This window comes from Danio rerio, chromosome 14 (assembly GCF_049306965.1).
Source record: "Danio rerio strain Tuebingen ecotype United States chromosome 14, GRCz12tu, whole genome shotgun sequence".
Taxonomy (NCBI): Eukaryota; Metazoa; Chordata; class Actinopteri; order Cypriniformes; family Danionidae; genus Danio; species Danio rerio.
The window spans coordinates 49,920,363-50,042,258 of NC_133189.1; the positions used below are offsets into that span (position 1 = coordinate 49,920,363).

A 121,896-nucleotide genomic window follows, 5' to 3' on the forward strand; every position below is an offset into this window, starting at 1 on the left:
CTGTACTTGAATTAAATACATTGTGGTGATTATATTGTTGCCACAGTAAATATAGTAATAAAACTGCTTTTCTATATACAATACACCACAGCTTTATAGTAGTAAAATCTAATACTGCAGTCGGCCTATGCTATAGCATTCATTAACAATGAAATGTAAATAGTATTGTATACATTATAGGCTAGCTTACAGCTGGCTACGTTAATGATCACAGCCCTTCTCTGTAATGTTTCATGTGTGCTTGTTTTTCGTTGCTTGAGGAGTGATCTAAATATTCGTGGGTTAAAACAAATGGAAACTTGTTTGAGTGTGTGTGGTTCAATAATAAGTGTTTTTGCCCTCCGGTCTGTCATCCGCATAAACAGTCACAGTTGTGCTATATTGAATAGCCACTGGGTGGCAGTGCTGGGCTTTTAAGATTATTTATTGCACTTTTAATACACTGTAAACATTAAACTACTTTATTCTCCGCAATATTAACGTGTTTTGTATATAGCCTACTGGTTAAAAATACATACTTATGAATCTAAGTTTAGCACATTCATGACAGCTAAAGGATTCTCACAGAAATGGCCGTGCAGATGGGTTTCATGAAATATTAATGTTGTGGGAATGCAAGCTCAATCTGACAGACAGTGTCTCTGCTTGCTCTGTTTGGGCCTAGTGTCAGATAGCAATGACATTTTGCCTGCTTTTTAAAATGCAAGTTTGATCTTAATAAGTCCTATGGGGTGTTTCATACTTGGTTAATTATTTTTGGGGAGGAACAAACATGAAAATAACCTAACTAGACCCAAAAGTAGTATTAATAATAGTTATGATACTAAAATGAATAATAATAATATTAATATAGACTTTATTCAATACTTTATGTGCTTGAAAAATACAGATTTAAATGTTTCTTCTCACAAAGACTGCATTATTGATCAGAAATCTAAATGTTAAATTCCTTTTAAAGTGTTTTATTTTAAATACTTGTATGCATTAATCAATCAAAATTAACATTATAGTATATAAATTACACTGTTTATTTTGTAATTGTTTTTTATTGTCAGCTCAAATTTTAATAAAATATATATTATGTAAAAGGTATTATTCATAAGATCACATGCTAATCTAAATGTCGTTCGGAATACTTGATATCCCACACAACATCTCTGGTGCTTATGGCTCTAATATATGCACATGACATTTGAAAGATCATCAGATCTACTCTGAATGATTAATTATTCTTGAATTGCATGCGTTATGATTACAAACAGACTCTTATCTTAAATGTTGTCAACACAGGCAAAAGTTATCCAAGCGGTATTATTTTTATATTGAATGGCTCAGTGGTTAGCACTGTCGCCTCACAGCAAGTTCACTGGTTCGAGTCCAGGCTGGGTCAGTTGGCGTTTCTGTGTTGTTAGCATGTTCTCCTCGTGTTGCTGTGGGTTTCCTCTGGGTAATCTGGTTTCATTCACATGCGCTATAGGTGAATTAAACAAATCAAATTGGCCATAGTGTATGAGTGTGAATGAGTGTGTGTGGAAAAGGTTTATTAGTTGTATTTTTCAAAAACACTCTAGTATTTACTATAAAAGTGCCATAAATTACTATAGAATTGTTTTTTTTTATTTGGGAACATTTCAGAATCATTTATTAGTGTAATGGAGGCCAGCTAGTGCGTGTTGTGCAGGTAAACCTCACTCCTCTGACCTCTAAAGTTGCTCTAGCGACAGATGCTAGAGGCCATGGTCTTTAGCCTCCTTGTTAGAGCATCCGACTCCCATGCGGAAGGTCTCCGGTTCAATTCCAGCTCGGAGCGGGTTGGGCGGTGTAGGACCGGTGAGGTTACATTGGTGCCGTGACCCGGATGGGAGTAAGGTTTAGGGGGGTGAGATTAACGGAGGCCAGCTAGTGTGAGCTGTGCAGGTAAACCTCACTCCTCTGACCTCTAAAGGTGCTCTAGCGACAGATGCTAAAGGCCATGGTCTTTAGCCTCCCTGGTAGAGCACCCGACTCCCATGCAGAAGGTCGCCAGTTCGATACCAGCTCGGAGCGGGTTGGGTGGCGTAGGACTGGCGGGGTTACATTTGCACATAACCCTGGACTACAAAACAAGTCATAAGGGACTTTCACCTCACAGCTAGAAGGTCACTGGTTCGAGTCCTGGCTGGGTCAGTTGGCATTTCTGTGTGAGTTTGCATGTTCTCCCTGTGTTGGGGTGGGTTTCCTCTGGGTACTCCGGTTTCCCCCACAGTTTAAAGACATACGCTATAGGTGAATGGAATAAACTAAAACAGCCGTAGTGTGTGTGAATGAGTGTGTATGGATGTTTCCCAATGCTGGGTTGCAGCTAGAAGGGCATCCGCTGTGTAAAACATATGCTGGGTAAGTTTGCAACTCATTCTGCTGTGGCGTCCCCTGATGAATAAAGGGACTAAGCTGAAGGAAAATGAATGAATGAATGAGATTTAACTGAGATTTAACTGAGACTGATATCAAGAGCTGAATAAATTAGCTTTCCATTAGGACAGTATTTGGCTGACACTTACAACTATATTAATATCTGAAATCTGAGGGTTAGAAAATATCTAAATATTGCGAAAATCGCCTTTAAAGCTGTTTAGATGAAGTGCTTAGCAATTCATAATGCTAATCAAAGATTAAGTTTTGATATATTTACAGTATTACATTTAGAAATGTCTTCATGATATTTACTTAATATTTGTATTAGGCCTACAATTAGCATAAAAGAAAAGACGTGATAATTTTGACCACTTCAATTTACTTCAAATTAGGGTGCTAATTATACATTGACAATGAGGGGGTTAAGTTTTCTGCTTCGGTAATATGCCTCAGTGAACCAAAGTTACATATTTAATTAAATTACAACTTTCATTCATTTTCTTGTCGGCTTAGTCCCTTTATTAATCCGGGGTCACCACAGCGGAATGAACCGCCAACTTATCCAGCAAGTTTTTACACAGCGGATGCCCTTCCAGCCGCAACTACGGACAATTTAGCCTACCCAATTCACACATGTCTTTGGACTGTGGAGGAAACCGGAGCACCCGGAGGAAACCCACGCGAAGGGTGCCGCAGGGAGAACATGCAAACTCCACACAGAAACGCCAACTGAGCCAAGGTTCGAACCAGCGACTTTCTTGCTGTGAGGCGACAGCACTACCTACTGCGCCACTGCCTCACCTTAAATTACACCTAATTTATTAATTAAACTTTTGTTTTTGTTTTGAAGGATATTGAGTGGTTCTCAATGACATTTGTGGTATTAACTAAACAGTGACATTCCTGCACCTAATTTTCTATTTTACAGTTTAACTCATATGTGCGAGTAAGTGTAAAATAAAATACAAACTATGCATCTAGTTTTAGGACACCTACAGTACAAATGCCCATTTTAAAAGAAACATGTTTTGTGAACACTTACGCTGTCTGTTGGTGCTCTAGACTTGCTGGTTTCAAACCTGGTAAATAATATTTTGGGGTCAAACATCTATTCAGAATGGTATGAACCAATATAGGGGTTGTCAAATGTATATTTACGCTATCTATTATTTTAATTAGTAATATTATTTAAGATACAGCTAACAATTTCTTAACTACTAAAGGGCAGACCTCCCATACATTGTATTTTGATGTTCTTTAGGGGGATCAAGCGTTAATTAGGGGGTGGGAGTGCAAATTACCCCCCTGTATTTGCACCATGCTTAACAATTAAATTATTTTTAATAAAATGTATTATTTTATATTAATAAGTTGACAAATATATTTGTCAAATATACCCATGACTGATTTTGTGCTCCAGTGTCACATATAGGCTATCATTCAGAAATATTTAAATGCTATAATAGCATTACGTAAGTTTTACAAACATAACAACTAGTGTCTGCTTTTTTAAGCAAATGATTTCGACTTACAACCTTAAAGTTGTCTAGTTGTGCTCCAAATGTACATCCTTCAGACTTTTGTAATTAAGAGAGTGTGGATGGAAGGACCTGCTTTGTGTCAAGTCCAACAGAGAACTACACTTCCCATGAACCCCTGCGAGCTATTGCTTCACTAGTTTCGTACCCGAGTTGACTATTCTTACAAATTCCGTCTCATGGACCTTTTTATTATTTAACATCACTCCTGCGCTGCTGAGATGGCGGAATCTGCGTCCTGTCCGCGGTTTCTGCTGGGAAAACCGCGTTTCGAGCAGGTAAAGAGTTTGCCGCGATGTTAAAGTGCATCTTTGTCTGGGCATCTTTGATGGGCGTTGATAAACAACATATGTGTGCAGATGCCTTTGCTTTTTTTATCCTGCTCTGTGTTGCGAAAGTCACGCGTTTATAATGCTTTTTTTCTCTTGTTGGGTTGTCTTCGTTGCATTGTTATGATTGGCGGATGCAGTTAAGGTTTCACCGTTATGTTAGAAACCTCTCAAACATCATCAGATGCATCCCCAATAGCTTTTCCTTTTATATGCAAATATAGCAGGAGACCAGCGGGACAGGTTTGTGTGGGGTTTTAAGCTGTTGCATACAGATGCATTGGGCACTTTTAATTTGGCATTACCGCGGGACTGATTTCACGGGACGTTATTAAAGTTCATAATTTTTCTGGAAAGCTTCGGGGAAATTTGACTGTTGTTTTGTGTTTTTCTTCTTCCAAAGTCAGTCGTGGCTGTGCACCTGATTAACTCAGATATTGGAAGTTTTTTTTCCTCCTGAGCGGATGCGATAATGATCTCCTCAATCGTGTTATCTGCGAATCTCGTGTCGGTCAAATGAATGACCATCTATTTAAGTCCTGTTGCCTCCATGGAAACACCGCGGTCATCCCAATTAACCCCTTCACACCCGAATTATGCTCCGTGGAGTCAACATATGACAGATTTATTTCATTTTAATAGCTATCAGCAATGAGTCAAGAATGATGATAATGTATTAATAGTTGTTTCTGATGTACATATTGACTCTGAACAACTTTTGGGTAATAAAGCACGTGCATTTCAAGTAATGTCAAGAATATTTAATATAAAATATGGTAATGCTGGTAATAAGGGCATTTATTTTATTATATGTAAGTAATTTTTTTGATATATTAATGCACAAAAATAGCCTACAAAAAAATGCTGTTTGCTCAAACTAATTACTTAAATGAGCTGAATCAACACAATTCTTGATTTTTTATTTTTATTTTTATTTTGGGACAAATTGCTTTATGTTCAACCCAATTAAATTTGTAAAAACTTATAAATAAACTTAATTCCTCCATGTTGAACACAAATCTATTGTGTGGAACCATGCATTTTTTACAGTGTATATTCAGTTTAATTATATTAAAATTATATTAATATACACAATTTCCCCAAGATGGGTTGCGACTGGAAGGGCATCCGCTGCGTAAAAACTTGCTGGATGGCAGTTCATTCCGCTGTGGCGACCCCCGCATTAATAAAGAGACTAAGCAGACAAGAAAATGAATGAATGAAAAATATACATAATTATTAGCTCTTCTGTGAAATTTAAAGTAATTGCTATAATTTTACATTTTCCTATTATTTAATTTTTATTTATGTGAATATATTTTTATTTTAAACTAATTACCCTAATTACCCTAAATTGCTTAGTTGATCTAATTAACCTTCTTGAGCATTTAAAATGAACTATAAGAGCTATAGTATTTTGCAGAACAACTAAAGTGTTATTTACTGTCATCCATTCAATTAGTTATGAAAAATGAGTTATAGGGGCGTCACGGTGGTGCAGTGGGTATCACAATCGCCTCACAGCAAGAAGGTCGCTGGGTCAGTTGGCCTTTCTGTGTGGAGTGCCTGTTCTCCCTGTGTTCGCGTGGGTTTCCTCCGGGTGCTCTGGTTTCCCCACAAGTCCAAAAACATGTGGTGTAGGTGAATTGGGTAAGCTAAAATTGTCCGTAGTGCATGTGTGAATGATTGTGTATAGATGTTTTCCAGTGATGGGTTGCAGCTGGAAGGGCATCCACTGCGTAAAACATATGCTGGATAAGTTGGCGGTTCCTTCCGCTGTGGCTTAGTCCCTAGGTTATTAAAGGGACTAAGCCGAAAATAAAATTAAATGAATGAAAGAAAATGAGTTATGTAACTTATGTTTAAAAATCTATTCAAAATATTTCAGATTTCTAAATATTACAAATTTTATAGAAATACAATAAATATTATAAACAGTTTAAAATATTGAAACAATAACAAAAGCAATCTTATGTTCCTCATTTGCAAAACAAAAAATAGTGATTCTATTAATGGTACAAAATCAATTTCACTTAATATAATTTGTACATTTAAAAAAATTGGCATGCAAGTAATGTTACAAAAAATTATAATTAATTTAGATCATTTGTTTGCAAAAAATAGTGGTGAAAATAACATTTTAAAAATAACTTAATAGCAAAAGTTAAAATAATGTTTAATGGTTAAATTTAAGAAATGCGCAACATTAGCAGTCAGTCATCACTGAAATCCCTTGTGTCATTTTTGCAGTAATATACATTACACTTCTTTTGCATGATGTTATAAATATATGATATAATATTTCATTCACAGACTTTTTTTATTCTATTTTTGTTTTTTACTGGGAAAAAAAGCCTGAATGATTAAACATTCACTCTGAAATCAGCACATGCATGTCGATTCTCTGTGTTTTTCTCTGGTTTGCTTCAGAGCCATGTTCACAACTATATAAATATGCATTTTGTTTGCAATGCACTACTATGCTGCTTAGAAGCCCATATAGAGGGCAGTATAATGGAGTATCAATTTTGATTCTTTATAAATGTTGTCTCTGAATGCATCCAAATAAAACACTTTCACTGCGATCAGGAGTTTTGTTTGATTATCATGCCAGATGCTCCCTAAATGAGAATATATTCAAATCTGCTGCCCTATTGATGAACTAGTCCCAGATACCAAAAATAAATCTGGTCTTTTGCCAGTTTTATAAGAAGGTGCATTCATTAGATGTGCAATTATTACGCTTGCTGTTATCATTTAGACATATGAACCAAATCCAGGACCATTTTCCTTGTTATCGCTGCAGTTTTTATCTGAAATCAATGCAGCTGCCTGATTTGGCTGTATGTTTTCTATGCAAACTGTGTATATGTGTCTGATATGTTATAGTAATAATATGTATACAATTGAAGACCAAATTATTATCCCTCCTGTGACATTTCACAGTGTTTCCTCTTATTCTTTCTTCTGGAGAAAGTCATATTTCTTTTTAGTTTAATGTTTAGTCTCCTTAATGTTTATTATTTTTTGATGGGCTACTGAACAAAGCAACGTTTGACTTGAGTTATTATGGTCACTGTTATTATATATTTGGATGGGCAATATCCAGCGCTGGTGCCTTTGACTTTTGTGCACCATTTTCCTCGTTATCGCTGCTGTTTTTGGGTGAAATCGATGCAGCTGAAGGATACGAGTGTATGTTTTCATCTCTCTCCATCTCTGCGAACTGTGTTGCGTATTCTCCGGGGAGCAGAAACACATGCATAATTAACAAGTCTTCTCCTGCAGACGTGCACTCACAGCTTTGAAGCAAGTGTCTGTAGCCCAGAAATAACATTATTAGTCGAGCGAACTCAGATCAGCAGATTTCTTTTGTGCTTTCCTCACCATATATTGTAGCTATTTATGGATGATATGACAAAACACGCATCTCACAATATAAGTCTTCCTTAATCCCGTAAACAATATATACTGTTTATATTTATAGTACATTTAAACAAAACTGTTTTATTTAACAGTTATTTATATTTATATATATATATATATATATATATATATATATATTATTTCCCAAATAATGTTTACATCACAGTATGTCCGATATTTTGTAATTATATATATATATATATATATATATATATATATATATATATATATATATATATATATATATATATATATATATATATATATATATATACACATCGCACTGCTACTTGTGTGACATTGCTCTATATGATCTTACGAGAAAACGTAAGTATTTTATGTTTTGGCAGTTTAGTGGCTAATTCGTACGAATTCGTACGAGTTCAGTCGTAAGAAAATGTACGATTTTAAAAAGGAGGCGTGGCACCTAACCCCACCCCTAAACCCAACCGTCATTGGGGGATACGCAAATCGTACTAAAATGTACGAATTAGATCGTACGAATTTGTACGAATTAGCCACTAAATGAAAAAGTTACGAATTGCCGTGAGATTGTGTTGATGTGGTTGTATATCGGCACTGGTGGGAGGCGCGAGTTGGCTCGAGGTTCGCAGGTCGAGTTCCTTAGTGTCCCCCCAGTGACGATATACAGCCATATAGCAATACTATGAGTGTGATATTGCGTTCATACAACAGTATGACGACATAATTGTGTATATAAAAAGAGAATCAAACACGGATAGTCTCAAAAACCCTTTTATACTTTTTTCAGCCTTTCATACACTTTAGCAGGTGGTCAGAACAGCAGAAGCCATTGCACATTCACCAACGTCACTTTAGAGCTAGTGTTTGAATGATTCTCTAGCGTAATGTTTAAAGTGATGACAAAACAGGTGATTTTGCTCACGTTTTAAGATTATAAGGCTAAACGGCATGGAATGCCATCAGTCTACAGAGATTTCCCAGTATTTCTCTGTTGCAATCGGGATATCACAATAATTAACACCGAAAAAGCCAAAGCAACGCAATTACTACTAGATTACTATTGTATAAACAGCACTACAACATACAAAAGAGAGAGATTAACTTAGAATGTCTCTTACCTGCTTTATAATGAGTTGTGGTTTGAAATTTTTTCCCCCAAGGACTTATTATGCAGTTTCTGTCGCCATCTTGTGGCGGAACATCAACCGTCTTTGCTTTGCTCAGTATGACAGGCTGATGCCAGTGAACGCGGTGAATCTTCGAAATTTAGAATAATTAAAATAGGCATTATCCTTATAAATAAACTGCATAAAATAGTAAAATAGTGCTTTTCTTAAAGCTATTTATATTGTAAGAAATATCGCAACACTCATCTTACTATATGGTTAGGGTTAGAATGCAGGCTTACTTGCATGTAATTATGCATAACTAATTGTAGTTAATATAGTAAGTACATAGAACATGTATTTTATTTAATTCTATAACTGCTATGAACAAATGTTTGATTAAGAATGTAGAAATGTAAAATGAGTACCTTTGAAATGCAACTCGGTTCACCTAACAGCACCTACTGGAAAGGTGAGTATGATCTGATTGGTCAGACTTGATAAAACAACGTTATCTCGCGACCATTTGTAACTTCTTGATTTAGGGGCGAAAGTGGCTAAGTCGTATAAATTTGCATCTCATTAGTATTATTCGTTTATCCCCCAATGATTGTTGGGTTTAGGGGTGGGGTTTGTTGCCACACCTAATAAACAACCTATGAATACAGCACACAAAAGCTTAATACATTTAATTTATTGCACCTTTCTGCGATTTGGACATTGCATAAACTATTATCTTGATAGCGATAGTTGGATATTGTGCAGCCCTAAAATGAGCAATCTAGAGCAGAATATGAAATATATTATTTATTTCACACATACAATTTATACTGTCAGATTGCACAGATCTAATTGTAGTAGTCTAGTGAGATGAGACATTTTTTGTTGACTTTTCCCTGGATAAATCATTTAGATGTGATTGAAGCTCTTTTTTACTCTGTGTGTTCTTTGCCAAATAAACCCTTGGCACGCTCCACCATCGGGCCTCTGAAACAGTTGGTGTTCTGAAAACCGCTCGCATTTCTGAATGTTGATGCAGCTCCATCCTTTGTCGTCTTTAGAGTCCTTCAATATTTTAGTCTGACTCTGAAATTAGGGCGTCTCCTATTAATATAAGGTGCAAGGCAGCAGGTTTTAATCGTGTTGTGGTTTGTGCTGTCACGAGTTTGTCCCGTTTTTATCTTTTGCTTTATCTGAGTTTGTGAAACTAAAGGAATGTTTTTCTTCCTCAGAGCACATTTCTCGGCAGGTTGAGACATTTCATTGACATCATCGACCCTTCCACTTTGTTTGTGACCGAGGTACCGAAGTCTTGTTTATGTTGTTGTGATTGATGTGAATAAATCAGCGATTCTCGATCAGAGGACTTAAAGGATTTTAAATAGATTGTGTTTAGTTTTATAATGCTCTCTGAGTTTAATTTACATAGTTAACCATATTTTTATATCAACATCATCATTTAAAAGTAATAGGTTGCTTAGATAAGCAGAAGAATACTTTATTTATTCATATCTGACACAGATTGGACTTTGTTTTATGTGTATAAACAAAATCCCTTTTTTAATGTTGTATTTAAGTGAGGATTAGTGTAAACACAGATATCAGATATTAGTTATGTCTAAGTCAATATGAATAGGCAAAGAATTTAATATGTATATAAAATGCATTGCTTTGATAGGTCTGGCGCATTCAAGATATGGAAATTTTGCATATTAATATAATTTTTAAAACATTGAGGGAAGCTATTGATGTATGCTGAAATCAGTTAGTTTTGTTTATAGTACTTTCGTAGATATGAAGCAGACAAATCAATACTGACACACAGAAAAACACATGGTTACTTACACTTGTGTGTTGCAATCTGTCTCTCTCAAAAGGCTGCGTCAGTCCTTTTAAAAACAAATCTGCAGTTCAATTAGGAAATAAGCAATTGTGTCATACTGACATATGTCAAGAAAAGAAAATTAGGTTTCTCTAAACATCGTCCTGAGGCTTAATAGTTTATTAATTCTTTAGTTAAATGCAAAGCTGACATAACTGAAAAGGGCTGAAAGGAGCATACACTAACTTATGTATTATTCAGCCTAAAGATGGCACAAAACAGTCAAAAACAGCAGAAATATAAATATGAAAGTGAATGTATATTCACTGAGGGTCAAGATGATTCAAGGCACCCTAATGAGACTTTGTTGTTAGTTTCAGAGGTTGTTGTCTGCAAATAACATACTTTGGACTGTGTGACTGACCATTCAGAAAGAGCCATGTAATAATAATAATAAATAAATTAAACTATAACTATTTAATTCCCAGTAATGGGTTAGGGCTTGAAGGGCATCCGCTGCTAAAAACATATGCTGGAATAGTTGGCGGTTTATTTGTTCAAGCCAAACGAAGAATAAATGAATGACTATTTAAAATAATATTATTTAAAATAATCACATTTTATTAATGTTATTTCTGGTTATTAAATAATTTGACTGTTTTATTACACTGTAAAACCCAAAAAGTTAAGGTAACTCAAACCATTTGAGGAAACTGATTGCAACAAACCATTTAGGATCGAAAACTAATCTCAATGAGTACTGCGAACTTACTCCATTTGAGTAAATGAAGCAATTTGAGCACAGTAAAACCCGGTAAATGAAGAGAACTCAAACCAACTGAGTACTGTAAAACCCAATAAGTTAAGGCAACTCAAATCGTTTAAGGAAACCGATTGCTACAAACCATTTGAGTTCAAAAACTAAACTATGAGTACTGTGAACTTACTCCATTTAAGTTGAAGGAATGAGGTATTTAATGAACTCATTACCTTCAACACTGAGTTCGAAACTCTTTTCAAATGAGTAGAATTAACTTTCAGTACATTTTGAGTTAACTACACTCATCTCATCTGATAAAGTTGACTGTTGGGTTTTACAGTGTAGTAATAGTAATGAAAAAATATAATAATAACAATAATAATCAAAAATCATAACAAAACTGCTTAGCCTTTATTATATAAGAAAACTGTTACTGTTTACTGTTGTTGTTTTAATGTTGTTTTAATTTAAAAAAACAACATCAGTGATATTATGTGAGCAAACTGTAATTTAAAGGGTTAAAATGCCTAAAATGTATGATTTTTTTTAACAATTGAAAGTGTAAAAATAATAAAAATGCAACATGTTTTTTTATTAAGCATTTTATCCTCTTTGTCTATTTTGTAACTTTTAAGTCGCACAAACCAACATTTTTATGCCCAGCTGTAAAATATTTTATTGTCTATAAATTGAATTTGTAATATTTACTAAAATTGGCATTTAGTAAAAAAAAAAAAAAACTAGTCACGAAGCCTTCAGATATTATTGTGGATAGTTGAGGAACTTAGAACAAATTTTTTACCATGCACTGCAAACAGAAATATCTGTAAATTAGCTATGCTTTTGAATTTCATTATGGGACTCTGATCTTTCTTTACAACAACTTTCAACCTTTAAAAGTTTGAAAAAAGTGACTTTTATGAATATTTTTAATAGTTTGAATTTATTTATGGTTTTATTTGATGTTGTATATTATGCAAAAAAAAAACTTGTAATAAACTGGCTGTAATAAATTTTCTGTTATTTTACAGACTTATTTCTCTATATATTAATTCTTACACATTATATTATTTAAAACTACTAGAATGTCAATAAAAGTCAGTTTGTTAAACCGTAGTTAAATTTTCAACATCAAAAGTTGACAGAGCAAAGATCGACTTCCCATAATGCAATTCACAATGGTAAAACTGAAAACACTTGTGAATCACAAAATAGGGAAACTGTTAACTGATATTTTTGCACTGTGCACTGATCATAAAAACTGATTGATTTTGCCTTTCTCCTTCATAGAGTCGTTTAAAAGAATGTATGAAACTCCTGGATGATTTCAAACGAGGGAATCTTCCTGCAGGTGTCACAGATCAGCAGGTGATGTTTAGAAGGATCACGCATGTGCTAAATGTGCTGCAGTGTTTTATAACGGCCTGTGTTCTGTGTTCAGCTCTGGGAGGCTCAGAAGGTCAAGCAGGTGAGAGTTTGGAGCTCTTTGTTCACAGTCACTTTATAAACGATGGATGGTGTTACAGTCACTGACTCGTCTACTTTCAGGCCATCATTCACCCCGACACCGGGGAAAAAATATTCATGCCTTTTCGCATGTCAGGTAAGAGCATAATGAAGATATACACCCTACTTTATTTTTTATTATTAAAGAAAAAAATCTACAAATAATATTGAAGACAGATTATTAGTAGTTCATGAAATAAAACAAGTCAGATTTCAGTCTTTTATTAGTTTATTAAAGAAAATGATTATAAAAATTACATTAAAGACAATGTATAAGAAGTTTATGAAATAAAAACATTTTAAATATTTTAAGAAAAGTTTTAAATTTAAAAAAATAATACTAAAAATGCCTTATCAGTAGTTTGTGAAATAAAAAAAAACAAGTCATATTAAAATCCTTTATTAATTTTTTTTAAAGAAAAACTGAATAAAAAATAATAATATTTTAAGACAGATTAGGGGCTTATGAAATAAAAACAAGTCAATTTTAAATCTTTAATTTTTTAGTAAAGGAAAATGCACAAAACAATATTAAAGCCACATTGTTAGGAGTTTATGAAATAAAAACAATCCAAATTTAAATCTATCCTTTTTTATTGAAGAAACAAATTATAATACTAATATGGAAGACACATTATTAGTAAATCATGAAATAAAAACAAAACAAATGCAAAATCTTCTATTTTTATTAAATAAAAAGTGAATAAAATCATATTGAAGACACATTATCAGTAGTTCATAAGATAAAAAAACAAAAATTATATGAATCACTATAAATAAAAATATTACTTCAAGATTAAGAGGATGGTAATAACTAATATAACTAAACAAATTACTCTATAAAAATGCTGAATTGTTTTAGTCCAACGAGACAAACTCAACGCTGAGTACATTTTTTCAATTAAATTGTAAATACTTAATTTAACCTAACAATTGGGTTTGTTTGGATGTCCATGTTTTTTCCTAGTATTTTTTAGGGTGTAGCTTATGCATTATTATATATACACACACAACCCAGGCTCGTTCTGAAAACATACCGCTATATAAATTTCTGGAGACAGCCAAATATGTCCCAGGAGCTACGTATTTTTGCCATTTTTTTATTTAAAGGCATTCACCCAGAAATTGAGCACAGTGTGCTTAATTATATTAATAATTTTCATAATAGAAAAAAATTGCTTACATGGGCAGGCTTGTGAAAATAATACCCCACAAATTAAAGATAATGGGGCAAAGAAGTGAAAAGTAAAAATAAGTTAATGAGTCAAATAAGACAATAAAGTAAATTTGCGGCATCAAATCTGAAAGGGTTTTTTCAACCTAGGCTCATTCTGAAAACAGCTCTATATGCATTTCTGGAGAGCACAAAGTACGTCTCAGGAGGTCTGTTTTTTGCCGTTTTTGTTTTCGCAAACATGGCTGCTGTGTACACTTTTTGAGATCCCAAATTTCTCGCGCGAGTGCCATTCACGCCTGCTGTTCTCATGCAGGTAAGCGGTCAGCTGGTAATTGGGAAAAGGACCGGTGTCATACCACCCCGTAGTGTTCGCTTTAAAAAAAGAAATGCTGCCATCCGTTCGTTTGGCTACATAATTTGCGATCTCCAGAGACGTATATAGGGCTACGTTTTCAGAATGAGTCTATGTTGCAACATACACATTGATTAATTAATTAATTAATTAATTAATTATACATCACTTCAAAGTTCTCTTTATTAAAAACTCAAAATCAGAAAGAATTCAATTAAGAGTTGTCTAAAGTGTAAGTAAATGGAAAACAATAATTAAAGTGATAAAAAAATATATTCAAATATTTCCCAAATGATGTTTGACAGAGCAAGAGATTTTTCACAGTATTTCCTATAATATTTTTTCTTCTGGAGAAAGTCTGATTTGTTTTATTTTGGCTAGAATAAAAGCAGTTTTTAGCCACCTTAAGCAATATATGTTTTTAGATAGTCTACAGACCAAACCAATGTTATACAATGACTGGCCTAATTAACCTAACCTGCCTAGTTAACCTACTTATGCCTTTAAGGCTGCATTTACACTGCAGATCTTGATGGTCAATTCCCATTTTGTGACTATCCGATTTTTTTAAAGACCTGCTTACATCATCTTTTAAAATTGACTCGTATCTGATCGTCTGCATTTACTGCATTGTGGATCCGTCGGCGCCGATTCAGTGGCGTTGCTCGCTGCAGAAGTTGGGTCTTGTTGTATGCAAACACACCAGCTCAGACAGTAGCCGATTGCTGACTAATTTCATTGGCTGATGCTGCTATGACGATCGCGTCAGTCCCAACTTCTGACACACCCTCTTTCAAGCGTTGGCGCTGAAGCCCCGTGTGAATGGGGCATTGCACTGTATACAGCAAAGGTGAATGACCAGGAAAAAAAGAGAGCGGGCGCTGACTAACAGCTGATAATTAAAGAGTGCTCTTTTCTCTATTTGTGTATGTAATCTGTTCGCAGCTTTGACAAGCTGTTTTACTATAGTTTATGACAGAAAGGTTCTCATTTGTTCATCTTCTTATGATATGATATATAGGCTTTTTTAAACCTTTAATGCAATGTTCATGGCTGGATTTATGCACTTGATGTAGCTGCACTAGTTTTATATTAGTTTATATTGGTTACTTGGTGGACATTGCGCTCTCTCGCTCTCGTTAACATACTCAAATACCTGTTCAATATGACATTATGAAAGCTGTTTAAGTCCTTGTGTATGAGATTTAAGGTTTGGGACTCTGCTGAAGTCTGTTCTGAAATGAAAGCCATTTTAAGTCATTTGCTATGGTTTTTAATGACGCATGACTCGCATTCACAGGTAAAAATCCGATCTACCTGCTAACACTACAGACACGAGAACACCTATCCGATTCATATCGGATACATTTCCACATATGAACAAGGCCTGAATCTGATTTGAGTAAATCGGAATCCATAGCTGCGTCCCAAATCACATACTTATGCACTATTCTACGCCATTTTGTAGTATAAATAGTGTAAGTAGTGCGTTCACACTGAAAACTCTAAAAATAATAAGTGCACTTTAATTACCCAGATGATGCACTCATTCAGCCGGTAAAGTGAAATGTGGAATGATGGACACTTCACGCACTCAACGACTGCAGGTTTGCTTACTTAGCGGAAGGGGCCGAGCTATTGGGCGCACATGTTGAATAACTTCATTTATTTTGGATGGTGAAAGCAAAATTCTCATACGAGAGTTATTATAGCGCCTCCCAATGGTGAATGCGGTTATACTCACGGCAGGTATTATTTGATAATTCGGTCGTTTATTTCTTTGATTTGGCGACCATCAAACGTCATTAGGAAAACAGTTTGAATTTCCGCTTAGTAAATAAACATTAGTGTGTCATTTGGGACGACACTACATACATATACTAGCCTATTGAGTGTGTAAGTGCATATAAGTACATAGTGCATGAGTGTATAGTGTGCCATTTGGGACGCAGCTTATATGATTTGTTCCTACTTACACGTACATGGGCCATATCCGATCTGTGCCACATGGGGGAAAAAAAATCGGAATTGAGTCACTTGAACAGTGCGGCCTTGTGTCACTTTAAGCTCAATACTAGTATCTTGAAAATATCTAGTCAAATATTATTTACTGTCATCATGGAAAAGATAAAAGAAATCAGTTTTAGAAATTAGTTACTAAAACTATTATATTAAGACTATACATAAAGTATATATTTACATATGTAATCTATCTAGGTGTTCACAAAACCGTTTCTTAAACACAAATAATGTCCAACACTGTATTTAATAAGATTAAAAACACTTATTTTATTTATTGTATTTTTGATCAAGTAAATGTTTTATTCTTATAGATGCGGTTCTGTTTTTACCCATCCGAAAACATCAATTATTTATGCACGTGTGCGGCTGATTGTTCATGCCGAATAATTAACAATACAATCACACCATATCATTAAAAAAAAGAGCATCATGCATATTCAAGCAAATGCAAATGAAGTGAGGACAGCCGTAGAGGTTATTTCTGTCTCTCTTCTGATGATCTCTGAGTTGTGATTTGTTGTTTTTGCTCCTCTTCTTATCTGTGTCCGTTTCACAGGCTATGTGCCATTCGGGACGCCAATCGTAAGTCTTACATTTGCTTGTTAAAAATAGATCAAAGTGCAAATCAGAAACAAACAGAAGAGCAAATATGAGATAAAGACGCTTCAATCCAATCATTATGCATGAGCCAGTATTGAAACATCCAGGTCTTCTGAGCTGAGAGGTGTTGAAATCTGCATTGAGCTTCTAAAGTCTGTCGTAAAGCTTTGTTTTTGTAGATAAGTGTGAATTATTAACGTGCACCACTGTCTACTGTTTACTAGTCAGTCTTCTGACCTGCAGCTGATTGTCTTGCAGGTTGTTGGTCTTCTCCTTCCTAACCAGACTTTGGCCTCCACTGTTTTCTGGCAGGTAAAGTCAATTGTTCCCATCATTTTGAGCTCATCAGTGCCGGGAAGCGTAAAAGCTGACTCTGCATTCCCAGCAGCCACTCATTCAGTTATAAATGCAGAATTAGACTGAAGTAGTTTAATAGGATTTCCCTACTATACACTCATCTCAGTTAAATTGTGAGTGCTGTACACACATGATTTTGTAACAATGCAATTAAAGGGACAGTTCATTCAAAAATAGAAATTTACTCTCCATCAAGTAGTTTGAAGCCTTTATGAGTTTCTTTTCCTCCGGGTGCTCCGGTTTCCCCTACTGTCCAAAGACATGCACTATTGGATGAACTAATTTGGCTGTAGTGCATGGGTGTGTGTGAATCCAAGAGTGTATGGGTGCTTTCCAGTACTTGGTTGCGGCTGGAAGGGCACCTGCTGCGTAAAACATATGCTAGAATAGTTGGCGGTTCATTCCGCTGTGGTGACCCCTGATAAATAAGGGACTAAGCCTGAGGAAAATTAATGAATAAATATAGTTATAATAAACTGCCATTTAAGTTTGAATCAGTGAATCATTTACTGAAGATTCACTCTGACCAAATCATTTGAATCAGTGAGTCATTCATGGAAGAGTCATTCCGTTCTGATTATTTGTAAATTAAATATTGTGTATATATTATACCTGCCAACACTCCCGTTTGTCCTGGGAGTGTCAGACCATCTCCCGCCACCCTCCCGTTTTGTTATTTCTCCCGGGAAAAACTCCCGTAATTTCATCCCCCAAATTCTCATAGCGGCAGCCCGAAATCCGGTGCATAGTTACTGTCCCGGACACCTCACCCCTGACACCAAGACACTATATGCCCAGTCTCATGGATTTTCAGAGATTTTTCAAACATTGGCAGGTATGGTATAACCTTGAGGTTTAATCTGACATGAAAAATCTGTGAATCGTCCACTGAAGATTTGCTCTAACAGGATCATTTGAATCAGTGGATCAGTAAAAGGGATAGCTCACCAAAAAAAGATAATTCTGTGATCATTTTCTCTTTCTGCACTTGTTAAAAACCTATCTGAGTTTCTTTCATCTGTTAATCGCAAAGGACGATCAGATCAAAGGACGAAAGAAAATCATTTAGATTAAAGATTAAAAGAGGAAATGGTATGCCTTTAACTGGATGTTCGCTTTGATCATCTGAATCAGTGAATCATTAACTGCACACTCGCTCTGATTGGATCAATTGAATCCATGAGCTGTTGACTCAAGAAGAGATGCAATCAGATCAGTCCAATTCATGAAGTCATTAATCAGTGCAGTTTGCAAAATAATTTACCATGTTAACTTAACTGAATCAGCTCATTTAAGAATCAGATTATTTCTTTTGTATATATATAATATACAGTTGAAGTCAGATTCAGATTTATTAGCCCCCTTTGATTTTTTTGATAATATTTTTCTTCTGGAGAAAGTCTTATTTGTGTTTTTATGGCTAGAATAAAAGCAGTTTTTAATTTCTTAACCACCATTTTAATGACAAAATTATTAGCCTTTTTAGGCAATTTTTTTCCCGATAGTCTACAGAACCAACCATCGTTATACAATAACTTGCCTAATTACCCTATCCTGCTCAGTTGATCTAATTAAACTAGTTCAGCCGTTAAATGTCACTTTAAGCTGTATAGAAGTGTCTTGAAAAATATCTAGTCAAATATTATTTACTGTCATCATGGCAAAGATAAAATAAATCAGTTATTAGAGATGAGTTATTAAAACTATTATGCTTAGAAATGTGCTGAAAAAAAATCTGCTCTGTTAAACAGAAAAAAGGGAAAAAATAAATAGGGGGGCTGACTTCAACTGTATGTTTGTGTTCTAAATATATTTTTTAACGTATATATATACACACAAGCATGTATATATATTTGAGAAAATGCTTATTTATATTTAGACATATATATGTATATGACAAAAAAATACATATAAATTTAAATATCCATGTAACAAAACTGTTTTGTATAGTTTTGTTTCTATGTACAATTGAATTCAGAATTATTAGCCCCCCCTTTGCATTTTTTTTCTTTTTTAATTATTTCCCAAATAATGTTTAACAGAGCAAGGAGATTTTCACAGTATGTCTGATAATATTTTTTTCTTCTGAAGAAAGTCTTACTTGTTTTATTTTGGCTAGAATAAAAGCAATTTTTAATTTTTTAAACACCATTTTAAGGTCAAAATTATTAGCCTCTTTAAGCAAATTTTTTTTCCGACTGTCCACCGAACAAGCCATCATTATACAATAACTTGCCTAATTACCCTAACCTGCCTAGTTAACCTTATTAACTTAAATTATTAATTATTAATAATTAACTTTAATTATTAATTTAAATGTCACTTAAAGCTGTATAGAAGTGTCTTGATAAATATCTAGTCAAATATTATTTACTGTCATCATGGCAAAGATAAAAGAAAGTCGTTATTAGAAATGAGTTATTAAAACTGTTGTTTAGAAATGTGTTGAAAAAAATATCTCTGTTAAACAGAAAAAGGGGTACAAATAAACAGGAGGGGCTAATAATTCTGACTTTAAATGTATGTGTGTGTATCACTTTTACTTAATAAATATATGTAATACACACACCTATTATGCCAAAACAAACTTTTAGTTTAGATGTGATTAATCATGACTAATCTTAGGCGAGCACTTGTGCAAATATTATTGCAAATATTATAGTTGAGTAAAAATTATGTGATTTTGGTTTGGAAAATAATGAAGCAAAAGTTTTTTTTTTTCTACTCTGATGTATTTGTGTGCAGTACTTAAGCACAGTAATGAAGTAAAAATATTAAATCTAGAAAATTAACTCTTGGATTTAAATGGATTTGTCATTCGTGAAACATTACAGTGAATGTGACCTTCTCCAGAAGAGTGTCTTCACAGAAAATGACACATTAACATTCACATTTCAATCAAAAAGAGTAAAGCTGACCCTGAATTTCTCTCCGGCAGTGGCTGAACCAGAGTCACAATGCATGTGTGAACTACGCCAACCGCAACGCCACAAAGGTACGCTTTGACTTTCAATTCAGGTCAGCGTTTCGAGCTTGAACTCTGTCAGTGCAGTTGCAGATGGTCATTCAGTGAAGCGTTTCTTTCTTCTCGATTCCATCTGAATGACCATCGTTGTGTCCCGAGGGCCAGACGGCTGTTCTGCATCCACATCTGCAGTGTTTTTCATTGCATGGCGTTTCCAGCACCTGAAACTTCATTGTTTTTTTTTTCCACAATGTCATCTTTAGCCAACGCCAACCTCAAAGTTTATTCAGGGATACGTGGGAGCCGTGACCAGCGCTGTTTCTATTGCCGTAAGTCATTTTTAATTTTGATTTCATTTTTAATGTTAGTGTTTAAGGTGCGTTCACATGGACATCAGTAATCATGTTATGTACCTCATTCTGAATAAGACAAAACTAGTGTTACTCCCCTCAAGATGAAACAAAGGCTCAAGTCTTGATCAAGTTCTTGATTATAACTGACATTTATTCGGACACGAGTCTGTAGTATGTCTTGTACATTCTAGCCTTGCACTCCTTTATGTCCCAATAATGCCATCAGAACTATGAAAAGAAATACATAAACTTAAATTAACCCTTTAAAGGTGACGTTGCACGTAATGAACAACATACATACAACCAAAAGATAAAGTGCACATTCAACATGTAAAGAAATACACTTAATTGGCTAATTATACATTAACATACGGACACATAATCATACATGTTCACATTAACATTAACACTATACGAAACATACCTCATTGGCCTCTTTAACTCAAGAGGAATAAACTTGAAGGGTTGCAGTTTCTCTTTAACAAACTTCTTTGTACTTCTTAATCCTTACAAACGTGTTATTAGCACAGCACCTTGTAGTGCACCGGAAAAATATCTTGATTGCAACAATGAAATAATTCCCAAGCTAAACATGACAAGAAACAGGTTCCCCCCTCCCCTTCTATAGTTTTAGTTAAATAACTTGAAATGCATTAACAACAAATATACATTACTTATTTATTCTAATGATTACTAATGATTAGAGTGTAGTATACAAGAATTGCTTCTGACGACAGCTACAACTAGTCTTACTGAAATTTGCACGGATATACAGCGGGGAAAATAAGTATTGTACACATCATGTTTTTACCTGGGAATAATATTTCTAAAGGAGCTGTTGACATGGTATTGAAGCAGATTTTGGTAAAAACCTAAACAAAAAAAAAATCTGAAAAATGAGTTGTGTGTAATAACAATAGAGTGACACAAGAAGAAAGTCCTGAACAACTGAAACGTATTTAATACTTTATATAAAAGGCTTGTTTGGTGATGGCAGCTTAAAGACGCCTCTCATATGGAAAATAAAGTCACATGAATTGCTCAGGTGTGAGTTTTTCACAGACTTAAACAGAATGTAAAAATATTGATGGTTCTGTAGGCAGGCCCGGATTGGCTAATCAGGAGGACCTGGAGAATTCCCTGTGGGCCGGTCCGTTTTTTGTCCGCTGCTTGCACTCTCAGCAGTCGCACTTTTTTCATTTATGTATTTATTTGACCATAGCTTCACACTTTTTATTCATTATTTAGCCGCTCCTCCGCTCTTATAAATTGATGTAATTATGAAAAATGATGTAACTATCATTCGACCCCAAACAGCGGTACCTTAGTTAATATAAGAAGTCTAATAATTAATATTAATGAATATTATACCTGCTCAATGAAAATCAGTGATAATCAGAATCAATGATTCACTACATTAATAAACCTGACATAACTTGATCAGAAATCTAAAAAGGGAAGAAACCCAACCCAAACGACGATTTACAAAAGCCGTCCAGAAAAGAAAAGCAAAAGCCCTCGTCCGACTTTTGACTGCGTTTTCGGATTTCGCCGCATTCTCGCCCCTTCACGAACTTGTTTGCTTTTATTTTTTGGATTCTGTTTTTCATCTTACCTGATTTCTTGAACCGCTCTTTCCCGGACTCGAACCCGGCGTCGCCGCGACCGGCTCCTCCTCCTCCAGGCCTCCGCTCCGCCTTCGTAACACTACGAGCTAAGCAGACAAACTGATTGTGGCGGGAAAGCCCTCCACACGGAGGTGAGCCGTCAACCGGCGAGCACGAAGAAGAGGAATGGCGTCACACCGTCCCGTTGCATTCACTCGAAAAAATTTAATGCGGCCATACGTACCTCCTGCCACATAAATCGCGGTCTCGAAACACGTCCGCTGGGCTTCGTTTTCAGAATGAGCCTGGGTTGAAAAAACACATAATAGTATTTTATAGTAAATACGATATCGTTTTTAACAGTTCTACAGTGACTTATTATAATCATTACAACTCTTTGTAAATCCAGCATACTGTTGTACAGGGGTCACCAATCTCGGTCCCGGAGGGCCGGTGTCCCTGCAGGGTTTAGCTCCAACTTGCCTCAACACACCTGCCTGGATCTTTCAAGTTTACCTAGTAAGACCTTGATTAGCTTGTTCAGGTGTGTTTGATTAGGGTAATAAATAGTGCAGTATACCTTAGCTTGTACTACAGTAAATTGTGTTGTATTATAGTATAACATACCCCATAGTTGTAAAAAAAAATACAGTATTAGTTTTTGTATTACCATAGCCACAACAGGTTACTTTAAGTCAGGGATGTTCAAACTCGGTCCTGGAGGGCCGGTGTCCTGCATATTTTAGTTTCAACCCCAATTAAACACAACTGAACCAGTTATTAAGCTCTCTCTCTAGGTATACTAGAAACTTCCATGGAGGTGTGTTGAAAGAAGTTGGAGCTAAACTATGCTGGACACTGGCCCTCCAGGACCGAGTTTGCACACCCCTGGTTTAAGTACTTTAAAACACTTCAATACTGGCTATAAATTACTGCACTATTTTGAATGTGGGTTGTCCAGTTTCACTTGTATATGTCATGTAAATTCTTCTTCTGTCCTACTGTAGGTGGGTCTGAATGTACTGATCCAGAAATCCAGCAAGTTTAACCCTGCCACCAGACTCTTCATACAGAGGTTTATCCCCTTCCCCGCTGTCGGTGTGTACAGATACAGAACCACGTACAGTATTTCTCTTGATTCAGCAGAGTTTTCAGTGTTAAACTGCATGAAGCTCCACCTGCTGACTGTGTGAAAGCATAACACTTAGAGTCACTACTACACTATAGTTAAAACACAATGCCGTTTGCTGCTTCCCAGTTCACATACATATACGTTTGTAGTATATGCCCTGTCAATCATCCACACATCATCCACGTTTCTGTCATATTTAATTTCCTACATTATTGGAGAAGCAGCAGCAGGATCTCCCATTCACAAGTCTTTCATGCAGAGGAATCTCCTCAGGTCTTTGGATAATTATGCATTCGGATGTTAAGGTTTAAATTACAATTTAAAAATCACTTTTGCTGTTTGCTTAAACTAATTATTTAAAATAAGCTCAAATGACTTAATTCTTAAGTTTTTGGGGGGACAAACTAATTGTTTTATGTTCAGTCCACCTAAATTAAAATAAATCTGTTTGTGCTGGGACAACATGAAGATATTGTTTGGAACCCAGACTTTTTTTAACAGTGTATTACTAGCTGGTCTAAAAATACTATATCAAATTAAACATTTGTAACATTATTATTATTATTTAACAATATTATTATTAATAATACTATAATTACAAAAGAAGATAATTTGAGAAATGCTAAAGACTTGTAGATATTGACTTCCATTGTACTTTTAGGTCCTACTATGGTTGTAAATTGGTACTGGTTTTCAACATTCTTCAAAATATCTTCTTTTTTTGTTGAACAGACCAAAACTCAGATGGTTTTTGGGAGAACTCATTCATTCATTCATTTTCTTTTCGGCTTAGTCCATTTATTAATCTGGGGTCGCCACAGCGGAATGAACTGCCAACTTATCCAGCACATGTTTTACGCAGCGGATGCCCTTGCAGTCGCAACCCATCTCTGGGAAGGAGAACTCATTCATTTATTCATTTTCCTTTAGCATAGTCTCTTATTTATCAGGGGTCACCACAACGGAATGAACCGCCAACTTATCCAGCATATGTTTTACACAATGGATGCCCTTAAATATAAAATAATACATTTTTCAATAACCTCCCCAAACATTTGAACGGTTGTACTGTATATGCTTATATATTGGATTTTTACCTTAAAAGCGGTTTTATTTCAGCTAAGGAAATATTTATTAGTTTTCCTTAAAAATTAGGTAACTTTTATTTATTTAAAAAAATTATAATTTAATTGGTTAATACTTACTACAATAGTTAGTCGTTGATACTAAAACCTGAGTTTACATCAGAATATTTTCACTTAAAGCGGGAGAAATAAGTATTGAACACGTCACCTTTTTTCTCAGAAAACATATTTCTAAAAGTGCCGTTGACATGAAATTTTCACCTGATGTTGATAGCAATCAATGAAATCCATATATGCAAAGAAAACTAATTTAATTAGTTTACAAATGAAGTTATGTGTAATTAATAAAATGCAGGGAAATAGTATTGAACACATGAAGAAAGGAGGTGTAGAAAGGCAGTGAAAGCCCAGACAGCAGCTGAAATCTCTCAATAGTTCTTCAGTAACCTTCTGCCCTTCCTCAGTGTAATGAATATTAGCTGCTTCAGTCCAACATCTACATTAGCAGGATGATGAAGATGAAACCAGGGTGGACATTTCAGCAAGACAATGATGCAAAACACAGCCAGGAACACTCTCAAATGCTTTCAGAGAAAGAAAATCAAGCTGTAGAATGGTCCAGCCAATCATCTGAATTAAATCCAACAAAGAATACAAAATAAAGATCAAATTTGATAGACGAGACCCACAGAACCATCAAGATTTTTACACTCTGTTACAGTCTGTGAAAAACTGACGCCTGAGCAATGCATGTGTCTTCATTCTCCATATGAGAGGCGTCTTTAGGCTGCCATCATTAAAAAAGCCTTTTATATAAAGTGTTAAATAAGTTTTAAGTAGTTCAGCACTTTCTCCTTGTGTTATTCCATTGTTATTACACACAACTTATTTTTCAGATTTTTTTGTTTTGTTTTATTTTTATGTTTGTATTGTTTGAGTTTTTACCAAAATCTGGTTCAATTCCATGTCAACAGCTCCTTTAGAAATATTATTCCCAGGAAAAAACATGACATGTTCAATACTTATTTTCCCCGCTTTATTCATGCAATATTATCAAGATATATTAGACACCTGATGTCATGGGGTATTTAGCAAGTTCACCATTAATATCCATGTATCGTTTATTATTTTCAGCCAGTGCAAACATCTGCAATGTGGCTCTAATGAGACACAATGAGCTGTCGGAGGGAATCGATGTTTTGGACAGCGATGGGAATGTGGTGGGATCCTCACGGATTGCTGCCAAACATGTGCGTATGTTTTCCTGGAGCAGGTCACTATACACATTGTTTTATTGATATTTAATATTATGATATATGATTTCCAAATGCACAAATGTTAGGTCTTGTCTTTCATTTTTTGTGTCATAAAATGATTTTGTGTTTTTTGTTTATGTATTTTTCCTCAGGCACTGATAGAGACGGCGCTGACACGAGTTGCTCTACCGCTGCCAATCTTTGTACTTCCACCAATAATAATGGCCTTCTTGGAAAAGTAGGAAGTTACTTTTGCTTCAGTTGCATTTGATCTATTAAGGAATAGATTATGATTACATTCTACTTTATAATTATTTATATAATAAATCATATGTAAAAGTTGAATTCTTTTTCAAATGTTTCCTAAGTGCTGTTTAACAGAGAGAAAAAATCATAGATTTTTAAAACATATTCATTATTATAACCATTTTTTAATAAATAATTAATTTTGACAGTACATAATATTTTACTAGCTATTTTGCGACGTAAAGGGCCATTTTATTATTTTTTAAGAGACTAATAATATTGAAGTTAGCATTTATTTTTTAACTCTTTAATTCCAGTCAAACTAAAATAAATATATAATAGGAAATACTGCTTTGTTAAACATCCCTTGAGAAATATATCTAAAAAAAGAAATTTCACAGGTGGACTAATGATTAAAATAATAACTAACTTAACTAATGTATATGCACAAATAAAATATTGTATTGCATCCTAGTAAAAATATGAATTTAAAAGATAGACTTGTGAGAAATTTACTCATATGTGCTTTATTCATTTATTTCACAATGAATAAAGCACAAATGAGTAAATCTCTCACAAGTCTATCCTTTAAATTCATATTTTTACTAGGATGCAATACAATATTTTATTTGTGCATATACATTAGTTAAGTTAGTACTGAAGCCAAATTTGGAATATAACAAAATAACTTATGATAATGTTACAAAAATTTGTATGTGATGCACAGTTGAAGTCAGATTTATTAGCCCCCCTTTATATTTTTTTTTCTTTTTTAAATATTTCCCAAATGATGTTTAACAGGGCAAGGACATTTTCACAGTATGTCTGATAATATTTTTTCTTCTAGACAAAGTCTCATTTGTTTTATTTCGGCTACAATAAAAGCAGTTTATATATATTTTTTTTTATTAATTTTAAGGTCAAAATTATTAGCCTCTTTCAGCTATATATTTTTTTCCGCTAGTCTACAGAACAAACCATCGTTATACAATAACTTGCCTAATTACCCTAACCTGCCTAGTTAACCTAATTAACCTAGTTAAGCCTATACATGTAAATTTAAGCTGTATAGAAGTGTAATCAACTGTAATTATAAATTTATTATATAGTAAGATGGGAGATGTCCCGCATTTATTAGGGATGCACCAATATGAAAAAACAATAAAAACCTCATAAAACACATGTATAATGCATCGGAAGGGATTAAAATGACTAAATTAATCTATAAAAATAATAATACTGGCTTTCATTTATCAGTAAATCAGCCTATACAGTTGGATTTTTTTTTTCTTTTTCAATTATTTCCCAAATGATGTTTAACAGCGCAGTTATATTTCCTATAATATTTTTTCTTCTGGAGAAAGTCTTTATTTGTTTTATTTCGGCTAGGATAAAAACAGTTTTTAATTTCTTTAAGCCATTTTAAGGTCAATATTATTAGCCCCCATACGCAATATTTTTTTCGATAGTCTACAGAACAAACCATCATTAAACAATGACTTGCTGTAATTATCCCAACTCGCTTAGTGATTACCGCCTACAGTAATTAACCTAGTTAAGCTTTTAAAAAAAGTCACTTTAAGCTGAATACCAGTACCTTGAAAAATATCTGGTAAAATATGTTTTATATATTTTATTTATAAATTATGTTGAAAAAATCTTCTCTGCATTAAACAGAAATTGGGGAAAACAATATACAGAAGGGCTAATAATTCTGACTTTAACTGTACATCAGCCACTATTGTACTGTACCATAGTAAATAACAGTAAACATCTGCTCATCTGGACTCTTACTGTCCTCCGTCAGGCTTCCTCTACTGCAGGCTCGTCGCAGGCTGATGCTGCCCGTACACAGTCTGGTTTGTCTTTTGGTCTTTGGTTTGTCCTTGCCGCTGGCCATCAGCCTCTTTCCTCAGATGTCAGAGGTACTGCAGCAAATCCTGCATCGCTTCTACAGTAAACACTCAATGCAGCGCCTTTCATTTCGCCTGTCCACCTCTTGCCATTAATCTTCCCCTGCGTGTGTGCTCTACATGAGAAATATTTTGCTTGCTAATCATTCTTTGCTCCTCAGATCGAGGCATCTCACCTTGAGCCGGAAATTGCCATGGCAACAGATTGCAAGGTGCTGACTTACAACAAGGGCCTGTGATGAAGACGAGAGGAGTTTAATCAGCTGCAGACGACGGTGCAAACAGTGGCTGTGTCTGAAATCGACACCTATACCCTTTACTAGTGCACTGTTTGAGGGAGCAGCCATTTGTAGTGGTGCTTTAAACCATAGTGGTGGATGTTTAATCAAAGCACAGCAATATTAGGGGAAAATCGATGTACGGTCAATGATATGGAAGTCCCTTTCTGCCAGGTAAGAAAAAAAAGCCTGCCTTTAAAAGTCAACATTATGAGATAAAATGTCCAAATTGTGACTAAAAAGTTGAAATTTTGAGTCTAAATTCTATTTTACTGTCAAAATTGTGATTTGTAAAGTCTTAATGATAACTTAAAAAGTTGAAATTATGATTTTGCTTATTGAAATTATGTTATAAAATGAAAGAAAGAAGTCCTGACTTAGTCAAAATTATTATTTAAAGAAGTTGGAATAAAATGATGACTTAGCAAGTTGAAATGATGAGATAAAATGTCCAAATTATGAGTCAAAAGTTGAAATTATGAGATTTATTTTTAAAAAAAGTCTAAATTCTAATTTACTTTACTAAAATTACTGAAATTATGTAGTCTAAATTATGAGATACTAAGTCAGAATTATGATGTAGCAAATTTAAATAATGAGATAACTAAGTTATGACTTATGACGAAATTATGACACATTTTCAAACAGAATAGTTTTAATTCTGATTTACTGTCAAAATTATGAGATAAAAAGTTGAAATTATGATTCAGCAAATTTAAATTATGAGATTATTTTGACAGTCAAAATTATTATTTATAAGGTTTGTATGAGATAAAACATTTAAATTATGAGATAAAACATCCAGTTTATGACTTAAAAAGTCAAATTATGAGATAAAAAGAAGGAAAGAAAATCTGACTTAGACAAAATTATTATTTATAAAATTGGTTTGAGATAAAAACATTTCAATTTTGACTTAGCGAGTTGAAATTATGAGATAAAATGTCAAAATTATGACTTAAAAAAATCTAATCATGAAATAAAAAGTCAAAATTATGACGTAAAATGTAGACATTATGGCAGTCAAAATTCTGATTTATAAAGTTTGTATGAGATAAAAACTTCAGCAAATTGAAATTATGAGATAACATTTTATTAAATTAATAAATAATTTATTAAAAAGTCAAATTATGAGATAAAAAATAAAAAGTATGATGTAAAAAAATTATGGTAGTCAAAATTTTAAAAATTGTAATTAGTTTTTTTTATTATGACTTAAAAAGTCTGAATTATAATGTAGCAAATTGAAAATATGAGAAAAAAATGAAATTATGACTTAAATTCTGAAGTCAAAACTATTAGAATAAAAATATAAATTCTAACTTTAAAAGTTGAAAATTTGATTTAGCAAATTGAAATTATGAGATAAAAAAGTTAAAATTCTCACTTAGTCAAAATTGTGGTTTAAAAGGTTTGCATAAGATAAAAAAAACATTTAAATTATGACTTAGCAAGTTGAAATTATGACAAAATGTCAAAATTATAACTTAAAAATTCTAAATGAGATAGTCAAAATTATGATTTATTGTTAAAATTATGATTTTTTTGTTAAAATTATGATTTGTAAAGTCAAAATAATGAGACAAAACTATGAAATTATGACATAAAAAGTTGAAATTGTGTTTTAGCAAATTGAAATAAGGAGATAGAAAAAGTTTCGATTCTGACTTAGTCAAAATTATGATTTATAAGGTTGGTATGAGATAAAACATTTAAATTATGACTTAGCGAGTTAAGATTCTAAGATAAAATGTCCAAATAATGACTTAAAAAGTTAAATTATTGATTAGAAGTTATGATGTAACAAATTAAAATTATGAAATAAAAAGTAGAAATTCTGACTTAGTCAAATGTATGATTTGTAAAGTTAAATAATGAGATATACTGAACAAATTATAAGTTAAAAGTTGAAATAATTATTAAGCAAATTTAAATTATGAGATAAATAGTTTACACTCTGACTTAAAAAGTAGAAATTATGACAGTAATTAAATTATGATTTAGAAAGTTGGTATTATGAGATAAAAAAATGATGACTTAGCAGATTTAAATTACGAGATTTAAAAAAATCTAAATTACGGCATAAATTGAAATTACAACAAAGTTGAAATTATGGCTAAGAAAGTGATCGTTTTGACTTTTTAAGTCCAAAGTATGATTTCTAAAGTAGAAATTATAAGACAAATGTCAAATCTTTCACTTAAAGTAAAAATTCTGACTTTTAAAGTTGAAATTCTGAATTATTTTCTCATAATAATGAGAAACCTTCTCAAAATAATGATAAACTTTCTCAAATAACGAGAAACTTTTGTTATTTTGACTTACTTGTTGCACACAAATCTTGATAATTGTCTTTATTAATTTTGTTCTTGCCTGGAGGATATGGACTTCCACACACTGGCAAAAGTACCCATAATTATTATTAATATTCCACTGTGAGAGTTTGTGCGGCAAATGAATTTCTTCATCAGACCACAAGATGGCGTCCACATGGGAATCCTATCTGTGTACGTTTCTAAAAGAATAATTATTTAATTGTTTAATTATCAGCATTTGTATACATGACAGAAACCACAATACTTTCATTCCATTACTAATGGACAGCTCACAAGTATATAACTATCACAGGGGCTGACCAGGAGGATGAGGGATTTATCAACAAGCAAAGCACAAACAAAACGGCATCTTTTCTATATTAGTGGACTACTGTAGAGAATAGTGAATAAGGGTGTAGAGATGATTTCAGATACTGCCAGTGTTGAGGAGGACAAACACTGCAACACTCTGAGCAATATTAACCAGCTAAACCTTTTCCTTAACCGCTGAGCCATTCTTCAGCTGCTGATATAGTAATAACCACAGTGTTTACTGACAGGGAGAAAACAAGGCCTTATATTAAATAACTTTGGTATAATAAAAACACACAAATTATTATGAACAATAAGGGTATTAATAGTAGGTAAGTGCAGCATTATATTAAATTCTGATTCTGTTGTTATTATATGGTCGGTGAATGCACTTTAATGACAATGTAATTAACTTTGTGCTTATTTGCATGTCGCACTTAATACTTTACTATTGTTTTTATGTGTACTTGTACAGTTTTAACCCTCAAGTATTCATATTTCTTTGGCTATATTAACCAAATATACAATTTGAAATTGTACTTTTTTGAAGAAGTGTGCTTTTTTAACCACTGAATAATTCTTTGGTGTTAAAGGTGAAGTATGTACGTTTGACACATGGGGCTCTATTTTGACAGTCCATGCGCAGAGCGCAAAACGCAGGGCGCAAACGCTTTCAGGGCGTGTCAGAACGCATTTTTGCTAATTTACGGACGGGAAAATCTGCTTTGCGCCATGGCGCATGGTCTAAAAGGGTTGAGTTTATTTTCTTAATGAGTTATAGGTGTGTTTTGAGAATAAACCAATTAGAGTCTCATCTCCCATTCCCTTTAAGAGCCAGCTGCGTCGCGCCATAAGCGCATTCGCTATTTACAGGACGCAAAGTAAGTCTAAGTGGAAAAACTGAGCATTTCACAAGCAGTTTTTTTTAACAGAAAACTCTTAAACAGAGCATCTACTGCGTGAGAATGAGAGATAATGGATCACTTTCGCTCTTGGATAGGGAAACCTTTACGCACAGACATCAATTAGTCTATAAATAATTAATTGCGTTTGTTAAGCGCAAACGAATAAATGAACAATAATAACGAAGTGTGCTCAAAAACCTGACTTATATCCTAAAACGCATGCTGTGCCCCTTATGGTCTAAACCCTGACAGGTGGGCAAATCTAAGCTTGTTTTTAATAAAACAAATATAAATATGGATATAATAAATAATACTGCTAATAATAATAACATTATACAAAAGCAAATTGTTAAGAATGAACTAAAAAAGCTTCCCGAGATGAAGAAGACATAAAAGCAGTGATTTTTCATATTTATGTTGGCTATAAAATAATGTCTTGTAATATTTTAATCCTTTATATTTATATTCTATATCTATTCTTATTATATCCTATATATATCCTTAATATTTACATTTTTATCATATGTAAAGATATTTGCCTATTGCTCTCTTGTGCGTATTAAGCAGTGTGTAAGCGAGGCACAACTCTGCGCCGGAGTTTAGACCGGGTTTGTTTGTTCTAATGAAAAATCTATTTTAGTTTCTCAAAATAGCAACGCGCCAGCAGTGCGCCTCAGAACGTCTTCCTTTTTATACCAGAACGCTTATGGGCGCACAAATGAGCGCTAATGCATTTGCTATTTAAACAGCGTAGACTTCATTTACTTGCGCCAAGCTGAAACCAGCAAACAAGTATTGCACTGCGCCTTGCGCCACATTGCGCCGGGTGTATGATAGAGCCCTTGGTATTGCACTCCTGGATCAAAACAAATTTTAACTTGGCTCCTCCTCTGACGTGTTCACTCAAATGCAGGTTGCCAGATTGATGTGAGTGTGCTTGACTACCTTAGGAGCACTCTAGCTTAGAACTATAATCGGGCCATAAAAATTAGGCCCGATAGGGCCCGAGCCCGACAGGTATATTTTGATTACCAGCTTTATGAAGCCCGAACCAGTTTATAGCCTGACATTATTCAAATGTACACAGTCACACTGTAACAGCCCGGTTGGAGAAATAAAAGGATTAAACTCATGCACTGATGTTGCACTGTCCTCCTTTGTGCCTTTATTGTTGCATTTGCTGTCCTTAAAGACTGTACAACACCGTAAGAGCTAAGAACAGATGAATAAACACAAATAGAAAATATGTAATGAATAATAGTTCACATAATAAGACAAAACAATAAACTTGGTGACAATATTATAAAGTATCTTCAAATATATGACTAATTTTACAATAAAATAGCAATTTAAATTATTAGCAAGCCAACAGATGCATCAAATTTTAGCAATATGTATAAAAATGGCCTCATCTACCTTGTTCTCCCTTCCAACCAGGTGTTCAAACAATGAAGATGAACAGAACAAAAAACAAACCCAAATATGCATTAAATCTCTCTTAAATCAGTCCTTAAATGTAACATTAGCTCCGTGCATTTCTCTGTGCAAGCGATCGCTCTCTCCCTCGTGCTAGGCGCGCTTCTCCGATCTCCCTGCTTCCGTGATCTGCGCGCGCTCGCGCACCTGACCACTTCCGGCAAGCCGCGCGTCAAAATAAGGGTCTCTATAGGCTAAATAACTTAATGCAAAGCGGAGTTCAAATAAATAACAAAAACACAACAATTTTTAAAGAAATAGAGAAGTAATTAAAAGCAGCATAAATAATTAACACTGAAACCTAACTTAAATAACTTGGGGTTATTTACACTCCCACCAATCATGAGTGATTATGAATTTTAACCTTTTAATCACGAATGATTTTAAATGAATTATAATTACTACTACTATAACCATTTAAGACTAGATGTAAACAACACTAAAACATATATTACTATGAACTGTTTACTCAAAGGATATGTCAGTATGTTCAGGCTGCCTCCATCAGCAGGACCAACTTCTGCACTGGACGTTCCACCACAGATGGTTTATGTGGACGTTTGCCATCCTTCCCCAGATTTCTATCTCCGAACTGTATTTTCACTCTTCTCACCAATCCGTCCTTGTCAGTGACTGCCTCAATAATCCTTGCCAAGCGCCACTCATTCCTGGGCAGATCCACTGCCTTCTCCAAGACAATATCTCCTACTTGCATGTTCCTTCTTGGTGTATGCCAGCACTGTCTTGTTGTGATGTTAGACACATACTCCTTATGCCAACGTCCCCAGAATTGTTCTGCTAAGTATTGGACATGCCGCCATCTCTTACGGGCATACACATCTTCCCTGACAAATTTGCCAGGAGGTGGTAGGGCTTGAGTAGGTTTTAGAGTGAGGAGGTGATTAGGGGTTAGAGGTTCAGGGCTACTTGGGTCAGTTAGACTATCAACCGTGAGCGGACGACTGTTTACAATGGACATGGCCTCGTAAAAGAACGTTCGCAGAGAAGAGTCATCGAGCCTTCCAGATGACTGTGACAGGGTGGAGCGAAGAACACTTCTGACAGTTCTAATCTGTCTTTCCCAAACTCCGCCAGTGTGGCTTGAATGAGGTGCATTAAAAACAAAGTCGCACTGTTTTTCCGCTAAGAATGTTACCAGACGGTTGGTGTCAATCTCCTCCATAGCTTTGGTGAGCTCATTCCTGGCTCCAATGAAATTACTGCCTTGATCACACCTTATTTGATGGACTGCTCCTCTGATAGCGATGAAACAACGCAGGCCATTGATAAAGGCATCTGTGGACATGTCATCCAGCATCTCAATATGGATGGCTCTGCAACAGAAACAGGTAAAAAGAAGTCCATACCTCTTGTTTGACTTGCGACCTTTGCTGGTGATGAATGGACCGAAAACATCCATCCCGCTGTATGTGAATGGAGGGGATGGCTCTATGCGCTCTGAGGGTAAGTTAGCCATTTTTTGCTCTTCCGTAGGTCCACGTAACTTGCGACATCTCACACATTGTCGTACAAAGGAAGCTACAGTCCTGTTAACTCCCGTAATCCAGAATCCTCTTGATCTGATTTCATTTATAGTCATTCCCTTTCCTTGATGAGCCATCTTCTCATGACAATCAGCAATCAGGAGTTTTGTAAGTTGGTGCTCCTTCGGAAGTATCACTGGATACTTGACAGCATTAGGGATAGATGCCTCACAAAGTCTCCCTCCCACCTTCAGCAATCCATCTTGGTCGACAAAGGTGTCAAGATTGTATAGTCTGTTGCTGCGAGGTAGTTGTTTGCCCTTACGGAGTAAAGTTATCTCCTCTGCATATGTCTGCTTCTGTAAGTCCTTGATTATGATACATTGTGCATCGTTTCGTTCCGCCAATGTACTGTGATTATGTGACTTGTCTTTCCTGACACGACGTATTAAACGTGCAACAGCTTGGATAGCTTTGGACCATGAGGACAACTTGGTGAGACGGTCTGACAAACATGAATACTGTACAGTTTGCGTGTTGAGTGACTGAACCTTCTTGACTTCAGGGTCGCCAATTGGAAGCTGCTTGCTGATTTCCATAGGTGGTGGTATTTGCTTTTCCCATAAAACTTTAGGTCCTCTAAACCAGTTGGAAGTGACAAGATTGTTAACACTTAGACCACGCGATGCGTAATCGGCTGGATTTTCATCTGAGCAAATGTACCGCCATTGTTGAGGAGTTGTGGTGCGGTGAATCCTTTGTACTCTATTTGCCACAAACGTGTGGAAACGGCGGGCTTCATTGTTTATGTAGCCTAACACCACTTGTGAGTCAGTCCAGAAAAACGCTTCTGCATCTGCCAGGTTCATTTCCTCCTTCAACATGTCATTCACTGCAACTGACACCACTGCGGCAGCCAATTCTAGCCGAGGAATTGTTGTGATCTTGAGTGGGGCCACTCTAGATTTTGCCATGAGCAACGAACAACTGATGTCACCTTGCTCGTTCTCGAGTCTGAGATATGAACACTGACCATATCCACTCATGCTGGCGTCTGAGAAGTGGTGAATCTCTCTCCTTATGATTCTCCCAAAGCCAGAAGGCACAATACAACGAGGCACTTCAATCTTTTCTAGGTTAACTAGATCTGCCTTCCAGTGTTCCCATGCTGATTGTAGATCAGCGGGTAAGTTATCATCCCAACCCATACCACTTCGGCACATTTCTTGCAGAATGGCCTTTCCTTTGAGTACAAAGGGGGCAAGAAAGCCTAAGGGATCAAACAATGATGCCACTATAGACAGTATCCCTCTACGGGTTGCTGGTTGGTCCTTAACAGTGATACGGAATTTAAAATTGTCTTGTTCCAGACTCCAGTAAATGCCCAAAGCTCTTTCCAAAGGCTGATCAGTGAGAGCAAGATCGACAGCTATAACATCTACCGCACACTCTGAGGGTGGTATTGTCTTCAAGACTTCCTTGTCATTAGACACAAACTTGTGAAGCCTTAAGCTTCCCAGTGCACAAAGCTGACGAGCTTCTTCAGCCAATTTGATGGCCTTCTCTGTGCTTTCAATGCTGGAAACTCCATCATCCATGTAGAAATCTTGCATAATAAATTGCGAGCCCAGAGGATACAGACGTTCACCTTCTCTTGCAAGATGCTTCAGCCCATAGTTAGCGCATCCAGGGGACGATGAGGCTCCAAACAAATGCACTGTCATGCGGAAGGTTTGAGGCTGTGAATTGAAATCTCCATTTCTCCACCATAGAAATCGTAAATAATCACGATCCGCATGGTCTACATGAAATTGGTGGAACATTTTCTCCACGTCACACATTAGGGCTACAGGGTACTGTCTGAACCTCAAAAGGATGCCAGTTAAGCTGTTCATCAGATCTGGGCCAGTTAGAAGATGGTCGTTCAAGCTAGTTCCCTTGTATCTGGCTGAACAGTCAAAAACTATACGCAATTTCCCTGGCTTTTTCGAGTGGTACACTCCGTGATGTGGTATGTACCATCTTTCTCCTTCTCGTCCTTCCTCAAACACCTGTTCTGCATTACCCTTCTCTATTACTTCCTCCATGAATGTTACATAATGCTCTCTGTACTCCTGATCTCTCATTAATCTCCTCTTCAAATGTTGAAGTCTTATGACAGCTAGAGGTTTGTTATCTGGAAGATATGGTCTTTTCCTGAATGGCAGGGGCATTTCCAGATGACTATCCTTGTTCAATCTGATATTCTCTTCCAGCTTTCTCAGAAATATGATGTCCTCCTGAGACGTCACTTTTGTGTGCCCTTCTGTGTCCTTGAAATCAGATTCCAGCACTTTTATCACATCTGTGGGAGTTACTGCAGGTATTTCCTTGATAGACACTCTATGACACATGGCAGCACTGCTTTGGGGCTCAAAATGTGTCAAGGAAGGACCTATAATGCTCCATCCGAGGTCCGTGCGAACAGCATATGGTTCATTCTCCGTTCCAAGAATTACTTCTCGGGGCGCTAGCGCTCTGGAACAATTGTATCCTATCAATAGTCCAACCTCACAATTTTGAAGTGGGGGAATTTTGTCTGCTAGAGTGGCTAGATGTTTCCAATGACTTGCAGTCTCCATTGTAGGGATGTGTGCGCGATCCACAGGAATGCATTCTTTGGTGTATGCAGGGGGTAGATCTATAATCAGTGAGGAATTGAAACCTCTAACTCGAAGACCAGAAATCCTTTCACTTGACATCAAGGAGTCCTTTCCAACCAAAGTAGTGAGTTTAAGCGTCACGGGACAGGAGTCGACTTTAAGACTTTTGCATACTGCACATTCAATAAAGACTGAATCGCTTTGTGTGTCTAACAGAGCATAGACGAGCTTCTCAGAAACTGGGTCTTTATGTGTGGACAACCACACTGGCACAATCATAGAGGTGTTAACAGGCGTGCATCCAGATTCTACACTCAATGACATTGTCGCAACTCCTTCATGGACATTTTCTGGGCTCTGAGCAGAAGAAGACCTCACCTTTCTATTGAAGCTGTCGTCATGTAGGCAGGTAGGGTGTCTTCCCTTACAGGTGTTGCAGCAATGTCGGGAGCGGCAGTCCTTGGCACTGTGACCCAGCCTCAAACATCCATAGCACAATCTTGTATCCTTTACGAACTGTCTACGTTCTTCAAGAGACCTTGCAGAGAATTTAGAACACTCATGAATTTGATGTTCACCATTTTGACAGAACAGACATGGCTTATTGACCTTTCCAGTGGGCTTAGAATTATCATGCTGTGTGACAGTCTTTGTATGGAAGACATTAGCTTTAGGTTTACTGACCTTGAAATAAATTTTCTCTTTGATAGGTTCTGAAACATGAAGGGCATGAAAGGATGTGACTGGATTACAGGCAACTTCAGCTTCAACAGACATGAAATGGGCGAATTCTTGAAAAGTTGGAAAATCTTGAGTTTCACTCAACGTTTGTGTGGTTTGACGATTCCAGCGGGCAGCCGCCCAATCAGGGAGTTTGCTTACAAGCTTCCTATTCTCTTCGCAATCATTCAATATTTCCAGTCCCTTTACATGTGGCATTGCATCCTTACATGAGTTCAAGAAATCAGAGAAATTTCGAAGTCCTACCGAGTCCTTGGATTGAATTTTAGGCCAGTATGCGAGTTTCTCTCTGAATGCTCGTTGTATGATGAATGGCTGTCCGTAGCGATCTAGAAGCCTCTTCCACGCGTCCTTGTAAGCCTCCTCATCATTTCTGTAAAAGATACCATCTAGCACTTTCAGAGCAGGCCCAGTAACGTACTTCTTCAGGTAGTATAACTTGTCTCCTGAAGAGATATGTCTTTTATCAATGAGTGATTGAAATGAAGCCTTCCACTCTATGAAGTGAATGGGGTCACCACTGAAAACTGTGGGCTCTGGCATAGGAAGTCTGTTTAGTGTTATGCTATCTTGGACAGCCTGCGCTAATTGAGACACATCAGCATTGGGACTCTGTGATGAAATGTTAGGCGTTGGATTAACGGAGGATAAGTATACTGGTTTATGCGTGGGAGGGCTTACAGGTTGCTGCAGCCCTTCATCTTGATTAACAGTGTCAACAGTTTCTTCCTTGTCATACACCTCCAGTCTTGCTCTAGCTGCTCTTACCTCCTTCATCGCTTGGAGCCTTTCAAACTCGCCTTTTTGAGCCTCAAGTTCTTTTCTTTGCTTCTCTTCTAGAAGTCGTAATTTTTCTCTTTGCTCCCTTTCTTCTATTACAGTAGCATATTCTGCTTCCTTAGCTGCTAGCTCTGCTGCTGCTTCTATGCGTTTAGCCATTAGTATAGAATTCAGAGAGGGTTGACTTATAGGTGTACTGGATTTGGAGCTGATGCGTGAAACAGTAGAACCATAAACAGAGCGAGCGTAGTCTCGTTCAAGCAGCTCACGTAAATGCCCCTTTACGGTTTCATTGTCAAAGAGTCCATCTACCCCTGAGATCCTCTCATATGCAATTTTTACTATATCCTTAGTAACAGCATCACAAGCATCAATTTTCCGTCTCATATCAGTGGGTGGAGTTACATAACTTCTAACCCTTATGTATGCATTCATCACACTGTCCTTTTCCCTTTCCAATGAGTCTATGAGTGATGCTAATTCACTCTCAGAAATGTCTAATTTCAACTGACTTCTTGCTTTCCGAGCCTCCGCCTTCCATTTTTCATATGCATGCATAAGCTTTCTTTCTGCTTTATGAGACTCCTCCCTTTGATATGCAAGCATCCTGTCTGTCTGAGTTCGTTCACGGGTAGAGCGACGTACATTTGTGTCTAATTCTTCAGATTGAACTTCTATTTCTTCATCAACTTCTTTGTTTTGAACATTATCAATTTGTTCGTTTACTTTTGCAGGAGTGCACAAATTGGAACCGTGATCCGTCATCATTTACATCAGCAAATAATGTCAGTGGGTGCAAGCTCTTACTGTAACAGCCCGGTTGGAGAAATAAAAGGATTAAACTCATGCACTGATGTTGCACTGTCCTCCTTTGTGCCTTTATTGTTGCATTTGCTGTCCTTAAAGACTGTACAACACCGTAAGAGCTAAGAACAGATGAATAAACACAAATAGAAAATATGTAATGAATAATAGTTCACATAATAAGACAAAACAATAAACTTGGTGACAATATTATAAAGTATCTTCAAATATATGACTAATTTTACAATAAAATAGCAATTTAAATTATTAGCAAGCCAACAGATGCATCAAATTTTAGCAATATGTATAAAAATGGCCTCATCTACCTTGTTCTCCCTTCCAACCAGGTGTTCAAACAATGAAGATGAACAGAACAAAAAACAAACCCAAATATGCATTAAATCTCTCTTAAATCAGTCCTTAAATGTAACATTAGCTCCGTGCATTTCTCTGTGCAAGCGATCGCTCTCTCCCTCGTGCTAGGCGCGCTTCTCCGATCTCCCTGCTTCCGTGATCTGCGCGCGCTCGCGCACCTGACCACTTCCGGCAAGCCGCGCGTCAAAATAAGGGTCTCTATAGGCTAAATAACTTAATGCAAAGCGGAGTTCAAATAAATAACAAAAACACAACAATTTTTAAAGAAATAGAGAAGTAATTAAAAGCAGCATAAATAATTAACACTGAAACCTAACTTAAATAACTTGGGGTTATTTACACACACAGATCTTTTGTCTTTTTTGAAGAATGAGTCGTTTATATGTGTTTTAACATTATTTACATAAATTGGAACAAAGAACTAAAATAAGTTTCAATTCAATTCAGCTTTATTTGTATAGTGCTTTTACAATGTAGATTGTGTCAAAGCAGCTTCACAAAAATGGTCATAGTAACTGGATCAGGGTAGTTCAGTTTTTAGTGTTTAGTTCAGTTCAGTTTAGCTCAGTTCAGTGTGGTTTAAAATCATTACTGAGAGTCCAAACACTGAAGAGCAAATTAATCGATGCGCAGCTCTACAGATCCTAAACCATGCAAGCTAGAGGCAACAGCGGAGAGGGAAAAAAACCACCGATAGGAGAGTGAAGAAAAAAAAACCTTGAGAGAAACCAGACTCTATTCGGCACGACCATTTTAATTCCTTTGCTGGCCAAAAGTCTTGTGCAGAGCTGCAGTCTCAGAGGTGGAGGCTGGAAGCTGGCCTCAGCGAAGACTCGCCTGTCCCTAGAGCGTCACTGGAATCAGACTCATGCTCTCCACTCCCCCATGACCACCAGCGCAGCAGCACCTCAAGATACGGCCTGGTCCCGGATATGGACACCTTCGAATCATTTCGTCGCTTGTCTTGGATCCAATCAGTGACTCCGCATAATCTAAGGACCTCAGGATGAGTATCTGTATCTGTAAGTCCTCTAACATCGTAATCTCAGCACTCTAACTAGGCCTGCGTACATTTAGCCTTTAAATTGGCCAACACATCAATAAATTAAGTCTTTCTTAGCAAATTAAATTAAAATGAATGTTAAATGGTGATGAGTACTTGGCAATAATGAAATAAAGATAAAGGCTCTGCAGGATTTATTTTGCCAATTCTCTTCACAATCTGGCCTTAAGGTGACAGGAAAGCTGAATATTAAAAGAATAATGCCAACATTAGCCTGTATCCTCTATCTACATTATGATTTTATGGTTTAATTAATATTTATTTATAATTTAAAAGCCCTTTACTCACAAAGATTAGGCTACATGTTTTTGTGGAGGAACATTATTGAATCCACTGTTAATGGCTTTAGCGCAGTCCTGCGCTCAGCATGGTGCGTCCAGAAGCATCGAACACCCTATCACTGCTGCTGCCACATGCCGAGATGCAGAGTTTTGTTCTGGCTAATTTTGCAAGTTTTAGGTAGGATTGTTAGTTCATCTTCTACCAGCCAAGAATATCCATTTCATTTTCCATGACAGCAATTTCAATGTAGTGAGTGACCTCGTCATCTTCCCTGTCAGCTTGCTGTACATACATTGCTCATACATTGCAATGCGCATACATTTCTGTTTAGCGATCTACCTTAATACGCAGTGTATGAGTGACCGCCGAAAGACCTTGGCGGCTAGAATGACCGTGCTTGTTGGACTGGCGGCTGGCCTTACCGCAGTCAAAATCCGCTCTTTTTAACTTCTCCGTCATCATTTGTTTTACCTTTGCATGGATGGATTTTAATGTTGTAACCAGTGGCGCAAAAAGGGGGTATGCAGTATATGCGGCGCATAGGGGCGCCACACATGGGGGGCGCCATTGTGCCAAAACTATTTTTGAAATTATCCATATTAAATGTTTCAATATATATATATATATATATATATATATATATATATATATATATATATATATATATATATATATATATATTTGTTAAAAATGTTTATTTAGCATTTTATATGCGTATAATATTGTATTTTATTAAATTAAAAAATCATTTCACCCCCCCACCCCCATTTTTCATACCATATACATGTTTTTATGAATTTATTATGTATCATAGTGATTCATCAGGCCTTTTGGTAATTTCTTAGCTCAAAACTATTTTAATTTTAGCTACAAACAAAGTTATAACATTTCAAATAAATAGAACTTTTGCTTGTTTCTGTTTTTTTTTTTTTTACACTAAACATTTGACAGTCTTTTTTATTTAACTTTTAGCAGTTTCAGTCAATTGTTCTTGCAAAGACAGACCTTACACTTCTCACAGTATGCATGTGAGAAGTAATTGCAATGTTCTTTTGCCCTTTAGGACTCCCATGTCTATCATTTTGTTTTGACAAATGTAGTACAAAAAGTCCAAAAGCAAGGCTAGTCAAGGTGATATAATCATTTAGTGAGGGAAAATTAAATTGAGAAGAAATTTGGGGTGGTATCATATGCATTTCTTTGCGACTTAACATGCTTAATGTAATTATACCTTTTACTACTTCATACTATTTCAGTTGTGTTCAGAACTGCGAAACTGTATTTTTTGAAGCATATTGATATCTTTATGAAAAAATATCTTTAATTTATTGATGGAAATATTTTCCACGATTTATCACTTGCCTGTTATAAAATTTAGTTGGATTGAAGGGGGGTGCGCAAAAGTTGAAGCCGCATACCCGTCAGCAAATGTGCAGTTGCGGCCCTGGTTGTAACAATCGATTTGATTACTTTCTCACGCTAATCGAAATGCATCACATGACTATTCATTTACTGCGCAAGCCCAAGCCCGACCCTGTCTAAAATGATAGAAATTAAACCCCAACGGGTTCGGGCAAAGATCTTCAGCTCTACTCTAGCTTATAGATATGCTAAAAACTAACAATACTGACACTTAAATCTTTAAAAAAAAAGTGTATTTTAATTTCATGGGACCTCTAACGTCATCACTTTTACCAATATTTTTCTTTTGGCATCATCGAACTCTGCTTTTGTTTGTTGTGAATATGCGCCCTCTAGTGGCGAAAACTACACACTGTGCCTTTAAGACATTGCTCAATAGATAAAACATTAATGGTTACTACTGAACTTTATTGTTGAGGTGCAACCAACACAATGCAACACAACTGATCCAATGCTGTATTATCTTTACCTGAACAGCTTATAAATAGCACATACTAGATGTAAACAGCCGTGTAAAACACAGGCATCAGCAATGATCACATTTCCAAGCCATAAATGAACAGCATCTCCCTCACGGTTTTTATTCAGCTGTTTGTGCTTCACAACAGTCCTCCGAGTTAAAGGTTCAGGATTCGGAAAGGATGAGCAACATTCCTTACATGCCATCGTCCAATTTCCATCACAATGCTAAACTAGCTAGGAGGCTGCATCAACACAAACAGCTTCACATAAAAAACCTTCACTGGGTTACTACAAGAACGTTTGGCTGGAGTAAAAGTACCATTCATTACGCAAAAAAAAAAAACATTCACAGTACAAACTGAGCATCACATCTTCTGATTCATTCAGATTCACATTATATGGCTCAACACACAGACAATATCTTGCATATATGCAAGTGTGATGAATTAATAGTGCAATACACTTGAGAATCCTTTGACATTTGTTATGGCAAAGTTATAAAGCTGCGCACAAAACATTTGACCTCGATTCAAGTAAACATCAAAAGCTACAGGAGGAAAATAAAACATCGAGCAAGTACAGCAAAAGTAATACTGAGGTTATTTTTTGAGTAACATGCAGGAGAACTGCTGGGATTGTCAGTTTAGGTTAGGAGTTAATTCCCTTTTCTGCTAATTTACGACCAGTTGTCTTGTTCCTTCATTTGATCGCTAAAACTGGCCTTAGATCAGCCTGAAGCCCAAAGTATACTTCAGTTTTTAAGCTTGTAGTACAGTAAACACGCAACCCAATTAAACACGTCACTACTTAGTCTGTCCACAAGGTGTCAACGCTGAATCAGGCTGTTGTTTCACAGTCAGAAAGAACTGGAGGACAACAACATCAAACTACTGAGCAACCAATAGTGAGCACGCTGTTATATTCAATAAAGTAAAAACCCCATTCAGTTTCTTCATATGGATTGTTTTTAAACAGTAACTGATAGCGTTAAAGTTGTTAATCGATTGTAGATGCTTTTGATGAACCCATCTCTTCACATAAATTCAACTTATTTTTAAAACAATTTAATAGCAGAATCGGTGCAGAAAAACTACATTACCCATGATGCCGCACAGAAAATACGACCAATCAGAGAATTGCACTGAGCCAAGAGCTAAAAGCATCTTTAGATCTTTAGTTCATATTTCTTTAATTAAAGATGTTGGGTTCACGGTTACATTATTCGCCCTCCTTAATTATTAGCCCCCCTGTATATTTTCCCCAAATTTCAGTTTAACAAAAAGATTTTTTTTCAGCACATTTCTAATTATAATAGTTTTAATAACTCATTTCTAATAACGGATTTATTTTATCTTTGCCTTGATGACGGTACATAATATTTGACTAGATATTTTTTCAAGACACTAGTATTCAGCTTAAAGTGACAAGATCTAGGTTATTTTGGTTAATCTTTTATTAAATAAATTAAGTTCACAGTCTCATGTTTGCCTTTTTGTATATTTTACATATATTTTTGACTTTGTTGCGATTCTCTTCATAGCAGTTTGGCTTATAGCTTAGAGCACTTTTAACAAAAACTTTTTTTTTTTAATCCCTGTGGGGAAAAACGGGGGTGAAAACTAATGCACTCTTTAGTTCAAAATCCACATGAACTTTTTATTCAGAATGAAATGGAATATAGAGTAGGGGGTGGGACTTTATATTTGTACCCTTCTTATCCTCTTAGAATGGCACCATCACTATCTATTTTTAAACCACTTTTAAAAACAAAACATACCTGTTCTGTTTGGCTTTTTTAATAATAATTTTATAATAGTTTTGTTGATTGCTTTATTTTAAAGTTCATTCTGTTGTTTCTCTTGGTTTTATGTCTATGTTTTCATAATTGTCTGAAGTACAGTCCTTTGTGACAGTTTTTAAATGTGCTTTATAAATAACTGAACTTTCACTTTAAAGGTCTTTGCTCACTGAAGTCTACAATTTTTTTCTGTTTTTTCGTATTTCTTTTTTTTGTCCGCCACATTCTGTTTTTATATTAATTTATGCACTGCATTTGTTATAAAGTGATCTGTGCTGGTCAAGTGATGGCATTCTATATTTTGGCTTTCGCTTGTACAGTGGCTCTGAAAAAACCCTCTCTATCAAAACACCTCTCAAACACTTTTTCGTAAAAAAAAATGTAACCCGATTCTAGATTTTTTATGACACACATAAGTTTCGGAGGCAGCATATCAATATAATTTGAGGTCAAATAATTTTTTACAAAAATTTTAAAATTACGGAAGATAATTTTGGATTTAGTGTGCAAAGACCTTAACTTAAACTAAAGGCTGGAGGTGCATGGCTAAGCATATTCCACCTACTCTGTCAAGCTGACATCATCAGCCATTCCAGACCAAATGGTTCCATTTTGATTAAAGACTACCAAAACAAACAGTTTTAATTAGATTTACTTGCACTGATAAATTGGTCACCTTAAGATTATTGCTTTTTAAATCCTCTCATGATGCCATTTGACATGTTATAGCACATAATTGAATTAACGTCATTGCGTCACCGCACTATATACATTTCCTCTGGAATTTCATGTAATTTTGGGTGTTTCATTCTAAATTTGTCGACTTTAACTGCAGTTTGGTACTTTTACTTTCATTCAGGAACATGTCATGCATGCTTCCATGACAAACTAGATATTGGATGCAAGCATGAACTGCTGGAAGAGTGTTGTTTTAATGGAATTTGATACTGCACGCCGAATGGAAAGAAAAACATTCGCATTTCGCAATGCAGGTGTCTGTGGTCCTTCACTGACTCAGTAGGTGCAGAGAATACTGTCAAACTGCCGTGTGTGTATAGATTATCCTGTCAAAAAATGTGTCAAAAATCCTACAGGATAGTAATAGTTTGATTGCGGTGTTTACATGTCTGCACTGCACTTCAATAATGTGACTAAAATCAGATACTCCACGTCTTAATTCCCTATCTGTGTAGTTCGATTATGACCTAAATCTGATTAATTTAACGCTGTTTATATGGTCGTCTCTTAATCAGAGTATCGTCTTTATCGTTTTAAAATCTGATTATTGGTGTCCATGTAAACATACTCAATGTGTGCTAGCAAAATAAGCATTGTAAATTTTGATATACGGACTTTAAAAGGCTGTGTGTATACAATAAAAACTCAGTATACTTTAGGCTTCAAAGTGCAACACTGTACGGCTAAATAAACACACTGGGAGTGTGTGAAGGGTGCGGATGTGGATGCGGGTGATGAATGGGACATTCGGCTTGAGCTTGGCCCAGGAGGAGTTCCTTCTCTCTGGATATACACGGTCTGCTGATCTGCTGACTGTGGGAATGATAAAGCCTCAGGAAGGACAAAATAGACTGAGCCAACCATAAAGCTGTTACACACCACAGAGAGATCTGTGAAAAAACAGAAGATAACATGTAAAAATATGCATCTTGTGTTTAACTGAGGCAGACTGAAATACGAGACACTTTACCTGCGCACAATTGAGCTCAGAGTAGAAAGAGGATGTTTCAACGTCCAGATAAAGTGGAACAGACTGAGACTCGGCACAACTGCAGAGCAAGAGGCAATCGTTACTTATCAGACTAGATAATAATAACAACATGACATAGAGATTTCATTTATTCATGAAACATATGCACAATCAATAGTATACTGTAAATATTATTATTAAATATTAATAGAGCATGCATTAATATTTTTAATCATTATGTTTTAATCTAGGTGTATAAATTAATAATGTGACTGTAATATCATGTGGGTATTCAATTCATTAATAAAACTCATGATATGGGTCATGTCACGTAAGACTGCTGCCCCTGTGACGCAGCCCCGGAAAAGCAGATAAAAATGAGATAAGATGATGTGGGTATTCATTCATGAAATATCAAAAGTAAACATTGAATATTATTATAAAAAAATGTTTACTATAATCAGTGTTAATTAGTCTATAAAGCCTCTTTGTGACTGTAATAACATGACGTGTTAAGATCTAATTCATTCATGAAACATGCACAATCAATCGTATACATTAAATGTTATTATACAATATTAATAGAGCATGCATTTCATTTTTGATCCATAATCCGAGTCTATACGCTGTAATAACATGACTGTAATAGCATGATGCGGATATTTATTTTTTTCATAAAACATGAAGCATTAACAGTATACATTGAATATTATTATACAACTTTAATACAACTATAAGGCCTCTGTTACTTTAATAACATGATATAGGCATTTAATTCACTCAAGAAACAAATGCACAATTAACAGTATACAATAAATATTATTATTCAGTATAAACAGAGCATGCATTTAATAATTTTAACCTTCTTTACGACAGTGTATTTTGAAAGCAGCAGTGTGTACCTGTAGGGTCTGGTGTTTTGGTCAGTAACAGTGTTGCACCAGGACACGAGGCCCAGGGTGAGGGTCACACTGGCTCCTCCAGAGAGGAAAAGCACACACAAGCTCAGCAGCAGTGTCAGGAATGCAGAGAACAGAGTGCTGGATAAACAGAAGGCAACATTAAAAAAAAAAAAATTTTATTCCTTTTATATGACATCAATTACGTTATAATTTGCTAATGAGCTTACTATATATAAGTACATACAAATAATGTGCCAACTAATGTGCATATACAAGTTTATACTAATATACCTGAAAAACGAATCTATTTTCTATTATAAACAATAATGCAAATAACCTTTTTTTATTGTTATGTTGTAATTGCAGGTTTATATTGTTACATTTTCAGATATATATATATATATATATATATATATATATATATATATATATATATATATATATATATATATATATATATATATATATATATATATATATATACTTTTCAAGCCCTTTCAAACATTTTATAACTCTTCCAGCACTTTACAAATGTGCTGAATGTCATACCTCGTCACAATATAACAGAAGCTATAGTAGTCTATATAGTATTTAAAGGCATGTTTGCCCCAAGCCCAACATTAAATTACTGTTACTTACTCTCTAAAATGTAATTTACCCAAAATCTAAATGCCATCTTTCATTTAAAATGTATTTTTACTTTTATTTCATGAATTGTTCACTCATGAAGTGATAATCTTTACGTATTTTGTTTTCTCACACTGTTTAAGCAAATGCAAATGCACTTGCAAATAATTTTATAACATTAATTTTAGGCAAATGCACGCCATAGTTTTCATTTTGTGTATATTTATTTTATGTTTTATTATTTTATTTAAATAGATAATTTTATTACCTTTTAATCAGAAAATATCATGAAAACAATAGCAGTTGCAAACACTTCATCCAAAAATCTAAGCACTTTTCAAACCTTAAAAAAACACTAGATTCAAATTCAAATATTTCCAGCACCCTTACTAACCCTGGTAAAGTTTTATATTCACACATTCGTTCAGTGACAAGTTACCTGACTTGTTATTGAGTTAAACTTGTTTTATTTTTGTGCATTCGTTCGTGACAACCTCCCTATATTGTTTACCATGGTACTTTGAATATTCAGTCTTAAATTGCATATAAGTATGACTTTGAAACAACATTAGCACTATTTATGTTGTACTTTGTTAAATCATTGGCTGCTAATACGATTTCACTATTTAGAATTTGCAAAGAATACTTTTCTGAAATTATATTATTAAGGAGAAAGTCAGAACGTGCGAATATAAAACCAATTTTACCTCAGTTTACCATGCTACGTTGAATATTCGGTCAGAAACAGCATGTAAGTGTGGCTTCAAAACAACATTAGCACTATTTAGTTGACTGTGAGCAAATGTAATAAGCCTTTGGCTGCTTATATATTTTTCCCTATTTAGAATTGGTACAAAACACTTTTCTCAATACATAATATCAAGGAGAAAGTCTGAATGTGCGAATATAAAACCATCTTTACCCCAGTTGTATTTTCAGTAGTACGTTAGTTGTTTAGCTCACTCACTCGTCGTGCCGCCGGTGTAGATAGAAGAAACTTCTCCAGCCCTGGACCGCCCCGTACAGAACGCTGAACATCCCGACGAAAGTGGCGAACTGACAGGCGGCCGGAGGACCCCACTGCTGCACCACCAGATGACTGACCTCCCGGGTTTCTCCCTCGGCCACCGTCAGGTTCTCCGTCCTCCAGAATCCCTGGCTAAACAGCGCGCACCGGCCCTTAAACGCGGATCCGTTCAGCGCCAGCGGGACAACCACCATCAGCCCAGCGAGCACCGACAGGGTGTGTGCGGCGCAGTGGGCCAGCAAGAGTCGCCGATCCAGCTCCATACAGATTAGCTTTAATATACAGAGGTGTGTGTGGTTTAAATTCTGGAGCCTCAAAGTTTGTTTTCGAGCGAATTCTTTCTAATGTTAAGCATAAATACAAAAGCGATGTGTATTTGAGGCGTGGCTCCTCCCCTCTGGCGGCGGGACGCTCTTACACAACCGCTCGATCTGACTTTTAAATTTATAGACGCTGGAATCGATTCCGAGTCCGAGTCCTGGTTTGTGAATCGATTCCTCGCAATGATTCTTCTTCATTTCTTTTCTCTCAACGCGTGACCGTAGTAAATAAGCTATAAAGATCAGCTTAGTTAGGCACGTTTTTATTGCATGATGACTGAAAGAACATGTAATAATAATTATAACGTTATAACACTGAAAAACACAGTTAAAGGGGATTTGTTCACCCCAAAAAATGTAAATGAAACGCTTACATTTGAACGCCCCCCAAATAAGTTGAGTTGAGTGAGAAAAATAATTAATTTAAACGAAGAAGAGGTCATTGTCAGCAATATACACGTTTAAATATGACTTTATTTTACTGGTTTAGCATGAATATCATATAACAAGTTATTAAAAATGACACGATGGCATGAAAGAATCACTGAAATTGTTATTTGAACCACTTCATTAAGTAACGAACTAGGCTATTCTGTTTACGTAAATGTCTTTGGGCTTTTGATCAATAGCAAGCGAGAGCCAGTGATTAGCTTAAATTGAATGCGTCTGCTGAAGATGAGTTGCTTTCTCTTGATCTAATCAATTCCAAACAGAATCGACTCTCTTCTTAAAGCTTCAGAATTGATTCTTTTATGGAATCGACTCTTTTAGCCCTTTGTGACAGTGGTCTGCGTGTGACGCACGATCTCCACGTACGCGTGAATGTAAAGCTGCAGCATGATGCTATTTTTATATAAACTATGTGTGTAATAGATTTAATTTAATTACGTATTCGGAAATGAAAGTAATAGTGAATGTTGGGGTTTTTCCATGACAAGGCAGCGCCACGCCCCTCTGAAAGCTTAACTCGGTCAGTGGATCGGTGCTGTTATGTAAGACCCCCGATAGCAGACCAAACATTACAAAAATAGGTCAGACTTGCCCCTCCATCACAAACAGACTGTCTAATCATAAAAGTCATTCTGGTTTTGTTTCACATAGAAATGTTAAATATGTCTGCCATCAGACATTTACAAACCAGCTTTAAAAGGATCCTTTTTTAAGAAGAAAAGCTGACCAACCCCTTGCAAAAAGTTTAATGCAATAAAATAAGAAAATTGATGTATATTAATCTACTTTTCACTGCTCCTTATAAATATATATACAAATTATAGGCTGAAGTACTGACATATAAGTATAAATACATTGACCACTGCTGATTTTATTTTTACATTTTAAGATATACTCACCGGCCACTTTATTAGGTACACCTTACTACTACCAGGCTAGACCCCGTTTTGCCTTCAGAACTGCTTTAATCATTTGTGGCATAGATTCAACAAATACTGGGAATACTCAGTGGTTTTGGTCCACATTGGCAGGATAGCATCACGCAGTTGCTGCCGATTAGTCAGCTGCACATCCATGATGCGAATCTCCCGTTTCACCACATACCAAAGGTGCTCCATTGGATTGAGCTCTGGTGACTGTGGAGGCCATTTGAGTACAGTGAACTCATTGTCATGTTCCAGAAACCAGTCTGAGAGGATTCACGCTTTATGACATAGCGCGTTATCCTGCTGGACGTAGCCATCAGAAACTGGGTACACTGTGGTCATAAAAGGATGGACATTGTCGGCAACAATACTCAGGTAGGCTGTGGCATTGTTATGATGCTTAATTGGTACTAATGGGCCCAAAGTGTGCCAAGAAAATATCCCCTACAACATTACACCACCACCAGCAGCCTGAACCATTGACACAAGGCAGGATGGATCCATGCTTTCATGCTGTTGGTGCCAAATTCTGACCCTAATATCTGAATGTTGCAGCAGAAATCCGCAGCGGGTTATATTCATGAGGGCGCATTATAATGTTTCCGAGCTGTTTTCTGACAGTTTATCTTGTTTAGATAAGTTTGCAGATCAAACAAAATAAACTATACTCTTTCTAAACACCTGTCTCGTGTTTTATTTGTCCTCTACAGCAATACACTGTCAGTCTGTTGAATGCATTTGTATGCAACATGGTTTGGTAATAAAGCAATCTAACAAAAAAAATAGTTGTTATAAATGTACCTTCATTAGTCAAGAATTATGGTCGGTAATAAAAAGTTAATGAAAGATGTACTAGGACATAATGGTAATGTTATGGTTGTTACATAACTGTGTTTATTAATATTCTGTATGTTTAAAACCAGCAGATTAAACTACATATTTAACATGTCATGAACTTACTTAATTATTATTCAGAAATTTGCTTAATAAAACTGTCCAAAGACAAGAATGGGTATTGTTTTGGTTTTTATGTCAGACTACTGTAGGTTTTAGGTTGAATAGGCTACCTAAATGACCCAAATCAAGTAAAATGTCTCTTCCTCAAGTACTTTTGGCATGGGGTGGTGAGAAAAAAAAGTCAATATCAAGTTATATTATATATATATATATATATATGAAAGAAGTTGAACAAGTTTTCACATATTATACACACACACACACACACACACACACACACACACACATATATATATATATATATATATATATATATATATATATATATATATATATATATACATACACACATATATACATATTATATATATACACACACACACACACATACATATACACACACATATATATATGAGCAATTCCATGAAAATGTCAACCTTGCCATGAAATTAAAATGTTTTCACCAAAATAGCGAAACCGTTTCTACATTTTTTTTGTGTAGGCAAGTGTTTTACAGTACTTTAAAAATGTCTCTGTCAATGTTTTCAAACTATTTTATTTGATTAACCAAAGTCAAACAAATGGCGATTTCACATCCGTCACATCCCTAACAAAAAAGTGTCACATCCATAACAAAGCTTTTTCCTCAAAAAATGCAAAAATGTCAAAATAAAATAAAATCAATCATTTTTGTTCTTTAAAGAGCCAACTCTTATCCTTTTGTTGAGCATTATTTATTTTGGGTTGTGCAGTTTAATTCACAGAATTTCTACAAAGTATGTTGTATACTGTAAACTCAGAGACTTTTTTGTCACATCCATAACGCATGTTTATTTTACTAATTTAAAGTATAAAAATGTTCACAGATTGAATTTTTTTGATTCCATAACTCTGTGGTTAGTTGTTTTGGAAAATATAAACAGATGATTCAATATAATGTTATAGTATACTTTCTCTGCGAATTTATGTTTTGAATTTTTACTGCAAATGTCACATCCATAACGCTGGAATCAGCTATATATATATCCATATATATATAAAGAAGTTGAACAAGTTTTCACAATATTTTAGTCATAATGAACTTTCTATACATTTCCATTAGCCTTTTTTTCTAAATCTGCAATTGATGAATTGCTCCCAGGTCAATCTTGACTTTGTCTAATGAAGATGCATCTGATAGGAGATTGTCCAATGTTCACATTTCTACTTTTGTTTTGGTTTTATCTTTGTCCTATGTAGCGCTGTCTTTTCTTTTCTGTATCACAACCTATGTAACCTGCATTATAAAAAAAAAGGCTGACGTTTAATAAATCGACAGACTATCGGCAAATTTGTCAGTGTTTGTTATCTAACATTAATTTCGTTTTATATATGTAAATAAATAAATAAATAACCCTTTTTTTCTGTTGTTTTTTTGTAGTATTTACAAACATAGTACAAGAGAATACATCTCACAACAGTTATGAACATAATAAAAATAAATAAAATAAGATGAAATAAATTCTTTCAGTTATACAATGTATAAACATGCCAGGGGTAGAAAAAAGAATAGGTAAGATCATGATAATAATTATATACAAAAACTTATTCAATCAAATGAAATTTACATAATGCCTCGTATGTTTTTTTTAGCTTTTCTGTTTTTTATGTTACATAATGTAGTACCATATTGTTTAATCTCCTTTATAAAATAAACACAATTTGGCTTAGCTTTGACCCATTTCTTGACATGGATATGGTATTTTCCAAGTAATATTATTAGTTGTATAAGAAAACATGTTTTTGAATCAATTCCATCTTGTACAAAAGCAAGTATAACATCATATAACCCAATTTGTATTGGTGTACCAAATGTCCTTGAAATAAAGTTAGAAACATCAATCCAAAATAATCTTGAGTATACACAAATAAATAAATAACCGCTGACCGTCGCATATCTCTGACAGACGTCATAGCTGTAATGTGATTTGTCATCAAAGCTCACGTGATCCAGTCGGCTTTTCCGTTTTGTTCAGGAGGAGGCAGTGTTGCGGAGCTTCATCCAGGAATCATAACAACCACGAAGAAGAGCGTCAAACACTCATTTTTTAGCCTCCCAGCAACATTTACTGCATTAAACGCACTCTGAAACCATTATAAAGCTTTAAACGCCATGGACGAAAAGGTAAAAAGAAGGTTTTCTTTAGCACGCAGTAAAAGGGCGGATATTAGCTTCAGCACGATGTCCTGGGCGCGGTTTATACTCATAGACATGATCTATTTTGATGAAAAGTCACTTTTTAGTGATATGAACTTGCATGCCAGCTTAATCTGTGTACGTAATTGATTTGATTTAATGTATGAGTAATTTACCAGTTTAGATACAAACCTAATGAATGAATGAACTGGACTCAATCCTGTAAACTGGTTTACTTCTGTTAGACTGGTTAAGCTGGTCTGCCTATGTTTTTAAGAGGACACCTGGCCATTAACGAGGGCCAGCAGCACTAATTAATACTAATAATTACTTTGCTTAAATGGTCAAACTTTCTATTTACGTGCCAAACCAGCACTGATCTGACAGGACTGAAAGTGTAAAGTGAAGTTTTTGTTCACACATTCAGAATTCCTTATTATACAATTTCAGAAAAGTAAGATTTGCTAATAGTAAATTGTGAAATCGTATAAACAGGATAGAGGTAAAGTTGGTTTTATATTCACACATTCGGACTTTCCCCTTAATAATATAATTTCATTAAAATATTATTTTCAAACTCTAAATAGCGAAATCATATTAGCACTCAATGACTATCAAAGTACAACATTGTTCACAGTCAAATAAACAGTGTTAATGTTGTTTTCAAGCCACACTTGCATGCTAATTCCAATCGAATATTCAAAGTAACATGGTAAACAATATAGAGACTTCTAAATGAACGAATGTGCGAATATAAAACCAACTTTACTTCTATATAAGCAGGTAATGACTGTCAAAGTACAACGTTGTTTACAGTCAAATAAATAGTGCTTATGTTGTTTTGAAGTCATACTTGCATGTGATTTCAACGTAAGTACCATGGTAAACAATGGATATCACAAGTTGCCATTGAACGAATGATCAGAGGCAACTCTCATATATTTCAGATTATAATATGCACTTTACAGTTAAAAGATTAATAAATAGGTCAAATGTTCAGAGTAATCATTAGAATAAACAAGTAATGTATATTTGTTGTTAATGCATGTCAATTAGTTTAAACTAAAACTAAAAAGTCAACTATTTCTTTTTTTTTTTAGCTTGGGAAATATTTAATTGTTGCAATCAAGATATTTCTCAGATGCTTCACAAGCAGTACTGCCACATGAGGTGCTGCACTAATAATATGTATGTGAGAATTATGCCTGTAAGAAGTTCCAAGAAGTTATAGTCTTGATAGAGAGAAAACTGTAACCCTACAAGTTTATTCCCCTTGAGTTAGAGAGGCCAGTGAGTTATGTGTCTTATTGTGTTAACTGCTTTGCTGTATGTGACCGAGTATGTTAAAGCATAATTAGCCAAATAACTGTATTTCCTTACATGTTGAATGTGCACTTTATAATAATAAGCAAACAACACCTAATTAATGTAAGTTTTATGTTTTTATTTTCATAGTTCGGATGGCATTGTTGAGACATAAAGACATGCAAGGCTAGAATGTACAAAACATACTAAAGCAGAGATGCCCAAAGTAGGGCCCGGGGGTAAAAATTGGCCCATGGTAACTTTTGATTTGGCCCACCATCCCATTTGAGAAGGGGTTATGTATAGATTATCCTTTCAAATTTAATGTAAAACTGTATTTAACTCTTCTTTTAAAAGCCCAGAAAGATAAAGTGCTCTGATAAACAGTGTCAGCTTTGCACACAAGTTTGCAGTTCTCTTTATTTACATTGTCATACTTTTCCCATGTGGGCAGTAGGGTGGAATCTATGCAAATGTACAAATATAATGAATTTTGATGAATAAAATTATTCTTAAAAGTCACATTATTTCAAGTGCTGTGGAGAAAAGGTGTGTGTCAATCTAGCCTCTGCAAGTATTTTTATGTTAAATATAATATGTACAATATATATTATTTTAAATTAATAATGTTTGGGAACATTGATACAGCCATAATCTTCTTATGATACAAACACAGATGAAATAGCTCTGATCATGTAAATGTTTGTACTAACCATACTGCACATTTTATTAACTTAACAATAACTTATTTCTGCTGTCCAGTGTGAGACATTTTTCAGCTCAACTTGGTCAAAAATTCATCAAGAAGATTGAAATTTTGGACACTGCACCTTTAGCAGTTGTTCAATTAACAATATTGTTTTTCTTATGTTCCTGCTCGGAGCAGTTTCTACTATTTGCTGATGGTAAAAAATGAATAACTGAAGAGACCTTTAATTAGCATTTTGCACTTTAAAAATGTATTTTTGTTTATTCAATTAAGATGATTTTCAGGATCTTAATATTTATTCTTTAATTCTTTTTGTATATTATTATATGAAAGGTTCACATTTATGCAACCAATAGTTAATAAACTTGTTTTTTTCCATACTTACTGTTGCTGACTTGTTCTCAGTTTGATCTAGCCTTTCATACATTTGACTCAACGAAATAGGTAAAAGTAAAGTATTCATAATTTGTGCTGATATCAGATTTATATCGGTATCGGTTCGCACTGATGGCTGCAATATCGGTATCGTATCGGAAGTTAAAATGTTGTATCGGGACATCCCTATATTGTATAGTATTTCTTGTTAAGCTACAAAAAACAATCTGACATTAAATGTTTCGATTTAAATGGTGTATATTCATCAGATTTAGTTTCAAATGTACATTTGTCCATGTACGATGGACTTTGGTGTAAAGGAGTAAATCAAGGCAAAATGTAAAAAAATAAATGTGATTGTTTATGATGTGGCGATTTGGCAGCGTAGTAGGTAGTGCTGTCGCCTCACAGCAGGAAGGTCGCTGGTTCGAGCCTCGGCTGGGTCAGTTAGCATTTCTGTGTGGAGTTTGCATGTTCTCCCTGTGTTCGCGTGGGTTTCCTCCGGGTGCTCCGGTTTCCCCCACAGTCCAAAAACATGCAGTACAGGTGAATTAGTTAGGCTAAATTGTCCGTAGTCTATTAGTGTGTATGGATGTTTCCCAGAGATGGGTTGCAGCTGGAAGGGCATCCGCTGCGTAAAAACATATGCTGGATGAGTTGATATTTAATTTTTGGCCCTTCATACGAAAAAGTTTGGGCACCCCTGTACTAAAGACTCGTGTCTGAATAAAAGTCAGTTAAAATCAAGAACGACTTGAGCTTTTGATTCAACTCGAGGGGAGTAACAACATATAAATGTATTCTGGATGTGTCTTGACAACAGTATGGTGGCTGAGAGAGCTTAACATGCTGCAATTTCAAGAAAATACATTCATTCATTCATTCATTTTCCTTTGGCTTAGTCCCTTTATCAATCAGGGATCGCCACAGCGGAATGAACCACCAACTTATCCAGCATATGTTTTACAAAATGGATGCCCTTCCAGCTGCAACCCAGTACTGGGAAACATACATGCTCATTTACACACATACACTACAGCCAATTTAGTTAATTCAAGTCACGCACGCCTTTGTACTGTGGGGGAAACCGGAGCACCAGGAGGAAACCCAGGCGAACACTGGGAAACATGCAAACTCCACAAAAAAAATGCCAACTGACCCAGTCGGGGCTCAAATCAGTGACCTTCTTGCTGTGAGGTGATATTGCTAACCACTGAGCCACCATGATGCCCCAAGAAAATACATGCAATTACAAAAAAAACGGCAGCAAATTAAGAAAAGATCCTTATCAGTTTGTCAGCATATGATTTGCAAATCCTCACAAGGCACACACAATATAAAACACACCATACATTAGACTGAATAATAATCACTTAATAAAAATAGATCTCAAAACTGACAGGCGCTTGAAAAATCTCAATGTTTTTGCCTGCAGAGTCTCACCTTTAATAATGCAGTCGGTTTTCATCACTGTGTGTTTCAGGTTGCAGATCCTCCTGCAGGGGATGATGGGTCATCGTGTTTGGGGGCTGCCGGAGGATCGTCTGCTTCCCGTTTGGACTCTCAGCTCCAGGAGGCCGTCCGGTTAAAGACGGAGGGCAATGCTTTCTATCGGGGGAGAAACGTGCGCTCTGCTATTGGCCGCTACCATCGAGCTCTGCTGGTCCTGCGCAGTCTGGACTCTGAGGTAAACTCTGTGATGCAGGGCTTCGGGGCTCCGGTGCCCAAACTCAACCAGGAGCAGGACGAGCTGCTGAGGAGCACGCAGATAGACTGCTATAACAATCTAGCAGGTTTGTGTTTCTTGCAAAAACTTGATTTACACCCCTCACAAATCTCTCATTTAGATTAATGTTATCTAAAAGATGCCTTATAATATTATATTTGTGGATTTAACATTAGATTGAAGCCAAATCTGGAGCTAATCTAACAAGATTACTTACGATAGCGGTCCAAAATTAGTACACCCAGATTAATATTAAAAATATGAAATAAAAAATGTATAAAAAGCAAAATTCAAGAGAAACTAAAAATGTATACAATTTTGTAGGTTGTATTTTTTTTTTCCAAAATTTAAATGTTATATTTCTGTTTCTAAAGATGTTTGGTGACTAAAATATTATTTTTAATAAATATATCTGTTTAATAAATCTGTTTTGTTCAAATGCAGCAAAATATGTTACTTATATTCACTAAGAAATGGATAAAAATATATATATTTAAAATGGGGTGTACTCAATTATGTTGAGCAGCACTGTATTTGAAGAGTAATTATAAGTCTTTAGTTTTAGTTAGTAGTTTTAAAAATATTCCCGAAGTGTTGTTTAATGGAAAGATTTTTTTCCACACATTTTAAACTAATTTCTAATATAACTTTTTCATGCCATGCTTAGAGTAATGCATAATATTTTACTAGTTATTTTGCAAGATACTAGTATTCAACTTGGTCAATTAAAGGCGCAGTATGTAAGTTTGACTCCCAGTGGTTGAACTGGGTATTGCACTCCTGGATCAAAACAAATGCAAGCGCATGTTGCCAGATTAAGGACCAACAGAATCTTACGATTGAGCCTAAATGCTAACTTGAATCATGTTCTAATTAAAAGCAATGGCACGTGATAAGAGGAATATATCCCGTATTAAAAGCAGTTTTTGTTCCAATGAACACATTAAATTTATATATCAGAAACAGTTTCTATTTCTTGCAGCTGAACAACAGAAAACTGACAGTGATCCCCTCAGGTACACCTCATGTGCTTTATTCAGTGTTAAATGCTAATAATGTGAGTTTGAAGGCCATTTTACATGACATTTATTGCCATATACTTAAAGCACCAGCAGATAGTTAACCTCAGATCTTAAAAATAAAATAAACTGTTTGAAATTTAGCTTTAGAACTGTGACTCAGTGCAAACTAACACATATCAATCATTCATCATGTACATTTAATAATGTTAAAGAGTGTTAATATGTATAATTAGATTAGAAACCTTACCATTTCGTGAGTGAATGCACGTATATTCTGTACTTCTGAATGGCTGTATTACAATTTCTGTCGTGTTTCGTCTGGTGGTGCAAACAGCCAAATTTCACATCACTGCAAATCTTGTCACGTAGCGTGTTGTTAGGACACGGTGTTACAATGTAACTTGCTCACCTAAAGTTTACCTTCGTAATATTTATATTACATGCTAATTAATAACCTCATGTGAATCTGCGAGTCTGCTCATGTCCACCAGAGGTCGCATTTCAGTCACAGATTCATACTTAGAGCTTTTCTGTCTGAATGAATGAAATAAGAGTTTTTTTTCCCCAAGGCAACCCGGGGTGCTGAAATATAATTGGCTAAACTCAGACATGTTCCGGCACCTATTGCACATTTTCAAAGCAGAAGATCTGACTTCAGCATTGTTTTTCAGGTAAACAGGAATGTTCACTTGGCATGTTTCTCAAAAACATATTATAATATTTTTGTGCTTTGGAAGAGTCAAAAACTTACATACAGCACCTTTAAGTTAACTAGGCAAGTTATAGGACAACAGTGGTTTTGATAATAAAAAGAGATATTCCAGCTAAGCTAAAAGAAATTCAACTTTTTGAAAAGACACATATAATAGGAAATACTGTCAAAACCCCTCTGCTCTGTTAAACATCACTTGTGAAATATTGAAAAAAGGAGGAGGGTGAATAATCATGTTTTTAATTGTATGTGTTGTTAGTGTTATGTATTGTATGGGTATATGTGATCAGTTTGCAGGTTCTTTTAAGCACACCAACATTAAGTTTATGTTCTAACCTTGCTTATAAACATTTCTTTACTGAGTAGGTGAGGAATTAACTTTGGCCAGGCATTATCATAGTATTATTAATTGGACAAATCAAAATGCATACCTCTCTCTCCTATTAGGATATATACAATATTTGGTCAGGATACAACTATTTGAAAATCTGGGATTTAAAATATATATATTGAGAAAATTGACTTGAACATTGTCCAAAGTAGGTTCTAAGCAATGCACATTTTAATCAATAATTAAGTTTTCATATATTTACAGTTGGAAAGGTACAACATGTTGTCATGAAGTATGATCAGTATGTAACATTCTAATGATTTTGGCATAAGAAAAATAATAAAAAGAAATGCAGCCTTGGTACGCATCAGAGATTTGGCTCATTTCTTTTAGCCTCATTTTAGGTTATGCAAAAGACAGCGTTCTCCTCATTACCGGGGTATCGGCATGGTCTTAAAAAGTATTACACTTCAAAAACAAAATTTTAGGCCTTCGAACGTCTTAAATTCACAGGTCTTAATTTTACCTTGTTCATGAAAAGCTACCCAATCAATCTGACCCACATCCAACCACCTAATACATCTCAACTTTAAGCAAAACTGTTCATAACCAATATTATAATAGTCTGTTGTGGAAACATTTAGTTTTTAAAGAGTTTTTTTTTTTTCAATTAAGTTTAAAAAGTATGTAAACAGCTAAGGTCTGCTTGGTTTTAACACATTATTTAAAAATATGTGGCTAGGAAATTAATAATTAGATTTTATTTCTGCTGGGCATTAAAAATCATTTGTGTTTAGCCCTAATGAAGTCTGAAATTAAATTCTTTATGGTCTTAAAAAGTCTTAGATTTGATTTGGTGAAACCTGCAGAAACCCTAATTGCTATGTCTAAGAGATTTGGCTCATTTAAAAATCTTCCAGAATCAATTTAGATTATGCAAAATACAGCGTCCTCCCTATTACTCATCAGGTGTGTGTGTGTGTGTGTGTGAGGTGAGTGTGTGTCAGCATAAGACATTTGGCTTATTTGAAAATCTTCCAGACTCATTCTGCATAAGACGGCGTTCTCCTCATTACTCATTGTGTGTGTGTGTGTGTGTGTGTGTGTGTGTGTGTGTGTGTGTGTGTGTGTGTGTGTTATGTGTCTCAGCATGTTTACTGCAGCGAGAGCTGGTGGACTACACACGTGTGCTGGAGTACAGTCTGAAGGTGCTCCACTGGAGGCCTGCTGATACTAAAGCCCTCTACAGAGCCGGTGTAGCTTCACTAGAGCTGGGCGATGCTCCTGCGGCGCGACAGTACCTTACACAGGCCAGCAGAGGGAAACCTAACGGTGAATCACACACAAATCACACATGGGTTTTTTTTTTCCCTATATATGGTTTCCCAATTCACAGCAGAGGTCGCCAGAGCTTTTAAAGGTCTGATTGAGTTTTAATGACATTGTGCTTTTCCTTGACTCTTACTACTTTCTATCTGCCTAATATTTTGGTAATACTCTAGTATTAAGTATTACCTAGTGGCTAATTAATAATATATTGGCGGTCTTTTTATAATTATAAAGAATAAATTCTGATTGTTTATGCCTTATCCTACCTTATACCTAAAACAAATTTCTACGGTAACTGCTACCAGCGCACAGCAAGTTACTTTAAAAAGTAATTAATTTCTAATTTCATGATTAACACTTTATTTAAATAACATTTGGCTGAAAAGTATTTGTAGTACATGGTAATTTAATTACTTGACTCAATACGACATAGAATAACTATAAGTCTCAAGACACAGATGTTTAAATTTAACAAACAGGGCCTTTTAAAATCAATACTTAAGTAAAGTTAAACGTGTATCAAAACACAAAACATTTCAAGGTATACATTTATCACACTGCAAAAAATGCTTTTCCTAATTCAAATTTTTTTATCTACTTCAAATAATCTTGTTTTTCCTTTTGACATAAGATTTTTTTTTTTACCCCATTGGCAGATTATTTAGCTTGTTTTAAGGATAAACTCACTTATTTTTGATGCATTGTTTCTGAAAACAAGACATTATGTTTTACTTGTCTTGAAAATTATTCTTGATTAAAGAATTTTTAGCAATTATTACTAGAAATAAGACATAAAATCTAATTAAGAAAAGCATTTTGTGCTGTGTAGTACCTATTTTCTTAAGCATGTGCATCTGTTGGACAGATTTAACCTTCTTTTGGTGAATAATTTAGAAAAATATTTCATTCATAAATTTTTTTTGTCGGCTTAGTCCCTTTATTAATCTGGGGTCGCCACAGTGGAATGAACCGCCAACTTATCCAGCAAGTTTTTACACAGCGGATGCCCTTCCGGCCGCAACCCATTTCTGGGAAATTAAAAATATTTGAATAACAAAATATGAACAAATGTAAATCAACTAATTACTACTTTGTCTCTCAATTCATTGAGCAATACACAAAGCATGTGTAGTCATCTAGATCAGGGGTGCCCAAACCTTTTCTTATGAAGAGACACAAACCAAACTTGATTGAGGGTGGTGGGCCGAAGCTAAATATACCAAACTGCTTTAAATTATTTGCCATGGTAACTTACTAATTTGATAATATTTTAAAATAACTAGAAAAATCTAGCTGCAAGGAGCAATTATTGGAGTTAAGCGTTTTAGAAGTTTAAGGTTTATCAGTCTGTAAGTAGTTTATTCAACAATGAAATATATGATTAGAGTATTAGAGTTTTTAGATTAAGTTAACAAATGTTTAATTACACAAACCCAAAAAATTTAAAATTGCCCCCTAGTGGATGATTTCTCTCAAAGTTTCTCTCAAAAGACCTCTAGGCCCTTGAGTCCAACATGCCCACCAAGTTAAATTCTGATCAGCCATCATTAACTGTGTTTAATGGCTGCTCAAATTTAATTGGCTAATGACAGTCATTTTATTGTCACTCCACTTTGAGCAAAGACCCTGCATGCCAAACTTCAAGTTGATCCATCTAGTGGCTGAAATGGTAATTGAAACACTGTATTGAGCATCAACAGTCATTGAAACACTGTGTTTTTGAGACCTTTTCAACTATTATAGCGCCACCTATTTCCATTTCTCCACAAAGTTTTGCATGCTTGTTTACATTCATGTGCCACGTGTTCACTAAAATTCTCTGACGTTTTGAGTTTTCCTTATGGGTTTACAGGCATGTAGGTTCTTGTGGATATGCCCCTGCTACAGCTATTCAAAGTGGAAAGATCAACTTTTGTTCGATAATTATTGATCCACTCAATGAAACACTGGTTTCGTTGCAATTGAGCTGAAAACCAGAGATTAGTTTGCAAAAGTATTTTTTTACATATTGATGAATATTTAATGAACGGTTTGAGTGTACACGGTGGTTTTAGTGTCAAAGTGTTCAGTATGAGCAGGCCTAACATATGATCAGAAATTTGTGCGGCTGTGCAAAACTGTGTGTACTATACAATCAATTACAACCTCAAAAGGTGTGCCGTAGAGCCAAAAGTGCGCCTGTGCACTTTTGTTCGGGGTGACCCAGGGATTCAAAAATGTAAAGTTTTTGAGTCTATGACAAATGGTGGCCAAAATGTCTAAACCAGGGGTCCTGGAGGCCCGGTGTCCTGCATAGTTTAGCTCCAACAAAAAAGTCTAGTGTACCTAGAAAGAGCTTGATTAGCTGGTTCAGGTGTGTTTAATTGGGGTATGAACTAAAATATGCAGGACACCGGGCCTCCAGGATTGAGTTTGGATACCACTGGTCTAAACTTTTAGTTTTTTTGTGCCATAGCGCCACCTATGGTCTGATTTAACAGATTTTTTTGCGAGAATGGAGTGTACCGGAGTACTACCATCTAACTATTTTGAGCTCTCGGACTTACGGTTTGGTCTGACTAATAAATCTAAGGCAGAATAATAATAAAAATAAAAAGTAATAAAATTCTTAACAAAAACAATAGGGTTTCAGCACTTTGTGTATGGATCACTAACACTATTTAATCACATAATTACTTTTTTTTTTTACAATACTGTACTTATAAACAATAAAACCATAAACAAGCTCATCTATAACACAATGGAGTTCCTTGGTTTTTATTTACAAAAAGAGCCATTTTTCTCCCGATAGTGAAATATGTGTCCTATAAGTGTGGTTTTAGCAACGTGCCACACACATATACTGTAAATGTCAACATCTAAAAATGTTTAAAACATCTAAAAGTTTTTAAAATGTAATTAATTCACAACACTTAATTGAGACATTTAATTTCACTATGCTTTTTGTAGTTCTTTAATCAAACATAAGGTTATGTTAAATTACTGATGATCTCTGTTGAAGGCATTCGCCCTAACCTTACCCATTATTCTCACTCTCATCTCAGATAGGGGAATGGTGGGCCAAATCAAAGGTTATCATGCGTCAAATTGGCCCGTGGGCCCTAGTTTGGGCATCACTGGTTTAGATAAATCATCACCTTGGAATTGTAAGGTTATAATGAGATATTGAGCTTTAAAGTTTTTGCATTGCATACCAAACAGTATGTGTGTAACATTTGTTTTTTAAATAAAAAGCCTTAAAATGTAAAAACTTATATATAAAAAAAGCATCCCATAATGTAGATAATAATGTAAATGTTTTCAATTAATAAGAATATGTCAATAACTCAGTTTTGACAAAAATGTCAGAAAGAACCTAATAATTGTAAGGTGACGAAATGTAGCCTTTAGTTGAAAAATAGAACTATTCATCACAATTTATTCTCTGAATTGCTTTATACAGAACTGTTGAATTCATAGACAGTATTTAAGGCAAGCACAACTATTGTAGTTTGTTAAAATGTAATTAGTTACTGTAATTTCTTCTACATTGAAAAAGTAATCCTTTACGTTTTTAATGGAAAAGTAATTTAATTACTGTAACTAATTACATTTTAACAAACTACACTTAAAACTGGTCTAAACTAGTCTGTTATTCCTTGAGTGAAGTGAATGTGGAGTTAAAAATAGTTGAAAACATGTCCCAGGACCTCTGCATTCCCTTTATTGCATTAGCTATATTTAAGTCCAAGGTGTCCTTGTCTTTATAGACCGACATCTGTAAAAACATGGCCACACACAAACAAAAGAAGATTTGGTCACATTTTGCAATGAGGTTCCTTTAGGTAATGTAGTTAACATACAAGAAGTGGGGGCAACATTAAAACTGTTGCAAATAATTATTAATAGGCTGGTGTATTTATAAACTTGATAAGCCTGCTGTTTAGATTCATGTTCTGTTGAAATTCTTGATTCTGATTGGCTGGAGGGTGTGCATTATTTTCATTGAAACACACAGGTAGTTCCAGACTGTTTTGATCACAGTTCGAAATAAATGCGCTACACGTTTATAATTACCATAGCAACTTGCATGTGCTGCACAGGAAACCGATGAGGACTGTTAAAGGCAGACGGGAATCCACAAAAATAGGAAAACGCTCATAAATTATGCCACAAAATCAAGTTTTCAGAGTTTTTCAAGTGAGAATATAGATATTTTAAAGTCAAATTGGCAGTTTATGTATAAGGATAGTACGTGTTTAAAAAAATTGGAAGCTCCAGGCTGTCAGCGGCAGCTCCTCGAATGGCTCCCCCTCCCAAGCAAAGCTTTATATTGGCCAGACCATCACAGGACCTGCAGCTAGATCTAATTTCTTGCATCTCTGTTGTTAAAACGTGATATATAATGAATTTTTTGTGTATCTAACAGTCAGTCTTTTTTTGATCAAGTGTATTTTTTTGGCAGATTGCAGAGATACGTTTTAAAATTGATTTATAATGGTAAATAATGTAATATTACACTGATCCTGTGTGTTTGGCTGATTGCTTTTGTTTTAAAGGAGATAAATAAAGCAGAATGTTCACCTTCCTGTCCCGATATGTTTTTTCTTTTGCTGAACTTGCATATTTTACAGCAACGATTTCTGTAACAGGCTTTGGCTGCTTTCTCTTAAATGCACCTTATGTGCCCTTCAACTGGCGTTTCATAAGATACAGCTTTGTTAATGTTTTATTTCATGCGTGTAACGTTAGACGTATACATTAATGTGTTTTAATAATCGTAACGTTATTCTACTTAAATCAGAGACTGCGGTCTTTTTGTTAGATCAATTCCATGAGATCAGTTTGCCTAGCCTAATAATTTTATTTGAAAGAGGCATAATAACATGATTTATTTACTTTAGATGTTCAAAAATATTTGTTAAAGTGATTTTTTTTATATAAACAGCATGTAAAAACTAAGTGAAGGCTTAAAATTGAAAGCAAAAGAAATTCTTAAATTTCATTAACCAATGCGTAACATATTCCTAAAGCATATTTAATTAAAATGGTACTTTTAATTAAGTTTGTATGTTGATAATGAAATGTAAATCGCGGAAATTCTGCTATAGGTAGCCCAGCTTTCGCAGTATTAAACGTAATGTTAAGAGAAAGCCAAAGTACATACAGATCCTCCCTCATCAGAGAACTGGTAGAAAGTAGACAGTAGAAACAGGTGTGACTGGGAATGTCTTATTTGGCCACCTGTGATTGCATTGATGAAATTGCATCTTAATATTAGCAGGTATAAACCTTACTTGTCTGTTGAATACCTGCACATGTTTGCTAATTTTAAAATATGCATACTTTTTAAAAAACTAGAATAAAAAAAGCTTGCCTGAAGAAAAAGGTTGGGAACTATTGGTCTAATTAATAAGCTGTCAGGGATTTCAGCTCCAGTTTTCACAAGGGACACAGCTGCTGTGGAGTTTTCAGCCTGTTACGTAATGCTGTGTTATTAAATTTTGTGGATTCATCCATTTTCCTACCGTGCTTGTAAGATCAAACACCTCCGCTTTGCAGCCTTCGATTGAACCGCTCAGTTTTACATCTACATTCACAGTTCACTTCAGTGCTTTGATTGAACTAATGATGACATTCATTTCAGATGCCGATGTAAAGAAGCAGCTGCAGCGAGTGGAGGAAAGACTCAGCCAGGACTACCAAAAGGAGAAGGCGCTGTATAAAGGTATGTTCAGCAAACAAAAACAAGCCGAGGAGCAGATAGCAGAGGAGAAGACCCGGGAACTGGTCTAAATGGACTAATACACGACTCAGCAGGAGTATCCGTCAAGTACAAAGAGCTTAAAGAGCTGACAGCATCCCAAAGGAAGTGGGATGTTTTGCCTCGGGCTGTGGGTAATTTGCTGCATATGCCATTCACTGGTGTCACATGACAAGACTAAATTTGTGGCTGAAATCTGGTGCAACGTGGCGACTTGAAAGAGAATTTTAATGCACTTAAAATGCATTGTAGTCTGGTAATAAATATGATGTCCAGCTGCTTGTTTTGCATTCGGTTGCTTCCAGCTGTGTATTTCTTTTTTTTTTTGTTCATCATAATAAATATTTTTTGAAAGAATTCAACGCATAATTAATTCATTTACAACAAACTTGATGCTTCTATTTTGTTAATGAATTATTGTAATATTACCCCCCCCAACCAACACACACACACACACACACACAGTCCCACTGTCTCAGCAGGGTGAGTTTGAAAAAAGGTGATTCCAACTTTGTATAGGTGGGAGTGTCAAGTGGTGAAAGGGGGAAGGGTTTGCATAAACGGGAGTTTCAGTATGTGCACTACAAACATAGACCCAGGGGAGATAGACAGTCATTTGGAGAGCAGCATTTACAATGGATCTGAGAGCTGTGTGTGCTGTGTGTTAGTGGAGGATTATATCTTATAGTGATATTACTGTAAACTTAGTAACTAAATCATTTTGACTAAGGTATGTCTCATCGCAGGGAATTGAAAACAAAACCTTGATTGCAGCACATTTGTAAATGCAACACTGACGACCCATGTCTCCGAACAATTCTTCTTCACTCTGTACGGGCCAGTACAAACAGCCAATCTCTATGCTGGAAATTACACAAGGATCTAAATGTTTTTAGTAACATGGGACATATATATGTCAATATATCTGTCAACATCTCAAAAAAAATTTTTTGGTGTTTCGTGACCCTTTAGAATCGAGGCATTTTCTTGACAAGTACAAATATTGTTTTTTTTTCAGTCAAATTTAAGTTTTTATTTCTTGAAAGAAGCTAGATGCCAATGGGTAAGTAAAATAATCTTATTTCGAACAGAAAACAATTGGCACATTATTGTTTTTTTGCTTATTTTAATGAAATAAAATAAAATCTAAAATAAAATAAAAACTCTATAAAAACGCATGTTTGCGTTGTAAGATATTTAATATAAGCTGGCACGGTGGCTCAGTAGTTAGCACTGTCCCTCACAGCAAGAAGGTTGCTGGTTCGAGTCCCGGCTCGCCTTGTGTTGGTATGAGTTTCCCCCAGAGTCCAAAGACATGCGCTATAAGTGAATTGAATAAACTAAATTTGCCATAGTGTATGAGTGCGTGTGTGAATGAGTGTGTATGGGTGTTTCCAAGTGATGGGTTGCAGCTGGAAGGGCATCCGCTGCGTAAAAAATATGCTGGAAAAGTTGGTGGTTTATTCCACTTTGGTAACTCCTGAAATAAAGATTTAGCTGAAGAAAAAGGATTGAATGATATGAGCTACGACAGCAGATTTTTAATAATCCTATTGTGCTAAAACACTTCACTCAGCAGCAGCAACATATGTCATTGCCAAGCACGTCATATTAAACTGTAAATACTTTTATTAATATTTAATCATGTTTCAGCACTTCAACAATCATTTCAAATTACCTTTTTTTTTTTTTTCAAAGTCCTGAGTATGAGTTCAAACAAAACCTCTTTTTGTATTTGGTCAGCAAATACTTTAAAATGCTTCTTGAAGCATAATATATGTTGATTGTAAAAACAACACCAGCACCACTATGACCATAAGAGTGCACGGAGACACAGCACAGCATGGCATGCAGAAGCATCTAAAACGAGCAGAAAGAGAATATCGGGCTGGGAAAAAAAAGTTGGCAGCTTGGTTTCGCCCATTTAAAAAAAAAAGTCTTTAGTCCTTCTTCTTTGACTTGTGGTTTTTATTGAAACTGAGGGACCTCATGGAGCCAAACACTTTCCGTCCGAGGTCGCGGAACGATCTGGAGCGTGTGAGAGGAGCTGAAGGTGGAGGTGAAGGAGAGAGCGATGGAGACGAAAGAGGAGAAAGCGAATGACTGCTTCCCTCCAAACTCTGAGAGCGAGAGAGATGGAAAAGACTTGCAGTAGAAGAGTGATGTTTCTCCTCCTTCCGAACAAGATTTCGAGCACGCTCCGAGCCTCGTCCTGCACGGCTGATCTCAAACGATGAACGCCACTGATTGCTGTCCCGCTTCTGCGAGTGTGGCTCCAGAATTCCCTGAGACTCGCTTCGAAATAATGCTCTTCTAGACAAGCGGAGGCTTGAGCTCCGACTGTCCCAACTCGTGCCTTTCTTTTTGGAGTTATTTCCTCTGTGATCCTGCCTACTAGATGAAGTTTCCTTTAGTGAAGTGTGCCTCCAGCTGAATCCTCCAGCTCTCACATCTCTCTCATCTTCATCATCGTCATCTTCCTCTTCTCGCCCCCAAAATCGAGTTTCAAAACCTTTCCAAAATTTCCCGCCTTTTTTAGGAGTTTGAGTACTCATTTCATCCTCCCACCCGGAGCCATAGTCTCTTCCCGAATAGCTACTAACTGTTGAAGCTCGGATAAGTTCTCTGGAGGCATGTTTACCCTGGTAAAGTCGCTCCCCATCGCCGCTCCTCCTCCAGCCTCTATCCTGAGGTCTCCATCCCGCTCCAGTGTTCTGTCTTAGGGAACCTCCACGTGGCCGAATCGGACCCTCCAATGGGGAACTGCAAGGGTGAAAGCGTGGAAGAGAGCACTGGGATGGAGAGTCACGGCGAAATACTGATAACTGAGCTGGGGTGAAGGGTGAATTCGAGAGTAGCCTTGGAGGAGAGTGGACCCTGGTGTGGGAAGAGCCTGGGGAGGATCCTGGGTCTGATTGATTATGTGGGAAAGGCAGGATTGGAGAAGACCGAGGAGTGGGACCTGAATTATCTGAACGAGGGCTTCCTGACTGCGACGTCAATGTTGAATGGCAGTCCGAATGGGAAACTTGTAGGCGATGCTGTTGAGATATGTAATCTTGTCCAGTCCAGGTGTTCGACTGTGGTGTTCGATCTAACCCAAACGAATGCTGAAATAAAGACCGAGTGGATTGCATTGTAGGAATGGCACTTGGAGAAGAAGAGCCTACACCTCTTTCTCGTTCACTCCCAAAACATTCGGTATCCAGCTCCACTCCTTCCTCCATCAATCCAAGAACTACAGACCTCGGCAAGCCTGAAACACGAGAGATCTCGCAGACAACTGCTGAGTCCTCATTGAGTTTGGGAGGACTTTCCAAAGCTTTAATTGGAGGACAACCTTCTGCTTCTTCCCTTGAGGCTCCACTCCAATCCAAAGATTTAGAGAATCCCACTGACCCAAAAGATTTCCCAGGAATCTCCAGAGACCCTCGATTGCTCACCGAAGAAGGGCAGGTGGAGATCCTTGGTCTCCTGCTCCAGTTTGGAGTAGTAGTAATGGTGGATGTTGAAGAAGACGGAGATGCAGTTGGCGTGACTATATTTGCAGAAAGATGTCCGCATGATCCTGAGACCTCTTCCTTCACATTTTTAGCATCGACACTTAAAGTCTTGTTCAGATTTGGATTGAGGTTCAAATTCAGATTCAGGTGGAAACTGATGTTGAAATCTTCGCCGGTGACTGAGGGCAAGTTTCCGAGGTTGATGGAATTGCGACTTGCACGTTTCCCAATACTGCTAAGACTAACTCTTGCCGAATTTCCCAGGATTGATTTGCAAGGAGTCATGCTACCTCCGGACAAGCTGGAAGAGGAAGCACTTCTTGGGTGGAGACCCTCATAACCAGTCCCTGCAATGTTTATTTGGGGTCCACGACTGGAAGCTTCTGCAGCCACCCTGCAGTGATGCTGATGGACTAATCGGTTGATGTATTGCTCCAGCTGAGTAAAGGAAGGAGATGCTGGAGGCTGGATTTTTACAGGATTTTCCTCAAGCTCCGACTCCACAGGCTGCTCGGTTTCTGGGCTGGGGGACAGGCGGGTGGGTGAAGGATCCTGGCAGGTGGTGAACAGGGGGCTTTGGAGGGCCACTGCGTGGAGTGGACTAGGGTAAGGGTACACCTCTTTTGTCTTCCGAGAAACTAGGTCAGCACAAAATTTGGGGTCCAGCTGAAGCTGTGGACTGGAGTTGGAAGAGGGTAAAAGAGAGCCAGGGTGAATCCCTCCCAAACTGGAACAAAGGTCTGTCAGGAAGATGAGGCTACTGAGCTCAAGATCCCCTGTTCATAAAAAAAGAGAAAGTTTTAGCATTTACATTCTCTTTAGTTTCGTATGCAATAAATTGTGCTTTAATATATTTACATATACATATTTAATGTATGTAATGTATGTATGAGTTTTCTCTACATTAGATTGTGTCTGTTTAAAGGAATAATTCAGCCCCCCAATAAGATATAATATATCATAATTTACTCTCTCTTCACTTCCGAAGCTTCTGTTTGAGTTTCTTCTGTTTCTTCAGAACACAAACTTTGATATTTTGAAAAAAGCTAGAAACCTGCAACCATTGACTTCAATAGTATTTTTCCCTAATTTTTTAACGTTTTTCCCTACTATGGAAGTCAATGGTCAAGTTTTCAGCTTTCTTTAAAATATCTTTTGTGTTCAACAGAAGGAAAAAACTCAAATTTTTATAACACTTGAGGGTGGACTATCCCTTTAACTTTTTTCTGAGCAAAAAAGGCTCTCATACCTCTACTATGATTCACAGAAGAAATCTACTGGAATGTCTTTCAGTTAAACAATAGTTTATCGACATTTGTCAGGGATATTTAGATATGAACATCATGAAATATAAAAAAAAGTTTACCCATTTGTCAGAAAAATAATACATATTAACTAATGCCAATGTAAAAGTATAATTGTGTTTTAATGTTCATTCTATGTGTACAATCTTACATTTATAAATACAAACTGAGGGTAAAAAAAACTAAATATTATGAAATCACCTTTAAAATGGTCCAAATTAATTAAGTTTTTAGCAATGTATATTTCAAATCAAGAATTAAGTGTTGATTTATTTACAGAAAGAAATTTACTAAATTTCTTAATGGAACATGATCATTGATTAATATTCAAATACTTTTGAGCATTAAAAATAAAAAAATCAACAATCGATTGTTCCCATAAAATGTGTTTTTGACAAAAAATAAACCTATGCAACAAAATTTAGTCCGGTTTGGTTGGTTTTATGGTCCAGTGTCTCAATTAATGCTTATGGACATTGCCTGTTCTTCATTTCAGTGGTCCCCAACCTTTTTATCACAGCAGACCAGTCAACAATTGCCAATTTTATCGCAGTATGGGTGTGCGGGTGGGGATGTATGTAGATTGCTAGGCTACCATCAACTGTTTTCTTACAGGATGGCCAGCTGACAAAACATTGCTGCAAGCTGAAATAATTAGTCCACCGAAATGTGTATATTCTATACAAAGTATAAAGCTGATCTGTCACTCGATGTTACGTGACGCACCATGCACTCAGCATTCTGAAAACTTGAGATGTGCGCGTTGCTCTCAATATTCAATTGAATTCAATTCACCTTTACTTCTATAGCGCTTTTACAATGTAGATTGTATCAAATCAGCTTCACATAGAGGATTATAGTGAATTGAAACAGTGTCAGTCCAGTTTTCAGTGTTTAAGTTAAGTGTGGTTTAATATTCACTGCTGTGAGTCCAAACACTGGAGTAGTCCATCGATGCGCAGCTCCACGGGTCTCGAACTATGCAAGCCAGTGGCGATAGCTTGGAGGAAAAAACTTCACCAATTGGGCAAAGTGAAGAATTAAAAAACTTGAGAGAAACCAAGCTCAGGCACGACCATTTCTCCTATGGCCAAACATCTTGTTCAGAGCTGCAGTTTAGGTGCCGGAGGCTGGAGAAGCTGGATGTCAGCGAGAGGCAGGCACTTTTTTCCAGGGGTTTCAGAACAGCGTAACCGCTACTACGTCATCGGGTGGGCGTGGCCTATCTGTGAATTTGCATAGGTCACGGATTATGCGCAGATTGTGAAAACAACCGTTTGATTCAGATACCTGTACGTTATCGCAGGGGTTTCATGTCCACTGCCTTTTATATGCAGTACTTTAAAATAGCTATACTAATCGCAGGTGTTTCATGTGAAGTCATTGTATGTTATATTAAACAAATTAACTTAAGATTCCTCTCAGATTACATTAATACTGTTATAACTTAAGATACCTGTCCTGATCTCTGGGGTTTTGTGTCAAATACTTTATATATCATATACAGTAACATCAGATACCGGTCCTGATCCCAGGTGTTTCATGTATGATAACTTTTATATTATATACAGTAACATCAGATACCTGTCCTGATCCCAGGGGTTTTGTGTATGATGACTTTATATAAAAATAGAAAATAAATATGTGTTATGTTAATTAACTAAGATAGAGTAAGAAAAATTAACCACGGTTTATAACAGAAAAATGTGGTATTTATTTGTTTAAACATGACTGAATACCATATTTTAAACTAAAAAAACACGGTTAATCTAATGTACCACAACCATTATTATTATTATTTTGTGGTTTACCATGGAAGTACAAAGCCCAGAGACTTTATTGTTTACAGTAAAACGTGGTCGGCTGTTTTTGCTAATGAAATCTTTAAAATATAATATTATAAAAACAAAAAATAACCTGTAAGATTGTATTTTTTCCTTCGTTATCCACCGTGGTAGGTTCTTTATCCATAATAATCCTGTTTGAAATGACCGCGCAAAAAAATAACCTGTACTGCGCATGATCGGTGACCTCTCAGTATTGTTTTTTTTTTTAAGGGGGCGTTTCCCAAACACAGACCGAGCCACTCCCATTTTATGTCGTGGTAATGAAACCCTTGGAATTTAGTGCATGCCGTCAGCGAGAATCATCTGTTCCTGGAGCGTCACAGGAATCAGTCTCATGCTCTCCACTCCTCCATGACCACCACAGAAGCTGCTCAGGATACGGTCTAGACCAGGATTATGGGAACCTTGGAATCATGTCATTGCAGATCTTGATTCAGCGCTTATCAGTCTCTGGGGGCCTTGGATGAGTATCCCCAGGTAGAAATAGAGAAAGAGAATTCTCTTGTGTGAGAATTCTCAATATGTGTGCTTCCATTTGGAAATAACGACCTTGCACGTGGAAAAGACGTGATGTGTGCATGGCTACCATCATTTGCATTCTTCAGCAGTTTATCTTTTTGCACAGGCATGCTGGATTCATCTGATTTGTTGACAACCGGGCGGTGGATCTATTCCTTGGCAGTTTGTGGGTTCTTCACTAGGCCTTTTCCCCTCGCAAAGAAACTTTCCAAAGACGTCTGTTTCTTAGTCATTTTGCTAGCTTGTGGGTTAAATTTTGGCACTCAAGTGACTGAGATGTAAGCAAGAGAAAATGGCCACTTTTCAAAGTAAAATATGGTTTTGACACAGATAATAAATAAATATAGATTTCTTGTGCAGCCTGGTACCACTTGATCCATGGCCAGGGGGTTGGGGACCACTCCTTTAGTTTTTTACCCTCAATAAATGCTTACTGCTGTTGTACGGTTTCTGCAATTTTTTCATCTTTGTCCTATTTCATTTATGCAAATGTACAAATTAATGATTAAAATGTGGTACCAGTGGAAAAGGGTCTTCTGTCGTGTTTATCCAATGTTCCCTCAGGAGCGTCTGCACCGTGAGCTTCAGCCTCCCTCCAGTGTGTAGCGCTGTGATCCAGAGACCGAGGCCTGCAGCCGACTCTCACAGAGCCTCCAGGAGCCTCGCTGGACACCGAGAAACACGAGTCTGACAGTGAGCTTCCACTGACCGAGTAAAAACCTGACCACAAAAAAAAAAACAACCACACAATGAAAGATGAGCTGAGAGCGAGCAGCGCCTCAAGCTGACACATGATATAAATGATGGGACTGCCATTAAAGCCAGAGTTAATGTTTGCCAGAGAAAAGCGAGAGACCTGCCAAAAACAGAGAAACAATGTGTCATGGTGAAGTTGAAAGGTCAACACTGAATCATTTGTTTCAAAACTGAGCCTCCGGCCATTCAAACTCATGAGTCATATACGCTTGTGTGAAATGGATTACAATTTCATGCGGGCCTCGTTTCTCCTGGAAAGCTAAGAGGAAAATACTTCAGATTTTGGCTTTCACTGATTATTTATTTTCCCCGCTGGCTGACGAATTTCTGCTTTTTGTTTAAGGTTTCAGTGCTGAAGTGTTATGTTATTGCTAAAGTGTGTATTCTTTCCAACATTATGACTGAATTGAGGCAACTGCAAAGAGATAGATTTTCTGTAAACAGGGTTTCTGCAGATATCAAAATATCAACTTTAAGACTTTTTAAGACCATTAAGTATTAAATTTAAGACCTGTATCACAATATCAAAAACATGCATACACATAAAAAGAGAATGCAAAATAAAGGTAAAATAAATGTATTCAAATTGAACAGTACTAAAGACAGGTTAGATGTACCATTGAACTACAGAAAAAGAAAAAAAAAACATCTTAAAGCTGATTTATACTTTCGCCTGGCGCTGCATTCCGCACCTCACGAAACAGACTTTTATACTTGACACGTTCACCATTAAGATATTCTTTTAAATGACAGGGAATGGTCAACAGAAACAGACAGTACAATCAGACGGATAAACAGAGTAGAAAGTTTCCGGAACTACGTCATATCATTAATATCACTGAAGATTTTTAAAAGAATTATTTTTTATTATTTTTAATAATTATAAAAAATTTTATAACCATTCAAGATGTAGGTTAAAACATCTTGACAAAAAACAAAAAAAAAGATCTTGACAAAAACAAAAAATACTAATACTACTAATACTTTCCTTCTTAGACTTTACAGACCTGAAACTTGCCTACAGCACTTATTCATTGTTGCTCTTATAGTTGTGTAAATTGCTTCCTTGTCCTCATTTGTAAGTCTATAAGTCTGTAAGTCTAAATATTTTTTATTATGGCAAGAATTCATTCATTCATTCATTCATTTTCTTGACGGCTTAGTCCCTTTATTAATCCGGGGTCGCCACAGCGGAATCCAGCAAGTTTTTACGCAGCGGATGCCCTTCCAGCCGCAACCTATCTCTGGGAAACATCCACACACACATTCATACACTACGGACAATTTAGCCTACCCAATTCACCTGTACCACATGTCTTTGGACTGTAGGGGAAACCGGAGCACCCGGAGGAAACCCACGCGAAGGCAGGGAGAACATGCAAACTTCACACAGAAACGCCAACTGAGCCGAGGTTCGAACCAGCGACGTTCTTGCTGTGAGGCGACAGCACTACCTACTGCGCCACTGCCTCGCCCCTATGGCAAGAATAAAAGCAAAAAAAAAAAGGTACACACTAAAAATACTGACTTTCTTTTTGCCCACTCAAACATTCACACATTACTATCTGGCTAGTTTCTGTCCTCTACTTATAAGATAAAAAGGCAATAATGGTCCAACATTCCTGACCATTATCACCAATAAAGCCTAGAAATTGTGCATCGATACATTGTAAACTGATGTGTTCATACATTCCAGTTATCAAACATATATTTTGTTACTTCATTTTAGTTTGTACCTTTTTTTTTTTTTTTACAAAAAAATGTTTTAAATTCAAAATTGTAACATAAACATCAGTGTAAAACCTATGAATTGTGGAAAAACATATTCTGTAGTATTGTTTAGAGTTGAAGCTGAGTTGAACTGTTCTTTTTGTGTGAATGCTGAGGAAACGGTAGTACATTCACTTTGGTCATGTCATTACATTCAGGAGTTTTGGAATAATATGCATTTCTTTTGAAGAGTAAGCTGTAGAAGAGTAAAAAACATACACACGGCATTTGAAAGCATTCATTCATTCATTTTCTTGTCGGCTTAGTCTCTTTATTAATCTGGGGTCACCACAGCGGAATGAACCGCCAACTTATCCAGCACGTTTTTACGCAGCGCCGTAACCCATCCCTGGGAAACATCCCCAAACACTAACCCAGAGCACCCGGAGGAAACCCACGCAAACGCAGGGAGAACATGCAAACTCCACACAGAAACGCCAACTGAGGCATCTTTAAGCAATGCCTGCTAAATTATGTTATTTAAATGTATAATAACATTTCACAACACATGTATTTATTCTTTAAAATAATAACTTCCACAAACTTTTAACAGTATTTTTTTCCATTTTTGAGGCTTCAGGTTAGTCATCCATCGAACTGAACACAACACAATGCCAGGAATAACCAGCTGTGACGAAATAATTATATAACTCTCCAAATGCCAAATACTAAAAAGGGAAACAATACAGCAGAACAATGACTAATAATCAAGAGCTTTGGAGGAGCACCTCGACACGGCATGGTTCAACAGCTCTTCAGCCTTGATTAAAGCTCTGAACACACAAAACAGACACGAGTGCTCTCTTATGAAATTATTTTGTGCCAGTAAAAAAAAATGAATGTAGCTTAATATACATTCCCAGAAAACATCAAAAATATACCATCACAAAATAAGAAAAACACTGAATAAAATGCTCTCCAAATATGCTTTCAAGAGTTCACACTTAGCTAATGATTGATAATAAAGCTAGTTTGGCGTGCTGTCTCGGGAGAGAGCCCTGAGCTTATAAGATCCTCGAGCCCTGGGCTCCCTCCCGTTGCAAGGCGAGAGTGGAGTTTGAGCTCAGGTAGATCTCGATGACTCCCCCTCTTGCTTGTTGTAGCTAAGTGTCAGATATGGATGCTGAAAGGTGTACTCAGAGTTTAGCTAATGTATTTGGATTAATTGTTTAGAGTGAACTGTGGGAGGAAACCGGAGGACCCGGGGAAAACCCACGTGACCACGGGGAGAACGAGCAAACTCCGCACAGAAATGCCGTCTGGTTTGGAAAGGAATTAAACCAGGGGCATTCTTGCTGTGAGGCAACAGCGCTAATCGCTGGCCACCGTGACGCCCGTTTGAAAGGAGGGAAAGTAGTGTTGGGTGGGGGGGTTTCTTCAAGACGAAGATATTAGCCCCTTTCACACAGTGATACCGGTAAATATCTGGAAAATTTCCGGAACGACTTTACCGGTATATTGAAAAAAGCGCTGTTCACACAGGCGAGGACGTTACGGACATTTTCCGGAAAAGAGCATTCACACATCCATTCCAAAATACCGGTAAATTCTGACATCATTCACCACAAATGAGCTTTAAACGGCTGCTTGTAAACATTTGACTAAATTACAAACTCTGTGGATGATCAATATTGTGAACAACTTTCGCAGGATCACTTTCGCATGTCGAGATGTTCATAATATGTGCGTGTACAGGCGCTCACAGGTTGTTTCACAGGCACACGCAAAGCTTGAAGGTAAACAAACAACGGCTTATCATAAGCATCTCATCGATGATTATTTACACAGTTGGCATTAAGAACATATAAACGTTATCTGACTAACTTCTAGCAGCTAAATGTGTCTGGAAAAATATTCAAAGGCTTTTATTCTCATAAACCGCGCGGACGTAAATGCGTCTGACTGTTGTGATTGGCTAAAGCAGACGTCTCACGTCAGCACATTCTAGACGTGCACACGCTTATTACGGCAATCTTCCTCCTGCATTCACACAGCGCAGTATTCCGGCAAATTGCCGGTAATGTTACAACTTCTCTTTCCGGAAAATAGCCAGAACGAATTTACCGGTATTTTCAAAAAGGACCTGTTCACACATACAACCTTTCCGGAAAATTGCCGGCAGGTCTGTATGTTTGAAAGGGGCTATTGAGATGAGAAAAGTCTGGTTATTTATAGTGAGTTAGGAATCGTCTGAGAGGATAATCAGTCATTAGCTAAAGTTGGAACAGCTGTGAACAATCATAAGCACGTGATCCTCTCGAAATTTGTTTATAAATAAACTTCACTTATTCTTTAACAATTTTCAAAGATTTGTTTTGCAAATCATCATTTGAGTATGCAGTTTAGTGAGTAATCCTTACCATATTTTGGTACAAACATCAGTGGGTGGCATTAACAGTGGTCGACTCTGATTGGCTAGATTTTGATGGACAGCTCTGACAGTGTGTAGAGAGTTATTGATGGCTGCTTTCAAAGAACTGCTTCATGAAGCTTTGAATCGTTTATGAATCTTTTGTTTTGAATCAATGGTTCAGAATGCATTTCAAACTGGCAAGGTCGTGTAAATTTCAGCAAACGTAAAGCATACTCACACTATGCTTTACGAACCGTGCCCATGCCCGTTTCCTGGATCGTTTGAGAAGTGTGAGTGCTCTGAATCGGGCTTAGGCACGGTTCACTTGGTCAGCCCTGGCAGGTTGGAAAAGGTGTGCCAGAGCGCGGTTCACTTGGGCTCAGGTGCGATACGCTTGTATCGAGTGCAAAGCACACTATGAATGATTGATTTAGTAACGCAAACTTCCCTCTTGCTCCATTTATTTTACGCTTTGTTCATTTTTACTGGCACAATTGTAACTCTATACTCTTCTAAATGAATGTGGAGGATGAGCACCTGAGCTGGGTCTGGAGTCGCTGCCAGTGAAGTCTGGAGTTGGAGAGGAAAGCAGATCAGACGGGACGTCCCAGGACAGAGTGGACCAGCGGGAGCTTATGCCCTCTCCTGTAGAGGCCAGACAGGACAGGTCGGGGTTTGTAGGAGACAGACTCTGAAACAGATGGAGGAGTCCTGTTACTACACATGCAAATCTTGTGTGTGTGTGTGTGTGTTCACATTGCATCTGTAGATAAACACTAATCTATCATGATGATGCATCCCAGAGAGAAGCAAAGCACCGCCTACTCACCTGTCAATCAAGACCTGCATTAAAACAAAGGGCTTTTTGTAAACAGCTTTGAACATCCAGTGTCATCCAATAAAAAAAATGAAAAAGAAAATGCATGCATGAGTCAGTGCACAACATTACAGAATATCAGCTTCATATCCAGGTGCAATGTGAAATATGCTGTTTAGAGCTAAAGAAAATGTATATACACACTTATTCTGACCACCTACATTTGAAAATATAAAAGAATAAGTGTTTATTCCTTCATTCATTTTCTTTTTGGCTTAGCTTTATTAATCAGCGGAATGAACTGCCAACTTATACAGCGGATGCTCCTCCAGCTGCAACCCATCACTGGGGAAACACCCATACACTCTCATTCACACATGGACAATTTAGCTTACCCAGGTCACCTATAGCACATGTCTTTGGACCTGTGGGGGAAACTAGAGCACCCGGAGGAAACCCACGCAAACACAGGGAGAACCAGCGACCTTCTTGCTGTGAGGCGAAGTGGGGTTATTTTAACATGATTAAATCTAAGCAGAAAATTGATACTTAATATTTTATTTTCACAAAAGTACTTTGAAAAATCTATCGGAATAAAATGAATTTAACTATTTACTTTAATTTTATTATAATATATTAAATTTATATATATCATTGTGATGCAAACACAAAAATGCTAAAAGAAAATCTCATATTTGAGCTATGTAATATTGTTAAAATAGAAGTAATATTGTTAAAATACCCCAAGGTTAATGCAATGAGTTATGTAATTGTTGTCATATAAATAACTTAATAATGGTGGAAAAGGGTTAAATAAATAATGATTTTTAGAGTATATATATATATATATATATATATATATATATATATATATATATATATATATATATATATATATATATATATATATATATATATAAATGTATGTATATACATATACATACATACATATATTTATTTATACAACAGTTCTGGCTGTTCATTCTGCTGTGGTGACCCCAGATTAGGGAAAAGCCGAAAAGAAAATAAATGAACGAATATACAACAGTTCTAAAATCTGATTGGGTGAAAGCTGTGAGATATTCCATTAACAGCACTCATACAGCCTCTTCACCATTTTGTATTACTCCGCCCACTAACAGTGACAGCAGATTAATAAACTCACTACAGTTTGACAAATAGTGCAGCTGTTGGACAACATAATGTACTTTTGAGGCTTTTTAGATGAGAATGCGGTTGTTTAAATTCCAACTATGCAGTTTATAAGGATAGTGCCTATTTTAAATATGTATAATTTCTAATATTCACCGCGTTTACGGCCATCAGTCTGCTATACTGAGCAGAGCAAAGACAGCTGACTTTGTCCATCCTCAAGATGGCGTCAGTGACCACATAATAACTCCTTAAAGGAGAAAAACTATTTAAGTAAAAAAAAGAAAGAAACGCCCGTATGTGTTTAGCGTTTTCCTTATCGCAAACACTTCTGTCATAATTCTAGAGACATTTCCCAGTATTTCTCTGTTGCAATCGAGATATCACAATAAATAACCCTGAAAAAGCTAAAGCAGCACAATCACTCCCAGATTACCAGAATTAAGCAGAAAACAGTACAGAACATACAAAGTTTGATTCTAATCTATTAACTTGAAAAAACTAACTAAACCGAAAAGAAAATGAATGAAATGATAAAGTTTGCTGCTTTAACTAAGGTCGATTGTGTTCAATATTGAATAGAATAATGTCTTAATGCAGTGTGATTCTACATTTAACATATTGAATTTTTGTCATTTAATACTGTTCGACTCCACCGAAAACCTTAAAGTGTTGTTTATTTCAGTTTTGTTGTTTTGTTATTTTGCTTTGTTTATTTTATGCAGATGCACTCGCCTACAAATTCAATCAATTCCAATTCCAATCAATATAAAATTAGTAATTGTTACCAAATGGAGTCATCTAGTAAAACTATATTCATATCACAATATATATATATACGTAATTGTATATAAATATATAAGAAATTAAGAAATATAAGATATAAGAAATTTTAAGAAATGCTGGACTTTCGCGAGTGAGTTGCTGCCGCGACGAGGCGGGGTGGAGGATTACGACACTGGCTCAGCATCATGACATTTATTAGTCATCTACGATGGATGATTTCATCGTCTATCGACCAAACCCTAATCTATATATATATATATATAAATATATATATATAAATATATATATATATATATATATATATATATATATATATATATATATATATATATATATATATATATTTATATTTATATATATATATATTTATGTATTTATTTATTTAAGACAACTTTTAAAGATTTTATAAAAGCATTAAATTTATATATTGTTAATAATCTTTTTCTAAATAATAAGTAAAGAAATATTTAGTAATAATGTACAAATATTTGCCATTGCTGTTAAGGTGAGAGAAAGTAGCTAAATAGTTTTGTTTATTTATTATATGATAAACTGAAATGTGACACCAATGCAATGTTTTTTTTTTCTTCCTCAAAAATGTCGTTTTCACAATTCTTTAGGACTGCATTGGGGATTGAGTGGATTGAAATTTTTAGGGAGCAGTTATTACATTAACTACGACTAAACTAACCAATCAAAACAGATCTCTCTTACGCTTCATCAATATGCATTACCACTGACGACAATCAATGACACATGCAGTCCTGAAATCAGAGACGCTCTCCTCGAAATACGACCACAACTGCATGCATCTGAGATGTAAACAACACATCGTCTCGGCTGACCTCTTGTGTTCAAATAACTTGAAACGAACGCTAATACCAGGATGAAAGTCATTTATCAGTGATGTATATATTTACAAAACAGTACACCTGTAGGAGGAAGCCACAGCATTAAGCCTGCATTTCTAAACAGTCTTTAACAGAGTCTCATGAAGGCAAAGCTTCGGTTAAAGTTCACTCAGAAGTTTTAACTCTCTTATCTGCATGAAGTGTTTCACTGTTCCTGATCCCAAACCTCCCCCTTACACAATGAGTCTCCCACTTCTGAGGAATCCCATCAAACCCTGAGACTATTGTGGTTTAAGTCCGATCGGCCTTCTGTCAGACTTTTAGCAGACAATGCAGGTGATGCATTGGCCAAATGAAAAAAAAAAAAAAGTCGGGGGAGGGCAGTTAATAAGCAGAGGGCGAAGAAAGACAGATGATGAAACAAAGGACAGACGGAGAAAAGAAGGGGGGATAATGGCTTTAGAAAGACAGACTTTGACCAGGCTTATCTCTGCTCCAGCAGTTTACCCACAACTCAGACTCCAAAAATACACAGCTGTGGAAAACATTAAGACGACATGTTAAAAACTGAAAGTGTCTTTTGATTTATTAGGAATGGGTTTAAAGTAACATGTTAATGTATGTTTTATTATATCAGAACATTTCTTTTAAAGATTAAAATAAACACATTTAAAGCATTTCTCCCCCTTTTCCATCAAATGTCGATATCTTAAAAACACTTTACAATAAGGTTTCATTAGTTAATGTATTTACTGACATGAACAAACAATGAACAATACATCTATTACAGTATTTATTCCTCTTTGTTAACACAAAACACAGTTTTTACTAGTTTACAGTGCAGGAGCCAATGTTAACTTCAGGTTTTAATAATGCATTAGTAAACGTTGAACTATGATTAATAAATGCTGTACTAGTGTTGTTCATTCTTGGATCATGTTTGTAAATTAACTAATGAAACCTTAATGTAAAGAGTGACTAATTTCTTAATGAATAACATTCTTTAAACGTTAGTATTGTGTTATCTGAAAATTTTAAAAAGTCTAAAAAAAAAGTTCAACTTTATGTGCAAATACTCTGATTGATTGAATGACATTTTTGTTTTAAATTTGCCTAAATTCCGAAGTCATTTGCAAAACTCAACAAAACAGTTTTACTAAAACATATATATGTATATATATATATATATATATATATATATATATATATATATATATATATATATATATATATATATATATATATATATATATATATATATATGCCAGATGTATATAAAGCTGAAGCCAGAATTATTAGCCCCCCCTGTGAATTTTTATTTTCTTTTTCCAAATATTTCTCAAATGATGTTTAACAGAGCAAGGAATTTTTTACAGTATGTCTGATAATATTTTTTCTTATGGAGAAAATCTTATTTGTTTTATTTCGGCTAGAATAAAAACAGTTTTCAATTTTTTGAAAAACATTTTGAGGTCAATATTATTAGCTTCATTAAGCTATTTTTTATTTCGATAGTCTACAGAACAAACCACTGTTATACAATAATTTGCCTAATTACCCTAACCTGCCTAGTTAACCTAATTAGCCTAGTTACACCCCATTCACACGGGGCTTCAACGTAAGCTTGACTGAAAGCGTGTCTGAAGTTGGGGCTGAAGCGATCGTCATAGCAGCGTCAGCCAATGAAATTCAGTCAGCAATAGGCCACTGACTAGCAGGTGTATTTGCATACAGCGATCTGATTGGCTGACGCTTCCCTCGGCGCTTGAAAAGTTGAGCTAGTCCCAACTTCTGCAGCAAGCAACACGTCTGAAGCGGCGCCGACGGATCCACAATGCAGTTCGGCAACGCCTGACGTCACCCATTCAAAGTTAATGGGAAGCGTTGACGCTGACGCCAAGTGTGAATGGAGCGTTAAGCCTTTAAATGCCACTTTAGGCTGTATTGAAGTGTCTTGAAAAATATCTAGTCAAATATTATTTACTGTCAGCATGGTAAAGATAAAATAAATCAGTTATTCGAAAAGAGTTATTAAAACTATTATGTTCAGAAATGTTAAAGAAATCTCTTCGTTTAACAGAAATTGGGGGAAAAATAAACAGGGGGGCTAATAATCTAGGAGGGCTAATAATTCTGACTTCAACTGTGTATGTAAGAAGATAAACAAAAGCAAAGCATGAGCAGGACATTTGGGGGAAGAAAAGATGTCCATCTCATGAAAGAGAGCATTAAGAGACTGATATAGAGAGTTTTGAAGAAAGTAGAGACGGGGGAAGGGTTGCCTAGTGAGAGGAACAGCATGAAGGAGGCATCTCTTCTGTGAGACCCCCCTCCCAAAAAACACCAGCAGTCCTGGAGAGAGAACTGCCTCCCCCACTTCACTTCAGAGAACCGTCAGCCTCTCTTCTCTTCTGCCCTCGCTCTCTCCTTCTCCTCTCCTCTCCTCGCCCACACATCCGATTTAGCAGCAATACTTTAACTCTCTCTCTGCTGGAGGAACACGTGCACTGACATTTCCACGTGCACTGGACAAAAAAAAAAAACACCTATTTCTCACACGCTGCTTCCATCCACATAATATTGTAATCGAACATACAAAATGGCCAAGATGCATGTAAACTGTTCAAAATGTTTGTAAAAATATCTGAGGTTAGAAATGTATTTCATTCATTGATTTTCCTTCAGCTTAGTCCCTTATAAGCAGGGGTCGCCACAGTGGAATGAACCGCTGACTATTTCAGCATATGTTTTACATATAAAATAAGTATGCCCTTCCACCCATACACTTTCACATTAACACACCCAATTTTACCCAATTCACCTATAGCGCTTATCTCTGGACTGTGGGAGAAACCAGAGCACCCGGAGGACCAACAACCTTCTTAATGAGAGGCGACAGTTTAATTAAAAAAAATGAACAAATATAAAAAAATCTCTTGACTTTGCTACATCTATAAAGACAGTCTTCATGCCTTTAATATGGAACTAAACACTGCTAGACAGACTTTCTTTTCAAGCCTTATAAACAGCAACTTAAATAATGCTCGTACACTCTTTGCAACGATAGAGAGACTCACAAACCCCCCCAGTCAGATTCCAAGTGAGCTCCTCTCTGAAAGCAAATGTAATGAGTTTGCTCATTTCTTCACTGATAAGATCAATAATATCAGAAAGGCAATCAGCTCATCCAATCAGTCAAGTTGTGTCGATATCAAACAAGCTCAACCACAACTTGAGAAGTCAGACATTATGTCTGATTTCATGGCAATTAACGGCAAAATCTTAGAAGAAATTGTGCAAGTTATGAAAACATCAACCTGCAGTCTTGACACGCTCCCCACATCATTCTTCAAAACGGTGTTTACCTGTTTAGACATGGATCTTCTAAAAGTGGTAAATGCTTCACTTCTATCAGGGATTTTTCCAACCTCACTTAAAACTGCAGTTGTTAAACCCCTCTTGAAGAAGAGCAACCTGGATAACACCCTAATGAGCAATTACAGGCCAATCTCAAATCTCCCTTTCATTGGCAAAATCATTGAAAAAGTTGTTTTTAACCAGGTTAACAAGTTCTTAAACTTCAGGGGGTGTTTAGACAATTTTCAATCTGGTTTCAGAGCACATCACAGTACAGAGAGCGCTCTTATAAAGATAATCAATGATATACGCCTAAATACAGATTCAGGTAAAATAACAGTGCTGGTATTGTTGGATCTCAGTGCTGCATTTGACACTGTCGATCACAGCATACTTCTGGATAGGCTGGAAAACTGGGTTGGGCTGTCTGGCACGGTCCTCAAATGGTTTAGATCTTACCTTGAAGGGAGAGGTTACCATGTCAGTATAGGTGACCACAGGTCGAGGTGGACACCCATGACATGTGGAGTCCCACAAGGCTCGATTCTGGCACCTCTGCTGTTCAACCTTTACATGCTCCCTCTAAGCCAAATAATGAGAAAGAACCAAATCTCCTACCACAGCTATGCTGATGACACTCAGATCTACCTAGCCTTACAGCCTAATGACTACAGCCCCATTGACACCCTCTGCCAATGCATTGATGAAATGAGCAATTGGATGTGCCAAAACTTTCTTCAGTTAAACAAAGAGAAAACTGAGATGATTGTGTTTGGAAACAAAGATGAGGTTCTCAAGGTAAATGCGTACCTTGGCACTAAAGGTCAAACAACAAAAATAAGGTCAAGAATCTTGGTGTGACTCTGGAGTCAGATCTGAGTTTCAACAGTCATGTCAAAGCAGTCAGTAAATCAGCATACAATCATCTCAAAAACATTGCAAGAATCAGATGCTTTGTTTCTAGTGAAGATTTAGAAAAACTTGTTCATGCTTTTATCAGCAGCAGGGTGGATTACTGTAATGGACTCCTCACTGGTCTTCCTAAAAAGACAGTCAGACAGTTGCAGCTCATCCAGAACGCTGCAGCCAGAATTCTGACCAGAAAATCAGAGCACATCACACCTGTCCTCAGGTCTCTACACTGGCTGCCAGTTACATTCAGAATAGATTTTAAAGTATTACTACTGGTCTATAAATCACTAAATGGCCTAGGACCTAAATACATCACAGATATGCTCACTCAATACAAACCTAACAGATCACTCAGATCTTTAGGATCATATAAACTAGAAGTTCCAAGAGTTCAGTCAAAGCAGGGTGAATCGGCTTTTAGCCACTATGCCCCTCGCTGCTGGAATCAGCTTCCAGAAATGATCAGATGTGCTCCAACATTAGGCACATTCAAATCAAGACTGAAAACACATCTGTTTAGCTGTGCCTTTACTGAATGAGCACTGTGCTGCGTCCGACAGATTGCACTATTATGTTTTTCTCTTCTTCTTCATTCTTTTATATCACATTTTACCTGTTTTTATGTTTTGTTTTTATGCATTTTTATTATTGTTTTTATTTTTATTTTACTTGTTTCTTTTATTCTTGTTTATGTAAAGCACTTTGAATTGCCATTGTGTATGAAATGTGCTATATAAATAAACTTGCCTTGCCTTGCCTTGCCTTACAACAGATAATGCAAGTATCAACTGATTCAGGCCCTGTTTTAACTCAACTCAACTCAATTTATTTCTTGAGCACTTTCAACAATCCACAAGGGGTACCAAAGTGCTGTACATAAAACAGATAAAACACATGCAAACATACACAGGACCAGGATACATAAACTCACAACATATGATTAAAAGATAAAGAAAATAACTGTTTTCAGTGACCTCTGAAAACACTCATAAGTTGGAGCTGTTCTTAAGGAGAGTGGAAAATCGTTCCAAAGTCTTGCAGCTGCTGCAGAAAAAGCTCTGTCACCCTGACAAAGTTTTTGTATCTGTACCCATTTCACTGGAATTATTAGCATGCCTTTTCTGTGATTTGATTACAAGTGGTGAGCTGAGATTTTACTGTTTATATCTAGTATTACTGTTCATATCTACCTGGTATTAAAAAATATATATAAAAGCCTTTAGCCCTATTTGGATAGCACTTGTTTTCTAAACGACGTTTGAGTTTTGAGTTCTTTTCAGTGGGCATCTGTCATTTCATGTATCAGACGGGACTGACATTTCTGTGTTTATTACGGAGGTAGGAGTGTCTGTTTTTTTACATTTGGCCATTGCACAAGACCACATGTTCAGGATGCGTGGATTGCATATGGTCACATAAAGTAAAACATCCTAACTTTTTAGGGCTCTATTTTAACGATCTAGGTGAAAACCCTAAAGAGCATGGCGCAAAAGCATTAAGGGTGTGTCAGAATCCACTTTTGCTATTTTAAGGACGGAAAAATCCGCTTTGCGCAGGGTCTAACAGGGTTGTGCTTATTCTCTTAATGAGTTATGGGTGTGTTTTGATAATAAACCAATCAGAGTTTCATTTCTCATTCCCTTTAGGAGTTAGTTGGTCCGCGCCATAGCGCATTTGCTATTTACATGGCGGACTTTGTAAGTGGAAAAACAACACTTCACGAGCCAGAAAACAGTTAAACAGAGCATCTGCAGCACCAGAATGAGAGAATCAATCATTCTTTACTTTCACTTTCACTCTGATTGTGTTGTAGGCACAGACATCCATTAGCCTACATGATTAATTTCGCTTGGTAAGCGCAAAGATCTGTTTCAAAACTATTTTTAAATTCAGTTCTAATGTCCACCAAACGAATAAATGAACAATAATAATGAAGTGTAGTTAAAAAACCAAATACACATGCTGTCCCCCATATAATCTAAAACCTGTAAGGTGAGCAAACCTAAGCTTGTTTTTAATAAGACAAATATAAATATGGATATAATAAGTAATACAACTAATAATAATAATAACATTAAACATAAGCAAATTGTCATGAATAAACTGAAAAAGCCTCCGAGGTGAAGAAGGCATGGAGGCAGTGGTTTTATATTTATGTAGAAAATAATCTTGTTTGTAATATATTATTCCTTCAATTCTTTTTTATTTGTTAAGATATTTGTGTATTGACGTACATCCTGTGTGTATTAAGTGTGCATCAAGTGTGTATTAAGGTAGGCGCACAACTAAAGCGCTCTGCGCTGGACTTTGGACCTGCTCTCAGCTGGTCTATTGCTCAGTCTATTTTAGTTCCTCAAAATAACAATGCGCCAACAATGTGCCTTAACACGCCTCTCATATAGACTGAAACACCCATTAATCCACAAAGTGGCACAAATGGATTTGCTATTTAAACCATCTGGTTGAAAATGGAAAATTGGTGTTGTGCCGGTCTAAATACAGCAACACATCATAGAAACACGTCTTGCACCTTATTGCACCGGGTGTGTGATAGGACCCTTGGTGTTTAAACATTTTATAAAACAATATTCATTCATTCAATCATTTTCTTGACGGCTTAGTCCCTTTATTAATCCAGGGTCGCCACAGCGGAATGAACCGCCAACTTATCCAGCAAGTTTTTACGCAGCAGATGCCCTTCCAGCTGCAACACCCATCTCTGGGAAACATCCACACTCACACACACACACACACACTCACTCTCATACACTACAGACAATTTAGCCTACCCAATTCACCTGTACCGCATGTCTTTGGACTGTGGGGGAAACCGAAGCACCCGGAGGAAACTCACGCGAACGCAGGGAGAACATGCAAACTCCACACAGCAACGCCAACTGAGCCGAGGCTCGAACCAGCGACCCAGCGACCTTCTTGCTGCGAGGCGACAGCACTATAAAATATAGTGGTTTTATAGAACTTCTTCCAATAAACCCACTGGAATAACAGGTGTCACTTTATTTTGACGGTCTCTTTAACACATTTTGTTGAGTTTAAGTTACATTGCATCTACATGCCAACTAATTCTCATTAGATGACTGTTAGGTTGGGGTTAGGATTAGTGTGTTGACATGTATTTGCAAAGTTTCTTGTAGTCAGGTAAATGTTGAAGGAGCAGCATCAGCAGATATTAAGCAGACAGTCTACTAATACTCAATTGAGAATTGATTGGCATGTAGTTGCAATGCAACTTTTAGTGAACAAAATGTGCAATAGGACCATCAAAATAATGTCTTACAGAATAATGTTTTATAATCATAACTTTAATTTTGAAGTACATTATTAGTGGAGAATCGCGATGCCGGCTCAGCTTTGTGATGTCTATCAGCCATCGGGGATGGATGATGGCATCATTTATCCCAATCCAACCCTAATGTGGACATATATCTGCAAAACTTTTATTCTGATGGGCAGGGCAACTTGTTGAGCAATGATGCTGGGCAATTTTGCAGAGCGATGTTGCTTGGCTATTTTTCTATTAAGAATGGGCAACAGTATTGTATCTGTACCCATTGCCCTAATTAGTTACTCTGTGTCTCACCCAGTTGCATACTTATGGCATAATTTCCCAAAGTTAGTCAGCAATTTAGAAAGCATAAAGAAAACAACACGGTTGTTGCTGTATGGACACATTTTTCCTTGCCAAAATCTAAATGATGTCCAGAACTGCTTTGAAATGATATGTGCTGGCTGTATAGCAAAACTGACTTGCCCGACACAACACGTATACCTCCCAAAGTCTCTAATTCGTTTATGTACATCCAGACAGAATCTATACTGCATTATCCCGGTATACAGTTGCAATTTATTTCATTTCACCAGGAAAGGGAATTGGAAGAAGCATTTGCTCAATGGGGGAAACCTGATACGGGGCTCACACAGGGTCCGCTGGCCCTTCTCCAGCTAGCGATCAATTGCTGAAGGAGGATGGAAGCTGCGTTATTTGAGGCTAATGATGCAAATGGACATAAAATAATGGATATAATGAGGTGCACATCCAGTCTGGCATCAGCTCCATTGACAAAGGAATTACTCATTCAATTCACTCATTGACACAGGAAATGGATTAACGTCATTTTATAATAGCAAGGTGAGTTCAGTGGGAGGAAGCAGGAAGAGATTTTCAGCCGCTGAATAGCAGGAATCAACCTTTTGACCAAAAAACCTATCATAATTCCAATTAAAAAAAGCCTATATGCATTAGGGCTGCACAATATATCGTTTCAGCATCGATATCACAATGTGATCATTTGCAATCACAGGATATGAAATGTTGAGTCTGTTATAATCAATGCGGGCTCATTCTGATTACGTACCCCTATATATGTTTCTGGAGAGAGCATATTAATACAATTTTTGCTGTTTTTGTTTTTGGGAATCCACCAAAGGCCGATGTTTACACTTTTTCAGATCCCAAATATCTCTCGCAAGTGCCATTCGCACCTGTTGTTCTCACATAAATCGACCAGAGGTCGCTGTCGACTGACTGACTGATCAACCGACCGATCCCCCCACCCACTTCCCAAAACCCAACCACAATGTTTTAAAAAGCAATCCAGAAAAAGAAAAGCCCCCTGACATTTACCACAATTTCATATTTTACCATATTCTAACCTTGTTATTTACTTGTTTATTTTATTTTTTGGCTTTTGTTTTTTTGTCTCATCCGCTTTCTGGAACCGTTCTTCACTGGACTTGAACTCTGTTGTCACAGTCAACTCTGCTCTGCATCATAAGTCTGCCGACATACATGTCGAGCCACCGGACAAACTGGTAGAAGCGAAAAGCCGTCCATATGGAGGTAATCAATCCAGAGAACGATTAAACACTATTTTAATTTTCATTGTAATTTTTTTCTTTATTCATTCATTGATTTATTTTCTTTCCAGCTTAGTCCCTTTATTATTTAGGGGTCGCCACAGCGGAATAAACCACTAAATTATCCAGTTTTACGCAGCGGATGCCCTTCCAGCCGCAACCCATCACTAGGAAACACCCATACACTCCTGCATTCACACACATCCACTACGGCCAATTCAGTTTATTCAATTCATCTTTAGCTCACGTCTTTGGACTGTGGAGGAAACCGGAGCACCTGGAGGAAACCCACGCCAACACAGGGAGTACATTACAGATGGGTAGCGAAATTCTGTACTTTATCGGTATCATTGCTAAAATATCAAATACCAAAGTATCGATAAGCTCTGACATTAACGGTTCTACTGTAGGTACAAGAGAATTATTGCTGAATAAACATTACGTACATTAGCATAATTTAACTGACCAAACTTTTCTAATTTGCGAAATTTGATATTCATCTGCACACACAGTTGGCAATCTCATAGGAAATCCTCGTGTGTCCACCCAATAGTACAACGGCGAGCGAGTCAAGTTCAGACGCCTTGACAGTTCTCTGAGACTCGCACTAGCACACACACTTAACTCGACACTGACTCACGCAGACACTGCTCTGAGCTTGCGTTTAATAAATAAATAGAGAGGCGGAGAGAACCAAACGGTCAACAGGTTGTACTTCCCAAGTAGACACAGACAATGCTCGTTGCAACAAACGCAACAACTTGTTTTCTTGTACAAGCGGAAACGCAAGCAATCTGGCTAAGCATCTTCAAAAGTGCATTAACTGCAGAAAGACAAATGAAAAGTTTCTACTGCCTAGCTACCAACGGTACATTACACACATCCTTATGCTAGCAGTCAATCACATAAGGTCGATCTAAATTAGTATAATATTAATAGTTAAATAAACACACACATTTGGTTAGATTTAAAACAGCATTTTTTATGCACTAGCCTAAATACATCTCAAACATTTACATGCTTTTGCTTCACTGTATTTACAAATAAAGCCAATGACTAGCCTGATAATAAACTATGCTTATTAGGAAATAAAAAATATATATATTTTTTTAAATTGCAAAAAAAGTACTGATAAAAGAACTGTTAAAGTACCGAACCGATAAGTGGTATTGATGAAAGTAGTAATATCATTAAAACCTTAACAATACCCATCCCTAGAGAACATGCAAACTCCACACAGAAATGCCAACTGACCCAGCCGGCGCTCAAATCAGCGTCCTTCTTGCTGTGAGGCGATTGTGCTACCCACTGCGCCACTGTGATGCCTTTTTCTTTGTTTAAAAGATTTTCATTCAGATGTACACATCTACAGAATCATCCCAGTGAATCTAAATTGGTAAATTCCCTAAAAAATAGAGATGTTCAAATCTCCGTTAGTCATTTCGCAATATACAGCGGGGAAAATAAGTATTAAACACGTCAACATTTTTCTCAGAAAACATATTTCGAAAGGTGCCGTTGACTTAAAATTTTCACCAGATGTTTATGGCAAACGAATAAATTCATATATGCAAAGAAAACAAATCTAATTAGTTTACGAAATAAGTTATGTGCAATAAAATGAAGGGAAGAACGTATTGAACACATGAAGAAAGGGAGGCGTACAAAGGCAGTGAAAGCACAGACAGCAGCTGAAATCTCTCAGTAGTTCTTCAGCAACACTCTGCCGTTATTGTCAATGAATACCACCATAGAAAAATTTCTCTGGCCCAGCTCTGGCCCACAATATCAGCATTTACTTGGCCCACATGTCGCAGTGAATTACGGTACATGATTGGACCAAATCTGGCTTCCACACAAGTGGCAAACATGGATCATATCTGGGCCAAGTCTCAGCCAAGTTACCTTTAACTGGGTCAGATTTGTTGGTGTGTCACGACTGCAATGTTTTTTATAAACCCATGAAGTATTTCGCTTTATGGCTGTGCTTTGTCTTGAAGCGACCTGATTGATAGAATTTTTTCTTTGCTTAAAAATAATTTAAATGTATTTTAAAAGTGGGTCAAGATAGGCCAAACTTAGGTGGCTTACATATACATTTAAACATCTGAGCCAAATACTACACTTGATATCTGGCCCAAGTCTTGAGTGCCACCTCAGCCAAACCTGGGCCATGTTTGGCCCACATGCTGCATGCCAGTGTTGAACGAATGCCTGCTGTGCCAGCTTTATGCCAAATCCAGGCCAGAATTCTTTGCTACCTGGGTATCAGCTGCTTCAGTCCAACATCTACATTAGCAGGATGATGAAGATGAAACCAGGGTGGACATTTCAGCAAGACAATGATCCAAAACACAGCCAAGCAAACTCTCAAATGCTTTCAGAGAAAGAAAATCAAGCTGTAAAATGGCCCAGCCAATCACCTGCCTTGAATCCAATAGAAAATACAGAATAAAGATCAGATTTAATAGACGAGACCCACAGAACAATATCTTTTTACTTATTTTCCCCGCTATATATTGCAGACTAGGAAAATATCACAATGTTAGATTTTTCCAATATGGTGCAGCCCTAATATGCATGTTAGAGGTGAAACCAGATACTGCAGTCCATCCTAGCGAGGGGTTAACATATCAGTCGCTCTGCAAGGCACACCCCCGTTCTCCATCTCTCTGTCCGTTTCCCTCCATCCGCTCTTTTTTATATCTCCCTCAGCGGGTAGCAGGAAAGGTGATATCTGTGACGCCGACAACAGAAACATTTCTCCATGTGGTGTTTATGCAAATGGAAGTGGCGTAGGTGGAGAGCCAACAACATTGCCCTGATGATGACTAATACTTTTTGTCTCATGATACATATTGCTGCTTCTCATGCAGGCGTTTCACTGGACTTGTAAAGTGTCCTTTAAAAGGCTTTCTGAAATTTGCAAAAACACTTTTGTGCGCCATGAAAGCGAGGGCTCGTAATCACACGGCTTTGATCTCCGAGATGCTAGCCTGGATAATTATATAAATGACCTATAATAAACGAGGAACTTGAGAAATAATTGATGAGCTACTTTCCACAATTAAACGTGCATCATATTTGTGGGTCTCACTGTCCATTATTTAGGACACACAATGGCGCTTCTACAGTCTCTTACATACTCTCACTTCCCACCTTCTCCCATTTCACACACACACCTGAACCGCACCTGTTAGGTGTCCACGGGCCTCAAACATCACCATGACACATTGACATTTTGTAACTAAAGAGCGATAACTGTATGTTGGTGGTTCTTTCCACTGTGGGGACCCCTGACATTATATGACGTTAATATTAGGTTAGATTTAGGTCATGACGTCAGGTGACCAAAATTCAATGTCTAGCCAGCATCTGAGAACGACGTTATTTTGATGTCAAATTACGTTGATATTTGGTTGATTTTAGGTTGTATTGGAAAGTGACCAAAATCCGATGTCTGATAGACGTCATAGTGGTAACGTCCACACAACGTCAAGGTGTAACATTATTAGACGTTGATATTTGGTTGATTTTAGGTTGTGTTGGGAAGTGACCAAAATCCGATGTCTGATAGACGTCATAGTGGTAACGTCCACACAACGTCAAGGTGTAACATTATTAGACGTTGATATTTGGTTGATTTTAGGTTGTGTTGGGAAGTGACCAAAATCCGATGTCTGATAGACGTCATAGTGGTAACGTCCACACAACATCAAGGTGTAACATTATTAGATGTTGATATTTGGTTGATTTTAGGTTGGAAATTGAACATTGACGTCGGCCTGACGTTGGGTTCTGACCTCAACACGATTTTCGATTCCAAACATATTCAAACGTCCCCACAACGTTTGGGTACATTTGTGTACAACGTCAAAATGGCGTCATGTTGACGTCCTGTGCCTGCAGGGAAGGAACTAAGCCAAAAAGAATATGAATGAACGAACTGTACATCATCACTCTGCTTATTATTAACATGCACTCTGCCACCTTAACTGATTGTGCTCTTTGAAGCAGGATGGATTCTGATTGGCTGTTTAGTAATCTCATCTCATTTTCGTTTGCTTATCCGAGGCTGGGTCACGGGTGCAGCAGTTTTAGGAGAGAACCCCAGACTCTCCTTTCCCCAGACACTTTCTCCAGCTCCTCCGGGAGGATCCAGCGTGTTCTGGGTATTCCTCAAGGCCTCCTCCCAGTGGGACATGGCAAGAACACCTCCCTAGGTAGGCGTCCAGGAAGCATCCAAAACAGATGCCCAAGCCACCTCAGCTGACTTCACTCGATGTGGAGAAGCAACGGATCTACTCTGAGCTCTTCTCGGGTGTCAGAGCTCCTCGCCCTACCTATAAGGGTGCGCACTGCCACCCTGCGAAGGAAACTCATTTTGGTCGCTTGCATCCGAGTTCTTTCGGTCATGACCCAAAGCTCAAGACCATAGATGAAAGTTGGAACGTAGATTGACAGGTAAATCGAGAGCTTTGCCTTTCAGCTCAGCTCCTTCTTTTTTGTAATTTTTTCTGTGTCCGATTATTTGTAGAACTTTATTATTATTATTAATATAGTTGTCAACCTTTGATATGAACTAGGGCTGCATGATATTGGAAAAAACGTACATTGCAATGTTTAGATTTTCTGCAATTGATATTGCGATATTTCACAAGATAGCTTCATTATTGGTATTAGATATTTGAATCAGCATTAAACAATGAACAAATTACAGGCAGAGATAAATAGAGCAACTATACATATGAAGGAGTCTTACCAGGATACAGGTGCGTAAATAAAATAATCAAGCATTCATTTGTTTATTTTCTTTTCGGCTTAGTCCCTTTTATTAATCAGGGGTCACTACAGCGGAATGAACCGCCAGCTTATGCAGCATATGTTTTATGCAGCGGATGCCCTTCCAGTAGCAACCCATCACTGGGAAACATCCATAAACTCTCATTCCCACACATATACTATGGCCAAATTAGCTTACCCAATTCACCTATAGCACATGTCTTTGGATTGTGGAAGAAACCGGAGCACCCGGAGGAAACCCATGCCAACATAGGAAGAACATGCAAACTCCACACAGAAACGCCAACTGGCCCAGCTGGGACTCACACCAGCAACCTTCTTGCTGTAATGAGGCAGCGCAAATCACTGAGCCATCATGCCACCTATATATAAAAATAATTATGTTGATGGTTTATGGTTTATTTCCACCAAAAAGAAAGGACTTCAGGACTGCAACACGTAAATGATTTTGGGAAAAGAAAGATCTACATGTTTCCTGATAGTTAACTGGTTTTCTGCAGATTTAAAAGAAAATCAGCTGTCTGCTGGATTTCTGTGCATTTTATTTTTGTGATCAGGCTCAGGAAATAATCATATGCTTTAGTTATGTAGGCCTACTCAGTAGTTATCCAGCTTACAAATAAAAACAGATTTTGTTATTTGCCAAACAAATATATAAAAAAGCCTACACTCAAAAAAAAAAAAAGTGTTGTTTGTTTAAACTAGGGCTGCATGATATTGAAAAAATCTAGCATTGTGATATTGTTTTATTTTGTGATATACAGTTGAACTCAGAATTATTAAACCCCTGAATTATTTGCCCCCCTGTTTATTTATTTTCCCAATTTCTGTTTAACGAAGAGCAGATTTTTTTCAGCACATATCTAAACATAACAGTTTTAATAACACATAGCTTAAAGTGATATTAAAAGGCTTAACTAAATTAATTAGGTTACCTAGACTGGTTAGGGTTAATAGACAAGTTATTGTATAATGATGGTTTGTTCTGTAGACTATCTGTAAATATATAACTTAAAGGTGCTAATAATTTTGTCCCTAAAATGGTGTTTAAAAAATGTAAAACTGCTTTTATTTTAACCGAAATAAAACAAATCAGACTTTCTCCAGAAGAAATAATAATATCAGACATACTGTGAAAACTTCCTTCACTTCACAAACATCATTTGGGAAATATTTAAAAAAATAAATAAATACAAAGGAGGCTAATAATTCTGACTTCAACTGTATATGGCGATATTATTACAATTTCACCAAATAACTTAACATCTCTATTTGGAAAGAATGTATAATGTTAGATTGGGATGATTCTGCAGTGGGCTTGCATCTAATAGACAATCTATCAAAGTTTTGGGATCCCCCAACACATTTTCGTTGTGGTCTGTGCTAATTGCAGTGCATTTCTGTATTTGCATGTGTTGTGAGTATTTTCATGCATAATAATCTAAATACAATTAAGAAAAGGATAAAACTGAAAGAAAGTTTTTTATCATTTCCCGAGTCTGACAGTATTCCAGTACAGAAACTGAATGATAGAAATAATTCAATAAAATTAATCAAAGTTAGGTCACATATGGCACAATTTCTTAAACCTGAATGTTTTTAAAATCATTATAGAATCATCAAAAACACGTGCAAATGATCAATTATGATACAAACTCAACATTGCGTATATCCTGCGATGTGACTATTGCCAATGATCACATTGCGATGTTGATGCTGAAATGATACATTGGGCGGCTCTAGTTCAAACTACTTGAAAAATTTACCTGAAACAACATGATTCTTTCCCCAATGGTGGGTTGCAGCTGGAAGGGCATCCGCTGCATAAAAACATATGCTGGATAAGTTTGCGGTTCATTCCGCAGTGGCGACCCCAGATATATAAACGGACTAAGCTGAAAAGAACAACCCAAGCTCATTCTGAACACGTAGTCCTGTGGACGTTTCTGGAGAGCGCGAAACACATCCCGGCCTCCGGGAGGTACCTATTTGTGCAGTTTGTGTTTTCGCGAATCCACGAGACGCCTCTTTGTGCGCTTTTTCACAAATAAAACTTCTCTTGCGAGTGCTGTTCGCACCTGCGCTGTTCTCGTGTGAACCCACCAGAGGCCGCTGTCAACTGACCGTCTGTCTGACTGACTGAACGGCCGAGTGGGCGACCGGCTAATCGACCGACCCACCCTCCTCCTTCCCTAAACCCAACCAATTTTATCGATTGACCCACCCGCCCGCTTACTTCCCAAAACCCAATCGACAATTTACAAAAGCCGTCCAGAAAAAGAAAAGCCCTCGTCTGATTTTTACCATGTTTTCGAATTTTACCACATTCTCACCTTGTTGTTCACTTGTTTGTGTTATTTTTTGGATTCGGTTTTTGTCTTGCTTGATTTCTGAAACTTCCCTGGACTCTAATACGAGCTAACTGGACAAACTGGTTGCGGCGGGAAAGCCCTCCACACAGAGATATGCAGTCAGCCGATAAGCGCGAAATGGAACAGCGTTATACCGCACAGTAGTGTTCGCTTAGAAAAATGAAATGCAGCCATGTGTACCTCCGGCTACAAAATTTGCGGTCTCCAGAAACGATCACAGGACTACGTTTTCAGAATGAGCCTGTGTTGCAACCAAAAATGAATGAATGAAAGAATTAATGAATGAACATGATTCTTGAGTTTATTTTGAGGACAACTGAATTGTGTTTAATCCACCTAAATCTCTAAAAAATTATTTATATATTTCTAATAATAATAGTAAGTTAACTCTATTCCTTCAAGTTGTCTCAACAAAAATCAATAGTGTGATACCCTGCATTTTTCACAGTGTACAAACTTATTTTTAGCAATATCAAACTTTTCTTTTGGTTAGTTTTGACAAAATTAAACATTAAAAATACAGTAAAACATAAATAGCTAGTTATGATCAATTCCACAATGCCGATTTAACTGATTCACCTTGTACATCTGCCACTTTATATATGTATAAATAATATTTCATATTATCCAAAGATCCCTTTCCAATATAGCACAAATCCTGACATTTAACTAGGAATAATTTAGTCTAATTTCTCCTCAGCAACTTCATCAAAATGGTACAGCTTACCCCGCACTAACACTCACAACCCACATGATTTCCATAAGACGCCAGTGGTATACGGTGTTCTGTATTTTCCAATGGCGCAATCAACATGCATTGTGTGTGCAGTGGCCTAAAATAGCAGTGCACTCCAACTCAACCTTGACACACGTTGAAGAAGAAGAGAAAAAAAAGGTGTGTGCTGTGATTCTGAAATGTAAACACAGCCGCGTCCTGTACAGGTCATGCAACCCGAGCAGGTGCCACCAGCGGGGGTTCCACCTCGACGCGCACATCAAAGTTAAAAGATAAATAAATAAATCAAATAACAAGGAACATGTTGAGTATTATTTTTCCCACGTCCCCACTGACCTGTTGCCCGCGGGAGGCTGCGGTGCCATCCTCGGCGGCGCGCTCCGGTGCTTCCCCGTGGTGATCTGGAGGTCCATTCACGTCCAGCACCGCGTCCACCATCTCCAGCTGTCGACCCCTGAGGAGATCCAGCTCCATTATCCCGGCCAGAGTCGCTTTTAGTCGCTCTCCAATACGCACACGCTCGCTCCCCGACCATAGCGAATTCACGCAACCGCGGCGTCCGGCCATTGTGCGCGCTGAATCGGTATGCGGTCGCCGGTGAACAGGAGGGTTCACTGCTGCTCGCCTTCAGCCAGAGCACCGCCGACTGTCAATGCAGCATGAGTGCAGCTTAAAATTCACAGTCCGTATCAATGCCACAATGTTTCAGAAAAATGCAGCACGGGCGCAACTCAACTTTAAGGCACATGCAACAAAGGCATGCTTTTGAAGATGTTATTATTTCGCACTCCTGAATAATTCTTCTAACCATTTCTTTGAGAGGCTGGAAACATCACGTCTGCTATCATTCGGTTCATGGTGATGAGGAGGAGGATGGTGAAGAAGATGATGATGTGGATTGAATAATATGCGACAGACTCGCGCTCAGCTCTGCCTGTGAAGAAAAGAGTAGGAATGGGGCGGAGCTAGAGCGAGAAAGCTCGCTGCTGATTGGTCGGGGAAGTTTTCGAACAGAATTGACTAGTTTTTTTTTTTAATGAGGAATGTGAATCCGATAGTTATTGAAGTGGAGCTCACGGGTTTCAGATGCTATAAGGTTACAGAACCGCAGATATGATGAGATGGACAACCATACTAAAATATGACAGGTATATCTGTATAATTACTTGATTAAAACATAAATAGTTACTTTAATTAATGTTATACTACATTTAATTCATGTAAAAAAATATTTAATTTGATGTCTAAGTTATTATTTGGAAATCTTTAAGTAATTTATTAAGTGACGTTACTGCAACTCATACTTATACGGTTTTACCTAGTAGCCTACTTTATTTACTTACAGTATGTTGTTCATAAATTGTATTTATTCAATCTAACTTGTATGTTTTTTGCTTAATCAAATATTAATTTATTTTAATTTGTACAATTTACTTCAATCATAGGCCTTTTAATATGTTAATTTATTCATTCATTTTCCTTCGGCTAAGTCCCTATTTATCAGGGGTCGCCACAGCGGAATGAACCGCCAACTATTCCAGCACATGTTTTACACAGCGGATGCCCTTCCAGCTGCAACCCAGTACTGGTAAACATCTGTACACTCTCACATTCACATGTTTTTACCTAGTAATTTATTTACTTATTTTATTCATAAATTGTATTTATTCAATCTAACTTGTATGTTTTTTACTTAATCAAATATTCATTTATTTTATTTGTACAATTTATTTGGATCATAGGGCTATTAATATGTTGTATTATTATATCTTGAATTGTATACATATCCACAGCACATATACATTTGTAATTATGTTCATATCTATCTGCATACATCTAATTAATAGCAACCTATAATATATAAACCTCTGTTCAAAGCTAATAGGAACACAACCTGTATAAAATGTTCATAGTACATCCATCTGTAAATATCACCATTGTTTTTCTATAACTGCACTTTATAGCTTATACCTGCATCCTGCACTTGCTGCTATTGCACTCCTGGTTAGACCTCAACTGTATTCCGTTGCCTTGTACATGTGAAATGACAATGAAGTTGAATCTAACCTAATCTAATATATTAATTAATTTAGAATTAGAATATTTGTATACATTTTTTTTACGTGTTGAATGGGCATCCGCTGTGTAAAAAACGTGCTGGATAAGTTGGCGGTTCATTCTGCGGTGGTGACCCCGGATTAATAAAGGGACTAAGGCAAAAAGAAAATTAATAAATTAATGTATTATATTAAAACATTACTTATTAAATATTTATGCGTTTTTCCAAACATGCCTTTCCACAGACACTAGCACTCCCTTGCTGCCCCCAGGATTCCACGAACCCCATTCTAGAAGGCTGTTGTCTGATTATAACCACACGTAAACAAGTCAAAACTATGTGTGTTATTCACCTCAGACATCTGAATCATTTGAATACACTAAATAGATTAATTTGCTATAGTGAGTGTAAAGTATTGCGGATGCGTGGAAGTGTGCCTTTACAACATGCTACGTTTATTTACCTACTTACGAACTCCTCCTAGAAGGTGTGTTCATCATTTTAACATCAATATATGAGGAAACACGCGATGACCTGAATTGTTAAATGGAGTAATGACGTGTGCTTTGTGTACTTTTCCCAATGATCAAATATCCGCTTGGTTTCAAATAGCATGTTCCTGTGCCGGCTGCTATGCGACGAGAATGTCCATTGTTGAAACACGACCAAGACTGGTTCTAGCCAGCAGGTGACAGTATCTCCCAGTCTAACCTGCGTCATTTATTTACATACTGTGGTCACAAACAAAATTTCTAAATCAATATTTTGTTCTAATTGGTTTAAGAACAATATTTGCTTAGTGTCTCAACTTTTGAATAATAATGGTTATTTACTTTCTTATTCTGAGTTCTAAGTAAATACTGTGTTCTTATAACTCCACGAGAGTTTACCACAGTCATGGATGCAATTCAAAGTGGAGTCACTGCTCTTTTAAAAAACTCCCTTAATTCTGTACTCCTCTTTACTTCACTGATTAATGTCTGTGAAATTGGAATAATTTGTTTCACGCTTAACCCTTCTCTCAGGAATAGAAAGACTCAGCATCGTTTTCAGAATGAAATAACCTCCATTCATTCATTTTCTTTTCAGCTTAGTCCCTTTTTTAATCTGGGGTCGCCACAGCGGAATGAACCGTAAACTTATCCAGCATATGTTTTACGTAGTGGACGCCCTTCCAGCTGCAACCCAGCGCTGGGATGGATCCATCCATACACATCCATTCACATACAATATGGACAATTTAGGCTTACCCAATTCCCCTATAGCGCATGTCTTTCACTGAAAAAAAAATTATTGAAAAATGATTCCTTGAATTTACGTCATTTTTTTTAAGTTAAGTGGTTGTAAACAATTTGTTTATGCTGAATTTTAACAAATAAATTAAGTTGAATAGTACTAAATTTAATTTGTTTGTTTGAATTCTACACAAATAAATTGTTTGCAACATATTTCCTGAACTGCTTTTCGATTAGTCAGAATTCACGTGCCGGAAAATGTCAATGGAACCCCCGCAAGTAAACAAACCGGCTCCAATAATATCCAGCTGCAGGCCCGCAGAACCCAATAATATCCAGCTGCAGGCCCGCAGAACCCAATAATATCCAGCTGCAGGCCCGCAGAACCCAATAATATCCAGCTGCAGGCCCGCAGAACCACACACGTTTTAGGCACACACAATCTAGGACACACAATCTAGGCAAACCATATATGGTTACGACGGATGTTAAAGTTATAACGTCTTTTTGGACATCGTCATCGATATATTTTGATATATATGATTAATAAATATTGTACACAATAAACAATAGTGTTTACTTTACTTTATTTCACAAATATTGCGATTGAGACAGCCGAATGGGGAGCATTGTTTCCGATCGCCATTCAATATAATAGAGTGAACAGTTTTTAATCAGTCATTATAGCTGATCAGTCATTATTATCTGACAATAATATGGCAGATACTCGTTTGCTGGCCTTGCTGAATGATCTCATTTGGACAGGTTTAATTTATATAATGGATTAATTTATGATGAAGGAAATAATAGCAAGTTAATATAGGCAATTATATGTAATAAAAATCTTTTTACATGTAACAAATGTATAACACTATATTAATATTTTACTCAAGCGATTTAATAGTGTTTATAAACTAATATATTAGCTTAATTTTCTAATAACCTTTTAATTAATGATTTCCCACTTTTAAAACTGTAGTAATTTAATACTAAAGTAATAGGAAACAAATAGGAACAAATTAACTATTAATAAAAAAATCATAAGTGTGTGTGTGTGTGTGTGTGTATATATATATATATATATATATATATATATATATATACATACATACATACATACATACATACACACACACACACACACACACACACACACACACACACACACACACATACACATACATATATATACATTTATATACATATACATACATATATATATATATATATATATATATATATATATATATATATATATATATATATATATATATATATATATATATATATATATATATATATAAAACAGCTTTAACAGTGACAGTTTAGTAAAAGATAGTAGTTTATATATAAACCTATAATTATAATCAGTTCAGATAATCAGTTTATAATTATATATATTGTTTAAATGGTTAACTATAGTAGGCTAATTTATTTTAAAGTGACATATTATTGTTTGCTTTTTATACCAAGTATGATAATATTAAGAGCTTGAATTAGTTTATTACACTTAATCCAACAATTAGACGGTCTATTATGTTTTCTTTGTGTATATGGACACATGAAGTCATAAGTTTCTTTAACCAATTATTTTTATTTACATAATTTAAGTTCAAAAACTGCAGAGGTGTTAAAATGATCGTTACGATATAATAATAATAATGACTAAAATGGGAAACCGTATTTGTGAAACTCAATAGATGGCGATAATGCTAAACAGTAAGTTACCATATATGGTTTGCCTAGATGGTGTGTCCTAGATTGTGTGTGCCTCAAACGTGTGTGGTTCTGCGGGCCTGCAGCTGGATATATCTCACCGGCAGACACACAATGTCGCTTTTGACTACAGAGGGACGACTGCGCTGACTGATTGTATCCCTGCTCATAGTATACTATAGTTTGCATACGTATGTAGTTTAAAAAAGTATGTAGTTTGCATACATTACTTTAGACAAACTATACATTTCGAGAATGAAGCGCGGCTGCAGCTGGAAAACAATGTTTTAATGCATCGCACGTCACTTCAGGAGGAGGCGTGAATTCATTTAGCTAAACTGCGACATGGTCATCTTGCGGAAATATTACCAATGATCCATCATGTTTCTCTCTCTCTCTCTCTCGGTTAAGCGATGTCAAAGAGTTTAGAATCACCAAGAGACAACACTCAATAGAACGTTCCATTGCAACAGCAGCGTCCAGCAACAGCCCCGGATTCCGCCATTTTGGAGTGAAAGCAGTCGGCTGTCCATTGAATCATTGCTGTTGCGATGGCAAGCAGCTGCTTTGTTTTTCATTTATTCATTTAAAAAGCGCATTAAAGCTGACAGACAACCTGAAAGACGACAATACTACACTTACTCTCACAATCATCAACACAATTAATAGTTTATTTTACAGATTTATGATATGCTCATTCCAAAATGCCCGCCGCGCCATCTAGTGGCTGTTTCCCAAATTGCACTAGAGTGTCGCCTCTTGGTGATTCTATGCTCTTTGACGCTGTCAACAAATATTTTTTCTCCATATGCCATAATGCACAGCGCATCGCTGGATTAGTCCAAAAGGCGCAGTACTTTTTGCGGTTATATCTGTTTTAGTTCTGATCATATTCTCACCACAAACAAACGGCTCCAGGGTTCGTTTGAAAGCGTACCGAGACCACCTCTTCAAGCAGGTCTCGGTCCACTTTTTTGGTTCACTTTTGGTGCGCACTTGAGTACGATTGCTGCATTCACACCTGCCCAAATGAACCGCACCAAGAGGGAAAATGAACTCAAGAGCGATTCAACCGAACTAAATAAGGCAGGTGTGAAAGCACCCTTTAAGGTCTTTTCAAGAGTTCACACTGATGATCCATCAAAAGCTTGTTTGGCTTGCTGTCCCGGGAGAGAGCCCTGAGCCAAAGGGATCCTCGAGCCCAGGGCTCCTTCCTATTTGCAGAGCTCGGTGGATCTCAGAACTCCCCGGCTGCAGTAGCTCAGGGAACATGTGAGAAAAAGGGAGCAAGACAAGTGCTTGATTGCTAAGTCTGTTATGCATAATGTATAATTTTGGATGGTGGTAGGAAACCGGAAAACCCGGGGAAAACCCACGTGGACACGGGGAGAATATACAAACTCCTTACAGAAACGCCCAGCGGCCTGGCGGGACCAGGGCTGGCAGTGTTTTTGCTGTGGGGCTAACAGTGCTAATCACTGGGCCGCCGTGCCGCCCGATCTATAGTAAAGGAGGAGAATGGGGAGGACGGGGGGTTTCTTTCAAACGAAGATAAAGTGTACTGAAGACCGTGGTTATTTATAGTAGCTTAGGACTCATATGATTAGAAGATCATGATTAGCTAATACGAGACCGGCTGTGATAAATCATAAGCACATGATCCTCCTGAAATTAGTTTACAAATAAACTTCACTAAAATGAAATAACTCAACAAAAACACAGGAGTCTGAGAAAATGCTCATTTTCGATGGAAATTTCAGACGGCACTTAGAGGATTTTGCATTTGAATTCTTCATATAATATAATAAATAAAATATAATATTTCCCTGTTATTGAAAAAGAACTTCATGCAATGATTAAGGCATTACCTAATGGCCTTGTTAATTTAAGGAAATGCCACTTGTCATTTGAAGAAATTGTTAAAAAAAGAAGCAAATTTTTTAGTTGAACAAATGCATTTACAAGCTAAAATGTAGTAACAAATATAAGAAATGATGGTCCCACTTTTTATTAAGTGTCCCTAACTACTGTGTACTTGCATCAAAAAAATTAATACAATGTACTTACTGTGTTTATAATGTATTTGAGAACACTTTTGAGTTGGGATAGAGGTTGGGTTATGGACAGGTTTGGTGGTATGGGTAGGTTTAAGAGTGGGTTAAGGTGTAAGGGATGGTCAACATTGTATTTACAAATGTAATTAAGTTAATTACAGATGTAATTACATACATGTATTTAATCAAGCATAAGTACACAGTAAATACATGTATTTGCACAATAAGTACATTGCAACAAACTATTAATTCCTGTGTAAGTACATATTAGTTAAGGCCACTTAATATAAAGTGGGACCGAAATGTGTTTCAGACAAAGAAAAGAATCACTCCGAGAGGAACATTTCTTTGGAATTCTCCAATAGATAAAATAAAAATAAAAAACTTTCCTTTTACCCTACAAATTCTGTATATTCAACAATGTTAAAGAATTACACTTAAAACTGTTACCAATATTTACCCCACAAATGAGATTGTATCTAAATTTGGTAATCCTAATTGAAATTGTGCCTTCTGTAAATCAAGTATTGAATCAATTGATCATCTTTTTGTCAATTGCCCACATGTTAAAGTGTTTGATCAGATTAATAGGGTTTAATACATCAAAATGTAAGTTTAACATTGAATTTTCCATGTGTGATATAGTTTGTTACTTTTCTCATGACAAAAATAACATAGAATTTATAGGCAATTTATTTATTTTAATGGGCAAATATTATATTCACAACTGTAAATTTTCTTTTTCTTCACCCAATTTGCAGAATTTTCTTTGTTTAATTACTACATTACAAAATGTTTATATGAAAAAAAAGTGTAAAAACTTTTGTAAATATTATTTAATTTGATCATTTTGCTTCTGAACCTTGTTTTTCTTACTTTTTTATTATATTAGTCTTGTTTGTTTTATTCATTCATTCATATATTCGTTTTCTTGTCGGCTTAGTCCCTTTATTAATCTGGGGTCGCCACAGCGAAATGAACCGCCAACTTATCCAGCACATTTTTACGCAGCGGATGCCCTTCCAGCCGCAACCCATCTCTGGGAAACATCCACACACACATTCACACACACACACTCATACACTACAATGTAACAATTTAGCATGTCTTTGGACTGTGGGGGAAACCGAAGCACACGGAGGAAACCCACGCGAACGCAGGGAGAACATGCAAACTCCACACAGAAATGCCAACTGAGCCAAGGATCGAACCAGCGACCTTCTTGCTGTGAGGTGACAGCACTACCTACTGCGCCACTGCGTCGCGCTTGTTTGTTTTAGTTAAATTATTTTATTTCATATACACAAAGAAAACATAATAGACCGTCTAATTGTTGGATTAAGTGTAATAAAGGTTTGTTATTGTTTATTATTGTGCTTTATGTTATCCAGTGTCAGGTGATTAATATGACTGTATTGTTAAAACCTAATAAAAAAAAAGAAAACAAAAGATTTCTTATAATCACCTGTAAACTCTGACACAAAGTCAATAACTAATTAAATGTTTCATAAATGTATGTTGGATAGATTAAAAGTAAAACAATTTATTTTAGTCTAACCGACATAAAAGCAACTTTTTACACGAAAAAAAAAATAGGTTCGATGTTATTAGCCCCTTCAGAAATAATATTTTTTGATTGGCTATGAAACAAAGTGGTCTAGTGACCTAATTAACCTCATCTAGTTAACCTAATAAACCTACAGCTAAGCATTTAAATCTGACTTTAAGCTGAATACTATAGTATCTTACAAAATAGCAAGTCAAATAATATGTACTGTCATCATGACAAGCACAAAAGAAATTGATTATTAGAAATTAGTTATTAAAACAAAACAAAAATGTTTATCGGCCAATCAGAATCAAGCATTAAACCGGGTCATATTATAAATATTGATAATCTTCTTTTTAGATCTGTCAAAATCCATGTTGAATTGTTCAGCCTGTTTTGAAGTTAGCTAAGCTTTTGGGCAAAACTAGTCTGAGCCGGTGAGGGCTCAAAGCATTTTGTTTACCCTCACAGTATGTCACACACTATTGTCATCTTGGCCTTGTTATTATTTCATATATGCATGTCCATCGGGCACACAGTGTACACTGTTTATTTCATATCAGCCTGACCTGATTGAGAATGGGGGCATGTTGATGAGCCTCGGGTGAAGTCAAAAACTGGCCTTTGTCCCAAACTCTGAGGCACTTGGCAGGTTGTGGAGTCTGTAACATCATACTAACCTCATTGTGTTTAGTTCTCAGTCATCTAAGAGTATGTCATCCTTTACCTCACCCTCAGGTCGTCCCAGTGTGCTTTGTCCTTCTCTGAAACATAAAGGAAGATCATTTTTGTGCAGACAATGGGCTTTAGCGTTGTTAACTATTTCCCTGCCAGCATTTTATTAATATTTTCCAGCCGTCACAAGCATTTTTGATGATTTCCACCTACATTTGACAGCCCTGAGAATAATTTCGGCAAGGAATCTATTATCATATTATTCGTTCATACATTTTCTTTCGGCTTAACCACTTATTTATTAGGGGTCTCCACAACAGAATGAACCGCCAACTATTCCAGCATGTTTTAAACTGCAACCCAGTACTAGGAAACCCCCATACACTCTCACATCCACACACACTCATACACTATGGCAAATTTTATTTATTCAATTCACCTGTAGCGCATGTCTCTGGACTGTGGGGGAAACCGGAGCACCCGGAGGAAACCCACGTGAACACCGGGAGAACATGCAAACTCCACACAGAAATGCCAACTGACCCAGCCAGGGCTCGAACCAGTGACCTTCTTGCTGTGAAGCAACAGTGCTAACCCCTGAGCCGCCGTGTCGCACCAAACAGAATACAAAATAAATAAATAAATGACATCATAAGTGTACATGCATATTGAATAATAAATGTAAGTGATGTTAGTTAGCACAGAAACTAAACCAAAACACATACAATAATATAAATAAAAAATAAATTACTCTTAATTTTTACATTTACGATCTTACCTTCACGTTTTCCGATCGTCTATTATTTCCCTCGCAGGAGACCCAGAAGTACTGTAACTTACTCAGAACATGCATTAGGGTTTCCCTTTCAGTAATACACCTAAAACCCATTGATGGCGAAGAAGCGTTGTCTCTTGATTAGATATACAGTTGAAACCTGTAGGGTTTACATGCACTGTATAAAAAGCCACATAACCAATTAAAAAAAAGTCAGATGTTAATGTGACTAAACTTTTTTCTCTTTTAGGTAAATTAGGATTATTAAATTTGTTTCTGTTCTGCTTAATAGCAGAATAATGAGAGAGATATTGGTTGAGAATTTGTTATAACTTTTTTTGAAAGTCAAATTTACATTCAATAAGATTATCATGGCTCTGAAAAAGCTCAGATGATGATGTCAAGGTTTCCGAAGTTTCTGATTGGCTAATTGACAACATTTGAGTTGATTGGAGGCGCAACTGTAGACTAGCATTGAAGGAAAACCTCAAACACACTGCTTCCTTGTGTGACAACATCAGAAAATCAACAAGCCTGAATCAATAACAAAGCCAGATTACAATTTGTCCAATGTCCTGTGGTCTAATGGAAAAGATTGAACTCTTTGGCCAAAATGACCAGTGTTACATTTGGAGGACAAAGGGGAAAGCTTACAAGCTTAGGAACACCATCCCAACTGTGAAGTATGGGGGCGGCAGCATCATGTTGTGGGGCTGTTTTGCTGCAGGAGGGACTGGTCCACTTCACAGCATAGATGGCATCGTGAGGAAAGAACATTATGTAGAAATACTAAAGCAACATCTTAAGACATCAGCCAGGAAATTAAAACTTGGCCACAAAAGGGTCTTCCACACAGACCATGACCCTAAGCATACTGCCAAATTAGTTAAAATGTGCTTTAAGAACAACAGAGTGAATGTTTTAGAGTGGCTATCACAAAGCCCTGATCTCAATCTTATAGAAAATTTGTGGACAGAGTTGAAAAAGCTTGTTTAAGCAAGACAGCCTATCTGATTCGGTTACAGCAATTCTGTCAGGAGGAATGGGCCAAAATTCCTGCAAACTATTGTGAGAAGCTTGTGGAAGGATACCCAAAACATTTGACCGAAGTTATACCGTTTAAAAGCAAAGCTAAAAAATACCAAGGAAACGTGTGTAAACTTTTGACTGTCTAGAAATTAATAAAAAAATTCACACACATAAAAAAAAATCTCATTACTGTGGCATTTAGCAAATGTAAATCCTTTGGGTAGTCCCAACAGACCAAAAATAGTAAACGTTTAGTATGATTTACCATCAGACATTTTTTTTAAATAGAGTGTATGTAAACTTCTAGGTTTCAACTGTATATCAATAATGGCAGGGAAAGAGTTTTATAGAGGGGATTATTCCACCCCAAAATGAAAATTCTGTTATTAATCACTCGTCCTCATGTCATAGGATATTTTAGATGAAATCCAGGAGCTCTCTGACCCTCAACAAAGTCCAGAGACATTCATTCATTTTTCTTTGACTTTGTCCTTTATTTATTGGCAGTTCCCACAGCGGAATGAACCGCCAACAATTCCAGCATATGTTTTACACAGCAAATGCCCTTCCAGCTACAACCCAGTACTGGGAAAACACCCATACACATTCATACACTCAATTTCATTCATTCATTTTCGGCTTAGTCACTATATTAATCTGGTGTCACCACAGCGGAATGAACCGCCAACTTATCCAGCATATGTTTTATGCAGCGAATGCCCTTCCAGCTGCAACCCATCACAGGGAAACATACACACTCATTTACACACAAACAAGTTTAGCTTGACAAATTCACCTATACCACATCTTTGGACTTGTGTGGAAAAACGGAGCACCCAGTGGAAACCCACGCAAACACATGCAAGAACTTGCAAACTCCACCAGAAATGCCTGACTCAGCCAGGACTCGAACCAGCGACCTTCTTGCAGTGAGGCTACCCACTGCGCCACCATGAAGCCCAGTCAAAGGATTCCCCCCCCCCCCCCCAAAAAAAAAAAACCCACTCATTTCTGCTCTCTGACCCTCAACAAAGTCTTGAGACATTCAAAGTTCTGAAATAAGCCAACAACATTATAAAACAGTTCATGTGTCTTGTGTTTCAACTGTAACCACATGAAGCTCCATGAACTATTTTGTGCACAACATAAACTAAATATTTGTTTGCCAATGTCTTCCATATCATATCGTATCATATCATTCATTCATTCATTCATTCATTCATTCATTCATTTTCCTTCAGCTAAGTCCCTTTATTCATCAGGGGTCGCCACAGTGGAATGAACCGCCAACTTATCCAGCATATGTTGTACACAACTGAATCTAAAATGGTTTATTTTAATTTAATGGCACCTTAAAACGATTTAAAAAAAACTTTTGATAATCAGTGCATCACTCACTCTGTGACATAAATACGCAGCACATATGCTTGTGTTTGTCCCATTAGCCTACTTGAGTTCAGTGAACTCCCAAACCGTTTCACACGTCTGTCACGTCGGTGGCGTTTACACAAACTGAAGCAGCGACTCCTAATTAAGCTGCTGTCAGTGACACTCCCGTTAGAAAATAACGCTTAATGTTATGCTCCTGTACGACAACAGCTTCATTAATGATCACCGAGAGGCTCTGAAGAGCTTATATAACGCCTAACATCCTAATATCGTCGCAAGGTCTTTAATTAAGCGAGAACTTCTCATCTTTTCACACCTCCGCCTTCACACACGCAGGCGGTATAAAGGCCGGGTTTCGCGAGCTGAAGGCAGGCATTTGAGACAACCTTCACCCGCCGGGCTCAGCCTCTTCAGAATCAGGACTCAAGACACACTCACGAAAAAAATGCCTCCCTACGAGAAATCCATGGAAGTAATGCCTTTCAAGCAAAGGAAGTGCCTGGGTAGGTCATGACTTTAAATCTTTTAGTAAGCGAACACTGTTTATTTTATCACATTAATTAAAACGCCACATGGTCGTTATATAATGTGAATGTGATATTCGACTTCCTCCTTGGTGTTTTTATTTGTACACTATTAGGCTTATTATTACTAATTAACATCTTTTTGTTGTCATTGCATTGTGTTGCTTTAATATGTATGAAATTATTATAATTAGTAAAAAAAAGATTTCTTTCAACAAACAATATTAGATTTTATTGTAAAAAAAAAATTATTAAATTTCAAAAATCTCAAAAATAATATATAAAAGTTTTAATGAATAGCTATTCTTGTTTTTGTGTATTTATTTTATTTATTTTTGAATAAAATATTTGGCTGAAGATATTATTGTTACTGCGGTATGGTGGCTTAGCGGTTTGCACTGTCGCCTCACAGCAAGAAGGTCACTGGTTCGAGCCCCTGCTGGCTCAGTTGGCGTTTCTGTTTGGGGTTTGCATGTTCTTGCTGTGTTCGTGTAGGTTTCCTCCACAGTCTAAAGACATGCACTATAGGTGAATTGAATAAACTAAATTGTCTGTAGTGTACTTTATGTGTGTGAATGCCGGAGTGTATGGGTGTTTCACAGTACTGGGTTGCAGCTGGAAGGGCATCCGCTGTGTAAAACATATGCTGGAGAAATTGGCGGTTCATTCCGCTGTGGCAACTTCTGATAAATAAAGGGACTATGAAGGAAACTGAATAAATATTTATTGTTACTTTTCGGCTTCTTAGCTAACTACTTACCTTCTTATACATTTTTATTGTTGTACATTAATTAAGGATTTTTTTTGCACAGTCTTTGAGTTTTACTTGCCACAGTCAAAATAACTGCAGCAACAAGAATGGATGGAGTCTTCACTCTTCCATAATATATATATTTTTTTAAATCTGAAAATGTATGTTTGTTTTTTAAATGCAGAAAAGAAAAATAAGTCTGCAGTATTTGAGATTAATCTCAAAGAATAGTTGTAATCTCAGAAAAAAAAAATTCTTCAGTTCACAAAAAAAGAAAAGTTAAAGTCTGCACTGTTTTATATTATTCTACAAAAAAAGAGTTAACAAAAGGGCTGAACGGTGGCTCAGTGGTTAGCACTGTCTCCTCACAGCAAGAAGGTTGCTGCTTCGAGTCCTGGCTGGGCCAACTGATATTTCTGTGTGGAGTTTGCATGTTCTCCCCGTGTTGGCGTGGGTTTCCTCTGCTCCGATTCCCCTCACAGTCCAAACACATGCGCTATAGGTGAATTAAATGAACTAAATCGGCTGTAATGTATGTGAATGGAAGATTGTTTGGGTGATTCCCAGTAATTGGTTGCTGCCGGAAGGGCATCCACTGTGTAAAACATATGCTGGATAAATTAGTGGTTCATTCCACTGTGGTGACCCCTGATAAATAAAGGGACTGAGCCGAAAATAAAATGAAAGAATGATGAATAACAGTAATAATTAATATTAGAGTGATTTCTGAAGCATTATTTGACTCTAAAGACTGGTGTAATGAAGCTGAAAATTTATCTTTAAAATTACTAGAATAAATTATTCAATTAAAAAATAAACAGTTTATGAGCAGTTATTTAATAGTGCAATAGAATTTCACTATTGTACAATTTTTACTGTATTTTTTATGAAATAAATGCAGCCTTGGTGAGCAGGAGAAGCTTATTTTAAATCATTTAAAAATCCTACTGACCCCAAACTTTTGTTAAACTGCCTTAAAACAGATTATGTAACTTATAAAATTATGTTTTTCCCAGAGATGTGTTGCGGCCGTCAGGACTAACTGATTATTTATATACTTTTTACAGTGAGGCTGCAGTATTTAAGATTAATCTCAAAGAATAGCTGTTGTAATCTTAGAAAAAATAAATTAAAAATAGTTATTTTTTTCTCAGTGCACCAAAAAGGAAAGGTCTGCATTGTTTTATATTATTTAAAAAAGAAGAGACATGTTATATTGTCAGAAAAACACTAATAAAGGTCTTCCAGGGGAGCTGTTCCTTTTGCTTTCAATGAAAAAGATTTTACTTTTCTTAGAACAACAACAACAAAATAAGGAGGAAGTTTGAATTAATTAATTAATATTTAATTTACTGTAGTTAATTTATGTTAATTTCAACAACAACAACAACAACAAAATGCATTCTGAGTAAAATGTATTTGTTCTTCCGATGCAGCAACAAGAAAGGATGAAGTGTGCACTATTCGCTCTAAGTTCCCCAACAAATTACCGGTATGATGCCTTTTTTAATATATCAAAACTATTTTTACAAAGATTTTACCATTTTTTTTAAGTGCATAAATCATATGTTTTTGTGTTGCAGGTAATAGTGGAGCGATACCTTCGAGAGAAGAAGCTTCCCCTATTGGACAAATCCAAATTTCTAGTCCCAAATGAGCTGACATTAGGACAGTTCGTCAGTCTGCTCAGGTGTGTAAACTCTCCTTCTCTCTCCATTATAAAAGACCACAGTTTTTTTGTCTTGTCATTACGCAGCAGGGAATTAGCCTCGTTTCCATCCACCTATTATTATAGGCAACTGCAAATAATTGAGTATATAAGATAATAGGCCACCAGTGGCGTCTCCTAATGCACGAAAATTCCATTTTGACAGTGCAGTTCCAGTCTCACAGTTCTGTATTGACCTTGTTTACTCAGTATGATTATAATAGTCACTTTTGAATGCATTACCATTAACTAAAAAAGGAAAATTTAATTTTTTTATGTTTTGTTTGGTTTTTATACTACATATCCTTTTATTTTGAATAATTTGTAAATACAGCAAAGTTATTGTTGTTAAAAAAAATGTATGTAAAGTGTTGTATTTCAATGTGTACAAACTAAAAGGGAAAATAAAAAAATATTATGGCAAAAAAGAAATACATTTTTTCAGTAGCGCTTTAGATTCTGTCACAATTCTATAAATCACTGCCTTATTATCTGCCTATTATTAAGATATTAGCAGCTTTCACACATACAGACCTTTCTTGCAATTTACCAGCACTTTTCTGGAAAGGTCTGTCTGTGTGAACAGGCCCTTTTTGAAAATACCGGTAAATTCGTTCCGAATAAGAGAACTTGTAACATTACCGGTAATTTGCCGGAATGCTGCGCTGTGTGAACGCAGAAGGAAGATTGCCGGAAAGAGCGCGTTCACGATTAGAAAGCACTGACGTAAGACGTCTACTTTAGCCAATCAGAACACTCAGATGCATTCTCATCCGCATGCTTTATGAAAATAAAAGCCTGTGAATATTTTCCACATTTAACTGCTAAATTTTAGTCAGATAACATTTCTATGCTCCTTCTTAATGCCAACTGTGTATAATTATCTCTAAAATGCTTATAATAAGCTGCTGTTTGTTTACCTTCAAGCTCTGACGCATGTGCACATAAAGCAGCGGGCGAGCGCCAGCACACACACATATTATGAACATCTCGACATGTGAAAGTGTTCCTCCATATGTTTTCATCAAAGTTGTTCACAATACTGATCCATCCACTGAGTTTGTAATGTAGTCAAATGTTTACAAATACAAGCGCAGCCGTTTAGAGCTCATTTCTGGTTGATGATGTCAGAATTTACCAGTACTCTAAAATGGATGTGTGAACGCTCTTTTCCTTAAAAATTCCGCAACGCCCTCTTCTGTGTGAACAAGGCTTTTTTAAATTTACCGGTAAAGTCTTTTCAGAAATTTTTCGGATATTTACTCGTATCACTGTGTGAAAGGGTCTATTAACTGCACTGTAAAAAAAACAAGTTGACTCAACTTAAAATTGTAAGTCAACTTGCTGCAGAGCTTTCTTGAGTTTCAATCCTAGTACAACACTTGACTCTATTTGAGTCAACTCAAAAAAGGTCTGCGGAAGTTGCCTTACAATTTTGAGTTAAGTCAACTTTTTTAGCATGTTCATTAGTAGTTATTAGGGATGTAAAGGTGTCAGAATTTCACGGTACGGTAATACCTCGGTATGATTGGCACGGTACGGTATTTATTGAATCATTTACAGGAAAAACAAAACTAATGAAAATACTCCAAAAAAGTGCCAAAAGTGTCAATGACATACAAATTAGTCATCTATCTGTAAGCTTTGAAACAAGAACTTCAATTTTTCAATTTTAATAACAAAAAATTATTAAATCATGTAAAAAAATAAAGTTTCAATTTAGTTTTGTTGAAAACTCATCACATTCAACATTTAATCACTCACTCACTTAGATAGAGATGGGTTTTAAAGAAAATTATCATATAACTATAATCTGGTAAAAGCTGGTATCTCTGGGTATTTACAATATCCCCTGCAACAGAAAAAAAAAACCCTCTCATTTGGGACTGAGGTTTCTGGGACAGAGAGATATGACTTGGCCAAGGTTGACAGCAGTGGGTAGAGGTGAGATAGAGGTCTCTTTGCGGTACAAGTCAATGTCTGCATCAATCTTAACAGTGTGCTGTATTCTGCAGTCCCCATGACTGTTATTAGTCGTGTTCCCCAACTTGCAGGCACGCGCACACATAGGGCTCAACCCCTGCAGTGCACATGCCCTTTTTAGTCTTGGATAGAAAATGCCCATACAAAATGATCAAAAGTGCCCCCGCGATGCGACACACCCTCAGTCCCGCCCTTCAGTAGGCGCGTGACAACACCGCTCTTGAGTATGCACGCTCAACCCCCCGAAAACCGAAATGCTTCCACACATCCGATTTAAAACCCGCTTTAGGTTCGATCATTTCCAGCTCTTTTTCATCCCCACTACTAGAAGCACACTTCATTTCCGCATTACTGGATCTGTAGCGACAACAGACCGCAAAGGATGATGGCCACGCCTGGGCTGATGGGAATTGTAGTTCCCGCTACCTCCCGTTAGCTGCATTCGCCTGAGCAAATTTTCTCAGAAGACCTATAGTTTTATTGAGTCATGCGACTACGGTAATATTGAAAAAAATCGGTATTGTGGTATGACAGTATTCACAATACCGTTACATCCCTAGTAGTTATATTTTATAGCTACTAATGAACATGCTAAAATATTATATTTTATAATCTCGTTGTACATCCCTAATCCCTCCCAAATCCTAAACCCAACTTCTACTTTACTAATTATTAATAAATGGTTAGTTAAAGGTTTGTTAAAACCGTGAACTGTGACCTAAACTAAAATGCAACCTTTTTTTGCTTTGTTGCCATTTTATCAGAAAGTGACAATTTTGTTGGCACCAATAGTGTAGTGGTCAGTGAGTCGACACATGCACTCTGGTGCTTACGGCGACCCGAGTTCGATTCCTGCCTCGAGGTCCTACGCCGATCCTTCCCCTCTCTCTGCTCCCCATGCTTTCCAGTCAATACTCTCTACTGTCCTGTCCATTAAAGGTGAAAACCCCAAAAAAACAATTATAAAAAAAAGAAAGTGACAATTTTGTTCTCACTTGATGGAAACGGTGCTTTATTCACTAATATTTTATATTTAGTTTTGTACATAAATCTAATTAGCGTCTTTGTATTGAAACATAGCTAATGATTCAATGCTTGTTGAATACGTAAACATCGAATCACACATTTCAGAGCTCAGTGGACGTTTGAGTGAACTTTCAGCCACTTTCCAAATGTTATTTTCACCAGTTTCCCTTGTTTCTCTTTCAGAAGTAAGATCGCGCTCGAAGCATCTCAAGCTCTCTACCTGCTGGTCTCAGGAAAGAACATGTCGTGTTTGTCCGCCAGCATGGGAGAAGTTTATTCGCAATTCAGAGACCCCGACGGATTCCTCTACATGACCTACGCGTCCCAGGACATGTTCGGGTGAATTGAGCACACAGACTGACGCCTCTTCGAGATCATAACTCACTATTGCTGCTAAATGAAGATGAAAACAGGTTCTCTTCTGACCTCATTTCTCAACAGCTGAGGTTAATGTCGAGGGAAAATCAGTAGATTTGAGAGAGGTTGAGGAGTGCGGTATGAACTGGCAGTAAAGCTGTTCATACGGCTCCTGATTCAGTTTTCACAAGACGTCACTTCTTTACAGAAACGCCCACCTGGAGGAGGGCAAAATGAGGACTTCCTCCATTGGCTGCCTTTCAGTCCTACTAGGCTTGTATTTAGTAGTACGGCGGCGATATTAGAGGTGTGTTCACACACTTCAAATAAGAAATGACCTATTTAGTCCCAAAGATTTCGATTTCTTAATTTCTGATTTTTTAAATATATATATTTTTTTCTTTTATTGTACACAAAACTATTGTGAAGAATTTTTGCACCCATTGACATTCATAGTATGAACAAAAACAATACAACAGAAGTCAGTGGTTGTTTTTTCCCCCAACACTCTTCAGTATATCTTCCTTTGAGTTTGGAACAAATGGAAGACAACTATTATGACTGAATTTTGATTTTGGGTGAACTCTCCCTTTACATTCATTCATTTTCCTTCGGCTTAGTCTCTATTTCAGAGGTTGCAACAACGGAATGAACCAGCAACTATTCGTTTTACACAGCGGAAGCCCTTCCAGCCACAACCAAGTACTAGGACACATCCATACACACTCATTCATACGCACTCATACACTTCAGGCAATTTAGGTTACCCAATTCGCCTATAGCGCATGTATTTGGACTGTGGGGGAAACCGGAGCACCCAGAGGAAACCCATGCCAATACGGGGAGAACATGCAAACTCCACACAGAAACCTCAACTGGTCCAACAGGGACTCGAACTAGCAACCTTCTTGCCGTGAGGCAACAGTGCTAACCACTGAGCCGCTGTGCCGCCCCCTTTATCATTCCCACTGTAAATTGTAAGACCAAACTTAATGATACCACACAAAGAAAAGCTTGTATGTTGTATATTTTGCAACAGAACTTAATGAAGAAAACTATGCTCAGCGTGTTAGTTTTGTTGTACACACTATTCAACTTTGATCAGTCGAGATCTTGTGAAAAGCATGCATAGAGTTAGAACACCAGCAATTCCTCTGTCAAACACACTAATGAAGATCTGCTGATAGGAGGTCAGTTTCTGACCCCTGTATTGAGCAACATTACAGACATTCAGTTATTTTATGTTGCATCTTATGACTTCCTATCCTGTTTTCGGTTCATTTTTCTCTTATTTCAACTGAGCTGTTTAAAACAGTGTGATTAGGTATGGGTCAACCTGATCAGGCTTGCGTACTTGGTATGCGTGGTGTACGACAGAAAGTTGTGTCATTGTTTTATTACAGTGTGGTGTTTTGGCTGTCTTTAGAAAACGTTGTTTTTTGTGTTCTTCTTCTGTCTACGACTGTAAACCAATGGCATTCAGCATTGAGTCTGGCTCCACCCTTTTGTACCGTACTGTTGAGCTAGGTACACTTACAGGCCACTTTATTAGGTACACCAGTCCAACTGCTCGTTACTGTAAATGGGTAAAGAAACTGCTGATCTACTGCGATTTTCACGCATAATCATCTCTAGGGTTTACAGAGAATGTACTGAAAAAGAGAAAATATCCAGCAAGCGGCAGTTCTGTAAGCGCAAATGCCATGTTGATGGCAGAGGAAAATAGCCAGATTGGTTCCAGCTGAAAGAAAGGCAACAGTAACTTAAATAACTACTCGTTACAAACGATGTATCAAGCCAATTTAATTGAGCATCGTGTCAATGCCACAGCCTACCTGAGTATTGTTGCTGACCATGTCCATCCCTTTATGACCACTGTGGACCCATCTTCTAATGGCTACTTCCAGCAAGATAACGCACCATGTCATAAAGCGCGAATCATCTCAGACTGGTTTCTTGAACATGATAGTGAGTTCACTGTACTCATATGGCCTCCACAGTCACCAGACCTCAATACGATAGAGCAACTTTGGGATGTGGTGAAACGGGAGATTCACATCATGGATGTGCAGCCGACTGCAACTGCGTGATGCTGTCATGTCAATATAGACTGAAATCTCTGAAGAATATTTCCAGTACCTTGTTGAATCTATGTCATGAAGGATTTAGGCAGTTCTGAAGGCAAAAGGGGGTCCAGCCCTGTTCTAGTAAGGTGTACCTAATAAAGTGGCCGATGAGTGTATATGATGCTGGGTTTTTAACACAATTGTTTTGTTTAGAATGAACAAACTCAACAGTTAAAAAAGTGATTCTAAACTGAATTGGAAAAAAAATAACCATCCACATTTGACCCAATGTTGGGTTAAAACAACCAAGCATTTTTTTTTACTATATATTTAAACAACCACATTTAAGATCAGATCTAAACATTTGCGGCTTAAAACAAAACAGAAACTTCACAGAACTGCATCCTGTTTACCCTCCAGATCTATTTAAGTCACATGACTGAAAACCACATTCAACTTCGGGACACAAAAAAGCAGCCGGGAGGTTTTCTCTCTGTGAATGTGCATCTGTGATCCTAAAACAAACACAGAGGAGAGCAACAAACAGAAAAGGCTATTTGAGCACCTACTCTGGAATGACAGCACACACAAACAACACAAAGTCATTATGTACTCAACATCAACTGTGGTTTATCCTCAATAAATCAATTCATTCTTATTTGAATGTGTGATTTTATGGCGAGTGAGTGGTTTGGTTACTGACGAGTACTGAGTGTCCATTTAAATAAACACGCACACAGGGAGAGCTTGCTAGAAATCGCATTGCTTTTTAGTCTCGCACCTCTTCTAGAGATGCATCACTCTTTTACACATGGCTGTTATTAATCTCTAGAGGGGTTTAGGTTACTGTGTCAGTATGAGTCACATGA

At 36.6% G+C, this 121,896-nt stretch overlaps 6 protein-coding genes across 16 annotated transcripts; 3 read left to right on the plus strand and 3 right to left on the minus strand.

Annotated features, from left to right (window-relative positions):
* Window positions 1–4,000: 4,000 nt before the first annotated feature.
* sfxn5b (sideroflexin 5b) lies at window positions 4,001–31,375 on the plus strand. 6 transcript variants are annotated; one of them, NM_001030163.3, is given in 14 exon segments: window positions 4,001–4,210; window positions 10,011–10,079; window positions 12,651–12,728; window positions 12,802–12,828; window positions 12,909–12,963; window positions 16,974–16,999; window positions 17,276–17,329; window positions 20,313–20,369; window positions 20,603–20,668; window positions 23,307–23,397; window positions 25,651–25,766; window positions 25,925–26,010; window positions 27,826–27,943; window positions 28,093–31,375. In NM_001030163.3, coding segments are annotated over 14 exon segments (978 nt in total). In that variant the 5' UTR covers window positions 4,001–4,153; the 3' UTR covers window positions 28,171–31,375.
* A 1,503-nt stretch (window positions 31,376–32,878) lies between these two features.
* On the minus strand, window positions 32,879–40,175 carry LOC103911812 (uncharacterized). 5 transcript variants are annotated; one of them, XR_012389977.1, is made up of 5 exons: window positions 39,995–40,175; window positions 39,672–39,790; window positions 38,331–38,457; window positions 33,158–37,881; window positions 32,879–32,953 (listed from the first exon to the last, which is right to left on the minus strand). XR_012389977.1 is itself a non-coding variant. In XM_073922218.1 (5 exons), exons 1-5 carry the CDS (start codon window positions 40,064–40,066, stop codon window positions 33,708–33,710), a joined length of 4,521 nt encoding a protein of 1,506 aa, XP_073778319.1. In that variant the 5' UTR covers window positions 40,067–40,175; the 3' UTR covers window positions 32,879–33,707. The 5 variants fall into 5 exon arrangements, 3 of the variants coding, with proteins under 3 accessions (XP_073778319.1, XP_073778320.1, XP_021335615.2); XM_073922218.1 differs by adding an exon at window positions 38,028–38,056 and having other exon boundaries at window positions 32,879–37,881; XM_073922219.1 differs by having other exon boundaries at window positions 32,879–37,881.
* Window positions 40,176–45,262: 5,087 nt separating this feature from the next.
* Window positions 45,263–49,708, minus strand: zgc:153018. Its single transcript, NM_001076639.1, is given in 5 exon segments — window positions 45,263–46,150; window positions 46,177–46,698; window positions 46,779–46,857; window positions 47,681–47,818; window positions 49,275–49,708. Coding segments are annotated over 4 exon segments (747 nt in total). The 5' UTR covers window positions 49,598–49,708; the 3' UTR covers window positions 45,263–46,150; window positions 46,177–46,491.
* A 4,313-nt stretch (window positions 49,709–54,021) lies between these two features.
* On the plus strand, window positions 54,022–67,772 carry ttc9c (tetratricopeptide repeat domain 9C). Of its 2 annotated transcripts, none has more exons than XR_012389406.1 (4): window positions 54,022–54,151; window positions 58,036–58,345; window positions 61,493–64,118; window positions 64,173–67,772. XR_012389406.1 is itself a non-coding variant. In NM_200265.1 (4 exon segments), coding segments are annotated over 4 exon segments (654 nt in total). In that variant the 5' UTR covers window positions 54,066–54,139; the 3' UTR covers window positions 67,448–67,705.
* A 1,254-nt stretch (window positions 67,773–69,026) lies between these two features.
* On the minus strand, window positions 69,027–101,069 carry si:ch211-168f7.5. Its single transcript, XM_005169617.6, has 4 exons — window positions 100,468–101,069; window positions 80,005–80,158; window positions 75,108–75,308; window positions 69,027–71,694 (listed from the first exon to the last, which is right to left on the minus strand). The coding sequence occupies exons 1-4, from the start codon at window positions 100,696–100,698 to the stop codon at window positions 69,356–69,358; spliced, it is 2,925 nt and encodes a 974-aa protein (XP_005169674.2). The 5' UTR covers window positions 100,699–101,069; the 3' UTR covers window positions 69,027–69,355.
* map1lc3cl (microtubule-associated protein 1 light chain 3 gamma, like) lies at window positions 100,473–121,685 on the plus strand. Its single transcript, XM_073922223.1, has 6 exons — window positions 100,473–101,279; window positions 101,636–101,719; window positions 112,949–113,115; window positions 115,324–115,379; window positions 115,471–115,577; window positions 118,788–121,685. The coding sequence occupies exons 1-6, from the start codon at window positions 101,245–101,247 to the stop codon at window positions 118,945–118,947; spliced, it is 609 nt and encodes a 202-aa protein (XP_073778324.1). The 5' UTR covers window positions 100,473–101,244; the 3' UTR covers window positions 118,948–121,685.
* Window positions 121,686–121,896: the final 211 nt, after the last annotated feature.

Bases quoted from the DNA above. Each gene is read 5' to 3' on its own strand.
- si:ch211-168f7.5 (XM_005169617.6), bottom strand. From the start codon at position 100,698: ATGGCCGGACGCCGCGGTTGCGTGAATTCGCTATGGTCGGGGAGCGAG. The intron at 75,309-80,004 runs GTGCTCATCCTC...TTTTGTGGTCAG, and splicing joins CGACTCCAGACCCAGCTCAG to GTTTTTACTCGGTCAGTGGA. The intron at 71,695-75,107 runs GTACCACATTTT...TTTTATGAACAG, and splicing joins CAGAAGACCCTTTTCCACTG to GGGATCTTGAGCTCAGTAGC.
- map1lc3cl (XM_073922223.1), top strand. From the start codon at position 101,245: ATGATGAGATGGACAACCATACTAAAATATGACAG. The intron at 101,720-112,948 runs GTAAACATCTGT...TCACACACGCAG, and splicing joins CCAGCTGCAACCCAGTACTG to GCGGTATAAAGGCCGGGTTT. The intron at 115,578-118,787 runs GTGTGTAAACTC...TTTCTCTTTCAG, and splicing joins CAGTTCGTCAGTCTGCTCAG to AAGTAAGATCGCGCTCGAAG.
- sfxn5b (XM_073921477.1), top strand. From the start codon at position 4,154: ATGGCGGAATCTGCGTCCTGTCCGCGGTTTCTGCTGGGAAAACCGCGT. The intron at 12,964-16,973 runs GTAAGAGCATAA...TCCGTTTCACAG, and splicing joins CATGCCTTTTCGCATGTCAG to GCTATGTGCCATTCGGGACG. The intron at 20,669-23,306 runs GTAAGTCATTTT...GTCCTACTGTAG, and splicing joins CCAGCGCTGTTTCTATTGCC to GTGGGTCTGAATGTACTGAT.
- LOC103911812 (XM_021479940.3), bottom strand. From the start codon at position 39,632: ATGATGACGGATCACGGTTCCAATTTGTGCACTCCTGCAAAAGTAAAC.